Source organism: Gopherus flavomarginatus, chromosome 11, assembly GCF_025201925.1.
Source record: "Gopherus flavomarginatus isolate rGopFla2 chromosome 11, rGopFla2.mat.asm, whole genome shotgun sequence".
Lineage (NCBI taxonomy): Eukaryota > Metazoa > Chordata > Testudines > Testudinidae > Gopherus > Gopherus flavomarginatus.
The window spans coordinates 17,680,047-17,801,569 of NC_066627.1; the positions used below are offsets into that span (position 1 = coordinate 17,680,047).

At 52.1% G+C, this 121,523-nt stretch overlaps 8 protein-coding genes and 2 pseudogenes across 10 annotated transcripts; 9 read left to right on the forward strand and 1 right to left on the reverse strand.

Annotated features, from left to right (window-relative positions):
- The first annotated feature begins 6,816 nt into the window (after positions 1–6,816).
- Positions 6,817–12,560, forward strand: SDR39U1 (short chain dehydrogenase/reductase family 39U member 1). Its single transcript, XM_050918024.1, has 6 exons — positions 6,817–6,875; positions 7,479–7,585; positions 8,052–8,134; positions 9,058–9,179; positions 10,086–10,229; positions 10,733–12,560. The coding sequence occupies exons 1-6, from the start codon at positions 6,860–6,862 to the stop codon at positions 11,146–11,148; spliced, it is 888 nt and encodes a 295-aa protein (XP_050773981.1). The 5' UTR covers positions 6,817–6,859; the 3' UTR covers positions 11,149–12,560.
- Positions 12,561–20,767: 8,207 nt separating this feature from the next.
- LOC127030904 (cathepsin G-like) lies at positions 20,768–26,068 on the forward strand (annotated as a pseudogene).
- Positions 26,069–30,131: 4,063 nt separating this feature from the next.
- Positions 30,132–34,942, forward strand: LOC127030905 (mast cell protease 1A-like). The gene is made up of 5 exons (XM_050917599.1): positions 30,132–30,240; positions 32,177–32,333; positions 32,772–33,008; positions 33,559–33,871; positions 34,079–34,942. The coding sequence occupies exons 1-5, from the start codon at positions 30,132–30,134 to the stop codon at positions 34,256–34,258; spliced, it is 996 nt and encodes a 331-aa protein (XP_050773556.1). The 3' UTR covers positions 34,259–34,942.
- Positions 34,943–54,066: 19,124 nt separating this feature from the next.
- Positions 54,067–54,861, forward strand: LOC127031309 (angiogenin-4-like). The gene has a single exon (XM_050918061.1). The coding sequence runs from the start codon at positions 54,067–54,069 to the stop codon at positions 54,502–54,504; it is 438 nt and encodes a 145-aa protein (XP_050774018.1). The 3' UTR covers positions 54,505–54,861.
- A 3,829-nt stretch (positions 54,862–58,690) lies between these two features.
- On the forward strand, positions 58,691–59,170 carry LOC127030906 (ribonuclease-like). The gene has a single exon (XM_050917600.1). The coding sequence runs from the start codon at positions 58,691–58,693 to the stop codon at positions 59,168–59,170; it is 480 nt and encodes a 159-aa protein (XP_050773557.1).
- A 5,396-nt stretch (positions 59,171–64,566) lies between these two features.
- Positions 64,567–75,046, forward strand: METTL17 (methyltransferase like 17). 3 transcript variants are annotated; one of them, XM_050917873.1, is made up of 14 exons: positions 64,567–64,683; positions 67,860–68,013; positions 68,295–68,444; positions 68,786–68,882; positions 69,491–69,572; positions 70,721–70,794; positions 70,878–70,972; positions 71,645–71,718; positions 72,117–72,224; positions 72,551–72,619; positions 73,355–73,405; positions 73,623–73,715; positions 74,110–74,294; positions 74,675–75,046. In XM_050917873.1, exons 1-14 carry the CDS (start codon positions 64,612–64,614, stop codon positions 74,760–74,762), a joined length of 1,392 nt encoding a protein of 463 aa, XP_050773830.1. In that variant the 5' UTR covers positions 64,567–64,611; the 3' UTR covers positions 74,763–75,046. The 3 variants fall into 3 exon arrangements, with proteins under 3 accessions (XP_050773830.1, XP_050773829.1, XP_050773832.1); XM_050917872.1 differs by lacking the exon at positions 64,567–64,683 and adding an exon at positions 65,118–66,338; XM_050917875.1 differs by lacking the exon at positions 64,567–64,683 and adding an exon at positions 66,356–67,510.
- A 2,032-nt stretch (positions 75,047–77,078) lies between these two features.
- On the forward strand, positions 77,079–81,289 carry SLC39A2 (solute carrier family 39 member 2). The gene is made up of 4 exons (XM_050917891.1): positions 77,079–77,683; positions 79,056–79,186; positions 79,407–79,475; positions 79,900–81,289. The coding sequence occupies exons 1-4, from the start codon at positions 77,569–77,571 to the stop codon at positions 80,584–80,586; spliced, it is 1,002 nt and encodes a 333-aa protein (XP_050773848.1). The 5' UTR covers positions 77,079–77,568; the 3' UTR covers positions 80,587–81,289.
- Positions 81,290–84,554: 3,265 nt separating this feature from the next.
- LOC127031232 (olfactory receptor 1019-like) lies at positions 84,555–89,631 on the forward strand (annotated as a pseudogene).
- A 13,774-nt stretch (positions 89,632–103,405) lies between these two features.
- On the forward strand, positions 103,406–104,353 carry LOC127030907 (olfactory receptor 6M1-like). Its single transcript, XM_050917601.1, has one exon. It carries the CDS (start codon positions 103,406–103,408, stop codon positions 104,351–104,353), a length of 948 nt encoding a protein of 315 aa, XP_050773558.1.
- A 10,249-nt stretch (positions 104,354–114,602) lies between these two features.
- Positions 114,603–115,541, reverse strand: LOC127030908 (olfactory receptor 4N2-like). Its single transcript, XM_050917602.1, has one exon. It carries the CDS (start codon positions 115,539–115,541, stop codon positions 114,603–114,605), a length of 939 nt encoding a protein of 312 aa, XP_050773559.1.
- Between the last annotated feature and the right edge of the window lie 5,982 nt (positions 115,542–121,523).

Below are 121,523 nucleotides of genomic sequence, written 5' to 3' on the forward strand. Positions count from 1 at the left end.
TCCACAAGGCTTGTTATCCTATCAAAGAACGCTATCAGATTAGTTTGACATGATTTGTTCTTTACAAATCCATGCTGGATATTCCCTATCACCTTACCACCTTCCAAGTGTTTGCAGATGATTTCTTTGATTACCTGCTCCATTATCTTCCCTGGCACAGAAGTTAAACTAACTGGTCTGTAGTTTCCTGGGTTGTTTTTATTTCCCTTTTTATAGATGGGCACTATATTTGCCCCCTTCCAGTCTTCTGGAATCTCCCCCGTCTCCCATGATTTCCCAAATATAATAGCTAGAGGCTCAGATACCTCTTCTATTAACTCCTTGAGTATTCTAGGATGCATTTCATCAGACCCTGGTGACTTGCAGGCATCTAACTTTTCTAAGTGATTTTTTACTTGCTCTTTTCTTATTTTCTCTTCAAAACCTACCCTCTTCCTGTAAGCATTCACTATACTAGACATTCCTTCAGACTTCTCAGTGAAGACTGAAACAAAGAAGTCATTAAGCATCTCTGCCATTTCCAAGTCTCCCGTTGCTGTTTCCCCCTCCTCATTGAGCAGTGGGCCTACCCTGTCCTTAGTCTTCCTCTTGCTTCTAATGTATTGATAAAAAGTCTTCTTGTTTCCCTTTATTCCCATAGCTAGTTTGAGTTCATTTTGTGCCTTTGCTTTTCTAATCTTGCCTCTGCATTCCTGTGTTATTTGCCTCTATTCATCCTTCGTGATCTGACCTAGTTTCCATTTTTTATATGACGCCTTTTTATTTTGTAGGTCACGCAAGATCTCAAGGGTAAGCCAAGGTGGTCTTTTGCCACATTTTCTATCTTTCCTAACCATTGGAATAACTTGCTTTTGGGCCCTTAATAGTGTCCCTTTGAGAAACTGCCAACTTTCCTCAGTTGTTTTTCCCCTCAGTCTTAATTCCCATGGGACCTTACCTATCAGCTCTCTGAGCTTACCAAAATCCGCCTTCCTGAAATCCATTGTCTCTATTCTGCTGTACTCCCTTCTACCCTTCCTTAGAATTGCAAACTCTATGATTTCATGATCACTTTCACCCAAGCTTCCTTCTACTTTCAAATTCTCAACAAGTTCCTCCCTATTTGTTAAAATCAAGTCTAGAACAGCTTCCCCACTAGTAGCTTTTTCAACTTTCTGAAATAAAAAGTTGTCTGCAATGCAGTCCAGGAACTTATTGGATAGTCTGTGCCCCGCGGTGTTATTTTCCCAACATATATCTGGATAGTTGAAGTCCCCCATCACCACCAAATCTTGGGCTTTGGATGATTTTGTTAGTTGTTTGAAAAAAGCCTCATCCACCGCTTCCACCTGATTAGGTGGCCTGTAGTAGACTCCCAGCACAACATCACCTGTGTTTTTTACCCCTTTTAGCCTAACCCAGAGACTCTCCACACTTCCGTCTCCTATGTCCATCTCCACCTCAGTCCAAGTGTGTACATTTTTAATATATAAGGCAACACCTCCTCCCTTTTTCCCCTGTCTATCCTTCCTGAGCAAACTATACCCATCCACACCAACATTCCAGTTGTGTGTATTATCCCACCAAGTTTCAGTAATGCCAATAATGTCATAGTTGTATTTATTTATTAGCACTTCCAGTTCTTCCTGCTTATTACCCATACTTCTTGCATTTGTATATAGGCATCTAAGATACTGGTTTGATCTTGCCTCCCAGCTTTGCCCTGACCCTCCTTTCTCTCTGCCATTATAGCCCGTGCTCCCTCCTGTTTCCAACCCATCTCCCAGGTCTTGTTCCCCACTTTTCTGTGGGCTTTGCTCACCTGTCCCCGTCGAACCTAGTTGAAAGCCCTCCTTACTAGGTTAGCCAGTCTGTGCGCAAATAAGGCCTTTCCCCTCTTCGAAAGGTGAACGCCATCTGTTCCTAGCAGTCCTTCCTCGAATAGCATCTCATGGTCGAGGAAGCCAAAGCCCTTCTGGCGACACCACCTTCGCAGCCAGGCATTCACCTCCACGATGCATCTGTCTCTGCCCGGACCCCTACCTTCAACAGGAAGAATCGAAGAGAATACCACCTGCGCTCCAAACTCCTTAACCCGTACTCCCAGAGCCCTGTAGTCACTCTTGATCTGCTCAGTGTCACACCTCGCAGTATCATTTGTGCCCACATGGATGAGTAGCATGGGGTAGTAGTCAGAAGGCCGGATAATCCTCGATAATGCCTCTGTAACATCTCGGATACGGGCCCCTGGCAGGCAGCATACCTCCCGGGATGAACGGTCAGGGCGACAGATGGGTATCTCCGTCTCCCTCAGCAGAGAGTCTCCAACCACCACGACCCTACGTTTCTTATCAGAGGTGGCAGCAGACCTCCCAGCCTTAGGGGTACGAGGCTTCACCTCCTTAACTGTTGGGGGTGATTTCTTCTCTCCTGTATCAAGAAGAGCATAATGGTTATCTTTTTCCACAGCAGGAGGGTTCGCAGCAGCGGTGGAGCACTGCCTGCTGCTAGAAGTAACCAGCTGGCTGTGTTTACCCTGAGCCTCCTCCTCCACTGGTGTGTCGGTAGTCCTGTCAACTGGAACAGCACCGTCAGCTGTCTCCACATGGATACTGTCCAGGAATTGCTCATGGATATGGATGTTCCTCAGCCTAGCCACTTCCTCCTGTAGCTCTCCCACCTGCTGCCTGAGAGACTCCACCAGTAGGCACCTTTCACATTGGATGACACCCCCAGCCTGGATATCAGTAAGTGGAAACTGCAAATTACAGTCTTTGCAAGCCCACACCAGAATCTGGGTAAAAGCATCCATGCTTTGGTGCTCTGTCTGGCTACAGGCGCAGGTGGAGGAGACAGAAGCAGTGCTGGCACAGGTGTTGCGGGTCCTCCTCACCATTGTAAGCCTCCCTCTGTCAAACTCTCTCAAATTCCCGTCTACAGCTCCCTGTCCGCTCTGCTCTGCTGTAAACAGAAAGGTTTTGGATGTGGCTCAGTTTATAGGTTCAGGGGACCAATGGGTCACAGATGAGACTGACAAGGGACCCCCACTCCCTTCCTACTCCGCTTCCAAACTCCCTTGCAAAACTCCCTGTTAGCAGCTCCTTACTGCCGTGGGACAAACAACGTATGTCTGTGACTCTGCAGCTCCTGAAGGTGCCAACTGGACACTGGAGCCCTCCTGGTGAAAGACCGGGATGGGGAATGAGACCCATGCACCCGGGACAGCATCACTGCCCAGACCACGACTGAGATCAGGGCCCCGTCGTGCCAGGCACTGAGAGGAGAAGTTGTCTTGCTGAAGGTTACACAGAAAGTCAGTGGCAGAGCTGAGCAGAGAAACCAAATATCCCGACCCCCATTTGGTGCCCCTTGCCATGGGGCCGTGCTGCCTCTCACTTTTGCCCATGATTGTGGGCTGCCAGAGGAATTGTCGGAAGAAGGTGGGGTGCGGGGAGTGTGTGTGTGGGGGGCAAACGCTCGTAATTCCCTCAGCTCCATCCCAGAACCAGTGCCATTTCCAAACTGAATGGGGGAGCACTGTTCTAGTCTGTCTTCTAACTTGTACAGGTGGGTCTCTTCTGTTCTATTCCCTCTCTCATACCCATGCCCAAGGTCCCTTCAACGCCAGTCCATGTCCGTCCCACCTGATTCTGGATCTATGAAGGGTTCCCCGCCATTTGGAGGTGCTTTCTGCCCATGGACCTGCAGCTGGGCTAGACAAACTCATCACAGCTGAGCCAGCACCCTCAGCTCTGCTCCAGATGTGCACATCTGCAAGGGGCACAAGATCCCAGTTAGGTTCAGCACCAGCTGTGCATCAGGTGACCCAGCTGGGCTTTTTCCTGACCCATGTGCTGCAGAAGTCACCCTGCTGCAGCAGCTGGGGCTGGGGCCTGCTGGAGATGGGATCTGGGGTTGGATGGACCTGGGGTCTGAGCTGATCTGGCAATCCCACTGTTCTTGTTTAGATGAGCCAACTGAGTCCCCGGCACACGATCCAGGGTAAGAAATTACTGACACTCAACCTGGTCATGTCGCCTTTTTTTCCCCTCTGAGCGCGGCCAATAGACCAATGTCTCCAGGGCTCCCTGTGTCCTCTTCAGCCTGGACCTCTGCTGGCTTCTCCATCCTCTCCATCCTCATGCTCTGTCTGGGCTCTACAGACCCACAGCATCCTACCCACCACCTGTCCCCCCATCTCTGCACTGGGTCAGTTGTCTGGAGGCAGATGCTAACAAGGCCATGGCACTGGCTGACATTAGCCACACTCCCTACCAGGTGTGCGGATGGAGACAGGGGTGGAGAAGTGGGTGCAAGCTCCATCCAGGGCTCAGCTATGTCCCAGATGTGCACAGCTTCAGGTAGGGCTGAGCTGGGCCAGCACTCAGATGTTCTGCAGCCCAGCTGTGGAGGGCACCTGGCTGCCGTGGGACAAACAACGTATGTCTGTGACTCTGCAGCTCCTGAAGGTGCCAACTGGACACTGGAGCCCTCCTGGTGAAAGACCGGGATGAGGAATGAGACCCATGCACCCGGGACAGCATCACTAGGAGACCCTGCACCTCTCAGCCCCCAGGTGCAGGGATCTGGGACCCAGGTCTGTGGCACAACAGTTACTGTTGTCACAAGGTGACAAAGCAGGACATTTCTGGCATATTTTATGAATCCCAGGCATGCCACAGTTTCCTTGTGCACTTTGCATTGCTGCCCAGTGGTGCTCCCACCTGGCTTCTGGAGGATGGCAGGAGCTAGAGGTCTGGCTGGCCATTCGCTGTCTGGAGGGGATGGCTGGGTTATTAAAGAACTGGTTGAAACTGCTCCAAATCACAAGAGGATCAGGGAAGAAAAGGAGACACCACCCCCACCACCCCCAAAGACTGAACTATTGACACCTGCCCACAGGAAACTCTGGAGCTTGTGAACTCAGCTGGACAAGAGGGGAAAAGGCATCAGGGGATGGGAAAGGGCCTGTCCTCTGGAGGGGGTCAGTAGCCCTTCGTGAGGACTAAGGACAAAGAGCCAGAAATGAGGTCCAGCCGCCTTTGGCCGGGCCGTGGCACTGGCAGGGCAGGATGAGCCAGAGCCTCATCTCCGCCTCTCTGGGCTGACCTGGGGACATCCAGGGGATGAAGCTATAAAGAAAGTGCAACCCTGCCTCCATCCTTCCATCCCCATACTCACCCCCTCCTCCATCCATCCCTCCATCAATCCATCCACCCCATATCCTCCCCTCCACCCATCCATCCCTCCTTCAATCCATCCATCCCATACCCACCCCTCCACCCATCTATCCCTCCACCAATCCATCCATCCCATACCCACCCCTCCACTCACCCCTCCCTCCATCAATCCATCCATCCCATATCCACCCCTCCCTCCATCCATCCCTCCACCTATCCATCCATCCCATACCCACCCTCCACCCATCCATCAATCCATCCATCCCATACCCGCCCCTCCATCCATCCATCCCTCCACCGATCCATCCATCCCATACCCCCCTCCATCTACCAATCCATCCATCCCATACCCCCCTCCATCCACCAATCCCTCCATCAATCTATCCATCCCATACACACGCCTCTATCCATCCCATACATTCAAGGTGACCGATGAGAGACGTGAAATATTGGGATGCCGGGGTGTGCGTGCTGGTGGAGCAACAACAACAACAAAAACCAAGAGCCAGCAGCGGAGGAAAAAACAAAAACAAAAGCAAAACAACAACAACAGCAACCAAGAGCCGCCGGAACATAGGAAAAATTGGTGGAGGCTGAGCACCTACCGGCAGATCCATGACCCGCCCCTCCACACCAGCTCACCTCTGCTGCGCCTCCACCTCCCCTGAGCTGGCTGTCATGTCCTGCTTCTCCCTCCTCCCTCCAGCGCTTGCATCGCCATACAGCCGATGAGCACAAGCCTGGGAGGGAGGGGTGAGCAGGAGGAATGTGGGGTGCTTGGGGAAGAGGCAGGGGCAGGGTGGGGGATTTGGGGAGGGATCCAATGGGGTAGGGAGAGGCAGAGCCAGGGTGGGGGGGCACGAACCCCCTCCTCCTGTGTGCCAGAGGGCAAAATATTGGGACAAATTGCATTCCGACTGAACATGGGTCGGGACATGGGACAAACAAGTAAATATCGGGTCAGTCCCTATAAAATCGGGACATCTGGTCACCCTACATACACACCCATCCACCCATCCATCCCGTATTCACCCCTCCATCCATCCCTCCATCCCATACATATCCCTTCATCCACCCATCCAATATCCACCCCTCCATCCATCCCTCCATCGCAATGTACACCCCTTCATCCTATACAGACCTTTCAACTCTCCATCCCATACACATCCCTCCCTCCATCCATCCCTCCATCCTCATACAACCCCCTTCATCCCTCCATGCCATACAAACCCCTCTATCCATGCAGCTACACCTCGCCTGATCCTCGTCCAAAGCCCCCAACCCATTCCAAGACCCCTAGGTCCTCCCAACACTTATTCTTCCCAGACCCCTCCCTGACCCTTCCTGACCCTGCCTCCATGAACCCCTCTTTCCCCTGACCCCTTCACTCTCCCTGTATCTGCCCGACCCCCATCTCCCCAAACCGCCCCTCTACCCTCCAGCTCCCTCTTCCTCTCATCCCTGCCCCCGGGCCCCGCCCTCTGCACTGGCCATGAGGCTCTGAGCCTGGCCACTGGCCGCGAAGGGGTTAACCAGGGGCTGTGTCAATATCCCTGGAATGGGGCGCGGGCCCTTTAAATCCCAGCCGCTCTACTCTCCCCCCTCCCTTTTCTGGCCCGGGAAGCTGCGCATGCGTGTCCTAGCCTGGAGAGCCGCGGGCCGAAGAGTTCGTGCACGCGCATGCGTGCCCCGCGCTGGCCATGCGTGTGCTCGTGGGTGAGTGGCACGCGCTGCAGGAGCTGGTCTGGGGTGTCTTGGTGGCCAGGGACAGTAATTAAGCGGGGGGTTAACTGCAGGGTGTTCCCCAGCGCCTGGGTTTGGGTGTGCATCCGGTTTGGGAGCGGAGCTCCCCGTAGCCGCGGGGAGATGGGGCTGGCACTGAAATCCCCCCTCCCCTCTGCAAGGCTTCCTCACGCACCGCGGCACTGGGGGGCGAAATGGGGCTGGGCTAGTGGGGGGTAGGGTGACCAGATGTCCCGATTTTATGGGGGCAGTCCCGATTTTGGGGTCTTTTTCTTATCTAGGCTCCTGTTGCCCCCCACCCCCTCTCCTGATTTTTCACAGCTGCTCTCTGGTCACCCTAGCAGGCGGCTACGGATCGGGAGTGAGGGGGCGAGAGCCCAGGGCTGAGCTAGCAGGAGGCTGTGGGTTGGGAGTGAGGGGGCGCTGGCAGAACTGGGAGAGCCCAGGGCTGAGCTAGCAGGAGGCTGTGGATCGGGAGTCTGGGGCACCAGAAGAGCTGGGGGGGAGCCCAGGGCTGGGCTGGCAGTGGGTCAGGAGTGACAGGCACCAATGCTTGAAAGTGTCTATCTAAATCAGGTGGTGGGACCGGCTTTGTGGGCGGAGCCTTGACCCAGCTGTTGAGGAGTCGAGGGCACGAGGTGACCCATGTCTCTCGCTGTCCAGGGCCCGACCGGATCAGTTGGGTAGGTGATTGGGGAAGGGAGTGACTCCAATAATATTGGGCTGATGGGGCAGCCACAGAGGTGCAGGGGGTTAGAAACCCACTGGCCGATGGGGAGGTTCACTCTCTGTCCTGGGAATTAGTGCTCAGCCCTAAGAATCCAGGCTGGTCCTAGTGACACCGCTCCAGCCATCCCTACCGTTGTGCCGGGTGACATCAGAGCCATCCACCCTCATAGAATCGTTAGAATATTAGGGTTGGAAGGGACCTCAGGAGATCATCTAGTCCGACCCCCGCTCAAAGCAGGGCCAACCCCAACTAAGTCAGGAAGGAGCTGGCTTAGTGCAGCAGAGCAGAGTGAGATTAACCCAGGGTATGTGTGAGTGAAGGGCTGATCCAGGGGATAAAGGGAGACTAGACTGGCAGGGTTTAGGGGTGAGTGGGGAGATTGAACTGTGTGGAATACCATTTCTTTCCTGTCTCTCCAGGATGAACTGTCCCACTCCGGCCTGCCCCCTTGTGATGCTGCGGTGAACTTGGCTGGTGAGAATGTTCTCAACCCCCTTCGCAGGTGTGTCCGGGGCTTTCGGTGTGCTGGGGAAGAATAATCCCTGTAACCTATGTGGCATCCTTTCAGTGAAGGACAGAAATGGGGATGACTCAGTCTCTCTCTGTTCTCATGTACTACCCATAATGCAGTGGCGGTGGGGCAGGACAGAAAGGTTGTATTCTGCAAATTGGGGATTGAAACATAATTGTCACTAGGAACCTTTCTTCTCAGAGTTCTTGTTTCCAAGGGGAAGCATTAGGAGAGTTCACTAGTGGGCATATAAACTGTGGTGCCCAATGTCCAGCCTTTCTTGTGACACTGATGCCAGCAGCCCTGTCACACCTATGCTAGACACTCACCCAACTGTCTCCCACCAAGTGGAACCAGTGTCTTCCAGACACCGCACTGCCATTTCCAAATACTCCCAGTTTCCCCCTACTCTCCATGGGACAGGGAGCCTTTCCCCACCTACATCTGGGGAGTGTGTGGGGGAGAGGATCCTGCCCTCCCATTGCTCTGGGGCATGGTGATTTGTGTCACTCCTCCAGGGAGTACAGGGGATTGGGTGGCTCTCCTTTAAGTACTGTCAGAGGGGGCTTGATCAGAATGTGAAACTTCCGCTAGGAACCTTTCTCCTCCTGGGCCATTACTTCTGGGGGAAGGTTTAGTGGCATGCACGGTATGGCATAAATACCCTTTTCATAGAATATCAGGGTTGGAAGGGACCTCAGGAGGTCATCTAGTCCAACCCCTGCTCAAAGCAGGGCTAGTCCCCAGGCAGATTTTTACCCCAGTCCCCTAAATGGCCCCCTCAAGGATTGAGCTCACAACCCTGGGTTTAGCAGGCGAATGCTCAAACCACTGAGCTATTGGGCTAGGATTGGCAGAGGAGAATGAGGGTGGAGTGGTTGGGTATGACACCTTTGTGTTCTCTCCCCCTGCAGGTGGGATGATGCCTTTCGCAGGGTTGTGATCGCCAGCCGGGTGGAGACCACCAAGACCTTGGCCAAGGCCATCGCCGAGGCTGAAAGGCCACCCCGCGCCTGGGTCCTCGTCACTGGCGTAGGTATTTATTGTGCATGGTCAGAGTGCAACTCATGCCATCCTGTCCTATGGTATCCCTCTACCAAGTGGAAATAGTCTCTGGGCAATGACAAGGCAGAGTGTAGCCTCTGGAGGTTACTGCTGAGGGGACAGCAGAAATAGTCCCCCAGATGCAGCACAACCTCCCATAACAGCATTGTGTCCTTCCACCACGGAGAGAAAATAGTCCCCGCGGTGCGTCATCCTTGCACAGCCTTCGCTGGCACTGGTGTGCTTCCGCCACTTAGAGAAAATAGTCCCCAATCATGAGAGGACAGATCACAGCACTTTGTGGAACGAGTGTGCTTCCACCATTGCACAGAGAGAGAAAAATAGGTCCTAGGTAGCGCACACATTGCACAAAACATATTCTTCCGCCACTGAGGGGATATATAGTCGTCCGTCCCCCTCCAGTGCAAGATAAAGTGCAGCTCTGTGTGTTACTGGTGGTCTTCCACCACTAGGGAGAACGGAAAATTGGCCTGGGGTGCAGCACAGTCTTCCATGACACATTATGATCCTTCTGTGTGGGGGGTAGGGGTGAGGGGGGAATAGTCCCTTCTCTTGTTCCTCAAGGACAAAGCACAATCTCTGGTGACACTGATGTTCTTCCACCATTGGGAAGAGATGGAAAAATAGTTCCCTGGCTAAACACAGCCTCCTGTGAAACTGTCCTTCTGCCACCGAGAGAGAAGAAAATTTGCGTTGTAAGAGAATGGAGCCCAGCCTCCTGTGACATCAATGCGCTTCTGCCATTGGAGTGAGAGGGGAAAATAGTCAGGTTCCTCCCCGTTGCCAGGTGCAGTTGCTACAGGAGAGGGAGGGATATTTGAGGGGGAGAGCTATGCGCACTGGCTGGCACTACAGTTCCTTACCCATTGCCCGGCAGGGTATTACCGCCCAAGCCCCACGGCCGAGTACACCGAGGAGAGTCCCGGTGGTGACTTCGACTTCTTCTCGCGCCTGGTGAGCGCCTGGGAGGCAGCAGCTAAAATCCCCGGGGACGGCACGCGCCAGGCGGTGGTAAGATCCGGTGAGTTGGGGCATGGGGCCTTTCTCCTCTAGGGACGCCAGATGCTATCCGGCCTCATGGCGGAGACTGGCTGGCTCAGGGGGGCAGGGCATGGGGCCTTTCCCCTCTAGGGATTACCAGCTCCCATCTGACCTCAGGGCAGGGATTGGCTGGCTCAGGAGGGTTGGGAATGGGATATGGGGCCTTTCCCCTCTAGGGGACGCTGGCTCCCATCTGGCCCCAGGGCAGGGACTGGCTGGCTCGGGGGGGGTGGGGAATGGAGCATGGGGTCTTTCCCTTCCAGGGGATGCTGGCCCCAATGCTGGCCTGGGCTGGGAGACTGTGGCTGCCTTGGGGGGGAGGGGGCGGCTGACTGGCTTGAGGGGGGCAGGGAATGGGGCATGGACCCTTTCCCCTTGAGGAGACACTGGCCCCAAGGCTGGCTTGGACTGGGAGACTGGCTAGCTTGAGGAGGAGGGCCTGGCTGGCTCCGGGGTCTCTCTCTGACTTTCCTCTTCCTGCAGGTGTGGTGCTGGGGAAGGGTGGAGGTGCCATCTCCCAGATGCTCTGGCCGTTCCGGCTGGGCCTGGGGGGCCCTGTGGGCTCCGGCCTCCAGCCCTTCCCATGGATCCACGTCCGGGACCTGGCCGGTGTTGTGTGCCATGCCCTGGAGACGGAGGGTGTCCGCGGGGTTCTCAATGGGGTCTCCCCAGCCTCATCTGGGACCTCCAACGCCGACTTCACCCGGGAGCTGGGCTCAGCCCTGGGGCGCCCGGCCCTGCTGCCCCTGCCCGGCTGGGCAGTGCGGGGTGTCTTCGGGGCTGAGCGGTCTGTCATGCTGCTGGAAGGCCAGCGAGTGGCACCGAAACGCACGCTGGAGAGTGGCTACTGCTTTGTGTACCCCGACCTGCCCTCTGCCCTGCAGGACATCGTGTCTTGAGCAGCTGAGGGGGGCTGATCCCGGTGCCCCATGGATGCCTCTGTTTTGGGGGATCACACAACCCAGCTCTGAGCATTCTGGCTGTCTTAGCCTGAACTTTGTGGAGTCATTCATGAGCCGCCCCCCCCCCCACACACACACACACAAACCCTACTCTCCAGCCTCTTGCTGGGGCTTACCCTGTTCTTAGCCTCCCCAGCCCCCTACTCCCTTCTGAGCCCCTCCAGAAATCCTCCCTCCCAGTCCTTTGGGGAGCGGGGGCGTGCCCTACTGTGACCCCTCCTGCCCCACCCCCATCCGTGCTGTGCTGACAGTGTGTTCAGGCTGTTTCCAAGCTCCTGGCCCTTTATGGAGCTGGGGTTTTGCCGCACAGGCTACTGGGAATTGTAGTTTTTGGCTGCAGGCCCCCCCTCCCTATACAGCCTTGTCTAGTTTGCAGTAAACTACTGGTGAGTCAGTTACTGCTGTTTGGGGAAGGGGGTGGGGTGTCACTTGGTCAATGGTGGTGCTAGGGCTGAGGGGGGATTCAGAGGCTGCACTGTGCTCATACAGTCAGTGCTGTCCCCACTGCCTGCAGCTCCCAATACAATGAGAGAGACCAGGCAAGGAATGGGAGCCAGGTGTCCAGGAGGATAGTGCAGCGTACTCATCCTTAGTGGGGGTCTGACAGGTTGTAGGGCAGGGAAGGAGAGTGAGGAGTCTGGGATGGCTATGCAGGGTGCTTACGCTGATGGGGCTCTGCAGGTCCCAGCACAAAGATGGGAACAGGATCCAGGAGGGCAGTGCAGTGCCTTCACTGCTAGGGGGTCCCACAGTTCTTAGGGGAGGGATGGGGAAGGTGCCTGGGAACAACTATTGTGCTCGTGTACAAGCTGAGAGGGCTGAGTCAAGTGGAGACTAGAGCTGGTTGGGCTCTGGAGACCAGACAGTAGCCTGGCCTGGGATGTGGGTCTGGGTCCCCCAGCATGGGGCAGTGTAGATTATTCCTGTGTGGGCATAACTGGCTCCATGCATGCGGTTGTACCCGTGTAACTGTAGAGGTGAAATTGCCTCTCTGATCCAAATAATTACACTGCTACCGACTCTGGCTGTAGTCCTGGCCTTCACCCCTCAGAAAACAATGGCAAAGGACTCCTGGAATGCTGCCTGTGTAAAATACACGTGTTGATGTGTTGCTTTGGAAGACCTTGGCTGACACCTCTTTGAACTGTCCCCTGGGGTCTCTCACTGTCCCTTATGTGTTTCACTTTGCTTTTCGTGATGGAAATTTCTGCCGGCATCATTGTTTTGTGGAAATTTTATATTCCACAAATCCCAATTGTCCAGCAGGAAACCCTGGTTCAAATTTTTTCCTCGCTGTCTTAATGCAACAGTAAGCCATGGGGTAAATAATTAAAGGCTCAGTTACTGCAGACAGGCTGTGTTCTCCTCTAGATCTCTGTGCAAACATTCCCCCTGACAAACTGCTACTCCACTGTGCATCAAGGGGACTGTGCATATGTAGTCCTGAGTTTATCTCCCAGCCCTTGGGCTGTAATTAGACATAGTCTGTCTCTTTTTGACTTTAGAAGAGAGCCAAAGCTCAAGGTCTTGCCATTTGTTTCCATGAGGGGTATTTTCTGGGATGCACTCTAGTTTATTTCCAAAGATGATACATCAAGTCCTGTTTCCCTGAACACAGCTGCAGACAGTGCTTCCGTTTGCTGGTCCAAACCCAGCCTTTCCAGCTGGCACTTCTGTTACTGTCTGCTTGGCCTTCTCTCCTCCCCTTCTCCCTCATGCACAGGTAAAACCTGTGTCACCAAGCAAAGCCCTAGCCCCTGCCTTAGCTATCATGACCTGGGATATCCATTGATCCACTTCTGCTCTAGCTTTTCCATGGGCCTGTGATTGAATGCTACTGCTGCTGTTTCAGCCACCCAGCTGCAATGGCTTCTTTACATTGATCTTGCATGAAAGGGACCGGTACTGCCCCACCCATCACTACAAGGTTTAATAATGGGACGATCAAGGTGCTAGAGGAGCACTCAAGGAAGACAAGGCTGTTGCAGAGAAACTAAATGAATTTTTTGCATCAGTCTTTACTGTAGAGGATGTGAGGGAGAGTCCAACAACTAAGCTGTTCTTTTTAGGTGACAGATCTGAGGAACTGTCCCAGATTGAGGTGTCATTAGAGGAGGTTTTGGAACAAATTCATAAACTAAAGAGTAATAAGTCACCAGGACCAGAAGGGATTCACCCAAGAGTTCTGAAGGAATTCAGATATGAAATCTTAGAACTACTAACTATGGTATCTAACAAATCACTTAAATCAGCCAGACCTGATGACTGGAGGATAGCTAATGTAACACTGATTTTTTTTTAAAAAAAGTCTCCAGAGGCGATCCTGGCAGTTATGGGTCAGTAAGGCCGACTTCGGTACCAGACAAATTGGTTGCAACTATAGGAAAAGATAGAATTATCACATAAAGAGATTAACATGATTTGTTGGGGAAGAATCAGCACTGGTTTTAGTAAAGGGAAATCATGCCTCACCAATCTACAAGAATTCTTCGGCAGGGGTCAACAAGCATGTGGACAAGGGGGACCTAATGAATACAATGTCCTTGGAATTTCGGAAAGCCTTTGACAAAGTCACTCACAAAAGGCTCTTAAGCAAAGTAAGCAGTCATGGGATAAGATGGAAGGTCCTCTCATGGATCGGTAACTGGTTAAAAGATAGAAAACAAAGGGTAGAACTAAATGGTCAGTTCTCAGACTGGAGAGCGGTAAATAATGGTGACCCCAGGGACCTGTATCGGGACCAATCCTAGTCAACATATTCATAAATGATCTGGGAAAGGGTAAACAGTGAGGTGGCAAAGTGTTAAGATGATACAAAATTGCAAGGTAGTTAAGTCCAAAGAAGATGGCGAAGAATTGCAAAGGGCTCTCACAAAATTGAGTGACTAGGCAGGAAAATGGTAGATGAAATGGACACTGGAAAACATCCAGAGGTGAAAGTAAGCCAGTCCGGTCCGGTCTGGCATACTGGCAAGAGCCAGTACACCATGCTGGACTGCACCGGCTTCTGCAGCGGAGATTTAAAGGGATCTGGGCTCCCCACCGCAGCGGGCCGCCAAGAGCCCTTTGAATCCCACCCGTGGCTCCGGCAGCTGGGCTGGGGCCAGGATTTAAAGGGCTCAGAGCTCCTCACCCCTGAGCCCTGGGGGCTCCTAGCCACCTCTGCAGCTGGGAGCCCTGGGTTGATTTAAAGGCCTTGGGGCTCCCAGCCACAGCCGGTGCCCCAGGGCCTTTAAATCTTGAGAGGTCCTGCCTCTTCCGGATGAGGCCACGCCCCCCATCAGTACTTCAGCAGTATCGGTAAGTCCTGCAAGTTACTTTCACCCCTAAAACATCCCAATTATACATATAAAATGATGGGGTCTAAATTAGCTGTTACCACTCAAGAAAGAGATCTTGGAGTCATTGTGAATAGTTCTCTGAAAACATCCACTCAGTGTGCAGTGGGAGTCAAGAAAGCAAACAGAATGTTTGGGATTATTAAGAAAGGAATAGATAAGACAGAAAGTATCATAATCATGGAAATAGGACTGGAAAGGACTTCGGGAGATCTTTTAGTCCAGTCCCTGCACTCAAGGCAGAACTAAGTATTACGTATAATCCCAGTATATTAATCCATGATATACCCTCACCTTGAATACTGCATGCAGTTCTAGTCATCCCATCTCAAAAAATAGATGGGAAATGAAAAATGTGCAGAGAAGGGCAGCAAAAATGATTAGGGGTATGGAACAGCTTTCATAAGGAGAGATTTTAAAAGACTGCAATAGTTCAGGATGACTAGGGGTGGAGATATGATAGAAGTCTATTAAATTGAGAATGACATGGAGAAAGTGAATAAGGAAGAGGTATTTACCCCTTCTTATAACACAAGTATAATACAAAGAGACCCTGAAGCATGGGGCCTGGTACAAGGCCTGAGGCCTGAACTAAAGCCAGGCCCTGTTATGAAGCACAGACCTTCTTGCAAGATCACAAACATGGCAAGAACAGGGCTGGCATTGCGAACACACACACACACGCACACACACACACTCCTAGGTTCTAAGCATTCCTGTAAACACATTCCAGAAGGGTGGTACCAGAATACCCAGATACAAAGTTATGGTGTAAACACATGCCCCAAGGATAATACAGTGACACACTGACCCCTCTTAAAGATAAGATCAGGCTGACTGGGTGATGGATAAAGATGTTTTGCTCAAACCAGTAGGTACAAGGAAAAGGGTGGTAACATAATCACGTTGGGGGTCAATACATATCTTGTTTGTTTCAGGGTATAAAGAGGGGTCACGGGGGTGTCTGTCCAGCCTAGAGGGGGAGGAAAGTCCCACTGCTCACTGAGCTGGTCCACTGTAAAACGGATACATGTATTAGTGTACTACGGGGCACTTATACCATGTTTTTTTGGCAATAAACCTGGCTGGACACCTTTGCCACTGCACTGAGTCTGTAGTCTCCTTGGGCAGCTTGATCAGAGGCTGCTGTACAGGCTACCTGGGAAGAGCCTGTGCAGTGCGCAGAGAGAACAGACACACAGACAACAAAAAGAATTAGGGGTCACCCTGCTAAATTGTCAGTAGGTTTAAAACAAGTAAATGAGAGTATATCTTCACACAATGCACAGTCAACCTGTGGAACTCCTTGCCAGAGGATGTTGTGAAGGCCGAGAGTATAACAGAGTTCAAAAAAGAATTATTTAAGTTCGTTGAGGATAGGTCCATCAATGGCTATTAGCCAAGATGGTCAGGGATGCAGGCTCATGCTCTGGGTGTCCCTAGCCTCAGACTGCCAGAAGCTGGGATTGGATGGCAGGGGATGGATCACTCAATAAATGCCATGTTCTGTTCATTCCCTCTGGGGCACCTGGCATTGGCCAGCATTGGAAGAGAGAATATTGGGCTACATGGACCTTTGGTGGGACCCCATATGACTGTTATGCAGGGCTGCCCGGGGGGTGGGGGGCAAGTGGGGCTATTTGCCCCAGGCCCTGGGCTCTGCAGGTGTCCCCATGAGAAAGTTGGAGGCTCTCCTCTGCCTCTGCCTTCCCCCATCCCGCCGTGCCTCAGTGCACCGCATCCAGGAGCGGCCCAGGACAGAGCTAAAGCGGTGTGGCTCCAGCGGGTCCTGAGCTCCTCACGCTCAGAGCCGCATGGTAAGAGGGCAGGGCTGCGAGGTGTGGCGGGAGCTCAGGTCCCATGGACCCACGCCACTGCAGCGCTGTCCAGAGCTGCTCCTGGACATGCTGCACTGAGACTCCGGAAGATGGGAGGGGTGGGGGTAAGAGGCATGGTAAGGGGGCCAGAGCTGGGGGGGTTGGATAAGGGGCAGGGAGTCCCAGGGACAGTCAGGGGACAGAAAGGGGGCAGAGGATCAGTGGGGGCAGTCAGGGCATGGGGAATGGGGAGGGGGTTGGATCATGAGCATTCTGGGGGTCTGTCGGGACTTGGCAGGGGGGTGGATAGGGGTTGGGGCAGTGAGGACAGGTAGTGGGGGGGCTTGTGGGGGGGTGGGGTCCTGGGGGAGTGGTTGGGGAGGTCTTGGGGGGCAGTCAGGGCACAAGGAGCAGGATGGGTGGGAAATTCTGAGGGGAGCAGTTGGGGGTCAGGAAGTGGGTCGGGGTTGAATAAGGGGCAGGGCCAGGCTGTTTGGGGAGGCACAGCCTTCCCTACCCTAAAGCTCATTCAGCAGTTTGAGGCTTGCAGACAGCTATTTAACACAAAGAGCCAAGCTGTTATCTTTTCCCTCAGGGCTACCATCCCTTTCACTTCTCAAATGCCAAATTATAGTCTACATTTAATTTCAGTGCCATAGGGAGATTCATGTCAGGGGAGGGTAGCTTCATTTAAAATTAGCCACTTTAGATTAACAGTGATAGAGCCAAGAGAGCCATGGGGGAAGGATCACATGAGAAGAGCAATATCCTACACCACCTACCTCCTTCCCAACCCTACCAAGGGAGTCCCCCCCCCTTGCATTCCCTGAGGCTCCAGCGGGATTAATTCAGTGGCTCTCAAACTTTTGTACAGGTGACCCTTTTCACATAGCAAACCTCTGAGTGTGACCCTCCCTTAAATATATAAAAAATGTTTTAAATTTATAACACTATTATAAATGCTGGAGGCAAAGCAGGGTTTGAGATGGAGGCTGACAGCTCACGACCCCTAGTAATAACCTTGTGACCCCGAGGGGTCCCGACCCCCAGTTTGAGACCCCTGGGTTAATTTAATTTTAGCACCCTGTGTCCATTCACATGCATGTGCTATTTTGAGCATTTCAGTTTTCACAACATAGGCTCATCCCAGATTCTGGAACAAGCTCAAATGCTCAGTTCATGGAGTATGTACATAAGCTATACTAAAGACAAACCCACAGTAAGTGTCTCCAGTTTGTGAGGGAACCCATGGAGCCAGTCTCTAGGAAACAGATAAATGCATGGAGGTTAAGTCCATTAATGGCTATTAGCCAGGATGGGTAAGGAATGGTGTCCCTAGCCTCTCTCAGAGGGCGGAGATGGATGGCAGGAGAGAGATCACTTGATCATTATCTGTTAGGTTCATTCCATCTGGGGTACCTGGCATTGGCCACTGTTGGTAATCAGGATACTGGGCTGGTTGGACCTTTGGTCTGATCCAGTATGGTCATTCTTATGTTCTTATGTTCTAAGCTAAATGAACCCAAAGTTATGGAGACAGCTATGAGTCAAGGAAGCCAGCAGAGTATCAGAAGCCTGGAAAAATCTCTGACTGGATGCGCTCAGGTGTTTGGTCACAAGCTGAAGTGGTTCAAAAGTTAAGGATTTTTTTAAGCAGAATTTTTTATTGCTTCTTTAAACAATCAAACACAGCAAGCAGCAAATATTTGGCCACACACTTCTGAAACCCCAAACCATATTCAGGTTTTGGCAGACTAGTTTCAGCTTTTCAATTAAAAAAAAACAACAAATTTTGAAGGAAAGCAGACATTGTCCATGTTTTTTTTCTGCTTTTTAAAAACCCCTAGTTTTCGATCCAAAAAAAAGTTTTGACGGAAAATATTTGTGCAACTCTTTTAATGAGCTTTAGTGCCTTTCAGCACTAGCTAATGCTGAGAGCCAGTGATACCTTGTAAAAGTGACTTGAAAAGAAGTTTTTTCAAAACTGGGTTTGTGCCGAGATGCGGAAGGTTTTTAAATGTTTATTTTTCCCAGGGCTGGTGGGGGGGAGGGCAAGTGGAGCAATTTGCCCCAGGTCCCACAGGAACCCCCATGAGAATATAGTTTTCTATAGTATTGCAACTTTTTTTTTTATGGAAGGAGCTCCTGAAATTGCTTTGCCCCAGGCCCCCTGAATCCTCCGGGTGGCCCTGCTGTTATGTTCTTACCCCTGTTCCCATCAAGGCGCTAGTTTCAAATGAACAGGGAACTAGGAGGCAACATTTCCCTGGTGCCTCTACCAGTCTGGACCTAAAAACAATGGAACATTGCCTTTTCACTTAAACTGAAAATAACTGAACTCCTGACCCCCTTCCTCCAAAGTGCTGAGGATAGCATTTGGGGCGCAGGGAGATAAAGTGGTGGGGAAAGATCATGCTTTGGAAAGCCATATGGCAACAGCTGTGTAACATCTGAAGCTCAGCACAACTGGTCTGGTATTTCCAGTTTTTGGTGCCTGAGTTACCGGAAGACTTTCCCCTCTAGGGGACGCTGGCTCTAATCTGGCCCCTGGGCAGGGGCTGGCTAGCTGAGGGGAGCAGGGAGTGGGATAAGCACTCTAGGGAGTGCTGGTTCCTGTGCAGCCCCTGGGTGGGGGCTAGCTGGCTATGAGGGGTGGGGAATGGGACACAGGGTATTTTTCCTCTAGTAGGCACTAGCTCCCATTTGGCCCCAGGGCAGGGGGCTCTCTCGTTCAGGGGTGGGGGATGGGGAATGTGACATGGGGTCTATCCCCTCTAGCGGGCGCCGGCTCTCATCCTGTCCAAGGGCAGGGACTTTCTAGTTCAGGGGGCTGGGGAATGGGACATGGGGCCTTACCCTTCTAGGGGGTGCTGGCTCTGATCCACCCTCAGGCAGAGGGCTGGCTGGCTTGGGGTGCTGAGACTGGGACACAGGGCCTTTCATAGAATCATAGAATATTAGAGTTGAAAGAGACCTCAGGAGGTCATCTAGTCCAACCCCCTGCTCAAAGCAGGACCAACACCAACTAAATCATCCCAGCCAGGGCTTTGTCAAGCCTGACCTTGAAAACCTCTAAGGAAGGAGATTCCACCACCTCCCTAGGGAACCCATTCCAGTGCTTCACTGTCCTCCTGGTGAAATAGCATTTCCTAATATCGAATCTACACTTCCCCCACTGCAACTTGAGACCATTGCTTCTTGTTCTGTCATCTGCCACTACTGAGAACAGCCGAACTCCATCCTCTTTGGAGTCCCCTTTCAGGTAGTTGAAAGCAGCTATCAAATCCCCGCTCATTCGCTTCTGCAGACTAAATAACCCCAGTTCCTCAGCCTTTCCTCATAACTCATGTGCCCCAGCCCCCTAATAATTTTTGTTGCCCTCTGCTGGACTCCTCAAATTGTCCACCTCCGTTCTGTAGTGGGGGGACCAAAACTGTCAACAATGCTCCAGATGTGGCCTCACCAGTGCCAAATAGAGGGGAATAATCACTTCCCTCAATCTGCTGGCAATGTTCCTACTAATACAGCCCAATATGCCATTGGCCTTCTTGGCAACAAGGGCACAGTGCTGACCCATATCCAGCTTCTTGTCCGTTGTAATCCCCAGGTCCTTTTCTGCAGAATGGCTGCTTAGCCAGTCGGTCCCCAGCCTGTAGCGATGCCTGGGATTCTTCCTTCCTAAGTGCAGAACTCGGCACTTGTTCTTGTTGAAACTCCATCAGATTTCTTTTGGCCCAATCCTCTAATTTGTCTAGATCACTCTGGACCCGATCCCTACCCTCCAGTATATCTACCTCTCCCCCCAGCTTAGTGTCATCTGCGAACTTGCTGAAGGTGCAATCTATCCCATCATCCAGATCATTAATAAAGATATTGAACAAAACCGGCCCCAGGACCAACCCCTGGGACAATCCGCTTGATACCAGCTGCCAACTAGACATTGAGCTGTTGATCACTACCTGTTGAGCCCAACAATCTGGACAGCTTTCTATCCACCTTATAGTCCATTCATCCAATCTATACTTTTTTAACTTACTGGCAAGAATACTTTGAGAGACCACATCAAAAGCTTTGCTAAAGTTAAGAAAAATCACATCCACTACTTTCCCCATATCCACAGAGCCAGTTATCTCATCATAGAAGGCAGTCAGGTTGGTGAGGCATGATTTGCCCTTTGTGAACCCATGCTGATTCCCCTCTACAGTAGCTTGATGCTGCTGTCACTATTCCAAGAGATAATTTCTGCCCCTCCCCAGCTTTCCTGCTGACGTGAGCTGCGGGTTACACTGATCAGTATCAGTGACTGGTGAGACAAAACACGCTGAACCAATGTGTGTGTGATAGAGGGCGTGTGTGGCTCTGATCTCCAGATACCAGTCTCCCTCAGACAGTGTGTACGTGATGCCCAGGGTGTCTCTGACCCTCTCCTCCGTCAAACACATGGTCAGAGCTGGAGAGCTCCCCTGTTCCTGCTGGCTCCATTGGGTTTATCAGCCCTTTCCCCTAGGGTGGGGGTGCGGTGGGGGAACTCAGGTCAGCAAAACATGCTGTAGCTACCAGCAGGATACAGGCAGTGGATGGGCTGGGGAGATGGGTCTAGAATTGAAATACAAGGATCTACTTGGCTTCAGGTGGCTGTGCATTGATCTAGAATGACTCTTTGTGTGGGTATGGATAGATCTAGAATGGAACTGCCTCAATCAAAATTAATCTAGCCTGAATTTACATGGATTTAGTTGGGCATTCATGCATCTAGAATAGATCTGCAATGTGTGCAGGTGGTGACATGTATCTGGGTGGATCCATCCCACCCCTTCATCCATCAGATATCACAGCTCCACGACAAGGATCCAAAGTGAAACAGTGCAATGGGTGAGGTTGGACTTTATCAATAAGTGTTTGATAAAGGAGGGGAATATCCTTAATGACATTGGTTGATGGAGAACAGGACATGTTCAGTGACCCTGCTGTCAACCTTGGGGGCCAGTAAGAGTCTGGTAAAGTCTGTGGAGGACCGAGAGATTGGTGATAAAGAACAGGGAGGATGTCTCACAGCTTTGGACCAATCTGGATGACCCGGTGAGCTGGGCTCAATCAAACAGATATCTGAAACCAATCAAATGCAAGGTCAGACATCAAAGTATATCGCTCACGCTGACTGGACGGGGGCTGTATCCTGAAGAGCAAGGGGTGGGGGTTTCTGAGTGCAGGGTGCTCTTCGACCTCACCGGCCAAAGCAGGACGAGACCAGGTGGCCGGGACCTGGAGTCAGCAAAGTTCAGGTTGGAGCTAAGGAGCAAATGCTGGCCTTGAAATCGAGCGGCCAGGGAATCTAGGTGCAGAAAAGCCCAAGGACGTTTCTCACACTTATAGCAAAGAAATGGGAGGGGGGAGGGAGGACAGCGTTAACCACATCCCTAGCCAGGCTGGCTGGGCACCAGGGCAGGAAGGAAACCCCTCCCCCTGACGTGGGCGCTGCCATGACTTCTCCCAGGGTCATTTCCACCCCGGACCATCCAGGTGGGGTTTCCAGGCAGCCTTTGTGGTTGCCAGGCCCTGCCCTCCCCTCTCCTGCCCTGGTCTATATAACCTCCATAGCTGAAGCAGACGCTCCGTGCCCATCCCTGGTTGGCTCTGAGGATGCAACTCTTGATCCTAGTTCTGCTCCCTGCAGCCTTTCTCCTGCCCCCCAGGGCTCAGACTGGTGAGGACAGAGGTGGGGCATTGGGGCCCATGGGGAGCAGAAGGGGCAGATTTAACCATCAGTCCCAGAGGGGCATTGAGTCCAAAGTGGGCTCAGGGGGGTAGTGGAGCCCCAGGGAGGGGGAGCCCCCAGAGATCAGGGATGGATGAGTGCACAGGTCCAGGCGGGAATCCATAGATGTATAGTGGGATGGAGATAGATCCAGGGGGAGGGGAGGGGAGGGGAGAGCTGGAGTACTGACAGGCTGATCTGGAGAGGAGGGAAGCGGGAGGCTGGGTTGTCTGGGTCCACAGGCCGATCAGGGCTCATGATTAGGGGTAGGTTGGGCCTGGGGTCCTTGGTTACATTCTCCAGACACTGGTTGTCTCAGAGCATGTGATTTTCACCCCTTCCTGTCTCTCTGCCAGGGGAGATCATCGGGGGCTGGGACCCTACATGGCCTACTTGAAGATAGCAGTGTGGGGGGTTCCTGATTTGAGATGACGTGGTGCTGACTGCGGCTCATTGTAACGAGGAGCAGGGGTAAGAAACTCACCCCTCCCCACACCCCATGAGCTGCCCAGCCCCCTACCCTGGGACTGGATAGGAGCTGGCAATGTGCAGGACGCCCAAAGACCCAAGGGAGGAATTAATCTTTATCGGTGGGCTCTGACTCAGCTAGGTGGCACAAGGAGCCCAGATCTGGAAAAAGGAGTAGACAGAGAGATGGCAAAATTTGCAGATGATACAAAATTATTCAAGATACTTAAATCTAAAGCAGACTGTGAAGGGTTACAAACAGATCTCACAAAACTGGGTGTCTGGGTAAGAAAGCAGCAGATGAAATCCAGTGTTGATAAATGCAAAGTAATACACATCGTAAAACACCATCCCAACTCTACATAGAAAATGATGGGTCTAAATTAGCTGTTAGCACTCAAGAAAGAGATCTTGGAGTGATTGTGGATAGTTCTCTGAAAACATCCACTCAATGTGCAGTCAAAAAAAGCAAACAATGCTTGGAATCATTAAGAAAGGGATAGATAATAAGACAGAAAATATCATATTGCCTCTATATAAATCCATGGTACGCCCACATCTTGAATACTGCGTGCAGATGTGGTTGTCTCATCTCAAAAAAGATATATTGGAAAAGATTCAGAAAAGGGCAACAAACATTATTAGGGGTATGGAACAGCTTCCATATGAGGTGAGATTAATAAGACTGGGACTTTTCAGCTTGGAAAAAAGACGACTAAGTGAGGATATGCTAGAGGTCTATAAAATCATGACTGGTGTGGAGAAAGTAAATAAGGAAGTGTTATTTACTCCTTCTCATAACACAAGAACTAGAAGTCACCAAATGAAATTAATAGGCAGCAGGTTTAAAACTAACAAAAGAAAGTATTTCTTCAGAGGCAGCACAACCTGTGGAACTCCTTGGCAGGGGTTGCTGTGAAGGCTAAAACTATAACAGGGTTAAAAAAAGCTAGATAAATTCATTGAGGATAGGTCCACCAATGGCTGTTAGCCAGGATGGGCAGGGATGGTGTCCCTAGCCTGTTTGCCAGGGGCTGTGAATGGGCAACAGGGGATTGATCACTTGATGATTACCTGTTGTGTTCATTCCCTCTGTGGCACGTGGCATTGGCCACTGTCAGAAGACAGGATACTGGGTAGATGGACCTTTGGTCTAACCCGGTATGGCCGTTCTTATGTTCTTAGAATGTTGTGATCCCCCTAAGGCCTCATGGTTTCCTCTTAACCAGACACATCACCGTCTCCCTGGGAGTCCATGACCTTAGACTGTGGGAATGGAGCCGACAAGAAATCCCTGTGCGTCGCCTGATCCCCCACCAGCAATATGACATGTACTCCCTTAACAACAGCAAAGAATCTTGTGGCACCTTATAGACTAACAGACGTTTTGGAGCATGAGCTTTCGTGGGTGAATACCCACTTCGTCAGATGCATGCAGATGCAACGACATCATGCTGCTGCAGGTACCGACTCCCCAGCACTCTGCCCCCTGTAGCCTCACACTGCTGCAGACACCACCCCCATCCCATAACCCTGCCCCCCAGTGACCTCACACTGCTCCAGGTACTGCCCCCATCCCATGACCCCACCCTCAGTGACCTCACACTGCTGCAGGTACTGCCCCCATCCCATCACCCTGTCCCCAGTGATATCACAATGCTGTAGGTACTGCCCCATCCCATCCTCCTGCCCCCTGTGACCTCAAAAAGCTGCAGGTACCTCTCCCATCCCATGACCCCACCCCAGCGACCTCACACTTCTGCAGGTACTGCCTCCATCCCATCACCCCACCCCCAGTGACCTCATACTTCCGCTCCCAACTCATTAACCTGTACCCTGTGACCTCACACTGCTGCAAGCACTGCCCCTTCCCATCACTCCACCCCCTCTGATCTCACATGGCTGCAGATACAGACTGCATCCCATTCCTTGCACCCACGGTGACCTCACACTGCTCCAGGTACCGCCCACCTCCCCCAACCCCCTGTGGCCTCACACTGCTGCAGCCACCACCTTCATCCAATCACCCTGTCCCCAGTGACCTCACACTGCTGCAGGTACTTCCCCCATCCCACCACCCAGCCCCCGTGACTTCACACTTGTGCAGGTACTGCCCCTATCCCCTCACATCTACACCAGTGACCTCACACTGCTGCAGGCACCGCTTCCATCCCATCACTCTGCCCCCAGTGACTGCCTGCCATGCATTGGCTGCATTTGCTTTCTCCTTGGACTGGTCCATCCACGGCAGTGATCTTCCCACTGACCCTGAGCCTCATGTCCTGTCTTTGCAGCTGGAGCGCCGAGCCAGGCTCAGTGAATGGGTGGGGCTTATCCCCTTGCCCAGCGCCTGGCAGGGCGTGCGCCCTGGGGCCATGTGCAGCATCACTGGCTGGGGTGGGACGAGCGCCTGCAGGGCAAAGGGCTCTGATGTGCTCCGGGAGGTGGACATGGCGGTGCTGGAGGATTATGTGTGTCTGAGGAATCCTGACCATATCTATCGTTACTATAATGCCTCCACCATGCTTTGTGCAGGGGATCTGAAACAGGGCAAAGACTCCTTAAGGTAAATACTCTCCTGGCTTCAGAAGGCCCCAGTTCCTTCTTAGGAGCAGTGAATCTCTTGGGATTGCAGCCAGGCCTGTGAGCAAAAATCAGAGACCAGCTCCCCGTGGCGCTAGGCGCTGTATAAATGAATAAGGGAGGGAGCAAGCAGCTGGGTTGGGGGACGGAGCCCAATGAGTATGGTTGGGCTGGGTGAGGAGAGGGCAATGCTGAGAGCAGCTGTGCCAGAACAAGGGGGATGGGGTGATTCTAAAAGTGGCTGAGCTGTATGTCAGGACTTGAAGAACAGAGGGAAACTGATCTGTTGAGTTGTTCTCATCACCAGCTTCTTGTTTTAATTCTCAGGGTGACGCTGGGGGCCCCCTGGTGTGCAGCAAAACAGCTCAGGGCATTGTCTTTTGGGGCTCCCTCAATGGGACCCCCCCTGGGGTGTACACCAGAGTCTCCAGATTCGTCCCCTGGATCCTGAAGACCTTGAGAACTCTGCAGCCCTGAGCCCCACCGGGAATTGCTGCTTGGTTCACAAGTGGCCTCTGGAGATGCCCTGACATAGGACCTGCTTTGCAAAGGGCCTGCGCTCCCCAGGTCCCTGCCACGAGGCAGTGCTCTGCTCAGGCAGCACTCAACCTGTGAGCACTAAGGCCGGTGGCCTAGGGGAGTTAGGAGCCAGGTTCAAGTCCAGCTACTGTCGGCTCCCTTAGCAAGCCCAACCCGGGCTCTCAAGCTCGGGAAGCAGGTGGTTTGTCTCGGAGCCGAACTCTGGGGCCAACCTGGCTGTTTGTAGCTCACTCCCATGTTGAGTGACTGTTCAGTGGAGATCCTTGTCCTCACGCTGCCAGCTGAGTTGTGTTGGAACTGCAGCCTGTCCTGTCCGTGCTAGGGCTGTCCTCTGTGTTTGTTACCTCGGGCTGGCCACCCGTTCCAATCCCAGCTGGTCCCAGTGCCACCAAGGTCCCTGGGAGATCGTCGATGGGACGGGAACTCAGCGCTGGCACCCCAGCCTCTTTCCAGCAGCCCCATGCCGCTGCGCATCCGCGTTCATTGCGTTCGCTGCTTCCTAGCCTTGCTATGAATAAAAATGAAGTTACCCCCCCCCCAAAAAAAAATTGCTGGTGCTGGGACTGAAAATTCAATGTGAGCCTTGACCTCTGGAGCCGACGCTGGGTTGGCCCTGGCCTGGGAGTGCGTTCACCCTGACAGGGGAAGGCTGGCACCCAGGACACCTAGGTTCAGTGATTCCAGCAAAACAGGGAGCTGGAGGGTGTCAGAGGGGAATGCCCCCTCCCCCTCAGTGCAGGAGGAGCCCCGCTGGCTGAGACCAAGATGTGAAGGGAATCACCAGGAGAAAATCAGCCTGATCTGTCTGGACTCTGGAGGTGGCAGGGAGATCTGTGCATCTGGCAGGGAGGGGGCTGAGATCCCCACACTGTGGGCTGGCGTGGCCTGCTCAGCGCTGCCCTGGGCACAGGGGTCATGCGGGGCGGTGGAGGGGATGGGGGTGTGAGAGGCTATGGCTAGGCTGCACCTGTGCCCCAGCTGATTGTGCTGCACAGCCCCACAGGGGGTCCTGGTGGGAGGGGCATGTTGTAGAGCTTCCCCCAGGATGTTGCAGCCTCCTTGAGGGGCCAGGCTGGGATTGCAGCTCACTGGGGTGTTGGCTTCTGGGACAAACATGGGACAGGATTGACAAAGTCTCCTCTAGCCATGAAAAATCCATCTACCTCTATGATGGGTTGAATCACAGAAACCTCCTTGGGAACTGCCAACCGATGTGCCAAGACTACTTCTGCCCCTGCTTTCCCTGCCAGCTCGGGACCCCAACACCCTGTCTTGCTGAGCCAGACACGCCCGTCTGCTCCAACACAGACCTACAGTCTGAATTACTTGCACCAAAGCTGCAGATTTACCTGAAAGCAGCTTACAGAAGTGTTCCTGCCTTTAACACTCAGATGCCTAACTCCCAATGGGGTCAAACTCAAATAAATCCATTTTACCCTGTATAAAGCTTATACAGGGTAAACTCATAAATTGTTTACCCTCTATAACACTGATAGAGAGATATGCACAGCTGTCCCCCCCGCAGGTATTAACACATACTCTGAGTTAATTAATAAGTAAAAAGTGATTTTATTAAGTACAGAAAGTAGGATTTAAGTGGTTCCAAGTAGTAACAGACAGAACAAAGTGAATTACCAAGTAGAATAAAATAAAACACGCAAATCTAAACCTAATAGAGTAATACAACTGAATACCGGTAAAATCTCACCCTTAGAGATGTTTCAATAAGTTTCTTTTCTCAGATTGGGCACCTTCCTAGTCTGGGCACAATTCTTTCCCCTGGTACAGCCCTTGTTCCAGCTGAGGTGGTAGCTCGGGGATTCCTCATGATGGCCCCTGGCTTGTTCTATTCCACTCATTAATATCTCTTTTGCATAAGGCAGGAATTCTTTGTCCCTTTGGGTCCCCTCGCCCCCTTCTCAATAGAAAAGCACTAGATTAAAGATGGATTCCAGTTCAGGTGACATGATCACATGTCCTGTGAGACCCCCAAGCCTTTATTCCTCCCAGCCTGACTCACAGGAAGGCCTGCCTGCAAACAGAACCATCCACAGTCAATTGTCCTGGTTGATGGGAGCCATCAAGATTCCAAACCACCATTAATGGCCCACACTTTGCATAATTACAATAGGCCCTCAGAGTTATATTTCATATTTCTAGTTTTAGGTACAAGAGTGATACATTCATACAAATAGGATGACCACAATCAGTAGATTATAAACTTTGTAATGATACCTTACAAGAGACCTTGTAAGCGGGTTCGGCCGAGGTTCGTCCCTCGGTGGGGCTGCGAGGTATCCCACCGCCATGCTCTAGTTCATCGTCAGTCTGGGCTCTGCGGTAGTGTGGGACAGCAAACACACTGTTAGGGGCTCAGGCCCATTAGGCCGGGCTGAGCCAATAGTTCTTCAGCAGCCCAGGCCCTAGGTCAGGGCGGGGTAGCACCCAAACAGTCAGGGACTCAGGCCCTTAAGCAGGGGCTGAGTCAATAGTTCAAGTTGTCCTAGCCTCTCCAGGCCAGGGCAAAAGGGGGTAGTCTGTCACCCAGAGGCTGATTGTGGTGCACAGCCCCTGTGGGGCTGTGCAGCACAATCAGCTGAGGGGGTAGTCTGTCACCAAGAGGGACGCAGGCCCTCCCACTCCACTGCATCCCAGGCCGGGGCCCTAGCAGCAGCAGAAACTCTCTGCTGTCAGCGGGGATCCTGGCCACAACACACTGACATTGGCTCTGGCAGTGCTGCAGCCAGACTGGGGTCGGCTGCCCCCGGGCTACTTCCACACTCCCCCTCGTAGGGTACCTGGGTCATGCTAGTGTCCTCAGCGGTCTCGAACACCATCGGTTCCTCTGGATAAGTAGTGAAGGGCAGGCTCCATTGCTCCTCGGGGTAGCTGGCAAGGGGCAGGCTTGGCTCCTCCTCGGTGTAGCTGGGAAGGGGGCACGCTTGGCCAATCCTCCTCAGGGTAACAAGTGAGGGGTAGGCTCGGCTGGCCCAGTGTGACCTCAGGCCAGCCGCAGGCTGCTGCTGTCTCCCAAGAGGGAGCTCGGTCACAGACGTCTGGTCTCTCCAGCGGCTGGTTCTCCACTGAGCTCTGCAAATGAGCTTTTATACTTCTGGATCTGCGCCCTGACCTCTGAGGGGCGGGCGCAGGACCCAGTGGCTCTGCCCATGTTAGTGTTAGGAGAGGCTTGTCCCTTGGCGGGGCTGCGGGGTATCCCACCGCCTCGCTACAGGCCTTTTGCATGAAGCATATTCCAGTTACATTATATTTACTCATTAGCATATTTGTATAAAATCATATCGACTGCACAACATCACAACCCCCATCCCCATCCATGCATCTCCATCCATCTATTCACCTGCATCCATCTAGCTATACATCCCCCATCCCCCTCCATCTATCTCCATCCTCATCTATCTATCCATACTCATCCCCATCCACCTAACTATCTCTCTAGCCCCACACACCCGCCTCTGTCCATTGGTATCTGTCATTCCCCCTCCCTGTGCTATGTCATCTCTAGGAGACACCAGCCCCAATCTGCTCCCAGGGCGGGAAACTGGCTGGCTTGGCAGAGCTGATAATCAGAGACACTCTTTCCCCCCATTGGGGGGTCTGTGGGCAGTGGGGCTGTTACAGATGGAGGGATCTGGTCTCTCTGACCTACATCGCTCCCCCAGCTCACACCCACCCACAGGGCAGGGGACAGCTGAGAAGGACCAAGGGGCCAGGTTCGCGACGGAAGCCCCCGCCAGAATCATGCCAGGCTGGGGCGAGAGCTAAGGGTGTGGTTAGCTTCTGAGCCACCTCAGGTGCCAGATGTGTGCTGTATTCAGCTGTGCATGGCTGTCCGGGGCATGGGGGGGGTCCCCATTCGGCACAGCCCCACCTGGGCCTGGCACCAGGCCAGGCAGGGCTCCAGAGGCCAAGCATTCCCAGCTGTGGGGAGGGGGTCTGGACCCAGCTGGGCCTGCACTGCACCCCCCAGCCCATGTGATGGGTTTCCTGGAACTGAGACAACTGAGCCCCTACCTGGCTGGTGCAAAGGTTACCCTGAGGTTTCCTGTCCCTCACACCTCTGCTCTCAGCCAGTCTGTGCAGCCCTTCAGGGCTGAGGCAGATGCACCGTTCCTTCGCTTGCAGCAAGGATGCTATTGTTCCTGCTCCCCGCAGCCTTTCTCGTGCAAATCCTGCCCCCCCCCCGGGCTCAGGCTGCTGAGTTGCATGGGCTGTGGGGGGTGGGGAGGTTGAGTAGGTAAAACCCACAGAGATCAGAGTGTTTGGGTACCGGCCCAGCCATCTCCACAGCCTCAGCAGAGCGGCGTGGGAGCTGAAGGAGAACTGAGTGGGGTGCTTCTGTCCTCCAGCCCCACGGCCCCAGCCGGGGTCGTTTCCTCCTGCTCTGGCCGCAGAAGCAGCATGGCCAAGTCCCAGCCTTTGCCCCTGCTGCTCGACCGAGGAGTAACTGCTGGCCCCGTGGGGAACCAGCTGGTGGATAAGTCCCAGCGGGTCACAGGGCGCTTTGCTAGTCCGGAGCAGCAATGGAGTGGCCAACAAGGCTGGGCTTTCCCCTGGGCTCTGGGAGGGGAGGTGGCTTCACGACCATCGGCTGTGTGTGTGTGACAGGCGACCCTCTATGCCAGGTCACAGGGGACACGAGAGCTTTTGCTCAAGCTGTAGCAGTTCCTGGGTTATCTGGGGAGATCCCTGGGTCACCCCCAGCAGTTTGGCCACGAAAGCAGCCACCTGGCGATGGAGAGGAGTGGGATTTGCCACATCACAGACCTGCCTCTGTTCCTCTGGGATGGTTTTTAAGACCTCAATCAATAATAGCCGAGGGCTCTGGCCCTGGGTTGGTAACATAGGCACTGCTATGGGCAGCAGGAGTGGCTGGGAGAAGGTATTTGCAGTTATCTCATGTGAGGGATATTGTTTGTAGAGTTGTCAACTCTCTGGCCAGAAGGTCCATGTGATCATCTTGTCTGGCCTCCTGAAGGATGCAGGCCGGAGACCTACCCTCATTAAATCCTGTTAGAAAAACAGCCCAGCTTGATTTACAAATTACCAGCAATGAGGAGTCCATCCAGCCATTGTTCCAGTGGTTACTGACTCTAATGGTTAAAAATTTGCATCTCATTTCCAGTCTGAAGTTGTTTCAACTTCCAGCCATTTGGTCAGGTTAGACCTTTCCCGGCTGGATTCTCTGCCCATTATTTACTATTTTTTCCCCCAGGTAGATACTTAAACTGTGATTGAGTCAGTCCTGAACCTTCTCTTTGTTAAGAAAAATAGATCGAGCTCCTTGGGTCTATCACGCTAAGGCAGGTTTTCTAACCTTCTAACCCAGTGGTTCTCAACTTTGGTACTGGTGACCCCTTTCACAAAGCAAGCCTCTGAGTGCGACCCCCCTAATAATTTCAAAATATTTTCTTATATATTTAACACTACTATAAATGCTGGAGGCAAAGCAGGGTTTGGGGTGGAGGCTGACAGCTTGTGACCTCACATGTAATAACCTCATGACCCTCTGAGAGGTCCCCACCCCCAGATTGAGAACTCCTGTTCTAACCATTCTTGTGGCTCTTCTCTGACCCCTCTGCAATTTACCAACATCCCTCTTGAATTGTGGGCACCAGAACTAGACTGAGGATTCCAGCAGCAGTCGCACCAAATCCAGAGGTAAAATAACCTCTTTGCTCCTCCTGGAGATTCCCTGTTTCTGCATCTCAGGATCACGTTAGCACTTTTGGCCGCAGCTAACTGCCCCAACCCCAAGGTCACTGCATCCCAGGACTGAGTCCCCCATCCCATACATGTGGCCGAAAACCTGTGCTCCTAGATGTTGCATTTATCTCTGGCCATAGGAAAATGCATGTTGTTTGCCAAAGCCCAGTTTACCAAACACTCCAGATTGCATCACTGACCTGTCCTCTTCATTATTTACCACTCCCTTCTCTTTCGTGTCATCTGTAAACTTTACCTGCAATGGTTTTATTTGTTTCTTCAAAGTCATTGATAAAAACATGTTCATTGTCAGAGGGCTAAGAACAGTTGGACTCAGCCTAGGAGGTGCCAAGCCCCAGAGTGTTTCAAAGTTCTCTAGAAAGGGGCCCCAAAAGCACTGAGACGCTCCAGTGTGAACGGCCCAAAGGCATGTCTCAGAAATGCGTGTTGATCTCTCTGGGCCAATCTAGTTCTCATCAAGCCACCATGAAAGATTCACACATCCTGGTCCTGGCCCATTTTTAAAGGTTTAATGGGTTAATGGCCCAAAATAAAGGTATAATGGCCCCATTCAACCAAAATCTCTAGGGCGAATTGAAACTTGATGTCACACATGGTTGGGGATAGATAGGAGTGCCAAAATTCCCTACAGATGTGGAGAGGGGGATGGGAAGGGGCTGATTTCCCAGCTTCACATTTTCCCAAGTGGTGGATTTGAACCAGTACCTTGTCTCTCCCAGGAGGGATCATCGGGGAACAGGAAGCTGTGCTCCACTCCAAACCCTACATGGCTTTTCTGAAGATGAAAAGATGCTTTGGACCCATGCATACCTGCAGCGGGTTCCTGATCCGGGGGGATGTGGTGGTGATGGCAGCTCACTGTAGAGTGAAGTGGAGGTAAGGACACTCCCCTCCCCTCATGCTCACTGGGGGTTCAGCTCAACCTCTGCAGAGCCATGTTCAGGGCCACAATTCCCAGTGATGATGCTGCGTCAGCCAGCCAGTTGCTCCAGTGCCATCACAAGGCCATGGATCAGCTGAATCCCATGCACCGGGGAATACCCCAGCCACGGGGACACCAGGCAGCCTGGCACCCCATAGAGGGGTAAGGCTCTGTGTCCCATTCTCTGCTCCCTTGAGCCAGCCAGTGCCCTCGAGTTCCCCCAGATGCAAAGTGTTGTGCACTATGGCATTATTCTGTAAGGGGGTTCAGGGCTGGTCATTCCCAAAGCGATCACAGTGTCCGGAAGTCCTGCCCCCCCCCCACCTCCCCGGAAGATGCTCTCGGGATGTGCTCGGCACTGACGCCTGACTGGTCTGTGTGTGTCTGGGCAGCAAAGGCATCGTGGTGCTGGGGGCCCACAACATTCGGAAGAGAGAACCAAGGAGGCAGAAAATTAGAGTGAAGCACTGGATCCGCCACCACGAATATAATAAAATGACTGAAAGCAATGACATCATACTGCTGCAAGTACAACCCCCATCCCATCACCCCGCCCTGAGTGACCTCACACTGCTGCAGGCACTGCCTCATCCCATCACCCCATCCACAGTGACCTCACACTGCTCCAGGTACCGCCCCATCCCCTCACCCCGCCCCCAGTGACCTCACACTGCTCCAGGTACCACCCCCATCCCATCACCCCGTCCTCAGTGACCTCATACTGCTGCGGGTGCCGCCCCATCCCATCACCCCATCCCCAGTGACCTCACACTGCTGCAGGTACCACCCCATCCCCTCACCCCGCCCCCAGTGACCTCACACTGCTGCAGGTACCAACCTCATCCCATCATCCCACCTCCAGTGACCTCACACTGCTGCAGGTACAACCCCCATCCCATCACCCCGTCCCCAGTGACCTCACATTGCTACAAGCACTGCCCCATTCCATTACTCTGCCCCCAGTGACCCCACACTGCTCCAGGTACCGCCCCATCCCATCACCCCACCTCCAGTGACCCCACACTGCTCCAGGTACCGCCCCCATCCCCTCACCTCACCCCCAGTGACCTCACACTGCTACAGGTACCGCCGCATCCCATCACCCCTCCCCCAGTGACCTCACACTGCTGCAGGCACCGCCCCCATCCCATCACCCTGATACTCTCCATTGCACTCTAGTCTCTTTACATCTCCCTTGCATCCAACTCTCTTGTCCCTCCCACGGCAGCTGAGAAACAAGGCTGAACTCAATGACTGGGTGCAGCCCATCAGTCTGCCCCACCCCTGGCCGGAGGTACCTGTGGGCACCGAGTGCAACGTGTCTGGGTGGGGCCGGATTCAAGTTAATTCCTCTAAGAGGTCGGACGTGCTGCAGGATGTGGTTCTGGTGGTGATGGCCGACGAGGTGTGTGAACACAATTTGACTAAACAATATGACGCTGTGTCCATGCTCTGTGCGGGGGATCCTGAACGCAAGAAATCCACTCTGAAGGTAAAGAGCCCACTGGCCGCTGGGGGAGGAGGGCCTGCTCTGGTATATTCTCTGGGAGTCGGAAGCGTTGAATTTAGTTCTGCAGTGCCAAGGGCATGGAGGGAAGGTGACATTGGGCCGGAGATGGGGGTGGGAGGACTGTGAGTGTGACAGTGACAAGTGAAGCACACAAGGCGTTAGTCCTCTGAGGCATGTTTCATTTCACAGGGTGATTCGGGGGGCCCGCTGGTGCGTGTTGGGGTGCCCCAGGGCATCGTCTCATGGGGGCCGATCAACGGGGCCTTTCCTGAAGTGTATGCAAGAGTCTCCTGGTTCGTCCACTGGATACAGACAGTGATGAAAGAGCTGAAGCCCCCAGATGCTCCTGGAGTCTCATCTCAAGCCTGATCTGCCCAACTCCCATTGGTCCTGAGGCTGAGCTCAGGATTCTCTCACCGGGGATGGGGTTGGAAAATGTAACTCTCCAGACCTGGGAGCCTTTCACAGCCGCTTCGCCCTGCGGCAGATATCACCATGTCCCTTGGTCGGTCCTCTGCTGGGACTGAACTGGATCGCTCAGCATCAAACACGTGTGCCTCCTCCTAATGGACCAGATTGATTAGTTCAAAAGCTGGAGGCTGGAGGCAGGTGGGAATGTTCCACCCCAATCATTTTTCAACAGAAAATGCTGTTGCCACAAAACTGAAACTTTTCTCAGGGAAATATCCATTTTTTTGCCATCTTCCCCCTACCCCCAGTTTTCCACCAGGAAAGACTCAGTGAAATAGCTTATTTTGGCTTCAGTCAACTCAAAACAAAACATTTTGGGGGAGTCAAATTGGACTGTTTCATTTGGTGCCAGTTCAGCAGTGATCTGTGTCCCTGGTGTGTCCGCGGTGCCCTCCCTTTACAAATTTGCACCTTATTCCCAGTCAGTGGTCCCCAACCTTTCCGTATGGCGGGCGCTGGACCAAGGACCGTGGCAGCAGTGGAGCATCTGCTGAAATGCCGCCGAATTTCGGCAGCATTTCGGCGGCGACACCTCTCGATGACGTCACTTGTCAGTGGCAAGTGGCGTCATCGAGAGGCGTCGCCGCCAAAATGCTGCAGAAATTCAGCAGCATTTTAGCGGATGCTCCACCGCTGGCCAGGATGCAGGCGCATTTAGATGCCCCCACGGGCCCCATGGTGCCTACAGGCACCGTGTTGGGGACCCCAGTCTAGCTTCAGTTTCCAACCTTTGGTTATGTTAGACCTTTCTCTGCTAGATAGATGAGCCCACTGTTAAATATTTGTTCCTCATGTCAGTACTTACAGACTGTGACCAGGTCACTCCTGAAGATAAATCAATTGAGCTCCTGGAGTCTGGCACTATAATGCATCTTTTAAGAGCTGGGCTCCTGGCTGGATTACATCTCCCATGATGCACAAGTAATGATGGAAGGCAAATTAACAAGGCACATCATGGGAAATGTAGTCCAGCTGGGAAGTGCAACCTGTAGAAGTGAAAGGGAGAATAAGGGACCTGAACTACAACTCCCATGAGGCACTGCAGGAGCTCAGGAAGATGCAGCTGAACACGGAGCTGACCTGAAATAAAATGTGCGAGTGTCCTGGACGGGAGTAGTTCAGAGTCCAATATTCCCCGTGTGACATTGCAGTCTATATAATTTTATAAAAATATGCTAATGAGTGAATATAATGGAACTGGATATGCTTCATGCAAAAAGTCTCTTGTAAGATATCATTATAAAGTTTATAATCTATTGAATGTGATCATCCCATTTGTATAAATGTACCACTCTTGTATCTGAAACTAGAAATATGAAAATAACTCTGAGGGCCTATTGTCATTATGCAAAGTGTGGGCCATTAATGGTGGTTGGGAATCTTGATGAGTCTCATTAACCAGGACAACTGTCTGCAGATGGGTGTGTTTTACCTGTAGGTCTCCCTGTATACCTGTGTGCTGGCAAGAGGGCAATGAAGTCTTGCAGTGACATGTGATCATGTCACCTGAACTGGAATCCATCTTTAACCTGGTGTCTTTCCATTGCGAAGGAGGGGGTGGGAACACAGAGAGAGACAAAGGATTCTGGCTTTGTGCAAAAGATATATAAAGGGGTGGAACAGAACAAAGGGAGAAAGGAGCCATCATGAAGAATCCCCTAGCTACCACCTAAGCTGGAATAAGAGCTGTACCAGGGGAAAGAATTGTGCCCAGGCCTGGAAGGAGTCCAGTCTGAGGAAAAACTTGCTGAAGCATCTCTGAGGCTGAGATTATCTGTATTCAGTGTGATGAGACATAGATTTGTGCATTTTATTTTAGTTTGCTTGGTGACTTACTTTGTTTTGTCTGTTACTACTTGGAACCACTTAAATCCTACTTTCTGCATTTAATAAAATCACTTTTTACTTATTGATTAACTCAGAGTATGTATTAATACCTGGGGGAGCAAACACCTGTGCATATCTCTCTATCAATGTTATAGAGAGCGAACAATTAATGAGTTTACCCTGCATAAGCTTTATACAGGGTAAAACGGATTTATTTGGGTTTAGACCCCATTGGGAGTTGGACATCCGAGTGTTAAAGGCAGGAACACTTCTGTAAGCTGCTTTCAGTTAAGTCTGCAGCTTTGGGGCAAATAATTCAGACTGTGGGTCTGTGTTGGAGCAGACGGGCATGTCTGGCTCAGCAAGACAGGGTGCTGGGGTCCCGAGCTGGCAGGGAAAACAGGAGCAGAAGTAGTCTTGGCACATCAGGTGGCAGCTCCCAAGGGGGTTTCTGTGATCCAACCCATCACACACGCAACTCGGGAGGAAGAGGAGAAATACTGACACGTCTCATGGCAAGGAGGGCGCAAAACAATGGCCAGGGGGAAAGGTCCAAGTGGTTTGGAGGAATTGTTGGGGATGTCTCAGAGGGCTGGTTTTTGACTCAACGTAAGATGGAAAATCTTGGTCAAAGTTGACATTGGCTCATTGAAAATAGCCACTGTGACTAAACCACTGTTTCCAGCTGTCTGATGTTCCCATTTCTGATCAGGCCGAGTACCATGGGACCCTGCCAGGCAGTGGAAAATCGGGCCCGCTCAGGGCTGAACTGAGCCGGGAGCTTGCTTGTTTGCTAAGGGCTTGGCTACACTTGCAAGTTACTGTGCAATAAGGGAGCCCCGGGCGCCCTAGCTCACTCCCCGTCCACAGTGGCAAGGCACATAGAGTGCTTTGACTCTGCAGCTACAGCACTGCTGGTTCTCCACCTCGGTGAGAGGAATAACGTTTGCTGCGCCTTGGTACATCGCCCGGGCATCAGTGTGAACGAGCTGTTGCGTTACTGCGCTCTGATTGGCCTCTGGAAACATCCCATAATCCCCTTAACTCATGTGGCCTCTCTTGTCATTGTTTTGAACTCCTGTAGGAATGTGGAGATGCCCTTTCAGAGCTCTGTTTCTGGCAGCTGGCATGCAAGCCATTAGTGTGGGATGCTGTGTGTGAGAGAGAGAGAGGTGGGGGGCAGGGGGAGGCCTGCTGCTGTCTGAACTTACAAGACAGCATACAGACCTGCTCTCAGCCCCCCAAAACCCACTCTCTCTCCCCCCACATGCACACAACACACTCCCTGTCATACCCCCCCCCATTTGAAAAGCACATTGCAATCACTTGCATGCTGGGAGAGCTGCCCATAATGCTCTGCTCCCAATGCCGCTGCAATTGCCGCACATGTGGCCACGCCAGTGCGCTTGAAGCTGTGAGCGTGGACAGACTGCGGCACTTCCCCTGCTGCGCTCTCCGAAGGCGGGTTTAACTCACAGCGCTCTACATCTGCAAGTGGAGCCAAGCCCTAAGAAATCATCCAGTGATGGCCTGAAACCAAATGCTGCATGCTCAGATCCTTGTCCTTTCTACCCATCCACCCCCTGCATCTGCCCCGGCTGGTTAATTTCACTTGCTGCTTTGTAGCCCTGCAACAAGTAAAACCAAAGGTACAAAAATCTAGTGTCACCTCACTGGGAATAGAGAGATCTCTCTGAGCCTGGAAATCCAGAGCCGTTTCTGAAGCCACTCAGCATAACAAGGCTCTAGTTAGGGCCAGGACAGAGGGAGTGGGGAAATTAACCCCCCCATGCCCCCAAAGGTCTGGAATAGCTCCCCCTCCCCCCAGGTCGCAGGGAAACGCAGGGAGAATTACCAGGAAAAGGGCTTTTTAAAAAAGAAAACCATTTGACAAGTTGCAGGGGGGCATGGAGAATGGGATTTTCAACTGGGGAGCCCTAGGGCAGGGGCTGGCTGGCTCAGGTGATGGGGAATGAGACATGGGGCATTTCTCTCTAGGGGGTGCTGGCTCCCACCTGCCCCCAGGGCGGGGACTGACTGGCTTGGTGGGGAGGTCTGAGAATCATCTCCCCATTGGAGGGGGGTGTCTGTGGGCAGCGGGGCTGTCACAGATGGGAGGATCTGGTCTCTCTGACCCATTTTATTCCCCCAGCTCACCCTCCCTCCCCACACAGGGTGAGGGACAGCTGAGGAGGCCCAAGGGGCTGGGTTCCCACTAAACCCCAGCCCCCACCCGATGGTGCCAAGATGGGGCAAGGGAGCTGTTTTAGAATCCCCCGCCACACATCCAGCTTCTGCAGTCCTGTGATTTTCAGTTAACAAGGTGGGTTCTAGCCCTTGGGATGGCCCAGAAATGCCTGAAACCATGACAAAAAGAAATCAAAGAAACTGAAGGCGGAGAGGAGAGCGGGATGGGCCCCCCCAGGAGCCATCAGGGAACAGGGGATGGGATGGCAGCTCTGCGGGGTGAGGGGTGGGGCTGGGACCCCCAGGGCTGGAGAGACCAGGGCCGCTCCCTGCCTGCACCAAGCTCTCTGCCGCGGGATAGGAAACACCTGCGAGGAAACCCAGGCCCACAAACTGACACGGATCTACCCGTCCAGCCCCTCCCTGCCAGTGAGGGGGTGGGGGTGGGGTGGGGCTGGCATCAGATGTTCCTGGGCAGACGGGTTGGGGATGTGTTGTAACAGCATCCGCCTGATGTTTGGGCTTAGCTCTGCGTGTGGAGGAATGAACCGCAGTGTGCCCGCCCCCAGTGCCACTTCTGCCCAGCAGCAGCAGATCGTGCCTGTCAGCTTCCTGTCAGAGGGGAAGCCAGCGGTGGGGTGCTGGGGGGAATTTCCTTGGTGCAGCCGGCTCAGGGACACTGCATGCACCAGGCCTGGGCCAGAGGTGGTCAGAAAGTGCAAGAGGGCAAGCGCCTCCATCAGGAATCTGAGCCCTTCATGGACACTCAGTTCCTCAGTAACAAAGGCCAGATGGTAGCGTGTTAAACCCCAGGTGCTAGTGCATTAAAGCTCCGGATGTTAGTGAATTAAAGCTCTGGATGTCAATGAATTAAAGCCCCAGATATTAGTGCATGAAATCCCAGATGTTAGTGCTTTATAGCCCAGAAATTAGTGCATTAAAGCCCCAGATGTTAGTGCATTAACCGGCAGATGTTAGCACTCAGGGCCACAAGAGCTTGAACAGAATAGAGTCAAACTCTGCACAAAGGACCCATAAACCCACCAGTTTGAGAGCTGCCGACTGGAAGCTTTTTGTAGCACCCAAGAAGAGGTTTAATGAGTCCTACAACCCCCCAGACAGTGCTCCATCTGTTTGGGCGCCAGGTCTGCTAACCGGCTATTTCCACAGAAGGTCTGGGCATTGGCCCACCGGAAAGTTGGAACTTTAAGACATTGCAGGGATTGCTCCTTCAGCTCATGCAGGGGACGAGATTCAGAGCCCCAGCTCCGATGGGCAAGATCTCTGCTTATTGCTCGGTCCTCCTGCAAGGCTTTTGTGTTGGACATAGGGTGGGAATCCACCTTCCATCCCGTGAAAACTTTTGTGATTTTGGAATTCCACTAAAAACCCTTCCAAAACTGTTGTGAGAGAGAACCAGACATGCCCTATCCCAGCCGGGGCACTTCCATGGGAGGCAAGAAACAGCAATTCAAATTGCTGCTCTGCCTGATCTAGGACAGCAGGTCTGCCCCGTCCCAGCTGAGACCCCTATGCGCCGGGCTAGCGTGAGGTGGGGCTCTGGCAATCTCTCCTGTTGCAGCTGTTAGAATCATGTAGCCGTTGTGCGGCATCATCCTCCGGCTGCTGCTGTCGTAGGCCGAGAGCGCCAGGCCGTTCACCTGCAGCAGGCTCTGGCGCTTGGACAGCCCGGGGGCCGCCCGCGGTGAAATGATCTGGGAGTGGGTGAAACGATGAACCTCTGCGGGAAGGAGAGAGAGACCGGGATGGGAATGGGACCCAGGCATCCGGGGCAGCCACCCGAGGGGGCCCTGCAGCACCCAGTCCTGGAGGAGAGAGACCGGGATGGGGATGGGACCCAGGAATCCAGGGCAGCCACCCGAGGGGGCTCTGCAGCACCCAGTCCTGGGGGAGAGTGAGTGGGATGGGGATGGGACCCAGGTGTCTGGGACAGCAACCTGAGAGGGCCCTGCAGCACTCAGTCCTGGAGGAGAGAGACCGGGATGAGGATGGGACCCAGGCATCCAGGGAGCAAACAGGGGTCACTTACCAGCTGAGACGACCGAGCAGAGAAACAAGAGCCAGGCGGAGAGGAGAGCGGGATGGGCCCCCCCAGGAGCCATCAGGGAACAGGGGATGGGATGGCAGCTCTGCGGGGTGAGGGGTGGGGCTGGGACCCCCAGGGCTGGAGAGACCAGGGCCGCTCCCTGCCTGCACCAAGCTCTCTGCCGCGGGATAGCAGCAGGGCTTAAAACTCAGACATGGCCGCCCTGAGGACTCAGGGGGCCTTGGGCAAAGCAAAATCGGGGGCCCCTTCCATAAAACATTTGCAATACTCTAGTAACATGTATTAGGAAATGTAAAAAATAACTAGTGAAATACATTCAAAAATTAATTTGTAATAATTTGAAAATAAACTAAATACATTATTTAAAAACATTAAAAGCTGTAATGGTCTGTATACATTTGCAATTACATAATGGGCAGTTGCTGGGTGATTGTGATAGTTGGTACCAATGGGCTAACGTTGCCTGGGGGTAGTGCTGTTGTTGCCCACGGCTGGGTGGGGAGCTGGGCTCTGGGTTCAGGGGTGCCCAGCTCACAGGGGCTGGGCTCAGGGATGTGGGGAGATAGGGTCAGGGGGGTGTCCAGCTCAGAGTGGCTGGGCTCACAGCTGGGGGTCAGGGCTGTGGGGAGGATGGGGCCGAGGGGGTTTCCAGCTCAGAGGGACTGGGCTCGGAGCTGGGGGTAAGGGCTGTGGGGGGATGGGGTCAGGGGGGTGCCTGGGTGCACTGGGACAGCTCAGCTCTGCAGGCTGCTGTTCTCTTCAGCCATCCAGGCACAAGGGGAGCAGGAGCAGGGACCAGCCAAGGACCAACGGGGCAGGAGCACAGGCACCTGAGGCCGACCTGTGGGGAGGCACTTGCTTACCTTGCCCAATGCATGAGCGCTAGGGTCCTCTTTCTTCCTCCACTCCACCAGACCACTGCTGAGGCTCTTTTCTTCTCCGTGCCCCTCGCTGGGGCTGACGTGGAGGCTGCGCCAGGGGGCAGCCGCCGCTTTCCTCCAGAAGCGAAGCCCTGGTGTTGCGCCGCTGTCGCAGCGCCCCTGCCACGTGCCCTAAGCAGAGCTGCTGCAGCTCTGCCCAGCCGCCGGCGCCCCCGCCGGCAATGAGAAAAATTGCAGAGGCTGGAGCCCCTGCTCTGGGAGGGAGAGGGATTCTGAGCCTCTGCCTGCAGCTCAGGGATTCCCCTGGCTCAGCGCAGCTGCCGTCAGCCCAAACCTCTGGGCTGCCGCGGCGGCACGCTGACCCCAGGGGCGCCCCAGGCTGCTGGGCTGCCACGCCGGTGCGCTGACTGCGGGGGCGCCCTGGGCTGCTGGGCTGCCGCACCGGCACGCTGACCACGGGGGCGCCCTAGGCTCCCGGCGGCAGGCAGCTGCTGCCACTGGCAGCTCAAACTACCTCTCCAGCAGCAGCGGCTGCAACCATTTAAAAATTTTTTGGAGAGCGCTGTTTTTTGGTGCCCTCAAATCTTGGCGCCCTAGGCAACCGCCTAGTTCACCTAAATGGTTGCACCGGCCCTGGAGCTATATCGTGGGATATATCGTGGGATCCATGGATTTAGAGTTCAGAGGATGTTGGTTTTGGAGACCATGTCCTGAAGGGACCTGCCACAAGGGGAGAGCCCAAGCTGCTACCGTGTCTACGGCGCTCCTGGGTCCAGGAGCAGAGGTATATCTGGAGCCTGCTGATGAAGAGCAAGAGGCTGTTAGCCAAGAAACAGGGAATTCCCCTGAAACGCAATCTGGTGAACCTCTGTTTCCTGGATTGTTTGCAGCTGTTTCTGCCACGTCCAGCCCCAGCCCGGCGCAGATGTGTGACCTCTGGGGGTGGGGGCCAGGTTTGAAAAGGAGCAGGCCGGCTAGGCAGGGAAGCTGTGGCAAGCCTGGCTTTGGAACAGTTTGCAGTTGGCAGGTTTGAGTCACTCCTGCACTGCAGCAACAGCAAGAGAAGGGTTTTTTCTATCAGAGAAGCCTGAACAAAGTCAGCGAATTGGTGCTTTGAATTCCTGCCCTTGTCAAGGCTTGTTTTCCCCTCTTCTAGGGAGAAGTTGGCACCATCACCTGGAGAACAGCAGGAGAGCGCCCTTAGGCTGGCATGGGAAAGGGACGCTTAAGACAAAGTCCCTGATTGAGATCCCATCCAATGGGGACGATAGGGGCTGTGTGTCAGGAGTGAGGGGCACTGGCGGGGGAAGCCCAGGGCTGGGCTAGCAGGGGGCTGCGGGTCGGGAGTGAGGGGCACTGACAGAGCTGCGAGGGGCAGGGTTGGGATGGCAGAGGGCTGTGGGTCAGGAGTGAGGGGCACTGACAGAGCTGCGAGGGGCAGGGTTGGGATGGCAGAGGGCTGTGGGTCAGGAGTGAGGGGCACTGGCAGAGCTGCGAGGGGCAGGGTTGGGATGGCAGAGGGCTGTGGGTCGGGAGAGAGGGGCACTGGCAGAGCTGCGAGGGGCAGGGCTGGGATGGCAGAGGGCTGTGGGTCAGGAGTGAGGGGCACTGGCAGAGCTGCAAGGGGCAGGGCTGGGATGGCAGAGGGCTGTGGGTCAGGCGTGAGGGGCACTGACAGAGCTGCGAGGGGCAGGGCTGGGATGGCAGAGGGCTGTGGGTCGGGAGTGAGGGGCACTGCCAGGGCTAGGATTGGGGGGAGCCCAGGGCTGGTCTAGCAGAGGGCTGGGGGTTGGGAGTAAGGGGCACCAGCAGAGGTGGGGGTGGGGGAGCCCAGGGCTGGGAGAGAACGGGGGCTGCCCATCTTTAGGGGTCCCAGCACTAGAGCTAGTCAGGAATTTCTCCCCAGCAATGATTTTCCAGTGGAAAATGCAGCGTCCACAAAATCACATTTTTTCCTGGAGAGTTTCCCAGTTTGCCAGTAACGGTCCCCTGCCACCGGGCCACTGCGTTAAAGTTGCGGCCAAAGGATTCTAATCCCGGGAAATCTCCTCCCCCCTCCCCCTGCCACTTTGTCATTCCTATTTGGAACAAACTCTGCTGGAGGAAAGGCCAGATGCTCTGCTGGGTGTTAATTATGGTGCCCGCCCTGCTGTGCCCAGGGCCCTCATTGGCTCCTGCAGTACTCAAGGGCCTCCTGCAAACTGCTCCCCTGCCCCAGCGCTGTCCAGAGACACATGGGCTGCAGTATCTCCATGGGCTACACAGCGTGGACGGGGCCCAGGTGCAAAACACTCACAGCTAACACTAGGTGGAAGCACTAGTAACGCCATGGCTGGATGCAGGCATGGGTATGAGACCTGGCTAAGTCTGACCCCCTATATCTAAACCCATGATGAGCCAAGCATGGAGATGGCTTGGCTGGCACTGAGATGCAGCCAGCTCTGGGGTGGGGCAGCTGGTAACAGCCACACATAACACTGTATGGGGATGACTCACCCAGTGCTGAACTGCAGCCCACTCCAGGGTCTTGCTGCCATCAATGATCATTACGGGGGCAGGCTGGGCCATCTGGGAGGGGGAGGAGACATCTCTTGCCAGTGCTCCAGTCCCAGTGCTTAGTGGGGTCCCCCAGTCACCAAAGGGGGGCTGATCCTTCCTGTCCCCCTGGGGAGGAGGCAGCCTGGCCCCTTGGGATGCTGCCCTTGATTGCTGTTTGCCCCCAGATCCAGCTGGTCCGCTTCCCTGTCCAGTCCTGCAGGGGTCAGGGACACACTGGGAGGTTAGGAGATGGTATCAGCACAGGGATGGTAACAACAACCACAACCACACACATCCTGAGCCTTACCCACAATTCCCTGCCTGGACAGAACCAAGGAGTCCTGGCTCCCAGCCCCTCACTCTAACCACTAGACCCCACTCCCCTCTCAGAATCAGGGATAGAACCCAGAAGTCCTGGCTCCCAGCCTCACCCTGCTCTAACCACTAGCCCCTACTCCCCTCCTAGAGCCAAGAACACTTTGAACACCTTCTAAGTAGCCTGTTGGACCCTGATTACATTTCCCCTGAGACAGGCTGACACGACAGGCCTGCATTTCATTTTCAGCTCCCTGTCCAGGCTGGCGTTTGAATTTACGCTGTCCGGTTCTGTGGCCACAACCTGCCCTCTGGAGCCACCCAGGCCTGGTCAGTTACAGCTGAGAGACTGGGGTCACTTGGAGCACGATCGAAGCCCCAGTTTGATCCCTAGGAATGTATAGAGGAAGCTCCTTTCACATGTGAGGAGAAAGCACCAAGGGGCTGGTTGGAGAACTGAACGTCTGGGTGCTGGTGGGTGGCACAATACCTGGTCTTGCTCCTCACAACCATGGGTGTTGCTGAGCCATTGTGCATGTTCCCTCGCTGTGCGAAAAGGTCTCGAGAAAGTTTTAAAGCAGGGTTGTCCAGCTCCTGGGCTGGATTCCATGTTACTGTCCCACGGCCAGGATGTGTATTCAGGACCCTCAAATCCACACCAGATCCCCACCCTGACATCAGTGTGAGCTTTGCCAGGAGGTCACCGGCACAATACAGCCTGGTTGTAGTAACTCAACTTTCACAGATGTTCCCATTCCATCATGGTGAAATAGTTAATGCTGACACTGAAGGGTCGTTTCACTGCAAGGAGATCAACTTCAGGGTTCACCCCTTGCAGTAATTGTTTCAGGCACTCTGCAAACTCAGGCAGGTGTGGCTGAATCAGACACACTGCATTCAGGTTTGGAAAGATTTTTTTGCAGAGGGCTAGAAAGAACCTTTTAGTTTTCAAATGACAGCAGAGATGCCACACAATTGGACTATATCATGTGGGCCACATAAATGCATCATGCATGACTGCCATCCCTGCTTTAAATCAAGCATGATTAGGCAATCGATAAACTCGGGGGTTGTGCCATATGACTGGAGGATTGCTAATGTAGTTCCTATTTTTAAGAAAGGGAATAAGAGTGATCTGGGTAATTATAGGCCTGTTAGCTTGACATCTGTAGTATGTAAAGTCTTGGAAAAAATTTTAAGGGAGAAAGTAGTTAAGGACATAGAGGTCAATGGTAATTGTGACGAATTGCAACACGGATTTACTAAAGGTAGATCGTGCCAAACCAATCTGATCTCCTTCTTTGAGAAGGTGACGGATTACTTAGATAAAGGAAATGCGGTAGATATAATTTACCTAGATTTCAGTAAGGCGTTCGACACGGTTCCGCACGGGGAGCTGTTAGTTAAATTGGAAAAGACGGGAGTGAATATGAAAGTTGTAAGGTGGATAAGGAACTGGTTAAAGGGGAGACTCCAGAGGGTCGTATTGAAAGGTGAACTGTCGGGCTGGAAGGAGGTCACCAGTGGAGTCCCTCAAGGATCGGTTTTGGGACCGATCTTATTTAACCTTTTTATTACTGACCTTGGCACAAAGAGCGGGAATGTGCTAATAAAGTTTGCGGATGACACGAATCTGGGGGGTATTGCTAACACAGAGACGGACAGGGATACTATTCAGGAAGATCTGAACCACCTTGTAAACTGGAGTAGTAGAAATAGGATGAAATACAATAGTGAAAAGTGCAAGGTCATGCATTTAGGAATTAATAATAAGAATTTTGGATATACGTTGGGGGCGCATCAGTTGGAAACGACGGAGGAGGAGAAGGACCTTGGGGTACTGGTTGATAGCAGGATGACTATGAGTCGCCAATGTGATACGGCTGTTAAAAAAGCAAATGCGATTTTGGGATGCATCAGGCGGGGTATTTCCTGCAAGGATAAGGATGTGTTAGTACCATTATATAAGGCGTTGGTGAGACCCCATCTGGAATACTGTGTGCAGTTCTGGTGTCCCATGTTCAAGAAGGATGAATTCAAACTGGAACAGGTTCAGAGACGGGCTACAAGGATGATCCGAGGAATGGAAAAACTGCCTTATGAAAGGAGACTCAAAGAGCTTGGCTTGTTTAGCCTGGCCAAAAGAAGGCTGAGGGGGGATATGCTCGCTCTGTATAAATATATCAAGGGGGTTAACGTTAGGGAGGGAGAGGAATTATTTAAGTTTAGTACTAATGTAGGCACGAGGACAAATGGGTATAAACTGGATATTAGGAAGTTTAGACTTGAAATTAGACGAAGGTTTCTGACCATTAGGGGAGTGAAGTTCTGGAATAGCCTTCCGAGGGAAGTAGTAGGGGCAAAAGACTTTCCTGGCTTTAAGACAAAGCTTGATAAGTATATGGAGGGGATGTTATGATAGGATCGTTAATTTGGGCAATTGATCTTGAATTACCACCAGACAGGTCTGCTCAATGGTCTGCGGGGAGATGTTGGATGCGATGGGTACTGAGTTGCTGCAGAGAATTCCTTCTTGGATGCTAGCTGGTGACTCTTGCCCATATGCTCAGGGTTTAGCTGATCGCCATATTTGGGGTCGGGAAGGAATTTTCCTCCAGGGCGGATTGGCAGGTGCCCTGGAGGTTTTTCGCCTTCCCCTGCAGCGTGGGGCACGGGTCGCTTGCTGGTGGTTTCTCTGCAGCTTGAGGTCTTCAAACCATTTTTGAGGATTTCAATAACTCGGTCCTGGGATAGGGGTTGTTATAAAATTGGATGGGTGGGGTTCTGTGGCCTGCCTTGTGCAGGAGGTCAGACTAGATGATCAGATTGGTCCCTTCTGACCTATGAGTCTATGAGTCTATGATGCTCAATTTCAGAGGCACTGCTGGGTCTTCTGTACCACAGATCAGAACATTGCATGGTGAAAACAAAGTTGTTTTATAGGAGCTAAAAATTACTGGTTTCAGAGAGTAAAACTGAGCAGAAAATGGACATTCTGACCAATGAAAAATTTCCAAGATTTGGACATTTTTGTGCCTTCTATTTCAGCAGCATACACCAACATTTTGAAATTGTTCATGAAATTAACTTTAAAGAAATAATTTTTGAATCAATTGAAACATTTTCTTTCAACAAATTTGCAATGTTTCTTTTTGATTCCAAGCTTTTACTTTTCCCTTTGAAAACTTTTCTTATGAAAAGCAAAGTTAGTTTGGGATGAACAGTCATTTTGAAACAAAAAACTGAAACGTGCTGTACCAAAAACGCCACTTGTCTAAACAGAGAGACAAGGTGGGTGAGGTAATACATTTAACTGGACCAGCTTCTAAAAGATATTACATGTCCACCTCATCTTTCTAATAGCCTGGGACCACAACAACACAGCACACAACTTTCTACATACTTTTTTTCTATATTTTTTCCAAATGAAATGTTAAAATTGACCCAGTTTTGTGGAATTTTTCTGTTTCAACAAAATGGGCATTTTTCCCTCAGAAAAAAAAACAACCCAATTTTCCAATCAGTTCTCAGAGATACTGGAGAAAAATTAAACCCTCTCCTGATAAATCAGGTGTCATAAAAGAGGTGAACGCACACACAGATGCACTGACACAGACACACACAGAGAAATTAAACAAACAAAATACACCTACCATGTATTCTTTTTTCCTTTTGCTGGTTTCTTTTCCATCTCATCATTTTCAGGTCCCAGAGACCAGCTGCCCCGAGCACCAATCCCATCAACTCCCCAAAAGCAGGGCTGAGTTTTCATTTATCTTTTTAACTGGAAAATATTAGGAGGGAAATGTTAAAAATAAATGTCCTGGCTGGCAGTAGTAGCAAGCTGTTGTCCTATGTGTCTAGTGGCCACTAGAGGGGGCTGTGCAACTCCTGTTAGAAATGGGTCATGCAGAACCAAGCATGAAGTGCAGAGGTTTGTGCTTATGAGACAAGACACAGGCGTGGTTTAGTAACACAGCCTAGACGGTCCTGGAGTTTGGATTAGTCCTCTAGGAGGGGGAGCAGGGACACACACACACACACACACAGACAGCAGGACCCATCCCCTCTACACACACACACACACACACACACACACACTGAGCAGGGCCCATCCCCTCCAGCAGGGGGCGCAAGGACACACACACACACACACACACGCGCGCGCACACACACACACACACACACAGAGCAGGGCCCATCCCCTTCAGCAGGGGGTACAGGGACACACACACACACACACACACACACACACACCTGGATCCTGTCCCCAGTGCTGTTGCTGGGGCAGGCCTTGTTGAACTCCCGCAGCCATTGTAATGCCTGCCGGCACTCGGGGAACAGCCACGCGAGGAACCCATGGGCCGGGCCAGCCACTATCGCAGCTGGCAGCCAGTCGGGACCCATCGTGGTCTGGCTGTTTCCAGTGCCCCAGCCGGGGCAGCTGAATGCCTGCGAACCGTCACTATCCGGACGGCAGGCACGGCACAGGTGTGGGGATACCAAGCCCAGCCAGGTTGAAGATGCTCACAACGCCGTGGGACTCTGGGGAGGGACGGCTGGTCAGATTCACCCCCCGCTCCCCCTGTCATGACAGACATGTATGGCCAGGCCCCCAGCTAGTGCAAACTAGAGGTGTTTAATTGGGGTCCAAGGGTCATGCCCCCATGGGGTTGATTGGCACGAAGCAGAGAAAGGGAAATACATGTGCCCCCTTCAGCGTGGTTAGTGCTCGCCTTGTGGATTTAGTGTCGATGGGATACAGGTGTTTACTCCTGGATGTGCGTTTGCAGTGACGATACTGAGCGTCCTCTTGCACTCCAAGACAACTGCTGACATGCATGGTCCCGTTGTGCTCGGTGCTAGGGGCAAGACAGAGCTCACAATCACCACAGCCAGCAAGGACACAGGGATAGCGCTGGGCTGCCCGAAGCCCGTGCATTTCAGTGGGAGTAAGGTGCCTAAATATCTTGGAGGATCTTAGCTACTTTGTGCCTCAGTTTCCCATTTATAATAAGCGAATGACAGAATTGCATCCCTATCTCCCCAGGGATGTGACACGGATGCCTGCAGTAAAGACAGTGCGATGCTCAGATGCTACGGAGGGGGATCCTGTATGAGATAGGGAGGCTGAGCATCTTACGCATTCCTGTGGCGTCAGGTGCCAGGGCTTGAAAAAAGCATCAAATATCAGTTGATTCTCAGTCGAATTGGGCAGATCATCAGCTCTGGGGATGGAGGATTTGGGATTTGAGCCCAGGTATCTAACACAAAAATTACATAGAGCCTAGGATACTGCCTTGTAACATGCTTCTATTGATAGAACGCTGAGCTGTGTGGGTGGGAGGAGTCACTTGATCACAATCTGTAAGTACTTCCCTGGGGGACAAATATTATTAATGGGCTCTTCTATCTAGCGAAAAAAGGTCTAACACAATGCAATTGCTGGAAGTTGAAAGGAGAAAAATTCAACCGAGCAGTAAGGTGTGTAAGTTTTTAATGGACCAGTGTAATTAACCATCAGAACAATTTACGAAGGGTAGTGGTGGATTCTCCCTCAGGGAGAATTTTTAAATCAATAGTGGCTGTTTTTCTAAAGATCTGCTCAAGGAATGATTTAAGGGAAAGGCTCTGGTCTGGGCTAGACATAAGCTTGGCAAAAGTTGATTTTGATTTTTGTTTGTAATTTCAATAGAATATAGCAATTTTTTAAGTATTTTTTTTCTATTTTTATCAAGTTCAATGTTCCTCGTTGGCGAAAATTCTGGGCATTAAGCATTTCTTTTCCGACTTTTATTGATGTCAAATGTCACAGTTGTGGGAAATGATAGGGCGTCCGTAGACAGTGAGATGCAAAAAAGTTAATGCTCAATAAACCATCACAACCCCACTTCTCAAAGTCATGTGTCAAAATATACAAAGTCGATGTCCTTTGATCGAACGCGAAGAAGTTCTCCGGCTGCGTGGATGTGACTTTGCTGACTTGTGCCTGTTGAGTATCAGCAACAGAAAGAGTTTTTCACAGGTGTGTGCGGTGAAATTGACATTTACCGATTAAATTTTGGCCTTTCCAGGGCGTCAGATGAGATGGTCACAAGGGCCCCGTCTGGCTTGGAATCTGGGAAGTCTTTTGAAGCGTGTGACCCAGGACTGCATAGCATGGGGCTCTTGCTCCGTCTGGCAGCCAGAGTTTTTTCCATTGGCCTAGTCTTTAGCTTTAGATCTGCAAGTTGAGTCCACCCCCCACCTTGCGGCATCACCTTTCTCACAGGCAAAGGAGCAAAATTAATTGCCAAGGCCACACAGAGATGGGAAAGGAAACCAGGTCCCCTAAGACATGGGATTATCTGCCCCTGTGACCCCTTCTGTCTCTCCCAGGAGACAGCCTGCTAGTGGTGAATACCAAGAAGGTAATTTCATCCCTGCTGGTGTTGTGGATCCCAGCAAAGGACCATGGGTGATTTTTGCCTCTGGGTGGCACAACATGGAAGCGGATGCAGTTGGTCAGGGACCGTGTATGCTGCTGGGATGAGCTAGGCAGCTGTTGACCCCAGGAGGGCTTGTTCTAGGCAGTCCCAGCTCATGGGCGCCAGCTGCTGCAAAGGGAGACGTGTCCTTCCCATGCCAGGGGGTGGTTCTCAACCAGCCCCAGGGCAGAAAAGCTGGTTGGTTGCAGCAGGGAGACTTTCTTCTCTGGTGCCTGTCCAGTGCAGGTTCAGGGAGCTGGGAATGAGAGACAGAGTTTTCTGCTTTTGTAACCCACTGGCTCCTACGCCCCTCCTCCCCTTACCCACAAGTCAGCACAGAACCCAGGAGTGCTGGACCCCAACCCTCGCTGCTCGGACCCACTAGACTCCCCCTCCTCTCCCAGAACTGGGGAGAGAACCCAGGAGTCCTGACTCCTAGCGCCCGCTGCTGTGATACACTAGACCCCTCCTTCCCCTCCCAGAACTGGAGAGAGAACCCAAGAGTCCTGACTCCCAGCCCTCCTTCTCTAACCAGTCAGGACCTACTCCCCTCCCCAGAGCTGGGGTAGAACCCAGAGTCCAGGCAGCTGCTCCATGCGCCTGCATCCCAGCAGCCAGTGACCCCTGTGCTGTTTACTGTGGGGGGGTCTCCGGGGCAATCCCCAAGCCGTATCTGTGTGGACATTCTCTCTTCCAGGGCCAGTCGGGTTTCCCCGCGACTTTCCCTTCCCAGTGTCCTTGTGCAACGAGGTCATGGGGACCAATAATAGCTGCTGATGAGCCACAGGCAAACACTGGGTTTGTCCTGGCACCTGCTTATCATGACTCCAGGAACCAGACCTGGGGATCTTTGCTCTGCACCACGTGACACTGGGAGGGCCCCCCCCCCCCGGGGTCAGAGTGGCCTGTGGCTGAGGCCCCTCATGCCCATTCCTCTTGGCAGCTTCCTGGCACTTGGCAGCCCAGGATTGCTCTCCCTGTGCTGCAGGTGGGGAAACTGAGGCACAAAACTCCAGAACGGGTGTGGCCACAGCCAGGAGACTGTCAGCGAGCCAGACTCCCAGACCTCCGTACCCCAGCCACTGCACCCCAGTGTCTTCTGAGGGCCAGGGGTAGAACACAGCAGTCCTGACCTCTAGTGCCCTCTGCTTAACCTTTTAGATCCTCCTCCCTCCCAGAGCCATGGACTGAACCCAGGAGTCCTGGCTCCCAGCCCCCTTCCACTAACCCACTAGATCAGTGTTTTTCAAACTGTGGGTCGCGCCCAGGCATGTCAAGCACTGCGTCGCCTTGCTCTGGTCAGCACCGCTGACCGGGCCATTGAAAGTCCTATCGGCGGTGCTGCTCAGCTAAGGCAGACTAGTGCCTACCTTTCTGACACCGCACTGTGCCCCAGAAGTGGCCAGCTGCGGGTCTGGCTTCTAGGCTTCTCCCCCTACCCCAAGCACCAGCTCCTCACTCCCATTGGCTGGACACTGGCCAATGGGAACTTGGGGGGCAGGCAGTGCCTGTGGGTGAGAGTCGCGCCAAGCCGCTTGCATGTCTCTGTCTAGGAGCCGAACCTGCTGCTGGCCACTTCCGGGATGCAACGCGGTCTGTGGTACCAGGACAGGCGGAAAGCTGCCTCTGCACCTTGTCTGTGCCAGTGACCAGGAGCCGCCGGAAGTAACCCAGGAGTCCTGGATCCCAGCCCCCCCCTTCTCTAACCATTAGATCCCATTGCCCACCCAGAGCCAGGAAAGAACCCAGGAATCCTGGATCCCAGACTCCTCCCTCCGCTCTAATCACCAGGCCCCACTCCCCTCCCAGAGACCCAGGAGGGAACCCAGGTGTCCTGGTGTCCAGCCTGGCCCCCCCCTCCACTAAAGTCTCCTTCGTTTGATTTGGATGAGACCTGAGCGTGCAGCCGTCTTAGGCCCCATGTCTGCATGTGAGGGCAGCTCAGGGCCAATGTGCTTAGGGGGAGAGGGGTATGGATGAAGGGGGGGCAGCAGGGGACGGGGTGCTGTGTGGGGTCTGTGCTATCTGCTCCCAGGCATTCCTAGATAACAGCCAGCAGGGAGCTGGCGGCTTTTCATCAGGAGATCCCTTGGCAAACAATACTGGGAGGTGTGTGTGTGTGTGTGTGCGTCTATAACTAAAACACAGGACAAGGAGCCAGGACGCCTGGGTTCTGTCCCCAGCTCTGGAAGGAGAGTGAGGTCTAGGGATTAGAGCAGGGGGCTGGGAGCCAGGACGCCTGGGTTCTCTGCGCAGCTCTGGGAGAGGAGTGGGGCCTAGTGAGGTAGCACAGGGTGGGGGGACTGGGAATCTATTTCCCCAGCTGGGGACAGGAGAGGGGCGCTAGTGAGTTGGGACAGGGGTCAGGACTCCTGGGTTCCAGCCCTGGCTGTGAGGTAGTGCTGAGCTGAGGGGCACTGTAGGGTGTACAATGTCTCAAGCTACTGGCCAGAGCCCCATTGCTCCATACCTCCCTACCCCACCGAGAATCCCTGGGCCCCTCAGTGGGAGGAGCTTCCCTCATCCCCCCACCAGCTGCCCAGACGGGCTGTATATAACAGGGCTGGAGGGGAAGGGAGCTCAGGGACACTCAGCTCTGCTGGTAGCTGGATCCATCTCTGACAGGAGCCGCAGGACTCAGGTGATCTGAGAACAGATTTTAGCCAGGGGGGAATGCAGATTGACTTGGGGCAGGGAGCAGAATCCAGCCCTGACCCCATTGCAGACAGGGGTAAGCTGTACAGAGTCCTGGGTCTATCGCCGGCCCTTAGAGGGCAGAGAGAGGCTGTTTACACATGAAATGCTGCGCCTGCACTGCTGGACTGCCTGGGTGTAAACACAGAGGGGCTTGCCCACCAGTGTCTGCAATCCACCGCCCCGAGGGGCCTGACCTAGCACTGCCTGCAGTGGGGGTCAGGATGGCACAACTACGGCACTGGGGGAGGGGTGGATTTCCTCTGACAGACAGAGCTATGCTGATGTATGTCCCCAGCATACACCACCCTAATGTGGAGAGGAAGGGGAGGTGGGAGCCAAGACTCCTGGGTTCCCAGCACTGCCACAAACTTCCAAAGTCTGTTCTCAGTGACCTAAATCTGGAGAGAATCCACAGGAACGTCTCCAGCTGCACACTGGGGAAAGGGAGAGCAGGGCCGGGCCGGGCAAGGGGATGAGTGGGAGCGGTAACTGGACTGGAGAGAGTCAATGCGGAGGAGTAGGGGGGGCAAGGGTTGGTAAGCAGGCTGTGTGAGATCAATTGCCCCTTCCCTGCCCCACACCCTATACTGCCGCCCTAGTGTCCATTATACAGTATAGCCGCCCCTTCCACATCCCCACCCTCTGCTGCCCCTAGTGCCTGTTCGAGGACACAGCTCCACCGTGCACTACGGTGTCTTGTTTTTGCAGGCCTACCCTGCTTCCGCAATGGGTCTCTCTCGGGATGGGCTCAGCCTGCTCTTGTTCCTGGTTCTGGCCTGGTGCCTGGCCCCACCTGCCCGCTGCCAGGGCCCGCGCTATGAGAAGTTCCTGCGGCAGCACCATGACCACCCGCGGACCAACGCCGGGCGGGATTACTGCAGGGCCAGGATGCAGCACCGGGGGATGGCCCGGCCCTGCAAAGACATCAACACCTTCATCCATGCCCCCAAGGCCCAGATCCACGCTGTCTGTGGCTCCGCGGGCATCGAGTACTGGGGCAGGCGGCGCAGCCAGGCTCAGTTCCCTGTCACCAGCTGCTCACTGAAGGGCCCCCCGTGGGGCAGGTGCAACTACCTGGGCCACGCCAACCACAGATTCCTCGTTGTCACCTGCGACCCAGCAGGCTGGCCCGTGCAGTTCGACGAGAGCCACATCATGAGATAGGGCCAAGCACCACGCCCTGCCCCGCCTCGGCATGGAACTGAGCCCTCGACCACACGTTGTGTTGAATGGGCCAGACCCCCGGCTGGTGTGAATGGACTTTAGCTCCTGGGGGTCAGTGGCGCCAGCCCTCCAGTTGGTGTGAAAGGACCGTAGCTCTATGGGGGTCAATGGGGCCAGTCCCCCAGTGGTGTCAATCAGCATCTCTCCATTAACATTGACACCCTGGGAGCAGTGCTTCAAAGCCATGCAGCTCCTGTCTGGTGAGGTTTGCTCTGGACACAAGCCCAGGACTGCCCAGGCCACGCAGGCTGCCTAGTTGTTCGCCCCGCTGCATGTCTCCAGGTGGCCTGGACACCAGACGTGCTGCAAAAGGTGGGGGTGGGAGTCTGTCTGTGTATGGAGCCAGGTTGGGGGGCAGGGCGAGTGCAGTGCAGGCAGCGGGGCAGGTGCATCCGGCTACGTTCAGATGTCCTGTCCTTGCTCTGCTCCTGACTCAATAAAGGCTCCATTCTGCAAAGCAGCTGGGCTTGTGTGTCCCCAATGCTGTCTCTCTTCTTTCTCCTTGGCCTAGAACCCCCCCCGGTTCCTCAGGGCTACATCTGCCCCTGCCGTACACCTGGGTCACCCCACCGGGGCCGTGGGGCCAGATCCCCCCAGTGTAATTCAACATAGCTTCAGTGGAGTCAAGCCTTCTACGATGCCGATTGGGCCCCAGGACAGGGGACTGACTGGATCTGGGGGGTGGGGAATGGGGCATGGGGCTTTTCCCCTCTAGGGGGCGCCAGCTTCCATCTGCCCCCAGGGCAGGGACTGGCTGGCTCAGGGGGGTGAGGAATGAGACATGGGGCCAGGGGGGTGGGTAATGGACTATGTCTCCTTTCATATTCTTCGCCTTCCCAGCCGACACTATTCCTGTCAGTCCCTGGCCGGTACCTTTTTGACGGATGTGCTGGTCACAATGCCCCCTCCTCCCCAGGCCGTCTGACCTGCGTGACCTTGGCCTCCCCCCCGGTGCAGCTTCCAGGAACCAGAGTTGGGACTTGGGGCTGCCCCAACGGGTGACGTGGCAGCCGGTTCCAGCACCTGGAGAAGGACAATGGGCCAGTGACCTGTGTGTTCAGTGTGGAGCCAAAACAATGGGGCTTGCCTCAGGCAATTCCACTAAATCGTCCCCTGGGGGTCACCTGCCCCACAGCATCCTTGCCAAGCCGGATCAGCCCTTGGGTTGGCACTGTGGCACTCTGTCTCCAGAGTGCTGGTCCTTGGACAGGAAACCTGCTTACTGCCACGCCTATCTCAGCCAGGCCCTCCCGGCAGGTCAGGTTCTGCCCTGAGACACCAGACTTCCCTTGGGGGGAAGCGACTGGGGCTCCTGACAGTCCCTGGCTCTGACCCGATGGGACGGTCCCGAGAAGTTGGCCCTTCAGCAGTAAGCAGCTTTCCAGCCATATGGGCCCAAGGGTAAGGCCCTGGACTGGAAGTGGAGACACCTGAATTCAGTTGTGCTCCCTTTGTGACTTAGGGGGCAGATTTCCCCCATCCCCTTTGGCTTTACAGTAGAAATTGATGGGGGAAAGAGGCCCAAATCCTTCCATGGCTTGGAAAGTCTCACTGTTTGTTTTTTTTTAAATAAAAGCTTGGTGCCTCAGTTTCTCCATCTGGAAAATGATGCCAACCTACCACAGCTCCCGCCTGCAGGGCCCGCATTGTGCCGGGCGCTGCCCAGAATCCGACCTAGCTCAGGGCCCCATAGTGCTGGGTTCTGTACACACCTGCAGTAACAGACAGGCCTTGTCTCAATTTGCTTGCAGTGCAAGGCTAGGGTTTTCAGAGCAGTCTGAGGCTGCTAAGCAGCCTATGCAGAGACACAGTGGGAGAAAGGAAGATGATTACCTGCCTTTGTGGGGCAACTGAGACACGGGGATGCCAAGGGACTTGACCAAAGGCTGGGACCATGAACCAGGTCTCCCACCTCCAGGCCAATGCCTCAGCAGCCTCCTTTGCCATCAAGAGGTTTGTAGCCCAGTACATGGAGCCCACCACCAGGGCCAGATTAACTGCCCAGCATCCCACACCGAACCCTCCACTCTCTAGTGCCCCAACACACAGAGATCTTCCCTGCTCCTTCACAGCCCAGCACCCTCCCCCCAGGCCCTCCAGAGACCCACTCCCCCAAGGTCTGCACTCACCGGCCCTCTGGGAGGCAACTGTCTGCTGGGCTGAGCCGGCAGCGCAGCCAAGGGTGGTTCCAGGATGGCGAATGGCCCCGGCCCCTCGAGAGTGGTGTGATCAGCCAGGCCAGTGCCTGCCCTGGCTGGGCTTCCTCAGGTCCCACTTGCCTGGCCCTGGAGGGGCCCAGCCAAGTCCCCCACATGGCCCCTGCCTGCTGACTGACCGAGCCTGGCCAGGCTTCTGCACCAGTCCCAGGCGGCTCAGCTCCAGGGAGACAGGTGGGGCCCCACAGGTGGTGGGAAGCAGAGACTGCCTGGAGCCAGAGGTGCACTGGGGTCCAGCCAGGGGGCAGAGAGAAGTTGGAGGGTCAGGCCAGGTGGTGGAGAGGAGCCCTTGGCCAACCAGTGGGCAGACTGAAAGGAGCAAGTAGTGGGCGGCGGGGGGAGCCAGTGGGCTGGCGAGATCTCAGGGCACAGTGCAAGCAGAGCAGGACAGGGCCCCTTCTGAGCATGGGCCCGGCTCCATAGCACCGCTGGCGCCATTATAAACCCAGCACTGCCCACCATGCCTTCCCCTAGGGGTCACCGAGCAAGACCCTATGGTTCCACCCCAGCCAACCCTGCTCCTGGCTTTGGAGGTCGCCAGGCTCCCTAGTGCTGGAAGGAGCTGGCTCAAACAACTAGCCAGCGCCCAGTGCTCACTGGCTTCGTGCCCCACCCGACATCTCCGGGCCTGGGCAGGTGAAACTGGCTCGAGAGAGCCCTCTCTGGCCAGCTGGGCTGTATATAAGGGGCACATGCCAGGCTGGAGACTCAGACGCTCAGCTTTAGACTCTGTGCTCCAGCAGGAGTGAAGCCACCAGGTAAGGCAGAGACTGGATTAAACCCAGGGTGAGAAGCAGGGCTGGGGGTGGGGTGCCCAGCTCGGCCAGAGGAGAGGCTGAGAAGGTGACGTGTCAGCGAGGGATCTAGCTAAGAGGAACAGAGCTCTGGACCTTCCCTGGCCCCCTGAGACCAGCTGGAGAGAAATGGACAGAGAAACTGGCCCAGAGGGACAGACACCCACAGATTTCGGAAAGATGCTCACCTAGGCAGGTCCGCACACCCCAGGCAGGGCATAGAGCGGGGTGACCAGGTGTCTCAATATTAGGGGCTTTGTCTTATATAGACAAATATACTCTCAGCCCCTTAAAAAAAAGTGTCCCAACTTTTCACACTTCTTAACACAGACAGGCAGAAACACCGAGCGGTGAAAGCCAAAGACCTCAGCATGCGACACAAATGAAGAGCCAGACGGACAAAACCCAGAGAGAGACACACAGATGCAAATTGATCCAGTGAGGCCAGGTAGTGAGGGGCTTGAAGCCAGGACTCCTGGGTTCTATCCCCAGCTTTGGGAGGGGAGAGGGGGCTAGTGGTTAAAGCAGGGGGACTGGGAGCGAGGACTTCTGGGTTCTATCCCAGCACTGGGAGGGGAGTGGGGGCTAGTGGTTAAAGCAAGGGGACTGGGAGCCAGGACTTCTGGGTTCTTCCACTGGCTCTAGGAGGGGAGTGGGGATCAGCGGTTAGAGCAGGAGGACTGGGAGCGAGGACTTCTGGGTTCTATCCCAGCACTGGGAGGGGAGTGGGGGCTAGTGGTTAGAGCAAGGGGACTGGGAGCAAGGACTTCTGGGTTCTACCACTGGCTCTTGGAGGGGAGTGGATCTAAGGTTATAGCTGGGAGGGCTGGAAGCCAGGAGTGGGGTCTAGTCATTGGAGGGAGGGGCAGGGGGCAGGGCATCAGGACTTCGGGGTTCTATTGCTAGGTCTTGCAGGGCGTGTGTGTCTCCAGACAGTCACTTAGTCTGAGAGTTTCCAAAACCGCTTAAGCAATTTGCACAGCTGATGCCCACGGAGTGAAGCCTTAGAAATCTCAGGCTCAATGTCTCTGTGCCTCATTTTCTCACACGTACCATGGCCCCACAGCTATGCCCCACACTCACGGGGTCAGCCCAGGGGTCTTCTCCCTCGCTGCCATGGTGGGGGGCACGTACCGAGCCAGACGGCCCTGCGTGATGTTGCAGGTGGCGATGGGCGCTCTGAAGGGTACTGGCCCCCTCTTTCTGGCACTGCTGGTGGCCTGCCTGCTCCTTTGTGCCTCAACCCACAGCCCGCGCTATCAGAAGTTCCTGTGGCAGCACCATGACAACCCACGGACCAACGCCGGGCGGGATTACTGCTGGGCCATGATGCAGGGCCGGGGCATGACTCGGCCCTGCAAAGACATCAACACCTTCATCCACGCCTCCCAGGCCCAGATCCAGAGCGTGTGCAGGGATGGAGGCACGCCCTACCAGGGCATGCGCCGCAGCAAGAGGCCGCTGGCTGTCACCACCTGCGAGCTGAGGCGGACGCAGGGCACCCGGTGCATCTATCGCAGTCATGCAGCCTCTAGGTACATTGTCATTGGCTGCGTCCACGGCATGTGGCCGGTGCAGTACAACGAAAAAGCGTGAGCCACGCCAGAGCCCAGGGAAGCGCCGGGCGCAGCTGCCCCAGGCCTGGAGGCAGGAGGGGCCCTAGGCTGCGCTGAGCTGAGTTTGCCCTTCACTGCCGGGAATAAAACATTTACTGGAACAAATGTGGCTGCGAGTGTGTGTGAAGGTCTGGAGAGGGCGCTGTGGGGTAGGGAGTGGGGTGAGGGTGTTCAATAAGGGGTGCTCTCCCCTGGCAGTCAGTGCTGACCCCAATACTCCAGGGTAATGCTAGAGGGTGCTATGGTGCAAGAAGTGGGGCAGGGGGCTCAGTAGAGGGCACTCTCCCCTGGCAGTCCCTGCTGGCTCCAATGCTCTGTGCCACTTGGGGACACTGTGCTGCAGGGAGCGTGACTCAGTCAGGGGTGTGCGCTCCCCTGGCAGTCAGTGCTGCCCAATGCCCCTGTGCATTGCTAGGGGGTGCTGTGCAGTGCGGAGTGGGGTAGGGGCTCAGTGGGGGGTGCTGTGCTGCAGGGAGTGGGGCAGGGGTGAGCATGGGGCACTCTCCCCTGACAGACAAGGCTGGCCCCACAGCAGTGCTCTGGGGGCTGGGGCGCTAGGATCTGGTGAGTGGGGCAGGGAGTCCAGTAGCCCAGCACAAGGACGGCTGGAGACTGCCCTATAGCCCAGTGAGTGGGGCGGGGGAAGTTGGGAGAGAATGAAAGTTTCTGAATGTACCAGCACCTGCCCTCCCTCACTCTGTGGGTAGGACATTGGTTTTGTAAACCTGAGGACACAGCTGGCACCTGGGCTGCATATTTGTTTCACGGAGGTCAGAGGACTCAATCTTCTAGCCCTTAAGAGCAAGGCAAGTGATCACTCGGGGCCACAGGGATTTTTCAAAGGTGAATTAGCTCTGTCCTTTGAGACACACAGTCCTGGGTGGTTCTGGCCCCTGAGTTAGCCCCTTGGAAAGATCCTCTGCCTCTTTACAGGAAATGATAAGAGAGTCCTATTCCCAGAAACGCACACTTCTACAGGGAGTGGATTGAGCACCATGACCCTGCCAGTGTGCAGGCTCCCCTCATGCTCTGCCTTGCTTGATGCAACTCCTGGGCCCAGCTAAACCAATATCCCCACTGTGACAGGTTCGGTTATAGAGACCCCCTGGGGACCTTCACCTGACATGCTGGAATTACCTCTGAGTCAGTTTCCCCTGCCAGCTTGGGACTCCAGAACTCTGCCTTGTTGAGCCAGACATGCTAACCTGCTGCAACACAGACCCAGCTCTGGTCCACGTGTCCACGCCCCCAAAGCTGCAGACTTTAATCAAAAACTGCTCAGCAGGTCACCTGCCTCTAGCATCCAGACACCCAGTTCCCAATGGGATCCAAACCCCAAATCTGTTTTACTCTGTATAAAAGGTTACACAGAGTAAACTCAAACTGTCCGCCTTCTAGAACACTGACAAAGAGATGCACAGCTGCTTGCTCCCCCAGGTATTAATCACTTACTCTGGGTTCAATAATAAACAAAAGTGATTTTATTAAGAATAAAAAGTAGGATTTAAGTGCTTTCAAGTAATAACAGACAGAACAAAGTAAGTTACCAAGCAAAATAAAGCAAAAACACGCAAGTCTAAGCCTAATACATTATGAAACTGTATACAAGTAAATCTCACCCTGACAGATGTTTCAAATAAGCTTCTTTCACAGACTAGACTCCTTCCTAGTCTGGGCCCAATCCCTTCCCCTGGTACAGTCCTTGGCATCTTAGGTGAAAAGCCAGGGCTCTCTCATGACGGAGAACCTCTTTGTTCTCTTCCACCCCCTTCTATAGCTTTTGCACAAGGTGGGAATCTTTTGTCTCTCTGGGTTCTCACCCCTTCTTCTAAATGGAAAAGCACCAGGTTTAAGACGGATTCCAGTTTAGGTCACATGAAAACATGTCAGCGTAAGACCTCCTTCTTCGTTATCTAGGAGCTGGCTGACGCTTACACAGGACAGCTTGCAGGCAAACTAACCCATTTGCAGTTCATTGATTCTGAAGCACCCATAATGGCTTCCACTTAGTGTTTTTACATCTGTAATACAAGTTTATATCTTATTCTCCTATCTCCAGACATAGAAATAATACATGCAAATAGGATGAACACATTCAGTAAATTATAAGATGTAATGATACCTTACAAGAGACCTGTTGTATAAAGCATATTCCAGTTATACCTGAGTGTGAACATAATGTATTTCCATAAAACATTATAGAGTGCAGAGTCACCCCTGCCCCCATGTGCCATGCCCAATCAGACCCTGGGCCTTGCTACTCCACACCCACTTCAGAACCAATGACCCTGAGTCAGAAACATAAACCAAGAGCCCTGATTTGTCCATCTCCAATTCCATCACTGGAGCTGTTTCAGAACAGGTTGGACACACAGCTGTCAGGGCTGGTCTAGCCTGGTCCTGCCTCAGCGCAGGGGACTGGACTCAATTACTTCGCACAGTCCCTTCCAGCCTGACATTTCTATTGTTCTTAACCCCTAAAATTCCCTCTACAGATTTGCTTGGATGCAGGTTTCCCCTTCGTTTCCTCTCTGGAAATGTTTAGCATTGCTGCACACTGTTAGCAGGTGGGTTCCAGCCCAGCAGCAGCTGCATTTCCCCTCTGCAGCTATTTAGTAAATCTCTTCAGGTGGGGGGGAAAAACAGGAAATTTTGAAATCAGCGGGTCTAGAGAACTTGCATCCAAGAGTTTAAAAGAGCCAGCTGAGGAGACCATTAATGAAGATTTTTGATCACTCATGGAGCACTGGGGAAATTCCAGAAGACAAGAAGAAGACTAATTGTCTGCCAATTTTTAAAAAGGGTAAAAGGAATGACCTTGGTAATTAGAGGCCTGTCAGCCAGACATTGATCCTGGGCAAGACCAGGGAGCAGCTGATATGGGACCTGATTAATAAATAACTAATGAAGACTACTATAATTAATGCAAATCAACATGGATTTACAGAAACTAGATCCTGTCAAACTAATCTGATATTTTTGTAATGAGATTACACGTTTGGTTGATAAAGGTAAAAGTGCTGACATAACACACTGCAAATTCTGCAAGGTGTTTGACCTGGCACGACATTCTGATTAAAAATATCCAGCGGCCATAAGTTGAAGCTAGACAAATTCAGACTGGCAGTCAGCCTTGCATCTCAATCAGAGAAAAGCCCAATGCATTAAAAGGCGTCTTGTACTGCACTTGGTAGCAGCTATCCTCCTTGCCCTCAGAGGTAACACTCCCTCTCTCGCTAGCTACGATCTAAGGAAACAAAAGCCAGAGGGACTTTCCCCAGCCAAGCTCTGTCAACACAAAGCGACGTGGTCTAGTTGCAAGCAATCCCACTGGAAGATCGAGGTTGAGAGCCTCAATGCCATCTAGGGGATTTAGGTGCATGTCTGCCACTAAAATGAATGGAAGATATAGCTGAGAGTCCCTAGGGGATTTGGACACTGATGTCCCACTAATTTTAAATGGGGTTTGGTGCAGCTGACTGCCTTAGCCTGGGAAATCTCAATCCTCTAAGCTTCTGCCATTTCCTTGTCAGATTCTTTACAGTGCAAGGGTTTCTAGGCTGGTCTGAATTTGCACCAGCTGAGACACTGGCCCTTCACCTCTCTGTATTTGGCTATGAAGCTTGGGTAAGGGTCACCACAAGACCCTGTGACATTCTCACCTCTCTATGCAATGAAGCTCAGAGATCCCCTCCTCCCCCATTTCGGGGGGGGGGGGCTTCACTATAAAGCAATTTATCTGGGGATTTTTCTAAGGGACCTAAGGGAATTAGGTGCCCAGTTTGAGTCTGGCTTCCTTTGGAAATTCCAACACCAGCAGCTGGATGCTCAGCGGGTGTGAAGTTGATGTCAGGCTCTGCTGTGGAGCTACTGTGACCTACGCCCACTGATAGTGTTGGCCCTGTGTCTGTTTCACTCTGAAGGCCCCAAGGATGCTCCACGGGGTCACCCTGTTGGGTCCCCATGTCCATGGGCTGAGGAGCCAGGATCCCCCTTCTTCCAACCTTCATGGTCACAGATAGCACAGCAGGGAAGCCAAGAAGCACTGCAAGGTGTGTAGGCTATGCCCCCCCACTCCACCCCCAGCAAGGAATCTCTTGGATTTTACAGCTAAAACCAGCTCGGGAAAGACAATAAGATGGGGTGGCGGGGTGGACTCAAACCAAATACTCCCAAATGCAGGGCAGGTGGAACTGCAGAGACAAATCTCCCAATTAATTCCCTCCAATCCAGGCCACAAAACAGTTCAAACTGCTTAGATCAAGACCAACATCTGTTCCCATTTAAACCCCGCCCCCCATTAAATCACTCAAACCCAGTCTGGAAAGAGAATCTCTAGTTAAACTACAGAGACTCATAGGCTAGGGGCCGAGAGGGGCAGTTCCCCCTAGGCTTACAGCCCCCCTCCAGCTGCTGCAGAATACAATATAATCCCACACTCAATGGCCTCTATGCTGATAGAATTTTTCTCCACCCCCAAGTTTTTCTAAACCCCTGGTTTCAGACCCCTCCCCATTTACAAAGAATATTTCCAGGTAAAGTGGTTTGGCCTCCCCTCACACCCAGTTTGAAAGCAGATTTCCAGTGCATTAAATTGCCTCAGTCTCTCCCTTTTGCAGAGAAAATGTCCCCGTAAATGATTTGAGGCAACTCCCCTCCCCCACCCCTTCAGTTGGCTAATAATAATAATAATAATAATAAATCCACATTGCAAACCAGTCCAGCTAGCCCTGCCCCTTTGACAAGAACCCATGGAAATAGCCTCTGCCCTTCTCTCTTTGCAGAAAGAATTTCCACTGACATTAGCTCCCCCGCTACTCCGCACTTTGCAAAGAAAATTTCCAGTTAAATTGGCTCCCCCCTCAATTTGCCCTGGTTAAATGGCTGCAAAGCCAAGAGCTGATGGCTCCAATCAAGGTCCCGAACAAAATCAAACACAGCCCCTCACTGCTGTTCCCCACTTTAATCCAGATTAACCGTCCCAAACCACCACCCTAATCCGGATTAACCAGCCCAGGCAGCTCGCTCTATCACAGGGCTGGAGCTCGAAGCAGCCCCTCCCCCGGGGAGAAGTGATCGGCAGCGGGGTGGCCAATGGCGGGAGAATATGCAAAAACGGCGTGGATCGCTAATGGCGGGAAGGAAGAGAGGAGGTTGGACCAATCAGCCACAAGAGAGGCGCAGACTGGGCGATGGCGTCCGCGCGTCTCGCGCCCAAAACACGGGCAACCCACACCCACCTGGTAGGCCCCGCCCACTCGTAGCTGTCTGGCCCAATCGCCGCTCCATCCGAGACGTTCCGCTTCCTTATTTGCATAGCCGCTAGCGATTGGTCCCCGGGCGCGGCACGCCCTCTCGCCTTCCGATTGGCTAGTCGGTTCGGCGGCCGTGCGTTGGAGGCGGGGCCGTGGGCGTTCCAAGATGGCAGCTCCCGCAGCGGCCAGGCGGGTACGGAGGTTTTGGGGACCTCGCGGCGGCTCCTCCCCGCTCCGGGTGAGTGACCTCCCGCGCCCGGGACGTCGTGAATAGTCATGAGGGGATTTGCATAAAGGGCGCGTGCAGCCTGTCTCTGTGGCGGCTTCGGCACCCACGGCGGGTGAGGGGAAGCAGAGCACGTGACCAGCTCAGGGCACCCCCGCCCCCTGGATTTATAGCTCCGCCCTATGGTCTCTGAGGAGATCTGACCCTTCCCCCTCCAACTTCCTGGGCCATATAGCCCCATATGGACCACCCCTCCCCTCAGGCCGTATAACCCTGTGTGGACCAAACCTGGATGACCCTATCAGGACTGCATCCTAGAGCCAACCCCCTACTGCAGGCCATACAGCCTTGTATGGACCAGCCCCTCAGGCCTTATACTTTCTCCCAACCATATAACCCTGTACAGGCCAGAGACCCATGGCCATATAACCCCATATGGACCAGACTCCCCCCAGCCATATAACACTGTCTGGACCAAACCCCTTTAGGCCATATAACTCCCCATGATTGCCAGAAGGTAGGGGTTGAATGATGTGATGGATTGCCCTGCTCTGTTCATTCTTTCTGATGCACCTGGTATTGGCCACTGTCGGAAGACAGGCTGCAGGACTAGAGGGACCATTGGTCTGACCCAGTATGGGTCTTGTGTTCTTATGTGTCTTTTGTTCTCATGGCAATATAACCATGTGTGGACCAGCTCCCCTCCCCACCATATAGCCCCCCACTAGGGTTGCCAACAGTACCTTATTACAAGGGATGCCCCTTATTTTGTACAAGATTAGATGTTCCTGAGTGCTGCAGAAGATACCCCTGGCAAATGTAGGTAAATCCTGCTTAGTAGAACTATTAATAATAATAACTATAAAAATAGAATTGGGCGAAGCGGTGGGGTTGTTAAGAAAACAGTTCCTTATTTCTGAAATACAGTGTCGGTAATTGTACCACTCCACATGCACCTTAAAGCCTTGTAGGGACCAGCTACCTGACCAAATAACCCCATGTGGACCAGTCTCTCTCCAGTTATATTACACCATATAAGAACCCAAGAATGGTCATATTGGGTCAGACCAAAGGTCCATCTAACCAAGTATCCTGTCTTCTGATAGTGGCCAATGCCAGGTGCCCCAGAGAGAATGAACAGAACAGGTAATCATCAAGTGATCCATCCCAGGTTGCCCATCCCCAGCCCCTGGCAAACAGAGGCTAGGGACACCATCCCTGCCCATCCTAGCTAATAGCCATTGATGGACCTATCCTCCGTGAATTTATAGACCTCAATCATATCCCCCCTTAGTCGTCTCTTTTCCAAGCTGAAAAGTCCCAGTTTTATTAATCTCTCCTCATATGGAAGCCGTTCCATACCCCTAATAATTTTTGTTGTCCTTTTCTGAATCTTTTCCATTTCCAATATATCTTTTTTGAGATAGGGTGACCACATCTGCATGCAGTATTCAAGATGTGGATGTACCATGGATTTATATAGAGGCAATATGATATTTTCTGTTTTATTCTCTATCCCTTTCTTAATGATTCCCAACATTCTGTTAGCTTTTTTAACTGCTGCTGCGCATCGAGTGGATGTTTTCAGAGAACTATCCACAATGGACAAGACTCTTCTTCTTTGGGCTGTATTAACCCTCTGTGGACCAGCTGCTGCTCCCCAAACCGTGTAATACCCTGCATACCTTGTATAACCAAACATTTTAACAAAAAATTGAAGCAAAACTACTGTATCAATGTATTAAGCAAAACCAGGAGCTCATTAATGATGTTGTAATTGTATTCAGATAGGCAAGACATTAACTCAATGTGTTCTAATAATAATACCCTGAGAAGTGTATAAGGAATGCATGGCTTGCAGAGTAAAAGCAGCTTTAAGTGGTATGGAGCAAAGAAACTTGCTATCTTGAATTGATGCATGCTGGCCCTGGCCTTGCTTGGAGTAGCAGATGGAATTGCTCGGGTGCAGATTCACTTTGGGGGAGCAGGCTCCACACTGGGACATTAGTGAAGTGGGAACTGCCCATGGCGGTGATAACAAATATTGTGGGTTGGCTGTTGAGGGCCACTCCTGGAATGGAGCCAGGGAATGTTATTTTCCTTGACCTGTGCTTTGGTTCACGTTGAAATGTCCAGTGGTGACAGATCAAAAAATGTGCTGTTTTGGAGCAGTTTGTCATGGGGTGATTAAAAGAAAAGCCCAGGTGAAATTACAGCAGGATGCTTCAGAGGCAGAGCAAGCGTACAGTGTGGGTTCGGGGCGTGGAGGTGAGCAGGCAGCCCCTGCCTCGTACTTTGAGCCTGAGGTTAATGGCGGTGGAAATGATTAGAGCAACTGTGGACTTGGGAACACGTTGCTGAGCAGAGACCTTAAAAAGGAAGGCGCAGGAGGATGGGGACACGGTGCCAGTGAAACGTAAGCTAATGGGGGAAAGGCAAACAAAAGGGGTGCAGCGTCGGCCTGGCCTGACGTGAGTAATGGGACGTGGATGATGTTGGACGTTGGCCCCATTTGGAGGCAGGAGTAGGGAGGTCAGGCGGTCTGGGAGCAGAATCTCTGTGCTGGCTGAGATAAGGGGAACGCCCAGGGAGCCGTTTACAGCGGATAAGATAAGCCTGGGTTGTAAGCTGAGATGGAAAGTAAGTCGTGCATGGACAGCGCGTGCTGGACAGGGATTCGTTCCTCCGGAGTTTCCAAACCAGTCCCCGAACGCAATACAATGTGGTCAGTGCAGGGTGACGGGCCAGTGGAGCTAAAGCATGAGGGAGCTCTGCCTCCCTTTTCCACCCCCACCACGTAACTCCGTATGTTCCATCTTGCCCCATGCCATATGACCAGGTAAAGACCAGCCTTCCTCCTTCAGCTCCCTAGTCTAAATGTGACTGTATTGCTATGTAAAACCATATACACCCATTTCTGACATTGCCACCAACCCAGACCCATTGGAGCCTGGGGCCATGGTTCTACTTGGGCTGTATAACCCTATATTGACTAGCCTACCAGACTATAATCATATAGAGCTTGCTGCTGTGCATCCTGCTGGGCAATATCCCCCATATGGCCCTGCTACCCTCATGCCCACTGGCTGAGCCATACAGCCTCATATGACCTTCCCATGCAGGCCATATAGGGATGCATGGACTGATCCTTGCTGCCCTGCTCTTCTGATGGCTCTCTCCCCACTCAGGCGTTCGCCACCATCATCCCAAGAGTTTCCCAGGTGGACAACTCCTCCGACTTTCTGGGCAATGTCCCCCACCGCCGGCACCCAGGGGTGCTGCATCTCAGGAGTGTCCGACTCCCGGCCGAACTGGTGAAGGCTGCCCAGCTGCTGGTGGAGCGTAAGTAACCACTGGACGTGAGGGGACTTGGTGCTGCAAGAAGCAGGGTGAGGGGCTTAGTAGGAGTACTCCCTCCTTGCTGTATTGTTACTCAGCTGCCCTTCCCCAGAGCCGGCTGCATCTCTGTGCCGGGCGAGCCGTCCCCATGTGGTGTTGTGTGTGGCTGTTACCCAGCTGCCAGACCCCAGAGCTGGGTACATCTCAGCACCAGGTGATCCCTGCTCTGTTCAGCATGACGAGCTTCTCACTAGGCCCATCGTATCTCATTCATCCCCCACCAGAGTCCACTGTGCATGGGTTGAAGGACCAAGTGGTGGCCCTGACCAACTACCTCTGGAGTCGGAAGCGTCCCCTGGAGGCCAACGAGCTGCAGAGGAGAGGGCAGCAGCTGGAGCAGCAGCTGAGGGAGAAAGTCCAGCCCCGCGCAGCAGGTGAGCACAGACTGGGGGGCAGGATGGGGAGGGATAGCTCAGTGCTTTGAGCATTGGCCTGCTAAACCCAGGGTTGTGAGTTCAATCCTTGAGGGGGCCACTTAAGGAACTGGGGTAAAAATCTGTCTGGGGATCGGTCCTGCTTTGAGCAGGGGGTTGGACTAGGTGACCTCCTGATGCCCGTTCCAACCTTGACTGCATGTTCTTCTCATGCAGTCAGTGCTGGCTCCAGTACCCTGCAGGACGGAGGCCTGGTCGGGGGTGTTCTCCTCACTCAGTGTTGTCTCTCTGCTTGGTCTCCCCCAGCCGTCTCTGTGCTTAACTCTCTCTCTCTTTGTCAGACTCATCCAGCCCCCTGACTGACGCTGAGGAGGAGAAGCTGCAGAGGAGGGTGCTAAACAGGCTTCGAAAAACCACCTATCACTGGGAGGCACTGAGGTGACACCCTCTCGGGGTTGCAAGGGGTCACCGGCAGTGCTGAGATGCAGCCAGTTCTTTTGTGGGGCAACTGGGGAACAGCTGCACTTCAACACCACATAGGGATGGCTCAGCCGATACTGAGATGCAGCCAGTTTTGGGGTGGGGCAGGGAATAGATACACAACAATGCCACACAGGAACATCTCGCTCACTCCTGAGGTGAAGCCAGTTCTGGGGTGGGGTGGAGCATCTGTTTACCAACCCTAAATTTTGGCAGGCAGGGAAGGAGGTCACACAGGAATGTCTCTCCCAGCACTGAGATGCAGCCAGCTCTGGGGTGGAGCAGCTGGGAAATAGCCACACGGCGACACCACATGGGGATGACTCACCAGAGCTAAGGTGCAGCCAGCTCTGGGGTGGGGCAGCTGGGAAATAGCCACACGGCGACGCCACATGGGGGTGACTCACTAGAGCTAAGGTGCAGCCAGTTCTGGGGTGGGGCGCGCGATCTGTTTACCAGCCCCAGTTTCTGGCAGGCAGTAAAGGACCTCAGCACTGGCTCTGGGGTGTGGAGGGGTGGGGTCAGAGTCCCCAACTGACATGCTGTATGTGTTCTTTCCATCTCAGGTATACAGACGAGCTGAGTCTTGTGTACATGGCAGCTCGGCTGGATGGGGGGTTTGCGGCTGTGTCCAGAGCCTTCCATGAGGTGAGACACAGTGCTAAGCGCTAGACCCCACTCCTCTCCCAGAACTGGGGAGAGAACCCAGGAGCTAAATTTCCTCTAAGCTGCATGGCCGCGCAGCTGCCTATTAAGCCCTGCGCAGGGGCTCAGGGCTATGATGGGGAGAGGTGCCTCTCCCCCAGTGTGGACCTGCCATGGGAGAGGCGCCCCTCCCCGCTGGCCACAGCATAGACCTTCCCCAGACGGGAGAGAGGAGCCTCTCCCTTGGCCCAGGCCAGTCCAGCCCTGCCGGAGCTGCCACAGCTGAGGAGATGCACCTCTCCCCCGGCCTCGACCTGCTGCAGCGAGAGAAGGCTGGAGGGAGTCCTCTCTCCCTGCCGTAGCCCAAGGGACAGCCAGCATCCCAAACCCCTCATCCCTGGCCTCACCCCAAAGCCCACACCCTAACCCTCTTCCCCAGCTCTGAGTCCCCTCCAGCACCCTGCACCCCTCATCCCTGGCCCCATCCCAGAGCCCGCACCCCAACCCTCCTCCCCAGCCCTGAGCTCCCTCCAGCACCCCTCATCCCTGGCCCCACCCCAGAGCCTGCACCACCAATCCGCTTCCCCAGCCCTGAGCTCCCTCTGGCACCCCAACCCTCCTCCCCAGCCCTGAGCCCCCTCCAGCACCCCTCACCCTGGCCCTACCCCAGAGCCCGCACCCCCAATCCGCTTCCCCAGCCCTGAGCCCACTCCGGCACCCTGCACCCCTCATCCCCAGCCCCACCCCAGAGCCCACACCTCAACCCTCTGCCCCAGCCCTGAACCCCCTCCAGCATCCCTCAGCCCCATCCCGGAGCCAGCAGCCCCAGCCAGAGCCCTCACCTCCCAACCCTCTTCCCTTTCTCACACTTCGAACCCCTCGACCCCTCCCCAGCCAATGAATTATGTTATGTGCACCAATATGAAGGTGGTGTGTCACACCTCAGCCCCATACTGGTGTACATAATACAATTCATTCCGCACATGGATGTAAAAAACTAGAGGAAACACTGTGCAGGAGTCCTGGCTCCCAGCCCCCCCACTCTAACCACTAGCCTCCACTCTCCGAAAGGAAGTAGTGCCACCCTCCGCCTGTCGTCTATGAGGAGCTGTGCTGGGGCTGATGCGGTTTCTCTTTGCTCTGCCCCCTAGATCCAGAAGCGAGTTACGGACTTTGCCCCTCGCACCCTTCTGGATTTCGGCTCTGGTACAGGCTCCGTCAGCTGGTGAGTCTCTGCCGTGTGGGGGGTATGTTTCCTGTGGTGTTGGGATCGCTGCTGGTGTCTCACGCTCCCCTCTCTCTGTGCAGGGCAGCGCATGGTGCCTGGGGCCAGACCCTGCGTGAGTACCTGTGTGTCGACAGCTCCTCCCCCATGCTGGCCCTTGCCGAGCGGCTACTGCAAGGTGAGGCCTCCAGGGGCACTGCTGAATGCCCAGCCAGCGCTGGTAGGGCCCCACTTCTAACAGCAAGACCCCTCTGCCACCCCAGAGCTGGGAAAGAACCCAGGAGTCCGGGTTCCCCCCCACCCCACCACTAGACCCCGCTCCCCTCCCAGAGCAAGGGAGAGAACCCAGGAGTCCTGGCTCCTAGCACCCCAACACGCCACTCCACTCCACCCCTCTGCCACCCGAGAGCTGGGGAGAGAACCCAGGAGTCCGGGCTCCCAGCACCCCAACACGCCACTTCACTCCACCCCTCTGCCACCCGAGAGCTGGGGAGAGAACCCAGGAGTCCAGGCTCCCAGCACCCCAACATGCCACTCCACTCCACCCCTCTGCCACCCGAGAGCTGGGGAGAGAACCCAGGAGTCCTGGCTCCCAGCACCCCAACACGCCACTTCACTCCACCCCTCTGCCACCCGAGAGCTGGGGAGAGAACCCAGGAGTCCTGGCTCCCAGCACCCCAACACGCCACTCCACTCCACCCCTCTGCCACCCGAGAGCTGGGGAGAGAACCCAGGAGTCCGGGCTGCCAGGCCCTTCTTTCATCACTCATTCCATTGTCTTCTGTCCTGTCTCCCTCTCTGTGACCCCTGCCCTGATGTCTGTCTGTCTGTCTGTCCCTCCCTGCTCCAGGTGGCTCTGAGTCCTCGCAGGCCCCACTCTTTCCAGGTGTCTATTTCCGGCAGTTCCTCCCCGTCTCGCCCAAGGTAAAGGGCCCTGCCTGTAGGGATGGCAGAGAGGGGGGGATGAAGGGGCAATTGGGTCTAGAGGGGAGCGCTGGGGGGGGTCCAGTGCTTTGCAGGGAAGCCTGGGAGTGGGGGCATCAGTGTTGTTAGATTCTGCCTTGCCACGGCTGCTCACCTGGTACCATCCCACATTGCTTTGCGGTTCTGTTGGGGAGGCAGCACCACAATGCCACTGGCTCTGGGGTGAGGGGACAGCAGCAGCATGAAGAAGAGGGTGCGAGTCAGAGCGACTGGATGCTGGGGCATTCTCCAGTGGGGGAGGGAGATCTCTGGGGATCTGCCCCACCTCAGCCGGGGTGCCATTGTCTGATCTCCTCCACCCGTCCACATCCCATGTCTCCCTCCCGGGGCACTTGCAGGTGAAGTTTGACCTAGTGGTCTCAGCCTTCTCCCTGAATGAGCTGCCCAGCCTGGCCGAGCGCAGGGAGACCATACGGACGCTGTGGAGGAAAACGGACGGCTTCCTGGTGAGTGATCCCCTGCCTCTCTGCCCTGCTACCCAGAGTCCCCCTCCCCTGCCCCAGATCTGCCCCCCTGCCCCGCAGCTTCTCCCTCCCCTCCCTCAGATTGGTCCCTCTGCCCCTACTCCCAGAGTCCCCCTCCCCTCCCCCAGATCAACCTCTTGGCCCCCCCTTTCCCCCCAGCCTGTAGTCCCCTTCCCTACTCCCCAGCTCCTTGCCCCCCCCCATCCACCGCCCGGGCTCCCCCTCTCTGTCCCCCAGCTCATTCCCCCCATACCTAGTCTCTTCTCCTCCCCCTAAGATCAGCCTCTCTAACACCCAATCCTCTCCAGGTGCTGGTGGAGAACGGGACCAAAGAGGGTCACCAGATGCTCATGGAGGCGCGAGAGATCGTCCTGGGGGTGAGGGGACCCTGCTCCTTCCCTGGGGCCATGGTGGGAGCCCCCCTGCAATCCCCTTTCCCCACCTGCAGTAGCTTTGGCAGGCTCCCAGCCCCTGGGGGAGGGGAGAACGGGTAGACAATGGGACCCAGGTGGCTGGGACAGTAACACAAAGTGCTGGGGGACCCCCATGGGAAAGGATTGGGAGGGGAAATGGGACCCAGGCATTTGGGCTGGCAGTGCAGAGCTCTCCCATCCAGGTACCCCAGTGGGAGGGTCTGGGATGGAACGGGACCCAGGCGTCCAGGCCAGAAGTGCAGAGCTGTGCCCCTCAGGTACCCCAGGGGGAGGGTCTGGGACGGAACGGGACCCAGGCGTCTGGGCTGGCAGTGCAGAGCTCTGCCCCCAGGTACCCCAGGGTGAGGGTCTGGGATGGAACGGGACCCAGGCGTCCAGGTCGGCAGTGCAGAGCTCTGACCCCAGGTACCCCAGGGTGAGGGTCTGGGATGGAACGGGACCCAGGCGTCCGGGCTGGCAGTGCAGAGCTCTGCCCCCAGGTACCCCAGGGTGAGGGTCTGGGATGGAACAGGACCCAGGCATCGGGGCCGGCAGTGCACAGCTCTGTCCCCAGGGATCCCAGAGGGAGAGTCCGGGATGGAACAGGACCCAGGCGTCGGGGCCGGCAGTGCAGAAGGAACAGGAGGTGTATGTAGCTGGTTCCCTTTGGGCTCTAACTTCTCTCCTGTTGGCCAACAGGGGGGAGACAAGGTGGTGCATGACCCACGGGAGGCTCACGTCTTCGCCCCAGTGAGTGTTGGTGGGGTGGAAGGAGCGGGCTGAGGCCTGCGGGTGGGGAGGGTGGGGGGGGTGAGGCCATGTGGAGCGGTTTGTGGGATGGGCGTGGGGGGCGGAGTCGAGGTTCGATGGGTGGAGTTTGTGGTGGGTGGGCCGAGGCCAGCCAGATGCCCAGAGGGTGGGCTAGCGGAGGACGTGGGATGCTCTAACATTGGTCTCTGTCCCCTAGTGCCCACACCACCTGCCCTGCCCACGGCTGAACCCCGAGCGGCCCCTGCCCTGCAATTACCTCCAGGCCTACCAACCCCTCCCCTTCCGCTGGGTGAGTGCCCCTCCCGCCGGGCAGCGGGGCGTATGGGGAGCTGTGCCCCTCCCGCCGGGCAGCAGGGTATATGGGGAGCTATCCTCCCTCCTCCCCCCTGCCGGGCAGCAGGGCATATGGGGAGCTGTGCCCCCCCCCCACTTGGCAGTGGGGTGTATGGGGAAATGTGACCCCCACCAGCGGGCAGTGGGGCATATGGGGAACTGTGCCCCTCCCACCGGACAGCAGGGCATATGGGAAGCTGCGGTGGGATTGGCCCCAGGGCGGGGCCTGCCTGGCTGCAAGGATGGGGAACAGGCCGGGGCCAGGGGCCTAGGGTGGAGGGGCTGGGGAAGTCGGATTGTGGGAGCCTTGCAGGGCACCCCCGGCTCACCTCCTGCCCGTGTCGTTGCAGAACCCAGTGCTGAAGGAGGAGTTGTTCTCCTTCCTGATCCTGCGCCGGGGACCGGGGGCGAGCGAGGAGCCCTGGCCCCGCATCACCCAGGCTGTCCTGGGCCGTGCCCGGCATGTCCACTGCCACCTGTGCTGTGCTGACGGGAGCCTGCAGCATGCCGTGATCACCGCGCGCCGGCACGGCAGGTATCACTCTACCAACGGCCCGGGGATGGGGCCTGGCTGGCTGGTGGGGGTCGGGGGGATCGGGGATGGGGCCCGGGGCCTGGCTGGATCAGGGGGCAGGGAGTGGGATATGGGGCATTTCCCCTCTAAAGGGCACCGGCTCCCTTCTGATCCCAGGTTGGGGACTGGCTGGCTCATGGGGGTGGGGAATGGGGTCCAGGGGCCTGTCCCCTCTAGAGGGTACCAGCTCCCATCTGGCCCTAGGTCGGGGACTGGTTGGCTCAGGGTGGTGGGGAATGGGGTACAGGGTCCTGTCCCCTCTAGGGGGTGCCGGCTCCCATCCGGAGCTGGAACTTGCTGGCTTGGGGGGCTGGAACCCTCACCATGCCCTCTGCCCACAGGGATCTGTATCGCTGTGCCCGGCTGAGCCACTGGGGGGATCGGCTGCCTGTGACGATGCCCCCCGGGGAGGCTGTTCCGGGGGAGTAACCCTCCAGCCCATCCCAGGGGGCAGATGCTGAGCTCCCGAAGTCTCGCTGCGATCTGTCGCCTGACCCTCCTGGGCACTGACGTGTGAATGGCGGCAGGAAGTGCCCTAGTGGATTGGCATTGGTGTGTGTGTGTGGGGTCTTCTGATGGCCCCTGTCACCTGCAGCACTGCAGATGCTGTTCCCAATGAGCATGGAGGAGCCAGCAGGACTCCTGGGTTCTCTTCTGCAGCTATTGGCTCCCCGGCACCCAGGTTGGGTCCAATAAAGAGAGCCTGAAACAGTTCACCAGCTTCGGCATCTATTACTGCGCAGGGTTCGACTGGCAGCAGTCTGGGAGTCAGGACTCCTGGGTTCTCTCCCCAGCTCTGGGAGGGGAGTGGGGGCTGGTGGTTAGAGCAGTGGGGGCTGGGAGCCAGCACTCCTGTTTCTGTTCCGTCCCCTTGTGGGTCTTGGTTTCCTCTTGTGGGCAGCCAGTCCTCCCGCTGCGTGGGTGGCGAGCAGGCCCCGCATGTGCTAGGCCCAGGTGAGTTACCGCTCGCTGCCATTGCAATAGCTTGGGCGGGGGAACGGGCTCAGCTGGTTCCAGGGAGCCCCTGGACATGACCCAGCTGTGTGTGTAGGCTTGGCCTGCGACCACAGGGCTGAAAGGGAGTCAGGGGTGGAGAGGCTGGGCTCTGTGTGGGCCCAGCTCCCTGTGGGACAGCTCTGCCTGTGGCCCTGCACCCTGCTTCCTGCAGACTCACCCCCCCCCCCCGCTCCGAGGGATAGCACCTGCTGTGGGCAGCCCATCCTGCTCCTTTTGGGACAGTCTCTCCTGCAGAGCCCCCACCCTGCTCCCTGCAGGACAGCGCCCCCTGCGGGCTCCCACTCTGCTCCCTGCCAGCATTGCCTGGTAGGGGAGAGCACCCCCTACTGAGTCCCCACTCCACTCCTGGCACCGCAGTGCCCCCTACCTACTGCCATACTGGAACCATGGAGCCAGCGCTGGCTGCCAGGGGACACTGAGGGTTACACTGCATCAGGGCCGTGGCCCATGGGCTGCTGGTGGTGGTGTTGGGAAATACTCCATGGAGAGTAAACGGCGGATGAAGGCACGGTGTGTGTTTCAGGAGCCAAGCTGCAGCGAGGTGCTGATACCATCAGAGGAATTTAGCTAATCCCCACTAGGGAGCGCTGGCTGGGACACACACGCTAGGGGACCAGCTGGCTTAGTGGGGTGGGGAATGGAAGATGGGGCTGGGATGCTGGCTCCTGTCTGCCCCCAGTGCGGGGGTCAGGGGCTGGGAACAGGGCATGAGCCTCTTCCTAGGAGATTCTCATCTGGCCCCGTTTGTGACCAAACCTTCCAGCATTGCCTAGCCAGTAATGAAGCTCGAGATGTCCTGCAGCAATGGAAGCAACATGGTGATATTAGTCTGGGATGCGCATGACTTGGTTTCCCCACTCACCGTGGAGACTGTGTGTGAAGGGATGAATTTCTCCTGGAGGGAGGAGGGGAGAAGCGTCACACAGACAGCAATGCACTACCTAGAACTGTCCCCATGTTACCGGAGGACACCCTCAGCAGCAGAGACCCTGTGGAGCCTGCTGGGCAGCTACTGGGCATGGGGCTGAGAAGTAGGAGCCAGCTGGGATCCGAGGCTCTGGCTGCCCAGGGCTGGGGCAGAGATGGGGAGACTGGCTTTGGGAGCAGCAGGGGAGCCAGCGCCTCTCAGGTAACACTGACTTTAAGCCCTTTCAGCCCAGGTTGCGGGTGAGTAAGAGGCGGTTACTTAGTTTGCCAGGCTGGCCTTTGCCACTGCAGGTCCCTGCTGGTGGTGTCTCTCCCGAGGGCCTGCTGGGCAGCCAGGGGGAGAAATGGGTTCTGGATCTGACTGGCTGTCCTTGGGGGCCTAGCACCCGGCACAGGAAAAGGGGACACGGTCAGAGACACGGCTGGCACTCCTGTGAATCCGGGCCAGGCAGCTGGCTGAGGTGGAGGGCTGACCAGGCCTGGGGGGGCTGTATGTTCGAGGTCTCTCTATCCTCACCCTGCTTGGGGCCTGGGAGATGCTAATCTGGCACCATCCAGCCTGGCACCAAACCCCTTGACAGCTGGAAAATCCTCCTGGGCCAGGGCCCCCTGGGTATTAGGGAGGGATGGGTGCTCCATACAAGTGTACCTAAGCTGCTAGGAATGCAGCCGGTGACTGGGCAAGTGGTGGGGAAAAGTGCTCTTGGGAAATGTTTACCCAATAAATTATTTAATGGTGGTGTAATTAAGACTGAAGGAGGGGCGGGGGGAAGAAGGGGGTGGTCCCTTCTCCTGGCTCCTGGGAGGTGGTTATTCACTCCGGAGCTGGGAGGCACTGGGGAAGGTGTCAGGAGCAGAGCAGGAGAGGAAGCAAGAAGCAACAGAGATACGGTGAAAGGGAGGGAGAAGGAGGGAAGGAAGGAGAAGTGGAAGGCAGAGGAGCAGATGGAATGAGGTAGGGATGGGAAGAAAGGAGGAGAGGAGGATGGCCAGGGAACCGGGGATGGCCTGACACAGCCTGTGCGGCACAGCATCTCCCACTGATTCCCGGGGCTTTGAAGGGTCCCCGGCCAAGCCTGGGTTCGGCTGAGGGCTCAACGCCAGCTTGGGCTGCCTAGGATTAGAGTTAGAGTCATCCGTGGTGGGGGTCTCCCTAGCCTGGGACGGGTTAGGTGAGGGGGGACAGGAGAGGACGAGCTAGCAGGGCATTGTGGAGGAGGGGCTGTAGGGTGTGAGCCCAGGGTAAGGCCCAGCTGTATCACCTGGCCCAGCCCTCCTGGCACCTGCGCAGATGGAGCCGCTCCTGACGGTGAAGATCGGCTGCCTGGTGGCTCTGCTGTTCATCACCCTTGTCTGTGGCCTCATCCCGGCCCAGGTCAAGTGGTTCCAAATCAAAGCAGCTAAAGGTGAAGAGGGGCTGAGGGGTCGGGAATGGGACAGTGGCTTCGCATCCGCATCTCAGGGGTGGGCGGGCTGGGTATCCCCATACGCACCTTTCTGCTCCTCTTATCATCTATCCCCATAGACACCCCTTTGCTCATCCATCTACCTACCTATCCTCACAGACACCTCTCTACTCCTCTATCCCCATAGACACCCCTCTGTTCATCCATCTACCTACCTATCCCCATAGATACCTCTCTATTCCTCTATTATCTATCTCTATAGACACCCCTCTGCTCCTCTATTATCTATCCCCATAGACACCCCTCTGCTCCTCTATCATCTATTCCCAAAGATACCCCTCTGTTTATCCATCTACCTATCTATCCCCATAGACACCCCTCTGCTCCTCTATCCCCATAGACACCCCTCTGTTCATCCATCTACCTACCTATCCCCATAGACACCCCTCTTCTCTTCTATTATCTATCCCCAGACACCCCTCTGTTCATCCATCTACCTACCTATCCCCATAGACACCCCTCTGCTCCTCTATCATCTATCCCCATAGATACCCCTCTGTTCATCCATCTACCTACCTATCCCCATAGACACCCCTCTGCTCCTTTATCATCTATCCCCAGACACCCCTCTGCTCATCCATCTACCTATCCCCATACACCCCCATCTATCTATCTATCTATCTATCTCTTGCTGCTCCTCACTCTTGTTCTCTGTCCATGTATCTGCCTGTCTAGTGCTTCCCCTCCCCTATCCCCTGCAGGCTTCTGGCTCCAGGGGCAGGGAAACCCCCTTAGAATATAAGGCAATGGGACTGCTGCAGGCATGAATGATACCTCCACCCTGCCCCAGCCCCATCACTACCTCCCGTGGGGCAAAAGAAACAGCCACACTCGGGGCTCTGGACCTCCTGAGGGAAACTGAGGCTGTGTCTGTCCAGCTCTGCCCCATTTTCTTTCTTAGCCATTACTTCGCCCTTGTTCTTTCTATCTGTGCCCAGCTCTTCCTTCCTGGGGAGCTGTGTAGCTTTCACTCCACCCTCTTGCCAGTTCATTAATCACCCTTGTTCTGTTAGCAGATCTTAAAACACTTTGCTAAGGAGGTCAGACTCATTAGCCCCATTGTACAGATGGGAAAACTGAGGCACAGGGCGGCCAAGTGACTTACCAAGCTCACCCAACATCCTGAGCCAGAATTGGAACCCAGGTGTTCCTGGTGCCAGTCCAGGGCTCTGTGCCTGCTGTCCCTGCCTCTGACTCTCTCCCTGCCCCAGGCTGTGCGGTTCCCCATTTCGAGACCCACCTCCCAGGCTGGGATCCCCTTGCTCTGCCCTGCCCCATGGCCTTGGCCTCACCCAGCCCTCTCCTCCCACAGGGCGGCACCGGCGCATCCTGAGCTTCATCGGCTGCTTCGCAGCAGGGGTCTTCCTGGGTGCCTGTCTCATGCACACAGCCGCCGATGCGCTGACAGACATCCAGGGGGAGCTGGGCAAGCGGCTGCAGCAGGTGAGATGGCGCAGGGATGCACGGGACCCCCTTGTTCCAGCAGGGTGGTACACACAGAGCAGGGCCTGTCCCCTCCAGCTGGGGGTGCAGGGACACACACACACGGAGCAGGGCCTGTCCCCTCCAGCTGGGGGTGCAGGGACACCCCTCCAGGTGTATATGGGGTCAGTGTACCACCTGCCCCCCAGCGCAGTATCTGACTCCCCTTATTTCCCCACAGGCTGCCGCTGGGCAGAACCTGACTGGGACACAGAACGACTCGTCTAGGGCCAGTGCCTGTGTGGCTGAGGTGAGTGTCTCCAACACCTCTCGGTTGGAAGTACCCCACTGCGGAGAGGTGGGAAGAGGTCTGCTGTGGGGAAAGAGCTGTGAGAGCAGAGCCAAGGGCAGGGGGAGCGACTGGCTCTTGTCAAATCTCCACTCCCAGATATAGGAAGAGAAGTCAGGACTCCTGACTCCCAGTCCCACCCCTGCTCTCACACACTAGAGCCCACTCCCCTCCTAGAGTTGGGGAGAGAACCCAGGGGTCCTGGTTCCCAGCCCTCCCACCCCACTCTAACCACTAGATTCCGTCCTCCTAAATAGCCCTCCCTTTGGTACCCGCTCCTTAGGCTGCAGGTGGAGGTGGGGAAAGTCAGGCTGGGTGGCTGCATGCGAGTCCCTCTGAAACAAAGCATGTCTCTCCCTGCACCTCCCCATCCCTCTCCCTACAGCTGGATTATCCCTTTGCGGAGCTCGTCATCTCCCTCGGCTTCTTTCTTGTCTTCCTCACCGAGAGCCTGGTGCTGCACTGCTGCCACGTGGCTCCACCATCCCACGGGGCCCCGGGCAAGGACCCTGCTTGCTCAGCTCCCAGTGCCCCCTCCGTCCCGCACTCCCATGGGGCCACGGCACCCAGCGTCCCCTCTGTCCCACACTCCCACGGGGTCCCGGTGCCTGGCGGCCCCTCACCTGGCTCCTTCCGGGCCCTGGTGCTCTTCATCACGCTTTCGCTGCACTCACTCTTTGAGGGGCTGGCGGTGGGGGTGCAGCAGGGCGAGGCGGGGGCCCTCCAGCTTTGCCTGGCTGTGCTGGCCCACAAAGGTGTGATCGCCTTCAGCCTGGGGCTGCAGCTGGTGCAGAGTGGCACCCGGCCCCGCTGGAGGCTGCTCTACCTGGGCATCTTCGCCCTCATGTCCCCCTGTGGCATGGCCATTGGCATCGGGCTCTCGCTCTCAGGCGGGGCAGCCGGCGGGCTGGCCATGGCCCTGGTAGAAGGGGTGGCGGCCGGCACCTTCCTGTACATCACCTTCCTGGAGATCCTGCCCCACGAGCTGAGCTCCCACGAGCCACCCCTGGCCAAGTTCTCCTTCATTGCCCTGGGCTTCAGCGTCATGGCCACCATTGCCATCTGGGCCTGAGGGGGAGGCAGGGGTGGGTGGGGACTCCAGGGGCCATGCCCTGTAGAGACTGACCCCAAACGGCCTGTCCCCTCTAGGGGGCATCAGCTCCCATCTGGCCCCACGGCAGGGACTGGCTGGATCAGGGGTTGGGGAATAGGACATGGGACCTTTCCCATCTAGGGCTGTCTCGGAGGGCTGGGGACATGGGGCTTTCCCCTCTAGGGGGTGCTGGCTCCCATCCGGCCCCAGGGTGGGGACTGGCTGCCTCGGAGGTCTGGGGACACGAGGCCTTTCCACTCCTGGGGGCCTTTAGCTCAGGCAGTACAGGCTCATGGGCTTTGCATCAGGGGTGGTGGGTGTAATTCCCCGCTGCTGGTTACCCTTCCCACAGCATGGTGTTACAGAGCTGAACTCCCTCCTGCTCTCCAGGGCTACGGCCCATGGGCAGTACTGTATCAACCCCTCAGCTCACCCCTTCCTCCAGGGCTGAGGCTGCCAAGGCTGCAATTGACCCATGGAACAAACTCCCCGGGACCTTTCGGGAAGATGCTTTCGCCAAAGGCCCATTCCTGGGGGAGCTGGGTGGAATTTAGCAGCCTGGGCTAGACAGGAGGTTGGACTGAAGCTTGGTGGCCTTCTGAGCGCCCAGCTCATGGATGTCTGTTCTTTGAGCCCGTTCCTTCAATGGATGTTGCCGCTGAAATAAAGCATGTGTGTTTTGTGTGCGTCTTTGCTTGTGGTTCCTTTGGGCCCCTTTCAGCGGGACAACATCCAAGCACCAAGTATCCCCTGCTGAGTGGGTTTTGAGGATGTGGCCGAGACCTGGTGCTGCTGAGTGCTGGGAAAGCCTGGGGCGGGTTTTGAAGCCAGTCCAACAGAGTGTAGAACCCAGAAAGGCCTGCCATTTTCAAAAGGGACAAGGGATTTTGTGGGCCCGGCATGCACCTCTTTAAGAGCTCTGGCTCACATAAAGGGCCGAGCCCCCGCACTTGCAAAACCAGACCTCTTTAATGTGGCTCAGTGTGGACACCCAGCAACTGCAGTGCCCCAAATCACTAGCCACAGAAATCATCCCGCTCCCTGGTTCTGCAAGCAATGATCTGCAAGGCAAGCCAGTGCCACACCAGGTGTGAACGGTGTCGTACCACATACAGCCTGCTGCTGGTTAAGGCATTCTCTCTGTGTATTGGAAATATGCCCCAATCGGTCTCCTGCCGGAGCAGAGATATTTGCCCATCGCTCCAGAGAACTCTCCCACCCACATAGTGCTGTCCACACAGGCTCTTTAGTCCATGAAACTTACGTTGGTCAGGGGTGTGTGTGTGTGTTTTTCACACCCCTGACCAACAAAAGTGTTACCAAAAAAAGTGCTAATGTAGATGTAGCCTATTAAGCTGCGTTTTCTAGGTGCTCTAAAATCCACACGCTCTATCACGTTGTTTTGAAATGTGCCATGTCTCCTTGATGTCTGTGCTAGGGTAAGGGGGCCAAATTTGGAGTCACTTGGCCCAGGGGTTCCTGAGACACAATACCGGTATACTGAAGACCTGAGAGTGAAACCCTGCGGTTGTCTCTGGCTTGGCTCTGGTTTGGTTGCAGATGGGCATGGATCCTGTGTCTCTCCTCCTTGGCCAAAGATGCCGGTTGTATGAGGCAAATTGGTCCCCCTGGGCTGGCTCATGGTGACAAAGGATGATTCCCCAGGAGAAGGCTCTGCATTATCTGCCAATCCCAGCGCACCCGAGCTGGGCTGTGCCTTTCACTGGGCACAGAGCGGGGGCCGGGCTGTTGGTGGGAGAGGGGCAGGGAGGCGCTTGCTGCCCAAAGCTCTCATCAGGACAGGATGGCAGACGAGCTCTGGAGGGAGACAGTGAGGCAGGTGCCAGGTGACAAGGCCATTCCTGCAGCAGATGGGCTGAGGACTGCAAGCTCGTAGCTCAAAGCGATTTCCTGCTGTAGGAAGGCACATACCAGGCTGGCTCATTGGCCCCTCTAACCCGGTATTCCCTGCCCACCCCCATCACACCCCAAGGTCAATCAGGCCTCCTCTCCCCCCCTCTCCCCTCACATCAGACCCCTGGGTCATCCAGCCCACCCACCCCAGCAAGTCCGGTAACCCCCAGCTCTCTGCTGCACCAGAACAGACCCGGGGTTCAGACACTGCAGACACCCAGCTGGTTACACAATGTGTCCATGGAGCCAGTTTCACACTAGCTGCCAGGCCAGAGCAGCTGGAGCTGCCAGTCAAGACTGAGGGGCACCAGCAGAGCTGTGGGTGGGGGCAGCTCAGGGCTCACGGACGGTGTTATTCCAGCCTCAGGCTCCATCCTGGTACAGCTCTTCCAGTGTCACTGAATCCTCGAGGAGGAGGGAGGAAGCAATTGGTCCTTGTCACCCCTCCCCTCCCAGAGACGAGAGAGAACCCAGGAGTCCTGGCTCCCAGACCCCCTGCTCTAATCACTAGATGCTAGTGGGTTAGAGCAGGGGAGGGGATGCGGGAATAAGAACCAGGACTCTTGAATTCTCCCCATAGCTGTAGGAGGGGAATGGGATTTTGTAGGTTAGAGTAGGGGGGGTGGGAATCAAGCATCCCAGGTGTAGCAGAAAGCAAGCCTGAAACTGAGGCCTTTATCAAAGGCCCTGCATGAGGCCTGAACTAAAGTAGTGGGTCAAACTTGGTTGTTAGCTAAGGCTGGAGAGCAGCAGGGCCGGCTCTAGGTGTTTTGCCGCCCCAAGCTCCGGGAGCGCAATTGCCCAAGCAAAAAAAAAAGAATGGGCCGAATGCCGCTCCTGGAATTGTGCTGCCCCACGCACGTGCTTGCTTTGCTGGTGCCTAGAGCCGGTTCTGGAGAGCAGACTCGTTTTCTCTCTCTCTAAGTGGACTCAGTGCCACTAGATGGGACAGAACACAACACCCAGGAGGTGTGTGGGTTACACAGGCTCACAGGACCCATCAAGAGCAGGGCTGGTATTGCAGAAACGCACACATTCCTGAGAAGCGCTAGGTACAGGACACTCACACAAGCGCTGTCAGAAGAGTGATAGCAGAACACCCTGGTACCAAGTATGGGTACAAACACTCATCCAAGAGTACACTGACCCCCTCTTAGCGATAAGGGCAGGATGGAAGCAGGGCCAGTGCTACCATTTAGGCAACCTAGGCAATCGCCTAGGGTGCCAGAATAATTGGTGGGCGCCGTTTCGCTGGAGGGGGCGGTAGGTGGCTCCGATGGAGCTGCCGCAGTGGTGCCTGCGGAGGGTCCGCTGGTCCCACGGCTCCGGTGGAGCTGCCGCAGTCGTGCCTGCGTGCACTGCAGCAGCTCCACCGGAGCCATGGAGCACCAGACCCTTCGCAGGCACCACTGTGGCAGCTCCACCGGAGCCGAGGGACCAGCCCGCGGGGCGGCAAAATTGCCATCCGCCTAGGGCGCTCAAACCCCTAGCACCGGTCCTGGATGGAAGCATAATGAATACAAATGTTTTGATCCACCCACCATGTACAAGGTAAAGGGTGGTAACTAACCACGTCGAAGAGGCAGTAATTAGCTATGTCAGGCAATATGTAACTCCTTTGTGTTGATGAATAACGAGGGGTCTCACAGGCAAGGTCCCTGGCCAGCCTAGGGGACAGTGAAAAGTCCCATCGCTCACTGAACTGCGTCTATTGTCACAGGCTACATGTCTTAGTATCCTCATAGAGTCTACCAGGTGCTATTACCGTGTTTCGTCGACAATAAAGCAGGCCAGGTGCTTTCACTACTAACCCAAGTTTTGTGGGGTTTGTGAGCAGTGCAGCACGCAGGAAAAACATACACATGGAGCCAACAACTGACAACCCTGGTGACCCCGCCCACTGTAAAAACTATAACTTTTAAAACAAAGAGAACGAGAGGGAGAGAGCAGAGAGGCCGGAGAAAGAGGGGCGGGGGTGAAGAGCAACCTAGGAAGGTAGGGAGACCTGAGCCAAGAGAGATTAACTCTATCAAGGTATCTTAAAGTACCGGCAGCAGCAGCCAGTTTAGTAAACTGAGAAAGGATATAAAAGAAAACTTAACTGGTAGGTAAAAATATTTGAGAAAGAAGGTTCTATTTTGATCTGTGAGCCAGGAGTGTGTGGCTCCATAGGTTAAAGCAGTTGGAAACTCGCACCCCTGGTTTTTATCCTGGCTTGGAGAGGAGAGTGGGGGTCATTACCTGAATTTGTTCCCCCAGTGTTTGTTGCTTTTGTCTGCATGCCAAGTGGCTTGTGGGAGTGCCCATACATGCTGCAGTTAACTGTTTGGGGGCACCTCCAGGCATTAATGCATCAATTCTAGGTGTTAACCTGCTCCATTTGGGGTTTTCACTTTGAGTTTCTTTTTTATGCACTCCCCTGAGATTGAGTCACAGCTTCTGTCTCCTAATGTGCTCTGTGAACGGTTTCATTTTTTCCTTCATCTGAGTTCCCAATCCAGTGACTGTATTGTTTGCTGCTTCTCTCTACTGGGCACTTACTTGTCCCGTTCTGACAGGCATCAGTCTAGGGCCTGGTCCACACTACGCTGTTTAACCGATTTTAGCAGCGTTAAATCGATTTAACGCTGCACCCGTCCACACTACACTGCTCTTTATATCGATCTAAAGGGCTCTTTAAATCCATTTCTGTACTCCTACAAAACGAGAGGAGTAACGCTAAAATCGATATTACTATATCGATTTAGGATTAGTGTGGACGCAAATCGACGTTATTGGCCTCATTTTTTTACAGTAGCTACCCACAGTGCACCGCTTCAGAAATCGACGCTAGCCTCGGACCACAGACGCACACCACCGAATTAATGTGCCTAGTGTGGACGCGCACAATCGACTTTATAATATCTGTTTTATAAAATCAGTTTAAGCTAATTCGAATTTATCCTGTAGTGTAGACGTACCCTAGGTCTCGGTTTAAGTTTAACCAGGACCTGTTTTTTCATACGGTTGTGGTTGCACTGCAGTGGCCCCTGTTTCATTTTTTAATTTTGCTAGGGGCACCTTTTTCCATTCTGTTCCCATTCTTCAGGCACAGGGGAGCTACCAGAAGCCTGCTATTGACCACTAATATTTCTAATGGGATGGCAAGTGTCTTTTTTGCAGATGTCTTCAGCTGTTTCCATTGTTTTATTCTGTTCCTGTGCTTGCTGTAAGGTAAACACTGTTATGTGGTTACCTTACTTTACCATCTATACATTTAAGCTCCATCTGTCCCTTAGTTTTTACATTTCCTTTCATGACTGATGGACAGATAATATTTTTCAATTGTTTTTAGCTTCTTATGGTGGGCCTGGGAATGTTAGGCCCCCGGATCATGACTGAGGAACGGGGTTTTATGAGTGAGCCTTGGGGGCACCCAGATAATGAATATATATGGATAATATGGATATGGCATATATATGTATATAAATACAGCTTCCATATGAGGAGAGTTTAATAAGACTGGGACTTTTCAGTGTGGAAAAGAGACGACTAAGGGGGGATATGATAGAGGTCTATAAAATCATGGCTAGTGTGGGGAAAGTAAATAAGGAAGTGTTATTTACTCCTTCTCATAACACAAGAACTAGGGGTTGCCAAATGAAATTAATAGGCAGCAGGTTTAAAATAAACAAAAGAAAGTATTTCTTCACACACCACACAGTCAACCTGTGGAACTCCTTGCCAGAGTATGTTGTTAAGGCCAAGACTAGAACAGGATTCAGAAAAGGACTAGATAAATTCATGTAGGATAGGTCCATCAATGGCTATTAGCCACGGTGGGCAGGGATGGCATTCCTAGCCTTAGTTTGCTAAAATCTTGGAGTGGGAGGCAGAGGATGGGACACTTGATGATTGCCTGTTCTGTTCATTCCCTCTGGGGCATTGGCACTGTTGGAAGACAGGTTACTGGGCTAGATAGACCTTTGTTCTGACCCAGTATGGCTGTTCTGATGTGTGGTACATATGGGTATGTATGCATAGTATATAGGTGTACATATGACACCACCTTATATCCAAGCATAAATTATTTTTCCAGTCTGGTTTTTTAGTCTGGCCCTTTTACTTTGGTGATGCAGATAGCAACACGCTCCTACCAGGCAATTACAATTATCACCTGTATCATCATTAGGAGTCGGCTGAGTGTTTTGAAATACTGGGATAGGCATTAGAACAGTGTGTTCCACAGTGGTGTGTATATGAGAAGTAAAACAGAAATTTGGAGTAGTGACATTAGAAATGAGGCCTTTATATATACATTTCTTGTGATTAGTTACTACATAGTACCGTCCACCCATGTTATAGGTTATCCTGGCTGCTGGTTGTCAGCCTCTGAGGTAAGCTTCTCTGGCCAGGAAACAGGAGCGGATAGCTTCTCTGTCCCATTGGTTGCATTGCTCTGTGATACACCAGTAGCTGACATAGATCCAGTTGTTCCTTAAAAATGGGTTTTCCAGATAACCTGCTGAATGCATGGCAACCAATTTATGAAATATTGCTGTGTCAGGATTTAGTATTGGTACTGAGACACTGAACCAGATTGTTTTGAATAACATGTGCCCTACTTAGGATGCAGTGTTACTGACTCAAATTATGACTGATATTAACAAGGGAGTGGAGAAACATTCCCAGTGGCAGTTTTTGTTGGAACTGTTCCAGGGCCAGGAATCTGTTTGGTTTGGACAAAATGACATTTATGTTCACAGAAAAAAGCTTTGCCAATTTTTTTTTTTAACCTGTCCTAACTGGGCACAGGAGGCCAGGTTTGTTACAATGTTTCGGTGCCTGGTGAGATTTTCAAACACATCTAGGTGCCTAACTCCCTCTGCTTTCAATGGTGCAGGCATCTAGATAGTTTGAAAATCTCCTTAGAAGCCCTAATGCCTTTGCAATCTGGCCTTTAAACATCCCTGTAGGTCTAGCCCTGAGTCACTGTGTGGCAGCGCCGGGAACGCAGGCTGAGTCTTCTAAGGACCCCGCCAGCTCCCTGGCTGGTGATCCCTGTTGTGTGAATGTAGGTGGAGTAAATGGGCCAAGGTGCTAACAGAGCCCAGTCACCATCCAGCACTAGCCAGTGTTAAATGGGGGCAGGGAATGGGACCCAGAGACCTCCCCCCACTCAGTGCCATGGCAAACGCTGCGAAGCAGCCCGTAACCTTCTATTAATGCCACAGGAAAGAAGGGGTATAGTTAGAACTCTGTTATTAAAATAATCCAGCAATTTGGTGGCAGCAATAGTAAGGAGAATTGGGGACTGTATTTCAGCTACATGGCAAGGGGATACGCACATAGGAAGCCAACTTCTCCTCATAGTTACAGCAACACATCCCCACTGAATTCAGGAGAGTTTTTAGATATTACTGAGAGGAGCCTTTGAACTGTGAAGCATTAAATCCAGCTGTCATTTGCACAACACCTCTAATTCCCTTTGCTTGGCACCAGGACAGTCTGGGAAGGAACCCCGCTGCATCTGGCAGTCTCTGAGACGGTATCTGAGATGGTGATAATGAACCTCACATGGGCGGGGAAGAGAAGAGAGCTGGGGCAGGCTGGAGCTGCTCTTAAAGTACATCCCGTTTCATCCTGGGTGGTTTTGGGGGTTCTCCAGAGCAGGGAGGGGTTGATGATGTCATCTGGGTCCCTCTCTGTGGCCCGGGCTGACCAGGACATGTCTCACGATCAGGATGACGAAGACCTGGGGTCCCAGGGATGGTGGGGGGCAGCCCCGATAGTGATTTGACTCCAGTAGCCCCCATCTGCACTTCCTCATTTCCCACCAGCGTCTCTGTCGTGAAAGGCCCCAAAGAGAGTAGTGGGCAGAATGGCCCCTCCCCCACTGATTTGTCCCCCAGTTAGGCCTAGTTTCCAACACTCAGTTTTGGTTCACTGATTTCCGGCCCCACATCTCTCTTGTTTCCCAGACTTGAGCTTGTCACAGGCCTTGAGGAACACTAGGAGGCCTTTTGTTGGAGCTAATTTCTTCTCTGTCTCCCTTTTGTACCTTTCCCACCCACTGCTGTTAGTATAGGTTGCTGTGACGGTGCAGGGACTTTCCCTCACTCTTCACAGTTCTGCTCACAAGGAGGGTAAAAGTCTCAACCCAACTCTCACTCTACTGATCTTCATTTGCTTGCAGGGGATGGACCCCCTGGAGTGGATGGGGAAGGAGAACAACACCTCAGTGACTGAATTCATCCTCCTTGGTCTCTCCAGCAACCCAGCGGAGGAGCTCGTCCTCTTTGGGGTCTTCACAGCCATCTACCTGGTAGCTCTGATGGGCAATGTGCTCATCTTACTGCTGGTCAGCCTGGACTCCCGGCTCCACACGCCCATGTACTTCTTCCTGGGAAACCTCTCCATAGTGGACATCGGCTACACCAGCTCCACCGTGCCCAGGATGCTGGCCAATTACCTTTCGGGGGACAAGTCCATCTCATGGGCCAGTTGCCTCTCCCAGATGTTCTTCTTCATCTCCTTTGGGGGGATCGAATGCCTGATTCTGGGGGTCATGGCCTATGACCGCTACGTGGCCATCTGTCACCTGCTACACTATGGCATGTTCATGAGCCGGAGGGTGTGCACCCTGCTGGCTGCAGCTGCCTGGGCCATGGGCTTGACCAACTCGGCCGTGCAGTCATCCCTGATGTCCATCCTGTCTTTCTGCCGGGGCAACATCCTCCGCCACTTCTTCTGTGACATCCCCCTGCTCTTCCAGCTCTTCTGCTCTGACACCCGGGCCAACCAAGCTGTCACCATTGTTGTGGGAGGTGCTATCATCTTCAGCTCGTTGCTGGGGACCCTAGTGTCCTATGTGCACATCATTATGGCTGTCCTCAGGATCCGCACGAGAGAAGGGCGCCTCAAGGCCTTTCCCACCTGACCGTGGTCAGCCTTTACTTTGGCACCATCCTCTTCACCTACCTCTGCCCCAACTCCACCTACTCCCAGGAGCAGGACCAGGCACTGCCCGTGCTCTATGGCATCATCATCCCCATGCTCAACCCCATCATCTATAGCCTGAGGAACAAGGATGTGAAAGGGGTGCATCAAAAAGCCCTGGCTAGAAGCTAGGCAGGTATTGTCTTCTACTGGAGAGTGCACAGGTTTGGGAGTCTGGACTCCTGGTTCCATCCCCAGCTGTGGGAGAGTAGTGGCATCTAGTGGGTAGCATTTGCAATGGATATTGGGAATCAAGACTCCTGGGTTCCATGCCCAGTTAAGGGGAGGACTCTGGGTGTGCGTACACAAGGGATTTTAATTCTATCTGGCAAAAGTGAAAGTTTTTTCTTTTGTCTGAACATTTTTCAGTTTTCAGCAGTATTGGGTGTAACATTTTTGGATTTGGGACAAAATAGTTTGGTTTGTCTTTTCTGAAAACCTCTAAAAATAAAAAATCAGTCAATTTTCAATTTTTTGACAAAAAGTAAACAGTTTCTGAGGAGTCATTTTCCCACTGGGAGGAGGAATGGATAACTCGCATTAATGACATACACTTCTTGTTCCTGCGTCAGCTGCTGTAATTTATAGGTGGGGAAACCTCAATCCAAGATATTCGCAAAGGAGCATGCTTCATCCATAGTTTATGGGTGTCATCTCATGTTGTACAACTACTTTGCTAATCTCAGACATGGTTGAAAATGCCATTTGTTTCCATAGGAAATAAGAAAACATAATTAAAAAGGTTTCAGAGTAGCAGCCATGTTAGTCTGTATCTGCAAAAAGAACAGGAGTACTTGTGGCATCTTAGAGACTAACAAATTTATTTGGGCATAAGCTTTCGTGGGCTACAGCCCATTTCATCGCATGCATGGAAAGAAGTGGGCTGTAGCCAGTAGCATAACTTGTGGGGTTCAGTGGAAGCAGCTGTTTCCCCGCAGGGCGGCAGGCACGGAAGCGGCACCTGCCGGCCAGCACTGCCAACAGCACGACTGGAGGAGCCGCGGGGCGGCAGCGGCAGGCTGGCACGGAAGCAGCACCTGCCGGCCGGCGCTACCAACAGCATGACTGGAGGAGCCATGCAGGGGCAGCAGATGCGGCCGGAGGAGCGAGGGGGCCAGTTCCTCAGCTCAGGGCTCAGTGGCCAAGTGCTCCTCAGCCCCCCCCACCCCTTGCTAATGTGGTGGGTGAGGGGAGGTGAAAGGGCCCCTGTGCCTTTAAGGCCACCTGGCTGGCGAGCCCTGCGTGGAGCGCACCGAGCGCTGGGAGCAGGCCGGGGACAGGCAGCAGCGCAGGAGGGAAGGTGAGCAGGGGGGCGTGTGTGTCCGGTCATGGGGTGTGGCCAGAGGAGGAGCCAAGGGGGCATGGCCAGAGGATGAGCCAAGAGAGGGTGCCTTTTTTATGTTTGCTCCCCCTACATTGAAAACCTGGCTACACCACTGGCTGTAGCCCACGAAAGCTTATGCTCAAATAAATTTGTTAGTCTCTAAGGTGCCACAATCTGTTCTTTTTATAATTAAAAAGAGGTTTGTTCTGTAAAAAACAATATGCCACACAAATCTTTTATTTCTTAGATTGGTTGGTTGGTTAATTGGTTTTTTTTTTCAACAAAAAAACAACCCGCTGCCCTACATAAATTGTTTTTCAAAAACAGTTTTTTGTAGAGATCTTGTTTTTGATAGAACATCCAGTTTTGATAAAAATGTTCAACCTCAAAAATCATTTTGGGTCATATGTTTCTGGTTTTGGTAAAAATGTCCAGTAAAATGATAAAATGATCAGTTTTAAAAACCTTTCATGGTAAAAAAACAAACAAACCAGCTTTAGAAAACAGAATTGTTTAAATGGGCTTTTTTTTCAGAAATTGAAAAATGTTCAGTTTCTGCGTTTTCAATGGAAACTGGAAATTATCAGCAAAAATAACATTTTCCTGCAAACATTCCTGTTTTGGTCAAAAACCTCTTGCTCCTTGGAAAAATGGTTGGGTGAAATATTTTTTTCCATCTCTATGGCTGAGAGTCCAGAGAGGACTTAACGACTAATAAATACGGACAGCTGATCATTGAGAATCAATTATTATTTAACCATTAATTATTTGTTATCGGTATGGCTGTAGCCCCTGTGACCCAGTCATGGACCTGGAACCCCATTGTGCCGGGTGCTGCACAGACAGAATTGAAAGAAGGTTTCTGACCCGAACAGCTGATTGTCTGTTCCGTCCAATGCCCTTAACGACTCTCTGGGTGGATCTATTGCAAGGTTCCTGTGACTGTAACTTTGGGGAGTGAGTGGGGGTGGCATTGGGCACTTGTAGATCAGTGACCTGTTAGGTGTGTGACGCAATCCTTGTGGTGATAGCAGTATTCCAGGGGAAGAATCCTGGCTGTGACTGCAGAGTTGACTCACTTAGCTGGGGTGTTTTACACCTTATGGTTGGATCCAGTACTTCTTCTCCTAGTTTTGTCTCTTTGTGTCTGGTCCTTCCTTAACGTCAAACCCCGGAAATGAATGTTATTGTTTCAGCATGTGGAGCTGGGCTCAGTGCAAGAGCGAAGGGGAAGGTTCTTTGGCCTAGGATGTGCCAGAGGTCAGGCAGCATGTGTTGGATGCTCCCTCCTGGCCTTACAGTCTATGGGCCAGATCCCAGCTGGTGGAAATTGGCTATAGCCCCATTGAGATCAATGGGCCAGACCCTAGCTGGTGGAAATCAGCCATAGTGCCACTGGGGTCAGTGGGCCAGACCCTCATTTGGGGGGAATTGGCTGTAGCTCCATTGGGGTCAATGGACCTGGTGTACAACTGGTGGGAGTCAGCCGTATCTCCACTGGAGTCAATGGGAGAGACCCCCAGCTACTGTGAATTGGCCATAGCTCTGTTGGAGTCAATGGACTCAATCAGTAGTTTGTGTGAATCAGCTGTTGCCATGCTGGTGTCGATGGGACAGAGCCCCAGCTGTTGAAAATCGATATCACTTCACCCAAGTCAATGGACCAGAATTAGGTCCCCGAGTTCCTTGGTGTTCCTAGCTCCTTTGTGCTTTATTGACATACCAAGAAGCCATAACAAACCACAGCCAGACCCCACCATATTCCAGCTTTGTGTCACCAGTTGCACCTGGCCAAACGGGTGTGTCCTGTTCCACATTCCAATTGCTCTCTTGGTGGCCAACTCAGTGATCAGAGACGACACTTAGTCTTGTCTCACCGATGCCAGATTTGTTTTTCTTCCTGTAGTTCCTCTTTTATCTTCATATCCTTGTTGGATTAATAAAACTCCAGTGAATCTTCTGGTCTGTTCTTTAGGCAGCCAAGCCAGAGCAATCAGAACATGAAGACTGACTCCTGTGCCACCTGCCCTTCTTCTCATCCCACTTACACTTTGTAGTGTCCAGCTCTTGTTAGATAATCCACACCACACAGATCCCAAGACCTGACATCCTGATGGCTCTTTCAGATGGGATGGAAAAGACAAAAACAAACAGGAGTCAAACGTTAAATCCAGATTAGGAGTCATATAGCTACATTCCAGGACCTGTGTGAACAGACTTGGAACTTCATAGATTTTATGGCCAGAGAGGACCTATAGAGCCTCCTGTCTAACTTGTGTAGCACTGGCCATTAAATGGTTCCTGTTCCCCCTTTATTGAGCTACATAACTTGTGTTTCGTTAAAATTCTTCCAAAAGGGTCGGCAGCCTGGACGAGCAGACACTAAGCAACAGAGAATTCCCTTGGGAATTGATTCCCGGGGTTAATCACCCTCAGTGTTATACAGTGATGCCTAATTTCTCATTTGACTGTCTGGCTTCAACTTCTAGCTATTGGTTCTTGTTCTTCCAGTCTCTGCTCCATGCCAGATCCCTTTACTGCCTGATGTTTTCTCCCCAGGAAGGTGCTTTTACCCTGCAATCAAGTCACCTCTCAATCTTCTGGATTGACATCTGGAGACATTTTCTCCAGCCCTCAGATCTGCAGCTGGTGCAGAGAAGAGCCACGAGAATGATCACAGGGTTAGAAATTGTTCCTCATAGTGATAGACTCAAGGAGCTCAATGTATTTAGCTTGACAGTGAGAAAGCGAAGGGTAAGGGGTGACTTGATCCCAGTCTATAAGTACCTACCTGGGGAAGAAATATTAATAATGGGCTCCAATCTAGCAGATCAAGGTCTAACAGGATCCAATGGCTAGAAGGTGAAGCTAGAAAAATTTCAGACTGGAAATAAGGCATACATTGTTAATGGTGAGAGTAATTAACCACTGGATCAATTTACCAAGGGTCACCATTGATTCTCCAACACAGATCATTTTTAAATCAAGATGAGACCTTTTTTTCTGAAAGCTCTGCTCTAGGAATTGTTTGGGGGGCAGTTCTCTGGCCGGGGTTCTACAGGGGGTCAGACTAGATGGTCACAGTTGTTTCTTCTGGTTTTGGAATCTATGAATCTATGAATTTCTTTTATAGCTCCCCTTTGCAAATTTGCATTTATTTTGGAGCACATGGAATTTTCTTGGACACTTTGGATTCCTAGCTCGCTTGTGCTTTATTGACATGCCAAGAAGCCATAACAAACCACACCCAGTGCCTACTGTATTCCAGCTTCCCACTTTGGGTTCCTGGCATGTGTTGACAGAAGCAGAGATTGCTTAGGAATTCCTTTTACTGCTGTACTTCACTTTATTTCACAACATTGGCATTCAAAACCAGATACGTTTATGAGATATGATCTCTAAGCATCATGGGCATGAACAGAACTGCAAGCGTCAACTAACATTCACAGGAGATGAATACAAGTTTGTAATAAGTTAGAATTATAATAACATTTATTTTATAATAATATTTTATTTTAGACAAAGGAAACACAGTGGATCTAATTTACCTCAATTTCAGTAAGGCATTTGATACGGTTTGACATGAGGAAAAGATGGGGATCAGTATGAAAATTTAAAGGTGGATAAGAAACAGGTTAAAAGGGAGACTATAATGGGTTGTACTGAAAGGTGAACTGTCAGGCTGGAGGGAGCTTACTAGTGAAGTTTCTCAGGGATCAGTTTTGGTACCAATTGTATTTAATCTTTTTATTACTGACCTTGGAACAAAAAGTGGTAATGTGCTAATAAAGTTTGTAGATGACACGAAGATGGGAGGTATTGCTAATACAGAGAGGGACCGGGATATCATACAGGAAGATCTGAATGACCTTGTAAACTGGAGTAACAGTAATAGGATGAAATTTAATAGTGAAAAGTGAAAGGTCATGCATTTAGGGATAAATAACAAGAATTTTGGTTATAAATTGGGGACACAGCAATTGGAAGTAACAGAGGAGAAGGACCTTTGAGTATTGGTTGATCACAAGAATACTGCTGCCAATGTGATATGGCTGTGAAAAAAGCTAATGCAGTCTTGGGATGCATCAGGCTAGGTGTTTCCAGTAGAGATAAGGAGGTGCTAGTACCGTTATACAAGGCACTGGTGAAACCTTATCTGGAATACTGTGTGCAGTTCTGGTATCCCATGTTTAGAAGGATGAATTCAAACTGGAACAGGTTCAGAGAAGGGCTACTAAGATGATCCGAGGAATGGAAAACCTGTCATATGAAAGGAGACTCAAAGAGCTAGGCTTGTTTAGTCTAATCAAAAGAAGGCTGAGGGGGGATATGATTGCTCTCTATAAATATATCAGAGGAATAAATACCAGGGAGGGAGAGGAATTATTTAAACTCAGTACCAATGTGGACACAAGAACCAGTGGATATACACTGGCTATCAGGAAGTTTACACTTGGAATTAGATGAAGGTTTCTAACCATCAGAGAAGTGAAGTTCTGGAAAAGCCTTCCAAGGGGAGTAATGGGGGCAAAAGACTTATCTGGCTTCAAGACTAAGCTTGATAAGTTTATGGAGGGGATGGTATGATGGGATAGCCTAATTTTGGCAATTAATTCATCTTTGACTATTAGCGGTAAATATGCCCAATGGCTTGTGATGGGATGTTAGATGGAGTGGGATCCAAGTTACTACAGAGACTTTTTTTTGTAGAACTGATAAATGAAATTGTTTTTAATTGTTCACTTTATTAATGTAACTTCTGTTCACCATTCATTACACTTGCCTACATTGTAATTTCTGTTCACTGTTTGCCATATTGTAATTCAAACCCCATTTTAAAACACTCACTCCATTTTGTAAAAGCTTCCTCCAACCTTCATTTTTGCAAACCCTGCTGTAATCTTATTAGTTTCCTTTAGATGTGTGAATGAGGTATGTATGGATGATGGAATCAACCTCCAGCCCCAGCCTGTCCTGATGAAATAGAGTTCAAACCCCACCAGCTGAAGATGCAGACAAGAGCACTAACAAAATAAGAAGCATCCACCCTAAAAAGAAAAGGTACAATAGAAGGAAGCTCAAAGCCAGGTCCAAGGCTGAAAGTCACACCTGAAATTGATGGGTGATCAATCACCAAACCCAGAGGCAGCCTGACACAGCAAGACCTATAGACTCTGGATTCAAACTAAAGCCTACAAAAAAGGATGGGTGAGATAGAAGACCTTGGGAGGGTAACATTCTGCTGCCAACATGGAAGGGCATCGGCGCATGCCCAACAGAGACCCAGCTCATCCTTGTGCCCGGCTTTCCTGGACAGTTACCGCCACAAGCTACGAACCCAAGCTGCAAAATCAAGCCATGAACTCAAGCTATGTCCAGGACTGATAACTATGCAGCAGCTGCAGAACATCTGATGGATGTGTGTGTGTGTGTGTGTGTAGGTATTAAGTATAATGTGTGTGTATAAGGATTAAAATATTAGTTATTGGTCATAAATCAGATTATCATAATAAACGTGGCATCTTTGTCTTGGCCCCTGAAAAGATCCTGTGTAGTTTTGTCTGTACAACACTTTCTTGGGTGCTGGCTGGTGAGTCTTGCACACATGCTCAGGGTTTTGCTGATCACCGTATTGGGGTCGGGAAGGAATTTTCCTCCGCTGCAGATTGGCAGAGACCCTGGAGGTTTTTCGCCTTCCTCTGCAGCGTGGGGCATGGGTCACTTGCTGGAAGGTTCTCTGCACTTTGAAGTCTTTAAGCTATGATTTGAGAACTTCAGTGACTCAGACACAGTTTGATACAGGAGTGGGTGAGTCCCTTCTGACCTTAAAGTCTATGATTCTATGATTCTGTGAATATATGGTAGTAATTAAAGCTGGGAGGAAGTTTTCCCTTGAATAGTTCATTCACTGAAAAATGCACTTTGGGTCAACTGAAACGATTTTGAGTTTTCGGGATGAATTTGATGAATAATTTTTGTCATATAGAAAAAAAATGGAAACGGTTCTTTTAGACATTTTTTAAATTAAACCTTTCAATTTCTTTTATCTAAATGACAATTCATTTGGAAATTTAGCTAGATTTGTTTTTAAAAATATAAATAGGAACAACTGCCACCCAAATGTAACTAAATGGAAGAAAAGTTTCATTTCAGGTTGAACAAATCCTTTCATTCAGCCCCAAATGAATTCTTTTTCTGTTCTTTATTTCAGCGAAAACAATCCTTTATTATCTTCAGCCCCAGTCCTAGCTGCTCCCTCTGCTGCCAGTCAGGGAATTCTATGAATACAGTCCACTAGGCAATAGAGACAATAGATGTTATCAGTATCCTGAGACCCTGAGCTTAAAACACTGGACTTGTTACCTACAAATGCAGCAGGAGAAGCTGAGAGTGTCAGATTGTTCCAAACCTTCCCACGGAGCAGGGAAAGAATTCATGGAAAATCAGCTCAAAGACAAGAGTTGAGATTTTCAAATGGGCCTAAGGGAGTTAGGTAACCAACTTCCACTCACTTTTAATGGAAGTTGGAAACCAACTCTCTTTGGCTTCTTTGAAACCCCACCAAATGTCTGAGAGGTTCAAAGGGATTTGGATGGAAGTGAATAGGTATTCAAATCCCCTGGTACCACTGGATGAAAGTGAATGGGTATTCAAATCCCATAGTACCACAGGGTTGAAAATTTTACAAAATGTTCTTTTATTGGCACATGTCAGTGTGATAAAGGACTGGAATATGGGTCTTCCACATGCCATGTGAGTATCGTCACCACCAGCCTGTGGGGTAAATCTTTCCATCTGGAGAGGTCTCATGTTGTGTAATTAATTCACTACCCATGATGCTGGAGAGACTGAATGCAGGGCACCCAAATTAGGCATAGCAGGAAATGGAACTCGGGTTTCTCACGTCCTAGGTCAGAGTCCTGACCACCAGACTGTGTGGGCAATCCTCACATGGGTCCTTGTTTTTCATGGAAGACTTCAAAAGGTCTCAGTGGTCTCTTAATAGGGCCCAACATCTCTCTCTTGTGATGTGAAGTAGAATCTCATTTTTCATCCAGCCCCCTCTGTGCGGCAGCTGTGGGAAGTCGCTGGGTTGGTTTGGCGGGGAAGGTTTTTCTAATAAGAGTTGATGTTGCGGCATGAGCACCATTCCTCTAGGGGTTAGCTCCCCGAAGCTGCTGGATCTGTTCAAAAAGCACACAGCATTAATTCTTGGGGCTGATAAAGGAAGGGTCTGAGTCTTGGAGGCTGAGTCTGGAGTCATTCAAGTGCCGCTCAGCTCTTAGCCCCGTAGATGTGCTACAATTAATCTCTGTTTACTCTGTATGTTTTAGAATAGAAATCTTAGACCCCAATTCTGCCTGATTTAGGCAAGGATCCTTTCAGTAGTGCTATCTATCTATCTATCTATCACCTCCATACTGTCTCATCTCTCTCTCTGTTGCCCCATTCCCATGTGCTGTTATGCTGTACCAATCTCAGTAGCTCCTGCTCACTACCTGTGGGGTTGGGTGTAGCTAGTGCAGGCTCTCAGGGCAAAGCTGTGGAGCCTGGATCCATCTGTTCAGATTCTCACCACACACACCGCCCCAGCCAGCCAGTCATTCGTGCTGAAGATCCCAGACCCTTGGAACCAACCAGAGACCTGTCAACTCAGAAAATAACATGGCTCAGAGACATGGAGGCTGACAATGGATGCTGAAGTCATGGGTGTATCAGCGATAGATCCAACATGTGCACAGGCAGCAGCTGATTGTCCCATTTGTGCCCAGCACTTGCTGTTTCTCTGGAAGATTGTGGGAGCTGTTTTCTGCCTCTGGGTTTCCTCTCTATCCTGCTGAGCTGCCGTGGTGTAAGTAAGCCCTGCATTGCAATGTTCGGTCCCACTCCTCAGTCCTGGCTGGGCTGCACACATGCTTAAGACACAGTGGTTGTGCTGAACCCCATTAGGCTTCCGCAGGATTTCTGTGCTCCTAGTGGTTGCAAACTCAAGCCTGGGTGTCTTATTTTCAATGAGATCAAACTAAAAGTGCTAGAAAAGAAATTCCCAGTCCAATAACTGATCAGACTGTGAGATGCTGCAGCCAAAAAGGCTAATGACATCCTTGGCTTATAAACAGGGGAAGCTTGAGAAGGAGCAGAGAGGTAATTTTGTCTCCATATCTGGCACTGGTGTGACCACTGCTGGAATCCTGTGTCCAGTTCTGGGGTCCTCAATTCAAGAAGGAGGTTGATAAATTGCAAAGGGTTCAGAGAAGAGCCAAGAGAATGATTAAAGGGTTAGAAAACTTGCCTTATCGTGATAGACTCAAGGAGCTCAATGTATTTAAGAGGTGAGTGGATCACAGTCTGTAAGTTCCTTCATAGGGAACAAATAGTTAATAACACACTCTTCAATCCAGTAGAGAAAGGTCTCACATGATCCAATGACTGGAAGTTGAAGCTAGACACATTCAGACTGGAAATACGTTGTACGTTTTAATGGTGAGAGTAATGTACCCCTGGAACAACTTAGCGAGGGTCATGGTGGATTCTCCATCGCTGACAATTTTTAAGTCAACATGGGATGTTTTCCTAAGAGCTCTACTCTGGGAATTATTTGGGGGACCTTCTCTGGCCTGGGTTCGACAGGAAGTCAGACTGGTGGTCACAATAGTGTGTTTGGACCCTGCTATCTAAGAATCTATGAATAGGAGAGAGCCAAGTTTATTTTGTAGGTAATTCAAATGATCTCAAAGTCTATTCACTAGGATAGCTATGATGAAAGCAATTTTAAATTTGTTTCATGCTGTCATTTTCAGAGCTGCTAAAGAAATAATTTTCTCCATGAAAAGTTTTGACAAATATATATATATATATATTCCTTTTTGTCAAAATATTTCTATGAAGGATTTCAGGTTTTCATCAGTTTTTTGATGACTATCCCCCCAAAAAAATGACCATTAGTTTTTTTCTTTCATTTGGTCTAAATCTGTCAAGGAAAATGTTCAGGTTTCATAGACAAAAACATAACAAAATGGGTTTATCTGTTTCTTGAGAATAAACCAAACATTTTGACATTTTTTCCTGTTTTGTGAAATTTGTTTTCGTTGAAAATTTTCAGTTTTTAATCAACATTTGTTTTTCTTTTAAAACACCCCTCAAAATTTGCTGAAAACAGATTTTTCCACCCAAAATTTCCATTTAGTTGAAAATCAATTTTCCATCAACAAATGTATTAATAGAATACTTTCAATCATCTCTGATTATTACCTTCAATTTTTGAACCAGAAGGTAATCTGGCAGATAAGAAAAGCTCAGACATTAATGGCTTCTTTTGCAGAATTTTGGGTGGGATTTTCAAGGGAGACTAAGAGAATTAAAGTCCCAACTGCCATTGAATTTCCATGTGATTTAGGTGCATAACTCCCTTAAGTTCACGTGGAAAACCAAGCCAAAATTCTTAGAAGACTTGTATTGAAAGAAAGAAAAAAAGAAAGAAAGACGCCCCCAAATCTCTCAGCCCCCTCACAAAACAACTAAAAATTACAAAGCCACAAAGCTCAGTGTTAAGGTTAAACTTACAAGAAATCCCAGACTTTTAGAAGTGTTCTCAGGTGTGTGTCATAGGTACTGTACTGCCAAGCTAATGAAGAGGCTCCTGTAGTTCAAATGTCACTGGTACCCATGCCTGATACTACAGTGATGAGAGCAGTAGAAGAATCTAAATAGACTAGACTAGACTAGAATATCATTGGAACACCTGCTCAAAGAACAGACTGGTTGGGTAGGACAAAGGTTCTGGTTCCTTACGTCTAAAGAAAACATCTATGGGACATATCTATGGGTGGACATGTTTATGTCCATGGGGATTTTGCTTTATTAATGACACAGCATTGCTGGCCACAGCACTAGAACTGATCACACAACATTATTTCATCACTACGGTGACCATCCAAGGGGAGACCTGGATGGATGTACTATGCCAACCCAGGCTAACATTTCACAATGCATGAAAAATGCTGGTTAGAATAAGGTATAATAGTTAGTTATGGTGGATCCATCTTTAGCTCACCCCTGTCTGCCATTCAGTAGTGTTCATGAGATTATGTTAGGGTCCGATGTGTTAGGGAAGGAAGAAATCTGTGCCTAGAGCTCCTACGAATTTTATGACACGTGGTGACACAACCATTCATTACATTGCTTAGTGGTTTTGTTACAGCTGGTCAAAACAAAACACCAAACCAGGAGCGAGGATTGTCCACTGCTTTTTCAAAAATTTGGGGTGGAAATTCAAATTTTTGTTGTTGCTAAAATGGAATTGTGGAAATCTTTGACCAACTGGAATCGTGATACTGGGCTTGAAGTGGGGCAGGGTTAAGGGTACATGTAGCCTGGCCTTCTGTATACCACAGTCCTTTACATTTCGCCCAGTAACCCCTGTATTTAGCCAAATAACTTGAAATTGGCTGAATCACCTTCCAGAAGTGCACCCAGTCTGACTGGACATCAAGAGATGGAGAATCCATCATTTCTCTTTGGAGTTTGTTCTAATGGTGAATCATGCACACGATGAAAAATTTGTGCCTTATTACCAGTATGAATTTGTCTGGCTTTAACTTCCAGCCTTTGGTTCTTCTTGATCAGTGAAAATGACAAAGGATAAACAAAAATTCATATTAAAGCTAAACCATTTTTGTGTGTTTTGTCACCAAAATATATGTGAAAAAAAGGAAAAGAAAGAAGGCAACCCACCAATCAATCCCCCTTCCAAGGAAACAAACAGAAAACAAAACCAAAATGTTATTGCAAAAATTTCTTTTAAAAAAACAAAAGAAGAAAAGCCAATTCTGGATACAAATTTTTCACCAGCTCATTCAAAGCCAAAACTCGGTCCTCTGATGTCAACACTGCAGGACTGGAACCCCCAGCCCCAGAGATAGAGATTAAAGGAACAAAGTGCCAACTTGCCTAGAATTTCTTGCTCCTGAAGGTTTCAGCTTAGGTAGGATCATAAGACATAGGATTAGAAAGGACCCCCTGGGTCCTGGCAGCCAGCCCCCTGATATCAGTGGTAACCCCAGCATATTATCCCGTTCATAAATTTATCAAGCTCCATCTTCAAGCTAGTTAGGTGTTTCTCCCCCAACCGCGCTTATTGGAGGCTGTTCCCAAACCTCCCTTTCCTGGTGGTTAGAAACCTTCTCATACCAGCCTCAATTGATCCATGGGCAGTTTATCCTCACCTGTTCTGGTGCCAACACTGTCCTTTAGCTTCAACACTCTTTGAAAATCCCACTTAATCCCTTTAATAGTCCGGTCTTTAGACACACACTTAAACTGAGTCAGGGCCTTAATCAGAGGCAGCCTGCCACAGCTCCAACGTGATAATAAAGAAGTGACCCATCCAAGGTCACAGGGTAAATTAGCATTGGGGTAGAAGGACCCCATGAGAGAAAGGATAGTCTGGAGGTTAGAGCGGTTGCCCGGGCTGTGGGATTGCTCCTGTTCCACTGACCTTCTGCAAAAGTTACAGCCAAAGAGAAAAACACCCATTGAGGAAAGAAAACTTAGAAAGTCAAATCAGAAATGTACATATCGTTTATTTTACCATATCAGACGGGGGAAAAAAAGGAAAGGAAAAAAAGGGCAGGGGGGGAGAGAACTGAAATTCTGGAATTTCTGCTTTTAACTAAAAACTAGAAACTATGGGGAAAAAAAGAAGTTTTTAGTTCTGGAAAGTTATTAGTCCCCCCCCCCGGATCCGTCTTGTGGATTCGACCCCTCCACTCAGGATCTGTGTTGTGTGTTGTAGAGGAGTAGACTCACCCCTGTGGCGCCTCCTGCTGCTCTCTCAGGGAATTAGCTCATTTTCCAGCCAAGAGCACCCTCTGCAGGCTGGTGATCTGCTGCCTCTTGGTCTCCATGTCCCTCTAGGACCCGGTGCCCCTTTATCTGGGGTGCTGCCCCCTGGCAGTACCCCTTTCTCTCTGGGTCGCCCCTCCCTGGGAAACCCCCACCCATTATCCCCACCTCACCTCAGTATATGGCTACTGCCAGTCATTGTCTAGCCCCCATGCCCTGGGGCAGACTGCAGTATAATCCATTCATCACCGGTAAGGTTGGTTTTGGACCTGCTGCCTTGGCCTACCCTTGGGTTGCCTTCTGCAACCTCCAGTACCTGTTAGCCCAATGCTAGGCCGCAGCCTGGGGCTTTTCAGGCTGGAGCTCCCCAGCTCCTCTGCCTCTCCTCAGCCCTGCTCCAGTCAGGGACCCTGTCTGTAGCTCCCTGCAGCCAGGCCCTTCTCCCTCTACAGCCAGAAGGAGACCGACTGGGCTCCTGGCTCACTGCCTCTTATAAGGGACAGGTGGGCCTGACTGGGGCTTGGCCACAGCTGAGCCTACCTTCCCTAATCAGCCCAGGCTTCTTGCCCCAGCTACAGCCCTCTCCTGGGCTGTTTTCCACCCCGAAGGGCAGGAGCAGGTAATCACCCCACTACATGTGTGGACTCCCATTCATCTTGTCAATTTATCTCATGGAGGTAACTTTCAATCCTTTCCTTCTCACTCGCAGGCCCAATGGATCCTGCTCAGAGGACCCCCATGAATCAGTCTTCAGCAGCAATCACCGAGGTTGTCCTTCTTGGTTTCTCCAGCCTCGGCCAGCTGCAGCTGCCCCTCTTCCTCGTCTTCCTCGTGATGTACGTGCTGACACTGCTGGGGAATGCTTTGGTTATCATCATGATCAGGCTGGACCGCCGCCTCCACACACCCATGTACTACTTCCTCAGCCACCTCTCGCTGCTGGAGCTGCTCATCACCACCACTGTCACACCCACGATGCTCCTTCTCCTCCTCTCCCAGCGCAAGACCATCTCCTTCTTGGCCTGTGCCCTCCAGGGCTACGTCTACTTCCTGGCGGGCTCAGCTGAAGTTCTTCTGCTGGCCGCCATGTCCGTGGACCGCTACGTGGCCATCTGCAACCCACTGCGCTACACAGCCATCATGAGCAGCCGGGTCTGCCTCAGCCTGGTGTTGTCCTGCTGGACGAGCAGCTTCCTCTTCATCTCAACTTCCATGGTGCTCAAGGCCAGGCTACCTTTCTGCGGGCCCAACGCCATTGACCACTTCTTCTGCGATAGTGCCCCTTTGCTGCAGCTGATCTGCGCCGACACTAACTTCCTCTGGGCCCTGGACTTGGCCATCTCATCCTTCCTCCTCCTCAGCTCTGTCTCTGTGACAATGGCGTCCTATCTCTGCATTGTCGCCACGGTGATGAGGATGCCGTCAGTCCAGGGCAGGCAAAAGGCTTTCAGCACCTGCACCTCCCATATCATGGTGGCCTCGCTCTACTACGGCAGCTCCATCTTCATCTACGTTAAGCCGACTGACAATTCCTCTGCGGGCTTCAACAAGGCAGCCACGGTGCTGAACACGGTGGTGACGCCCCTGCTCAACCCTGTCATCTACAGCTTCAGGAACAAGGCGGTGAAGGAAGTGCTGAGGGATGGGATGGACCGGATGGGCGTGGCTCTCCCAAAGAGTGCTTGAAAGCCAGGCTCCCCACCACTCGATGCACCGGGATGGACTCGTTCCCGGCATCCCTCATGCAGAGATACATGGGACTGAGAGTGGAGAGGAAACCAGAAGACATTATGGGAGTTGGCTGAGAATGCAAGAGCATCGAGAAGGAGGATGTGGGCCTTCCTTGAGACGTACAGCTTTGCCATGGGAAGGCAGAGAGAAAGAAATAATAGGAAGAGAAGAGAAGAGAAGAGAGAACCGTCTAGTGTCCTCTAGTGGATTAGATCTAGGGGGACTGGGAGTTTTCGGGGGACTGGGAGTTTTCATGGGACTCTAAGGCAATTGGGTGCTCAAATCCCATTGAAAGACAATGGGAATTGGGAGCCTTAGATGCTTGGAGCAGTTAGACACCTAATTTCCTTTGAAGGTCAATGGAAATTGGTCACTGAACTCCCTTAGGCCCCCTTGGAAGTATTCCAGCTTTGGAAACTAGTTGGTGGCTTGTAGAAGGCCACAATTTAGCTTTATATGGCTCCACATCTCAGTCCCAGGTCCATTTACCCAGGACCGTACCCCAGCTCCTCCTCACACCTACCAACTGAAGATCAAATAAAGACTCTCCTTGTTCCATTCCCAGGCTCTGAGCCACAGGGAATGTAAGAGGGAGAAGACACTGTCATTCGGTATGTCACTATTCCTGGCTCTTTCCCTTGACATCAGCCATGATGATTAAGGTGATTCTGCATATCTGCTATTATTTTACTAATGTTTTTGTATGGGAAATAGGCTTGCAACCAAAATCCATTCTGAAATCCCACCTCTGTCGTGATGCCCCCTGTCCCTCCCGTGTGACACGGGCTAAGCCAAAGCCTGGCTGACATTTCTTTCTCTTCTAAGTTCTCTTGGTTATGATGTGGCCCCCTCAACTTGTCACCTGATCCTCTCTCATCTGCCCGCTCTGTCCTCTCCAACACCAGAGTGGGATTTTTAAAGAGGCCTAAGGGGGTTAAACACCTAAATCCCAGCCCTTTGATAATCCCGGCCCTATCCTTCTCTGTTACCTGGTAGCTAGTTTGTTCATTTTATCATTCATTGTTTAGTGCATGGTGTGATGTTCTGAACAATTTATATGAGATGTCGTATGTAATCGTTGTGTGCTAAATAGATTTAAATTTTAGGATTAGAGAAGAATACAACTGATATATATTTAGGAGTAATGAATATGCATTAGGTATATAAGTAAAGCAGGGCTGAAATGCAAGGTCTACGGGCTGAGACTTGCAGGATTTCAGCTTATTCATAACAGACTGGAGGCTTAAGAGTACTTGGCATATGTAGGTGACCAAAGAATAACCCTAGGCCAGTAAAGCTCACAAGGCTACTGCAAATATGTACCAATGGGTGATGCTGCAGAAAATTGACCCCAATGTTGTGTTCAAGACCTTAGTGTGACATCTTTAAATGCTTGTCCTGACTGCAGGGTGTGTAAATGCTAATTAGGGGCTATGAAAAATGGGGCACCCCAATATTCATGGGGTGGGGACATACGGATAAGGAGAAAAGGGTTGACACCTTCATGCACATACATGGGAGTTAGATGGAGTGAGAATTACGATATAAACGAGTGTTCCCTCATTGGGAAAAGGTGAGAAAACCTGGGGAAGAACCCAAGCAGGAACTACACCCCTGCTGATGATCAAATGGTGAGAAATCCACCAGAATATCTCTGAGGCTGGGGGTTATGACTTCATTTCTAAGTTGTGCGTGGGCATTCAAAAGCATTATATCTGCCTGGCTAATCATAATCTTACTTGTTACTCTCATACAATGTACCATACAGACTAGGCTTTGTGCTTGTGAATGCATGCATGGCCACTGTCCTTGGTCTTCTCGTGTTCCTAGCATCACTAGATCAGAGACAAAGAGCAGAGGTGATTTTCACTCTGTGGAGCTCCAAACTTAGACCCCAAAGCCTGCCTCACAGTGGTGCAAGATAACCTCACTCCAGCTAGTCTAAATAAAATAAAAGGCTACCACATGTTTGTCCAGCATCTAGCACGACACGCCTGGGATCATCAGCTGGAGTTGGTCCTTGCGACCATCACAGAAATAAATTGATGAAGGGAGCTCTTTTTTCATGTCCGAACCACTCCCAGAGGTCCCATCCCCACAGCTGTTGCTGAGTCAAGGGACCCAGTGACATGGCGGAGGCCGAGGGGATAGGCTGGCCTCCCTTCTCATTCACCCAGCAGGGCACAGCTGAGCTGTGCCTATGAGCTGACACTGTGATAGCCAGAGCAGGGGATGAGCATGGTGGAACAGAACAGTAGGTGCAGGATCTGAGCCACTGAACGTGTTTCCCTGGATCTGGGCTGTACTAGTACTGGTTGGAATATTGAAAGGAGTGTGAAACAGCTAGGGGCTCCACTGAATTTCAATTATGTTTGGGTGTCTAATTCCCTTAGGCCCTGGCCTATGCACATTCTCACATACGTGGGAAGCCAGGGCTTGAATACTGGGCCTTTCACACGTCTGCTTTCACCGCAAGCTCAGTTATATGAAACCTAGCTCTTCACTAGCACTTTGCATCAGTAGATCTTACAGTGCTTTACAGAGGAGGTGGGTATCATTGTGCCCATATTACAGATGGGGAAACAGAGGCACCCAGTGGGCCAATGGCAGAATTGGGGATAGAACCAGGGCTCCCAAGGCCCAGTGCTCTATCCACTGGGAAATGCTGCCTCACAAAGCAGCTCAAGCCTTTTGCATTGATGCAAAAGGAAAACGCTGGTTTCTCTGTGCAGTGATGAGTTCTCTAGCCACTTCTGGCCATATAAATCCAGGCTAGGGCACGATAGGCCCTCCTTAGCCAGCACCCTCCCTCCTCCCGCACAGAGCCTACAAGACAAGCACACGGAGATACGCTGAGGTTCCCTTGGCCCAGCTCTCACTGCAGATTCCTGGAGAAGGAGGTTCAGTGATTCCAAGGCCAGAGGGGATCTGTGACGCTGGACTACATAATACTTTATAAAAACATGTTTATAAGTGTGAATATAATGTAACTGGAATGTGCTTTATGCAAAAGGTCTCTTGTAAGGTATCATTATAAAGCTTATAATCTACTGAGTGTATGTAGTTGTATGAATGTATCATTCTTGTAGCTGAAACCAGCAATATGAAATATAACTTTGCGGGCCTATTGTAATTATGCAAAGTGTGGGCCATTCATGGTGGTTTGGAATCTTGTTGGCTCCTATTAACCAGGACAATTGGTTGTAAATGGCTGTTTACTTGTAAGTCTTCCTGTATACTTGTGTGCCAGCTGGTGGGTAACAAAGTCTTACAGTGACATGTGATCATGTCACTTAAACTGGAATGCATCTTACACCTGGTGCTTTTCCATTGAGAAGGAGGGGTGGGAACCCGGAACGAGACAAAGGATTCCTGCCTTGTACCACTGATATATAAGGGGATGGACCAGAACAAAGAAGCGGCCAGTCAAGAAGAAATCCCCTAGTTACAATCTGAGCAGGAACTAACAAGGATTGTACCAGGGGAAAGGATTGAGCCCTGACTAGGAAGGAGTCCAGCCTTAGTGGACCGTCTCAGAGATTTCATCTGTAATCAGTTCCTTAATGCATTAGGCTTAGATTTGCATGGTTTTTTTGTTTGTTTGTTTTGCTTGGTAACTTACTTTGTTCTTTCTATTATTACTTGAAAGCACTTAAATCCTACTTTCTATACTTAATACCTAGGGGAGCAAACAGCTGTGCATCTCTCTCTATCAGTGTTATAGAAGGTGGGCAATTTATGAATTTACCCTGTATAAGCTTTATACAGAGTAACACGGATTTATTTGGGGTTTAAATCCCATTGGGAACTGGGTGTGTCTGGGTGCTGGAGACAGGAGTACTTGCTAAGCTGTTTTCAGTTAAGTCTGCAGCTTTGGGGACATGGGTCAGACCCTGGGTCTGTGTTGAGCAGACTGGCATATCTGCTTAACAAAGCAGGGTTCTGAAGTCCCAAGCTGGCAGGGAAAATGGGCTCACAGGTAGTCTCAGCACATCAGATGACAGTCCCAAGGAGGGTCTCTGTGACCGAACCCCGTCACAGGATCATCTTGTCTGCCCTCCTCTACAGTACAGGCCGGAGAATCCAGCACAGAAGGGTGATGGCCTTTGGCTCACTGTCCCCGCAGGCTGAATTGCATCACAGTGGAGAATATGGCAGGAAGGCTCTCTGGCCCACCCCCAGGTCTCTCAGCAGAGTGGTCCCAAGCCAGCTTGCCTGGTGACGGATTTCCTGTCTCTGTGTGGGGGCCCCGGGGAGCCAAGCAATGAATCTGCAGGGTCCTCGCTCGCTGGCTCCCAGCACACTGAAGATAGATTCTCAGCTAGTGTAAACAAGTGAAGTTCCATTGCCTATGTTGCTTTACATCATCTGGGGATCTGGCGCCTTTGACTCCAATGGAGCTACAGCTGATTGACACTAGCTGGGGATCTGGTCCATTGCCTTCAATAGAATGACACCAGTTTACACTATTTGGAACTTGGGCCCTTTGTAGCTCTTCAGTCTCTCTGACAGGCTTGCAACCAAAGTGAATGCATCATGTTAAAAACATCATGCTGCAATGGATCTGCAGCCAAAGGAGCCTTTTATGTTCCTGTTATCTCAGTCAGAAAAAAAATTGCTGAGAACGAAAGGAAGAAAGATAGAAAAGTTGGGCCATTCATGGGAGCTGAAGCTCTTAGCGATGGTGAATTCCTCCCAAGTTCTGTCCCCAGTGGGAATGAATCGCTCTATCACCATTAGAAGTTACACTTGTAATTAGTCCCACAGGACAAAGAGCTAGGAAAGAGCAGACAGGTTGGGAACTTTTAACTCATCTTTAGTTCAGTTTCATAAGCAAAGAATACGGATTGGAACCTGTGTAACGGACGAGATCCCCAGCTGGTGTAAATCAATGTAGTTCCATGGACATCAGTGGGTCGGCTGAAGTCAACAAAACTGTATCAATTTACACCAGCTCAGGACTTGGCCCTTAGTTTTCAGTCTTTGCCTCTGGGTATCTCTTAGTGACCAACTTCAAGCACCCAGGGCAGCTTGAGTGGTGGATTCCTCTGGTGGCTGCATCCCAAAAGCTGCTGATGCAATCCAGGAGAAAAACATTGCTGCCCCCCAGGGGATAAATGTGTGGCGTTAATGAGGGAACAGGCCATTCCAGACCAGCTGAGGTTCTGGTGGGCGGCTGTAACTATTGTAGGTCACAAATACATCTTTATTTCTGCAAACGCCTGGGGCACCCTTTGTGCCTCAGCCCTGTCTTATTTTTAGCCAAACTCCTTAGACACCTTTGAAAATCCCCAGCCTTAGTGGCAGAATGAATTTACAGAGCAGCAATGGACAAGTGTCTGTAATCGAGCTGCTTGAAATGTGTCATCTCCTAAATTTTCCAATTGAAAAATGTGGTTTCATTGACATTTTCCAAGATAATATGTCAATTCTGGTTGTTTTTTTAAAAATTCCTGTCAGGAGAATCTAAACAAAAATTAAAGTTTGACTCATCATTTCAAGACAGAAAGAGTCTTTAACCTTTGGTCTACATTTTAAAATGGGTTTTGTTTGTTTCAAAACAGTATTTCCAAATGAAAAATTGCTTTTTGTAATCTCAAAACTTTTCATTTTGACCAAGGTTGTCGACATTTTTCTATTTGACATTTTCATATCCCATTTTTCTGAACTTTTCATTGCATCAATTTATTTGTCACTTTGACTTTTTGTCCTGATTCAGCATGAAAAGAAATGTTGACCCATCAGAGTTTCCCGCAGATGGGAAATTCTATTTTCCAGCCAACATTAAGTGCTAACATTCATGGGGGTAAAAGAAGAACCTTCATTATTTCTGTGATCTATTTTCTCTTCATTCTTCACTCATTTAAAAAACTCCGGACTTGTTCCATTTTGATAGCCTTGCTAACCACAGGGCAAATTCTACTTGGTGAAAAAACATGTCTTGAACAAACATTTTGTAGCTCTAGAAACACCCAGCAGAGCTGAGACACTGGGAGATACAGATGGCCAGTAATTGTAATGATTGTAATGGGAAGCGGGTACACAAATTTTTTCGGGGTTTTGCAAATCTTAAACCAAATGGGTTGATGAATGAAAGGAAAAACCAGCATTTTTCTGCTGTCCTGAAACAAACCAACAAACCGGAGACCCTGGGACATCATGAGACAAACTGGGATGATACTGGGACATTGTATGAGAAACTGGGACTGTCCTGGTAAAATCAAGCCACATTGTAACTTTAGGCGGGCTAAGGTTTCCCAGGCCACCTAGTGGATTTGAACATCCAAGCCACTTTTAAATTCATGGGCACTGTGGACTTAAAATTCTAGCAAGGCTGAAAGGCTCAGCCAAGGAGTCCAGCCCCGGTTGTGGGGCCGCAGGTGCAGTCCATAAAGCTCAGTGTCGCTCCTGAGTCTTGGTGTCTGTATATAAGGGTCTTCCCAGGACTTTGGACGTGAAGTTTCCAAAGCAGTTGCTAATTTTGGGTGTCAAGCTTGAGGCAGCCTGGATCTGTTCAGGGATACTCCTTCAGCAAAGCCTCTGAGATGCCCACAGGTAATCAGAGGAACCCTGAGTTCAGAGGCCAAACCCCCATCTGCCCCTGGGGACAGGGCTGGAGGTTGGGGAAGCCTGATTTCCATGGGGCAGAGCTCTGGAGAAAACTCTTGTCACTGTGTCATTTCCCAAGGTTTTTTTTGTTTTTCCATAAGAGAGGAAGGGAGCTGAGCCCACATTGTGAAGTGCTAACAACGTCATGCTGGCCTCAAATTGGTTGCTGAAAAATTGAGATACACCTCTATCCTGATATAACGTGACCCGATATAACACAGGTTCACATACAGCGTGGTAATCCCGGGGCTCTGGCAGCGGGACTTGGGCGGCGCTTTAAAGATCCCAGGGCTCTGGCTGCTGCAGGGAGCCCTGAACCCTATAAATCATCACTGGAGCCCTGCTGCCGTTACCCTGGAGTTGTGGTAGCGGGGCTCAGCCGGCGATTTAAAGGGCCCAGGCTCCCCACAGCGGCCAGAGCCCGGGCTCTTTAAATCACTGCTGGAGCAATGCTGCCACTACCCCAGGGCTCCGGCTGCTGCAAGGAGCCCCAGGCCCTATAAATCACCGCTGGAGCCCTGCTGCCGCTACCCCAGGGCTATGGCAGTGGGGCTCAGGTGGCGATTTAAAGGGTCTGGGCTCCCCGCAGCGGTCAGAGCCTGGAGCTCTTTAAATCATCACTGGAGCCCTGCTGCCGCTGCCCTGGGGCTCCGGCAGCAAGGCTCGGGTGGCCATTTAAAGGGCCCGGGGCTCCCTATGGCCGGAGCCCTGGGCTCTTTAAATCACCACTGAAGCCCTGCTGCACTACCCTGATATAACGAGATTTCACCGGTAAGGATTTCTGGCTCCCGAGGACCATGTTATATCGGGGTAGAGGTGTACCTAAAATCTCTGGTCACTTGTGAAAATGTTGGCCCTCATGTGATGAGTCATGGATACATGCGATGACCCGTGGATGCAGAGACTATGCACACTAGTGGGGTTTCATGCAGGCCGCCACAGAAACTTAGGAGCTATAGGGAATGGGACATGGGATCTTTCCCATTTAGGGGAGGCAGCTCTGATCTGGCCCCAGGGTCTTGGACTGGTTGGATCAGAGGGATGGGGAACAAGGCTAGGCGATTGTTCCCCTCTAAGGGGCACTGTCTCCGATTTGGCCCCAATGTCTGGGTACTGACTGGCACAGGCCGGCAAGGAATAGACTCTAGAGTCTTTCCGCTCAAGGGATGCTAGTCCAGTATCGTGTCTCTGACCTTGGCCCATGCCAGCTGATTCAGAGAATGTGCGAGAAACCCAGCAGTTTGGGGATAAACTGTCCATCGGAAAAGTTTATTCCAGCCCCTCAACAGGTTTATGACTTGAAGCCCAAGTATTTATATTTCTTCAGCTGACATAAATCTGCAAGCTTCACTGCCGTCAATGGTACGTTGATGATTTTCAGGGACTGAGGATCGGGTTCTGTATTTCCTTTGGTGTTTTAACAGAACTACAATAAACTGTCAATGTCTTTCCTGCCTTTAATTATTTGCTGGCTCTGTAGAAATTAGTAAAATACTTGGAGACAATTTCAGTTCTCAGTAACCCCAGTGCAGACTCTGGGGTTAGCAAAGAGATGCTACAGAGTAACTCCATAGATATTGTGAAATGATTGGAGTTATTCAACAGATGCTATGGAATTATTCAACAGATACTACAAAATTACTCCAGAGTTATTCAGTTGTACCACAGAGCTATTCCATAGATACTAGACAATTACTTCACAGAAGATTGATAATATCAGCAATTATTAATGTTATTTTGTGGATAGTAAGGAGTTACTCAACAGAAACAACAAATTTACTCAACCCACACTACAGAAGTTTGGCAGTGTTGTTCCATAGTACTACACAGAGCTACTTCTTACATACTAGAGAGTTGCAGCATAGCTTCCCACAGATAATGCACTGTTACTCAACAGGTACTGGGGAATTACTACAAAGTTATTCCACAGATTCTAAAGATTTCCTCAATAGATCCTTCAGAATTATTACAGAGCTACTCCAAAGTGCTATAGAGATGCTTCATATAGATGTAAGCAGAGTTAGGATGAGCTCTACCCTGACATCTGGTGGTGAATTGTGGCAAGTGTGGAAAAGAACTTCAGGGGCTGATCTTGTTTGCATAGGCACACCCATCCCACCTAGCATGAGCCCACAGTAGCCCAAAATGGTCACTTTGGCAGCTGTGGGATCTCCAATTTCTCTGTTAATAGGGCAGGAGGAATAAAGTGTTGTTACCCAGATTATGTGAAACAAGCACAATGAAACTGTTTTATGACAGAGGATCTCACATCAACTAAGTAGCACTCGCTAGACAGGGACATGGGTTCCAAAAGCCAATGGATTGAGAAAAGTTGGGGATAGGCATGTGTATCTGATGATATGGCCCCTTTTGAGAGCTTGAAATACCAATTGTGGTAACTTTTCTCTCCACTATTGAATAGCAGGGCTAATTTTGATTCTATTAGGAGTTTAGTTGCAGGTTGCTGTGCTGAATTTACTTTAGGCAGTGGTGCACCAGCACTGGGGCTCTCCTACTACAAGCAGAAATCACTAAGAGCTGAAAACACTAAAGAGCTAAAATTCTTGAGTTGAGATCACTGAGTGCTGTATTAAATAGGGTTGGAGCCTGATGATGTATTGCTAAGTGGCTGGCAAAGCAAAGCAGGTTGTGGGATGGTTGGAGTGGCCCACGGAGCAGTGAGTAGAGCTGAGCAGTTTGTGGGGACAGCTGGAGAGGCTCATGGGATGGCTGGAGGAGTGGAGCCACTGGTAGAGCGGAGCAGTTCATGGTGATGGCTGCAGCAGAACCCCATGGACAGGCGGGGCAGTCGACCTCGGACCACATAAGGTGCCCCTTAACACCCCACATGCCCCCTTTCCCCTCCCCCCCATTTCCACCTGGCTTGGGGGGAGGGTAAAACTCTGCAGATAAACTTTTGAACTCTGGGGCTGCACTGACCAGGGACAGAGACTTTTGGATTGTTGGACTTTTGGATGATTTTGGAGTTGCTGGACTCAAGAGACTTTTGGGACTTTGGGGTGATCTTTTGGGTGGTTGGACTTAAGACCCTGAGGGGAAAAGGATACTGTTAAACTTACTTGGAGGTGGGTCTTTCGCTCATGGTTTGTGTTATGAATCCTGTTTGTGGTGTTTCCCCAACGTAATGCCACATTGTTTCCCTTCTTTATTAAAAGGATTTTGCTACACTCAGACTCTGTGCTTCCGAGAGGGGAAGTATTGCCACCTAGAGGCTCCCGGGGGGTGGTAATGTAACTATCTCAGGTCACTGGGTGGGAGCTCAAGCCGGTTCTGCATTGTGCTATTGAAACGGAACCCCTAGATACTGAACCTGACCCTTGTTGCTGCCAACTCAGAGGGGCAGAAGGGTTACATACACAAGAGAGTTACTCCATAGATTCCTTTTAGTTCGTCCATACAACTACAGCATTGTTCCATAGATACTAGAAAGTTATTCAACAGATACTATAGATTTAATTAATAGGTACTGTAGAGTTATTCTGGAATAACTGAGGCCAAAAATTGGCCTTGCACATTACAATTAAAACACAAATAAAGTACAAATACTCAAATTTCTTCACTTTGCAATAGTGCTTTAACTTTTCATCTGCCAGGATATGTACTTGTTGATTAACTTCCTCATGGAGCTTTTGATCTCCTTGTTCCTCAGGGTGTAGATCATGGGGTTGGTGAGCGGGAAGACCACAGTGTGGAACACAGCCACCACCTTCTCCAGGGGTGCGGCCTGGAAGGGCAGGGCGTAGATGTAGATGGCCGGGCTGCACATCACGAAGACCACGATGATGTGTGAGATGCAGGTGGAGGCCACTTTGCTCTCACACCTGAGGGAGTGAGTCTGCAGCCGGAGCAGCAGGGCGGCATAGGAGATGAGGAGGAGGATGAAGCACATCATGATGACCACACCATTGTTGAGGAACATGATCACCTCCACCGCATAGGTGTCAGTGCAGGCCAGCTTCACCAGCTGATGGACATCACAGAAGAAGTTGTCCAGGATGTTGGGGCCACAGAAGGGCAGCTGGATGGACAGAACAAAGAGGATGATGCCATGAATGAAGCCCCCTGCCCACGCTGCTCCCACTAGGGTGCAGCAGATCTCTCTGTTCACGAGCATGGCATAGCGCAGAGGTTTGCAGATGGCCACATAACGGTCATAGGCCATGGCCATGAGCAGGAAGGCCTCAGCGCCTCCCAGGAAGTGGAGGAAGAAAAGCTGGGCCATGCAGCCCCCATAGGAGATGGTCTTGCAGAAGGAGAAGAAGTCAGCCAGCATCTTTGGAGGGGTGACTGAGCAGTAGCAGATGTCCAGGAAGGCCAGGTTAGCCAGGAAAAAATACATGGGGGAGCTTAGGCAGGGATCACTCTGGATGGTGAAGATAATGAGGAAATTCCCTGGGAGGATGATGATGTAGAAGAGCAGGAAGAAGAAAAAGAGGAGCAGCTGGACCTCCTGCGTCTGGGATAGTCCCAGCAGTATGAACTCTGTCGACCCCGTGCAGTTCCCCTGATCCATCCCATCTATGTGGATCTCTGTCTTGCACATACATGGAGAATGAGAATGGATATGGTGACTTGATATTATAGCTGGTCGAAAAATGGAAAAACATTTTTTATTAACAATGTTCAAGATCATTTTTTTTGTTTCCAAGGGCAGTAGAGAGAGAGAAGTCTCTGTAGAAATTAATAAAATGCTTGGAGACAATTTTGACTTTTAGTTACAACAGTTCAGACTCTAGAGTTACCCAAGAGTTAGCAAACAGATGCTACAGAGTTATTCCATAGATATTATGAAATGCTTGGAGTTAATCAATAGATGCTATGGAATTATTCAACAGATATATCAAATGGAAGAGAGTGGAAGTTGATAGTAATGAATATAATTCAGATATTAGGAATTGTAGAAAATCAATAAGGGAAGCCAAGGGACACAAGGAAATATAGATAATAGATCCTGTCAAACTAACTTAACATCTTGTTTGATGAGTTTAAAAGTTTGGTTGATAAATGTAATCATGTTGATGTAATACACTTAGACCTCTGTAATGCATTTGACTTGGTACTGCACAGTATTCTGATTAAAAAACTAGAAAGAAATAACATTAGCATGGCACACATTAAATGAATTTTAAACTGTCTAACTGATAGATCTCAAATTGTAACTGTAAACAGGGAGACATCACTGAGCAGACTTGTTTGCACAAGGGGGTCCCACAGGGATTGCTTCTTGGCGTTGGTCAATTTAACTATTTAATAACCTGGAAGAAAACATAAAATCATCACTGATAAAGTTTGCAGATGTCACAAAAAGCAGCGATGCTGAAAATGATTTTTGGGGTCATGGTGGATAATGAGCTGAAAACACAGTGGCTCAATTGGGCTAATGTGATTCTGGGATGCGTAAACAGGAATCTCAAGCAGAGGTAGAGAGATTTTCACCTCTGTGCTTGGCACTGGTGTGACTGCTGCTGGAATCCTGTGTCCAGTTTTGTTGCCCACAGTTCAAGAAGGAGGTTGATAAACTGGAGAAGGGTCAAAGAAGAGCCACAAGGATGATAAAAGGGTTAGAAAACCCATCATGGAGTGATAGTCTCAAGGAGCTTGATCTATTTAGATTAACAAAGAGACAGTTAAGGGGCAATTGGAGCACAGTCTACGGGTACCTACATGGGGAACAAATATGTGATCATAGGGTTTTCACTCTAGCAGAGAGGGTGTAACACGATCCAATGGCTGGAAGTGGAAGCTGGACAAAGGTGTAAAATTTGAAAGTGAGGGTAATTAAACATTGGAGCAGTTTACCAAGGGTCATTGTGGATTCTCCATCACTGACAAGTTTTAAATCAAGACTGGGTGTTTTTTCTAACAGATCTAGTCTAAACAACGAGGACTCCTTGTGGCACTTTAGAGACTAACGCATTCATTTGGGCATAAGCTTTCATGGGATAGAACCCACTTCATCAGCTACATGGAGTGGAAAATACAGGAGCAGGTATAAATACAGGAAAAGAAGTGATTTGCCTTACCAAGTGTGAGATCAGTCTAATGAAACAATTCAATTGACGGCAGGATACCAAGGGAGGAAAAATAACTTTTGAAGTGCTAATGAGAGTGGCCCATTTCAGACAGTTGACAAGAAGGTGTGAGTAACAGTAGGGGGAAATTAGTATTGGGGAAATTAGATTTAGGTTTTGTAATGACGCAACCACTCTCAGTCTTTATTCAGGCCTAATCTGATGGTGTCCAGTTTGTAAATTAATTCCAGTTCTGCAGTTTCATGTTGGAGTCTGTTCTGGAATTTTTTTCGTTGAAGAATTGCTACTTTCAGGTCTGCTATTGAGACACCAGGGAGACTGAAGTGTTGTCCTACTGGGTATTGAATGTTATGATTCCTGCTGTCAGATTTGTGTCCATTCATTCTTTTGCATAGAGACTGTCCAGTTTGGCCAATGTACATGGCAGAGGGGCATTGCTGGCACAGGATGAGATATATTGCATTGGTAGATGTGCAGGTAAATGAGCCCGGATGGTGTGGCTGATGTGGTTGGGTTCTATGATGGTGTCCCTTGAATAGAAACGCGAACAGAGTTGGAATCGAGGTTTGTTGCAGGGTTTGGTTCCTGGGTTGGTGCTTTTGTTGTGTGGTTGCTGGTGAGTATTTGTTTTAGGTTGGAGAGCTGTCTGTAAGCGAGGACAAACTGGGCAAAGCTGGAGGCTTTCCGCACAAAATGCCAAAGTCGTGTATTGGACAAAAAGTGGAGTGACTCAATTCGTGATGTAGATGTTTGCTGTCACTCCAGTCTACAGACTACTGGGGCCGTTGTCCACAGCCGGCATTTGACACTTTTCAGACATGTCACCAGAATCACAGAATCATAGGGCTGGAAGGGACCTCAAGAGGTCATCTAGCCCAGTCCCCTGCACTCATGGCAGTACTAACTAGAATGCCACAAGATGTTCCAGCGAATGCTGTTCTCGGGGTGGCTTGTAAGATCGGGGATAAAATTCCACCAATCAAGGGGTGGAGGTGGACCCCAATTACACGGGTTCATCACATGTGTTCCAACCTTGGACTCCCGACCCATCAAGCCCTTGCGGCCACGTGGGAATGGACCAAATGGCGAATGATCTCTATGCCACCGATAGCTGAGATCCCTGCAGTGGCGGGAAATTGGCCAGCTGAGATAGGCCCAATTGATCCCAGCCGGTGCCCTGCAGAGGAAGGTCCCTGCCAATCTGACCTGGAGTAAATGCCTTCCCCATGCCAAATCTGGGGTTGGTTTGACCCTGAGCACGGGAGTGGGAGAGAGAAAGGCCGATGCCACCTCAGATGCTGGCCCACCCCCTCCAGGATCTCATCTCAGCCAGGACTATCTATGATGGGTAGAAACCTTCCTCTCATTTCCAACCTGACTTTGTCTATGGCCTGTCGATCCCCACTTGTTCCTGTGCCAGCGTTGTCCTTTAGTGTCAGTAGCTCTTCACGCTCCCTGGGATTTGCCACATCCCCTCTCAGCCGAGCAAGCCAACTTCTTCTGGTCTCATCTCATATGATCGGCCTTGCTTGTCTTGGGAGCCCCTCTTGGCTCCTGCTCAGTTTGCCTTCATCTTTCTTAAATCCAGGTGACCAGAGTTGCTCACAGGATTGCAGAGGAGGGCTCCCTGGTGCCTTGTCCAACGGCACTAATATTTCTCTGCCTCCACTGGAAATATCTCTCCTAATACATCCTAGGGCACATTAGCCTTTCTCACAGCTACGCAACATTGGTGGCTCCTAGTTATCCTTTGTACTGACGCCGCCTCCCAACTCTGTATTGTAGGCCAATTTCATCAGCGCACTCCTGCCTTTTGTGCCAAGGTCATTACTAAAAATATTAACTCAGACTGGTCCCAAGACCGATCCATGAGGAGCTCCACCACTAGCCTCCCTCCACCCCAATCATTCCCCTTTCAGCACAGCCCATTAGCTCTTCTCCAGTCCTATGGTGCCACCTCTAGATGGATAGGTGTGTTAAAATCCTTGCCACTGGGCTTGCAGTCTCTAGTGTCAGTTCATTCAGTATTCAGGGTGTGTGTGTGTGTGTGTGTGTGTGTGTGTGTGTGAGTGAGATCATCTGGTCCCTCAGTTTGAGTGCATTGAGCTCGTTAAGTTTTGCTTCCACCTTATGATAATTTCCATTTCTATGCCCCATTCCCATCAGCCATCCTACCTGCAAGCTCATGTTGCCCATTATCCTTTTACTGCAAAATGAATCCTTCTTCCCGCTTCCCTTCCATCCCAGACCAGAAGAGACCCATCCAGCCGCTATCCCCTTCAAGGCAGCACCAGGATTCTCAGATTCATTGGAGAATTGGTCTGATACCAGCAAGTGGAAATTCAATATAAAGTACTTCATTTAGGAAGGACAAATGAAATACTCAGTGACAAGATGGGGAATGACAGGCTAGGAGGTGGCACTGCGGAAAAGGATCTAGGGTTAGAGTGGGTCACAGATTGAATATGACTCATCAATGTGTTGCACTTGCAATAAAGGTCAATACCATTCTGGGGCGTATTAATGAAATGTGGAATGTAAGACACAGGAGGGAATTGTCCTGCTCTGCTTGACACTGGTGGGGCCCTGCCTGGGTCCAGTCCTGGTGCCACACTTTGGGAAAGAGGTGGAGAAAATAGAGAGTGTACAGAGGAGAGCAGCAAAAAAGATAATAAGTTTAGCAAACCTGATCTGTGAGGAAGGGTTAAAAGCACTGGGCAGGTTTTATCTGGCGAAAAGAAGCCTGAGGGTGGGCCTGAGAACAGAATTCATATATGTAAAAGGCTGTTATATGGAGGATGGGGACCAATGGTTCTCCGTGTCCACTGAGGACAGGACAAGAAGTAACGAGCTTAATCTGCAGGCAGGGAGAGGTTGGTTAGAGATTAGGAAAAAATGACTAACCCAGGGAGGTTGTGGAATCCCTGTCACTGGGGAGTTAAGAGAGTGTTGGATAAACACCTGCCAGGGCTGGTTTAGGTTTGCTTGGCCCTGCCTCAGCGCCTGGGGCTGGACTTGATGATGTCTCAAGGTCCCTTCAAGCCCAACACGTCTCTTTTTCCATCTACCCATCCAACCTTGTCTCCTGCCTTCCCCACCTCCCCGGATCCTTCGGATACTCCAGCGAATCTGCGACCCCAGCCTCCCTGAGTCATTGATATCTGCAGGCCTGTGCCCAACTTCACTGCCCAGCCAGCTCAGACCAATGGTCCCTCCCATCCTTGGTCCCACTACTGTGGCACCGAAACGGCCCATGGATCCCAGCCAGGTCCCTGCTGGATCAGGCAACTTATCCATCCAGTACAGTTTCTCCCCTGCTGCCCTGGAGGAAGAAATGGACTGTGAGTCAGGATAGAAGGGTAGCTGCAGAGATCTCTGTGTGTGTGTGTGTGTGTGTGTAGCGGGGGGGGCCCCAGGACTAACAACCCTGCTAGCGCAGCCTTGGGCTCCTTCCCCTAGATCTGCTGGTGCCCCTCACTCCTGACCCACAGCACCCTGCTAGCCCAGCCCTGGGATCCCCCCAGCTCTGCTGGTGCCCCTCACTCCTGAATCATAGAATCATAAAATCACAGAATATCAGGGTTGGAAGGGACCTCAGGAGGTCATCTAGTCCAACCCCCTGCTCAAAGCAGGACCAATTCCCAACTAAGTCATCCCAGCCAGGGCTTTGTCAAGCCTGACCTTAAAAACCTCTAAGGAAGGAGATTCCACCACCTTCCTAGGTAACCCATTCCAGTGCTTCACCATCCTCCTAGTGAAAAAGTTTTTCCTAATATCCAATCTAAACCTCCCCCACTGCAACTTGAGACCATTACTCCTTGTTCTGTCATCAGGTACCACTGAGAACAGTCTAGATCCATCCTCTTTGGAACCCCCTTTCAGGTAGTTGAAAGCAGCAAACAAAGCAGCTGACCCGCAGCCCCCTGCTAACCCAGCCCTGGAGTCTCCCCAGCTCTTCTGGTGCCCCTCACTCCTGACTCACAGCCCTCTGCAAGCCCAGCCTTGGTCTCCCACCCCAGTTCTGCTGGTGCCCCTCACTCCTAACCCACAGCCCCCTGCTAGCCCAACCCTGGGCTCCCTCCAGCTCTGCTGGTGCCCCTTAGTCGCACTGTCCAAAGCACTAAATTCCACATAGTGCACTCAGCTGGGCTAACCCCTTGGACTGATCACTCACCGTGTGTTGTCAGCAATGGAGCAGGGGGGAGTGGGGCTCAGAAAGGTCACATCTTGTCTCCCTCTTGCTGCTCGGCTCCCCCTGCCTTTGTACCATCTGAGACCTTCTTGTGGCTCTATCCGCTGCAGCGCTGGCAGTAGGGGTGGGATCACGGCTACTGAGATTCCCAGAGATCTGGGCTCCCAGCTCTGAGCTCCCAGGAGCTCGTTGGAAAGTTAGCATAGAGCCTGACTTCACTGTTTTTATTTAGACTTGGGGGAGGGACTGCCACTGGCTTTGTGTCTGAGCA

Coding starts and splice junctions, on each gene's coding strand:
- SDR39U1 (XM_050918024.1), top strand. Junction 8,135..9,057: donor GTTCTCAACCCCCTTCGCAG/GTGTGTCCGGGG, acceptor CTCCCCCTGCAG/GTGGGATGATGCCTTTCGCA. Junction 9,180..10,085: donor GGTCCTCGTCACTGGCGTAG/GTATTTATTGTG, acceptor ATTGCCCGGCAG/GGTATTACCGCCCAAGCCCC.
- LOC127030905 (XM_050917599.1), top strand. CDS start 30,132: ATGGCCAAGTCCCAGCCTTTGCCCCTGCTGCTCGACCGAGGAGTAACT. Junction 30,241..32,176: donor GGTCACAGGGCGCTTTGCTA/GTCCGGAGCAGC, acceptor TGTCTCTCCCAG/GAGGGATCATCGGGGAACAG. Junction 33,872..34,078: donor GCAAGAAATCCACTCTGAAG/GTAAAGAGCCCA, acceptor TTCATTTCACAG/GGTGATTCGGGGGGCCCGCT.
- LOC127031309 (XM_050918061.1), top strand. CDS start 54,067: ATGGGTCTCTCTCGGGATGGGCTCAGCCTGCTCTTGTTCCTGGTTCTG.
- LOC127030906 (XM_050917600.1), top strand. CDS start 58,691: ATGGTGGGGGGCACGTACCGAGCCAGACGGCCCTGCGTGATGTTGCAG.
- METTL17 (XM_050917872.1), top strand. CDS start 66,114: ATGCAGTATTCAAGATGTGGATGTACCATGGATTTATATAGAGGCAAT. Junction 72,620..73,354: donor CGCGAGAGATCGTCCTGGGG/GTGAGGGGACCC, acceptor GTTGGCCAACAG/GGGGGAGACAAGGTGGTGCA. Junction 73,716..74,109: donor AACCCCTCCCCTTCCGCTGG/GTGAGTGCCCCT, acceptor GTGTCGTTGCAG/AACCCAGTGCTGAAGGAGGA.
- SLC39A2 (XM_050917891.1), top strand. CDS start 77,569: ATGGAGCCGCTCCTGACGGTGAAGATCGGCTGCCTGGTGGCTCTGCTG. Junction 79,187..79,406: donor TGGGCAAGCGGCTGCAGCAG/GTGAGATGGCGC, acceptor ATTTCCCCACAG/GCTGCCGCTGGGCAGAACCT. Junction 79,476..79,899: donor CCAGTGCCTGTGTGGCTGAG/GTGAGTGTCTCC, acceptor CTCTCCCTACAG/CTGGATTATCCCTTTGCGGA.
- LOC127030907 (XM_050917601.1), top strand. CDS start 103,406: ATGAATCAGTCTTCAGCAGCAATCACCGAGGTTGTCCTTCTTGGTTTC.
- LOC127030908 (XM_050917602.1), bottom strand. CDS start 115,541: ATGGATCAGGGGAACTGCACGGGGTCGACAGAGTTCATACTGCTGGGA.